Raw genomic sequence first — 144,179 nt, 5'->3', positions numbered from 1 at the left:
GTAACAATTGATGGGCCCACATGTATTTATCACCTAAAATCCAACGCACATAGGAAGTCTCTTCTGCAAAGTTCTAATGAAGAGAAGAATCATTTGTTTTTAGCACGCTGCAAAGTGCTGCAACAGTCATTGCTTCACAGAAAACATATGATTAACTTGGCCGTTTCAATTGACAATAGTTGCAACCTACTCCCTAAAGGATACATTGTGATTAAATAATGGATATGTTTATGAATAGTAACTGGTACATGTCATTGCAATTCAAAAACAGTTGCCTTTTTTCAATGTGCACTTTTAAGATGAAAGTAGACTCTTTTTTGAAGAAAAAACACCATTGGCAATGGCAATCCTTAAAAGGATTGGAAGTCTGGAAAATTGTATTGCTAGATGATCATAAACATTGTATTATAAAAAGCAAAACTTTTTCATGCAGACAAATGTAAAGTAAATAATACAACCAATGTTTAGAATAAACTATTTAATATTCCTTTCATACTATAGTAAACAAAACAAACAAATGTATATGTTTTAGTAAAAATATTATTAAACTGTAATAATTATCTTCCAAAAATCAACAAACAGAAAATGAGAAAGGTGTTGACTTTAAAATAGGAAAATGGGAGTGCCCAATTCCATTGATTTGTCCGACAAACGTTCATTACAAAGTTTCCTCATTTCTAAAATGTGACCTTTTGTTTAGCAAATATTATGTCTTATAAAATATAACAGAATAATATATAAATATGAAGGTCATTAAACTAAAAAGTATCTCTTAATAAAACTCACAGCCATGTTGATTGTATGCTACTAAGTCAACAAAGGTGTTCCTTTTTCCTTCAAATAAAGTGGTGTCCCCATACTAATACTGTCTTAACAAAACCATTTTTTAAGGTAAAGCTTTCCATGAAGAGTAAGTTTACGCTTACTAAGTCAAAATCAAGAATGTAATACCAATATACAGAACAACAGATCAAGCTATAAATAGCAAAAAGACTGAAATCAACATCATTCCTGTAATACTAAAGTGGAAGATGAGTTAAGCTCGACTAATAACTTCATATTGTCATCTTTACAAAACCTAAGATGAAATGAAATTCAAAATGTAAGATACTCTTTCAGTATTTCACCAATGAAATAATATTTAGTGTGTGAGATATCATTTGCATGGTTGCATGGTTTCCAAAACTATCTATAACTGGTGAGTGTCATGTTCTTTAGTTTCAGTCATAACAATAACTGCACTTTAATTGTTTTTAAATGAAATTCAAAGATGTTTTCAGCATACATTAAGGCCTTATTATCATTACATCTATAACATCACTGTAACTGTTTATTTCAGTTAATTTCTCATTTTTTGATGAAATACTATATTCAAATTCTGTCCCCTTTCCCCCCATGGAGCTGGGACTCAACCTACCATGGACACCATCCCCACTCTTTAGCCCCTTAGAACATGTACATATGGGTTGGCCTTTGGCTGGCCCATTGCCAAACCTCTTGTATAGCCAACACTGCAGAGCACAGCCTTGTGATGTGTCCAGTGGGGTTGGTTGCTGAAACTAGCCTCAGACCAGGAGCTCTTCCCAATCTCCATGGGCAGCCATTCCACGTGGGTTGCTAATCCCACTAAGCAGATTTTTAGCCCTGAGGGTTAGATCTGGCATCCTTGATGTGGTTTCCCCTGTCCTTTTGCCTATGCCTCTTGTATTCTTAACTGTGTGCTGGATTTAGTTTCTGCTGGTTTTGATACTCAGGGTACTTTAACACTGTTGATCAGTGCTAAAGTGCAAGTACTGCCTCCGTAAATTGTGATTATGATTGGTGATCCATGATTGGCATATTTGATTTACTAGTAAGTCCCTAGTATAGTGCACCATGTGTGCTAAGAACCTTTAAATCAAATGCCTCTGGTGGAACTGCAGCACTGATTGTGCCACCCACACGAGTAGCCCTGTAAACATGTCTCAGACCTGCCGTTGCAGTGTCTGTGTGTGCAGTTTTAAACTACCATGATGACCTGGCAAGTGCACCCACTTGCCAGGCCCAAGCCTCCCCTTTTAGTACATGTAAGGCACCTCTCAAGTAGGCCAAAGACAGTTGCATGGATAGGGTGCATTGTATTTAAAAGGTAGGATGTGTACTCAAGTGCTTTACATGTCCTGATAGGGAAATACTGCCAAATTCGTTTTTCACTATTGCAAGTCCTGTCTCTCCCATAGGTTAACATCAGGATTGCCTTGAAATATCTCTGAAGAGTAATTTTCCATTGGGAGCAGATAGAGATGTAGAGTTTGGGGTCTATGATTTTGAAAATACATCTTTTAGTTAAGATGTTTTTTATCTTGTGTGTTTGAAAATGCCACTTTTAGAAAGTGAGCATTTTCTTGCTTAACCATTTAGTGCTCTGCCCGGCTGTGGAATAAATGTCTGGGTCAGGATGGCAGTTTGACTGGATGTGAATTTACTCTAGACAGTCACACAACGGGTACTGAGGTGTGCACTTCACATCCTGATGGGTCTCACTGCGATAGAACGGTGGGAGGAGCTGACACTTGCACCTGAATAGGGCTGTGCCTGTCCTTACACAATGCAGTCTCCAACAGACTAGAGTGTGTCTGGGACCAGGGCAGGAAAGGCAGGGCCTTGTCCATTACAAAGACTTTCCTTTGAAGTTTGCCTACGTCTAAGGCAGAAATGAGTATAACTATTGGACCCAAAACCCCATGCTTTTAGAAAACTTCTGGATCAAGAGGAACCTCTGCCAAGGAGAAGAGTTGAAGAGCTATGAGGAGGAGGAAGCCCTTGGGAGTGATGGCTGACATAAAACAAGAATACCCAGGCACACCGACTCCGGGTGACTCCAGAACTGACGCCGCTGCCCGACTCCGCCATTTCATAGGCTCAATGACCATGAAGTTTCCTGTGGCAAAAGAATAGTGACATGTTCACAGCATGCAATCCTGTGCAAACCTTTTCTCCCTTTTGCAAACTTCCACTCCACAGTCTAGATCCTTATTTTATCACAGATCAACAGAGGCAACTCATCTCTTATTGGTCTACCAGAGCCCTCATTGAGACTAATCAGTGATGTCCTTCATACAGTGGCTCTACAAATCATCAACCAAAGTAAGGTTAAACATATTAAGCCACAGGTGTTCTTAACAAGGTATACAATAACAACAATGCAAGTTAATACATAGAACAGGTTAAGTTTCTGTAAATGAAAAGATGTTTCAGATGTGGTATGGGTCAGGGGTAAGGGAGGGAAGAATTTGGGTAGAAGTGGGTGGGTACAGGAGGATGGTAGGTGATGGGTTTGAAGGAGGCAGGGTAGATGAATAGAGGGGTAAGATGGAGAGACTGCTGGAAGGTGTAGGGGAAGAGGGTAGGGTTAAAAAGTACACATCATAAAGTTAATGTAGAGTACCAGTTCATCTTATTATAGCACAGATTGCTGAGTCAAGTAGAGTTTGAACAAATGGGTTTGTAGTGGGCATCTGAAGGAGAGGAGGGATTTTATAATTAAAAAATTTGTAGGCAAAAAGTTCCAGAAGGCAGGGGTCACTCTGGAGAAGAAATCTTGTAGCACAGGGGAGGTTCAAAATAAGGGTGTTTCCAGGAGAAAGTTTACTCTTCTTAAAAATCTAGTGCCACCAGGTCCTTTGTGTATGTTGGATATGTAGGAAAGGGATTTTACATGTATTTCGTTGAAGGCTCAGCATGCCAGATGATTCTGGCTTCAGCTGGAAGCCAGTGTAGCTTGGCAAAAATTTGAGAGATGTGGTCAAATTTCTTGGTCAATGAGAGTCTAGCTGCTTCATGTAGGGCCATGATTAAGAGAGTAATGGTGGTCTGAGACGCACCAAATAGGACCACAATGCTGAAGTCTACTTTTAATAGTATCAAGGCACGAGCAGCTGCATTTAGGGGGTGAGGGATGGCTGCAGGATAGATTTCAGTTTCTTCAGCATGTGTAGCTGTAAATTTGCACTTTTGGTGAGTTTGTTGATGTGTTGGGCCAGGATTAGGAAGGGGTCTAGTGTTTTTCAAATGGGTATAATAACTGTGCCAAAGCAGGGGGGAAGTCAGGTAGATTAGGGTGGTGTAGAAGGTCAGGTTTGAAAAGAAGTTCTGATTTGGGTGAAACTAGGACAAATGTAGTATTTTCAGGGTTGAGAGTGACAATGCTTTTTCCCAGCCAAAATCGGATGTTGAGCGTCCGATGTCTCAAGGTGAGAATATCATTTATGGTAAATGTTTTAGGTAAATTTGAATTTTCTTGGCAAATTGGTACAGATTTCAACTTGTAGCTTGACATATAGTTTGAAGACAGCAGGAAGTAAGATTGATTTTTGAGGCACTCCACAGATGATAGGGGCAGGACTAGATAAGTAATTATCGACTTCTACAATCTGTGATCACTTAGGAAGGAAGGATATAGACCATTTCAGAACTATGCCATTAAATATGAAACACAGTGCAAATAGGTTAAGCAATCTGGAGTGATTAATTGTGTTGAAAACTGCTGTTAGATTGAGTAGACAGGAATCACCTTCATTCAGGACACAGTGGATCTAGGTTTTTTAGGGTGGTTGTTTCAATTGTGTGTCCAGTTCTGAACCCAGATTGATGGGGTGCTAATAGGTTTTCTTTGTTAATTAATTTAGCAAGTTGTAATGAGGCACATTTTCTCTGGTTTCCCCTACAAGGAGGGATGAAAAATTGTTCTGTAGGTTTCTGGGAAGTTGGGGTGAAAGTTTTTTTTTAGCAGTGTAGATATTTGGCAGACTATGCATGCATCAGGGAAGGTTCCTTGAGAGAGGGAGGAGTTTGTTCTAAGGCTTCAGGAATAAGGCTATAAAAGGCATTAGCTCAAAGAGCAGAGACATAGTATTGGGTGTGTGGACGTGTTTCTGGATGACGATATGAGCAGTGTCTCAGAGTCGCAGTGAACCTGCTGTCTGAGTCCTGAGAAAAACACTGGAAGACTAAACCTGCTCTCCGTCGTGTACCTAGGACAAATAAGTGGACTATAAGGGTCATAGGACTGACTTACTGTTCAAACTGCAGTGGTACAACAAACTACAGGAGCCCTTTCTGCAACTGCCAACACACCAGTTTCAACGGCACCTGCCCTTGACCCTCCTGCTAGCTTCTGCGGGAGTGAGTGCTGTTCCGGAGGTCCTAGAACCCTGTCCTGTGTCAAAGTGTACTCCTAATGTCCTGAGAAGCCTAGGACTTAAAAGCTTTTAGGCTCCAAACTCCCCCAGAGGACCGGGTTAAACCTGCCACTCATGTGATTCAGCAAGCCCTGGCTGAGAAAGTATCTGACCTACTTGAGCATTCTTCAGCTACGGCTTGCTGCCTTGCACTGCTGGAGGAATCTGAGCTCCAAAAAAGTGACTATGTGAGAATGTAGACATCTTCTTCAGGAGAAGGCACCACAACTATCCAGCTAGTGAGGGACCTTTCTTGGGTGCAAAGCTCAAATTTCTCCCACTCTGAGCTTTCCTGCCAAAAGTCAACTGTACCTCTGGAACCTCATCCGATGGCTGTCTGACCTTGTGGAGCCCTGCTGCCTTGTCCTGCTTATGATTATGTTCTTCCATCTCAAAGACTAAGGGCATGAATATGGTTGGTAGTCTGAGGACCTCCATGGCAATGGCGGCAGTCCGGCCACCACCGTAATGGCGGTTGGACCGCCATGTTACGATGTTGAAGGTTTGCTGAACTAGAGACTGCAAGACTACTGCCAACACGGACAGCCGTCTCCTGATAGACAAGGGTGCCACTGTGCACACTACGATGTGCTGTTCTCCCAAGCCAGCTGTGGCGGGAGAGACCGTCTGCTTCGAGAACCGAAGGACAGTGGTGCCAGCTCCTCCATTTCCTTAGTTTCCCTTCAGCCTCCAAAGTGGACCCCTTCGTCCATGGCCCCCCTTCACGGCAGCAACTTCAACCCTGCAAAAAAAATACAGGTAAGTACAATTTGCATTTTTCTTCCATTGACTGGACTGGGCAAATATGCCCCAGCCTCCAGCAATGGAATGGTACATGCACAAAGTATTTTTACACACGTATCGGGCATATGTGTACCTTTCAGTCAAAATGTACAAAACTACATCAACACAAAAGTAGAAATATACCTTGTACGCTGATCATGTACCCCGCCGGTACACCGCAGTCAAGTACACCGCTGCTGGGCCTGCGGTAACATTGCAATACAGCAGCCGGGAGACCTCCAACTCACAGTCTTTTTGGGACCGCCGGCTTGGCGGTCTGGCAGTCTGACTGACAAACTCATAATTGGGCTCTAAGACTGAAGGTGAAACATCTGACAGGTCAATATTGTTTCTGAATCCAACCCTTGCTGCATCGTAAATGGCGTCAAATAGCATTAAATCGCACCTATGTCCTAGTCTATCATGACCAGTTGACCACGGTTGGGGCTTAGGCGGTCATTACGACCCTGGCGGCCGGCGGTATGTTGGCGGTAACACCGCCAACAGGCTGGCAGTGTTCTGGCAGCAATTATGACCGTGGCAGAATTGCCACGGCCATACCGCCGGCCCCTCCACTTTCCCGCCAGGATTCCGCCTGGTGGTCATAATCCCTAGGGCAGTGGTGCCAGCACCGCTGCCCTGGGGATTATGAGTCCCCGACCGCCGGCCTGTCCATGGCGGTACACACCGCCATGGAAAGGCCTGCGGTAAGGGGACTTGGGGTGCCCCTGGGGGCACCTGCACTGCCCATGCACTTGGCATGGGCAGTGCAGGGGCCCCCAGGCATAGCCCCGTCACGCATTTCACTGCCCGAATTTTGGGCAGTGAAATGCGCGACGGGTGCTACTGCACCGGCTGCACATCAGCATTGCCGCCGGCTCTATTACGAGCCGGCTGCAATGTTGATGTGACATTTCCGCTGGACCAGCGGACGGTAACACTGTTACCGTCCGCTGGCCCAGCGGAAATGTCATAATAGGGAGACAGAAATACCGCCGGCAATGGCGGAATTCTGTCTCCCGCACCCTCAGCGGTCTTTTGAAAAGACCGCTGAGGTCGTAATGACCCCCTTAATGTTTTTTGTACCTATTTTCATTCAAAACTTGAAAAATTTGCATTTCCTGTTTCCCTAATTTGGATTTTTTTTCATTTTGTTGTCATTTCATTTGTTAAAATGTACTGTTTTTTTCAAAATTAGTTTGGAATTTCTTTCTGTGTTGTGCTTCAACTGCATAATTGTTTTGGTATTGCATAAGAACTGTACACCTTGTATATGTTAAACCTGCCTGCTCTGTGCCATAGCTGCCTAGTGGTTGAGTTCAGATTAATTTAGTGACTTTAGTGGTCCACACTGACAAGCACTGTAATCATGCTTGAGGTGGGTAGTTACATCCCTCTAATTCTTACAGATCTTGTGATAGTTCACATGAGATACATGACATGCTGTAGATACTCTTCTCATGCAACTTTCTATCATGGTTTTGGTTTCTAGATGTGCCTAGAAAAGTGGTTACACTTCACCAACATTATGTTTTGTTTTCTGAACAAGTAAGGCACTTAATTAATAAAGCAAATGCTCCATCCTCTCTCTTCACACTCCAGCCTGTTGGATGTAGAGTGTGATCTCCCCCACCGCTCTACATTTGTACAGGTGTGGCCTGTCCTTTAGGACAGAGGGGACACGCCCCCCCCACCTTTTGCCCCTCATGAGTGTCTGTCAGGCTCAACAAAGGTCAGCCTGACAGCCACTCTTCATGTTCAGGTCGGGCAGCCAAGAGCAGACATGCGCAATTTGCGCAGACTCCTGGCTGCTTGAGCTGAACTTTGCTGGGCTGAGGAGGTCACAGCTCCTATGGGCGTGACCTCCTCGGCTCAGAGAAGGTGCCTCGAGGCCCTCCCCTGGGTGACGAGGAAAGTGTCACCCATTGACTTTGACCTGGGCACTTCAGGTTTAAGCCCTGAAGCGCTCAGGACGAGAGTCAATCAGTGACACTTCGTCACAGAGTGGGGTGGGGTGGGGTCAGCAGTCTTACAGACCCCATCCCACTCTGTGATGTGGCTGGGACTGCTGCCTTCCCTAGGTCAGCCAATGAGGGAAGGCAGCAGTCCCAACACTCCTGGGACCTCCGAGGCTGAAGGTAAGTGTGTGTGTGTGTGTATGCGAGTAATATTTTAAAATGAATGTTTGTTGCGTAGAGGCATGTTTGAATGTTATGAGTGTTGTTAATGGATGTGCATGCGTGTGTGCGTGCATGTGTGAAAGAATATGTGTGTGTGTGCTTCCCGCCCAGCCCCTCCCTCCTAAAGCTGTCGACTGCCACTGCATTTGTAGACATTTATTGAAATTAGGGTTTCCTGCTTTTACATCCTGAGAAAATTGAAGATTGAATCAGGCGTGTTCATGGCAAGAGATAAATAAAATATGCTACCCAATCTAAGAGGCAATTGAGAAGGAATCGCTGGAATTATTCAAGACTTCTCTCACGATATATGTTCGACTTAGTACTATTTGTGGGATGAGGAAGTAGTTGGGGAGGTTTATGGTCATTGTGATGTCCATTTAGAGAAGCAGCACACTCTAAAGTTAACTCACAAAGGTATTTTTGTCTGTGAACATACTTTGTCTGTTCAATTGTGCCTCCATTTACATCTGTCTTGAATTCACAAAAGGATTCTAGTAGATGTAAATGATTTGCTACTACTGCTGCACATTACTCAAGTGTGCAGATGCCTGCAGTAGTAAATTCCAGGCAAGAGGTAGGCAGTGGGCAGATCAAGGCATGGTTAGCCTTGTAACTTTGGGGCCACATATGTGTATGCTGGTAGGCATTCCCAGACTCTGATCTGATTCTCTACCACCCACGAAATGGTTGAAGATTTATTCCACTCAAGAACTGGAGTAACTATCCTTCCAGGCTGAGATAACTGGTATAGTAAATAATGTAACTTTAACTACATTACAATTAAATATAGCCAAGCTGATATATCACGAGCTTTACTTTGAGGTTTTAGAAAGAGATTTTAATTGAACATCCTAGTAGAATGTTTTATTCTCTACGTGATGTTAATGTATTCATTTAAGATGGTTTAATGATGTCTTATAAACAAAATACATGATTTGCATGAAGATAGAAATTCACACCTGATAGTTATTTTTGCTCCATTTCTGCTCGATTTGCAGTACTCTCTGGCCTTCTCTAAAGCGAAAATATAAACAATGTTTTGAAGACCATCTAAAACATTCTAAAAAAGAAAAAAGTCTCACAAGAATCTTTGATTTTTATATAATTTTCCTAATTCATTCTAGCTCTCTGCACACCTGCTTATCTTTATAAGTTGTAAACGTTTTACCCTTTTTTCCTTGCAAAATATTTCAAGTTTTAATTTGCCCTTCAGCTCCTGAAGATGAAATTGTTGCATTAGTTTTGGTTAAATTGAATGCTATTAGCCAGCTACCATCCACCTCAAAGAAGTTGACAAGATCTTTGAATTACCTGCATTATCACTCTTCAACTCCCATAATTATACTGACAAGACAAACTATTTCTCCTCTTAGAAATGTAACCTAGTTTGATCAATTATGTGAGCGCAGGCATGTTTAGCATGAACTTTAGCAGAAACCTAGACGGGTGTGTGTCTTTTCTTCAGCGCCCTTCAATGAATTGTGTGAATAATTTTGCAATTTTGTTTTTTTTAAATCTGTAGGCAAAAGGCTACTAATGTAGTTGCAAATCAGATTTTTTAAACTTGTTTCTAAGTAAAATTAAAGAAATACCATAAGGCTTGTTTCCCTTGTTTTGCCTATTCCATTTTCGGTTTCAATATATCTTTATTTGGCTCTAGGGCAGCCATAAAAGAACAAGGCATCACAACACATACTAATAAAATATACAGCTTTAACAAAAGATCTAGTATAAAAAGGGTTTTCTTAAAATTAGAAACAGAAAACTCATAAAATGCTTACTCCTGATTCATATCTCTTCTTAATAGCAATTGCGCTATTTATAAAATTTGATGTGTCTAATTTCTGTAAGCTTATCAAGGCTAGTTTATGTGATTTAATTTTGCTCTTGAGCGACGTGGCATAGAAAATAAAGTGCAAAAGAACATAAAGTGACATGTGCTTTGCTTGGATACACCATCACGTGGGCATGGTGGAGTGTTCTAACACATGTTCCTGCACAGCAAAAGCAATAATAAAATGCACAGTGTTATAAATGATAAATAGGGTTCTGGACTAGCAGATGTGCAATAACAGAATAGTCAAGAACACTAGACAAAGTTGACATCTGTTCCTACCTCATCTTCATGCAGTGTTCTGCGAAGAGTAATTTAATGTTATGTTTGCACCTCATTTCAACCTACCCGGGGTTGTCATATATGTCTGGTGCTCCCATAAGATAAAACATTCTTTTAATATATGCAAACCATGGGATGTGATGCACATAATCCAATGATAAGCAATCTGCCAAAAAAGCTCTGAACAGGCCCGCTTCCTGCTTGGCCCAGCAATGTATCCACAAAATCAGCTGTGCTAGACCAATTGAATCCTCCATACATTGAAGACCTATTTCCTCGTGGCCTATAAACGAGGCTTGAATTCATTTTTTTTCATATAATTTTTTTCCAGAGATGTTAATGACACAATATAATTATTAATTTTGCAATTGCACAAAGAGAAAATTGACTAAATTCAAATAATTCAGCTGCAAATTGCAATGCGTTAAATAATTACCTGCTAAAAATGTGCTCGGTGCCCTAAACTCAGATTGGGAGAACTAGAAAATATAATTGTGGGTACTGATGACGGGCCTTTTGTCAGTAGCAGGAAAATAAATGTAAATATAATTTTTCCTTCTTAGCAATTGTTTTACTGTTTCATTACGAATGCACGTTTATCTTCACATCAGAGATGCTGATTTAAAGCAACAGTTACCTCAGGAGGGCAATCAATGAACCAACCTCTATGGTACCATTGTTGAACCTGTAGGAGCAACATGGATCCACCGCTCTCTTACTTGCGTGTGACTTCCACCACAAAGTATCACAAAGCAGGTGACACGGGAGAGGATGAAAATCGGGAATGGGGAATTCAGAGAGACAGAGGAGAACAAGTCTCTTGTTGGTATGCACCCACACTGTGACCATGTCCTACTTGCTGGATGTCATGTTTTGGGTGTAAGACCAGCATGGTTGAAAAGGCAACAGGTTATATACTGCATTAAGGATCAGTCTTGATTTACACAATTAAACTTTGAATGTCCTAAATGATTATATAGTTTCTAAAGAGGCTTGTCCTACTCTCTCTGTAAAGCATGGTGTAAGGTAATGTTAGACCTGGCATTCTTGGTGTGGTTTTCCCCAACTTTTTGCCTTTGAGCCTCCTGTTTTTGCCGACTTTGTTTTTGTTGGCCATAGGACTTTGTATACTTTACCACCGCTAACCAGTGCTAAAGTGCTTGTGCTTTCTCCCTAAAACATGGTAACATTGGCTTACACCCAATTAGCACATTTAATTTACTTATAAGTTCCTAGTAAAGTGATACTAGGGCCTGTTAATTAAATGCTACTTGCCACCCACCTAAGTAGCCTTTAACCATGCCTCAGGCCTGCCATTGCAGCCTCTGTGTGTAGTTTTAAATTGCCATTTTGACCTCACAAAATAAACCTTCTGCCAGACCTGAACCTTTCTTTTTAATACATATAAGTCACTCCTAAGGGCACCGTAAACAGCTCATAGGGCGGGGTGGAGTGTATTTAAAAAGTTGCACATGTAGTTTTAAGTCTCATGTGTCCTGGTGGCAAAAAGCTCTTAAAATATCTTAAATTTGTTTTTCACTACCGCAAGGCCTGCCTCTCTCATAGGCTAACATTGGGTTACCTAATTACCTTAAATAAATGATAACTTTCAATTGGGAGCAGACAGAAATGTCCAATTTGTTATCTAAAGAATTGTAAGCTAGAACCCTTTTTAATGGTCAGATTTTTAGTCACAGTTCAGAAAATGTCAGTTTTAGAAAGTTGACACTTTCTTACCTAAACATTTGGTGCCTGGAACCTGCTCCTGGGTCACATGTCTAGGTGTAGCTGGCAGTTGGTCTTTGTGTATTGCTCCCAGACAATGAGACACAAGCAGCATAGGTGTCAGCAGGATGGGCAATCTCTGTCAGGATGAAGAGGAGGAACTGTTACCTACCACAAAACATAACAAAGGTCTGCCTCAGCACACTCACAAAGGGTTTCACACTAGACATTTGTGTGCCCCGGCAACCTGGGCCCAGGGCGGGTAAGGGAGAAATTCCAGACACTTCTGGGGGTGGAAGCCTCAAGAAACTTCTCCTACTTAAAAGCTGGCACAAGGTATAAATATTAGACCCTCAGACTCAACTCTTCATTACATCTTGGACCTGTGGAAGACTCAGATGGACTGCTGTGCTGCTCTGCTGCAAGAACGACTTATACTCTGTCACTCTGCTATTCTGCTGCCCTGCTGCCTGTTGTCCTGCTGCCTGAGCAAAAAGGACTGGACCTGCATCTTGAACTCAGGACTTCCAGATTGATTTCTAGGGCTAGTTGGCTGGCCTGCTGATCAGACTGCCAGAGACAGAAAATGCTCCAACTACTATTAACCCAGCAACTGGACTCTGTCTGTTGTGAGTCCTGCCCCTTAAGTGGTGCTATGCAAGCCCTGGAACATTGGAAGTGGCCTGAATGTGGTGTGCTAGGTCAGCCATGATCCTGTGGGCAGAAATGATGTAGCTCAATGCATCTCCTGGCAGTTCCGCATCGGAATGACTGCTACATGACGTATCCCCAACACAAGACTAGGGACCTCGGAAATGCCACTTTGTGATGCGTCCTCAATGAAGGGCTCTACATTGGAGCCCTGCAGCTCCCGGGAATGGCTACTGCCTCATTTACATTAATCAAGGTCACATGCATTGTTCATAGGCTCAGGCAGATTAAATGATTTGTCCAGATCACAGTATGATGATTCATCACCAAGACTTGAACCTGGTTTAGCTGTAATGCCACATCCTGGATAGAGGTAGGGAAGGAGGCAGAACCCAAGTGAAAGCTTGGCTCCTTATGAGCTTGAGGTGCCAACAGGACCTCAACCTGAGCCAGGGGCAGGCTTTAGACTTGAGCCTGCCTAGAGCTTACAGTAACTCACCCACCTCTACATGTGAGCATTCTATTGTGCTGTGAAGGTGAAACAAACAAGGTAAACACACGTTTTTTAACCCTACTAGTAAATAATACTAATAAAACGTTATACAGAACTATTTCCCTGCATTTCTACATTCTCATGGTGCAAGGTTCTGCAATTCTCTGTGTTTATGCATTACATCATGCACTGAGATGAAAACTGAGAGCACTGGAGTGCACAGAACAAGGCTTTGAATGCTGCATCACAATTTTGTAGCAATATAACATTTGGTAAGTTTTCAGTTGGCACACTAGAGCCAAGGATAGCCTTCATGTACATGTGAAGCATTAACCTAAATCCCCAACTGACTTAGGGCCTGATTTAGAACTTGATTACAGGAGATGGGATATCCGTTACCATTGTGACGGAGTCACCCGTCCGCTGAGTTCTAAATCAGGCCCTTAGTAACTAATCTCACTTGTGTTTCGATCTTCCAGGATCTATGGAAGAACCGTGAAGCAGGTGCTGGCAATGGAACTTTACAGTTAAATTATAGCGCCTCAGCACCGAAGTACCGCAGGAATGCAGGTGAATCACTAGGATCAGATGGTCGGAGGCGGAAGAGCTGCTGCCTCGGGTGCAGAGCTCTCATAGACAAGAAGAGAGGGCCAGGCCAGGTGAACCTTTAGCACTGAGTCACACCTAAGAGATGAAGCCAGACGGAGTCTTTCAGGCAAGCAGGCTTCTAACTGGATGTGGCTTTCAAACTGAACTACACCAAGGTCCACAGGGACAAGGGCATGACATAAAGCACTTCCTGCTAATAAGCATAGATGGTTGATATGAAAAGAGCTTTAGTTTTGTTTTTTTCAGAAGTTTTTTTATGGAAAGATATGTTGCATAGTTGCCTCATAATTACACATAATTTAGTCACTTTTGCTGTAAAATGTCCCCCACTGCTCCATAATTCCAGTAGGCTTGAACAACGTTATTGCTTCTAAAGGTTATGAGAATCACGAGGAGGCCATATTGAGGAGCCTTTAAGAGTTCAACGTTCACGTTTCGCTTTTCAGACACCTTTGTTTGTAAATATCTTGTTCACACCTGGGTGGCTTTCAGGTAAGGGCTGTTAAGTGTTACTCCCGGAAAGATAAAAAGCTGGGTAAAACTGCCAGAATGCGACCCCGAGTGTGAGGTCAAACACAAATCTCTTAAAAGGATGTTTTCTTTCACTTCGCCACCAGCTCCATCTTAATTAATATTTCTAATGCAAACTGCATAAAAACACAGAAATAAAAACGTCATTCAGAACTGGTTTTGCTTTGCATTTAAGTTGTAATTTACAGTTTGCCAGGAATAGTCACAAAAATGTATGGTGTCCATCTGTCTGACCGAATGTACGAAATTCAAAACAAAATACACAGATTCTGAAATGCACAAACAGTAACTGCACAGCTCCCAGGCATGGCCGCCGAGTTCATTTGCTGCACAGCTGGAAACGTGATTGAATATGGCTTTGCCCAGGTCGCATGCCCCCATCCCTCCTCCCACCCCCTTTACACATCATATGTGGATTGCCATTTTTGTCTTTAAACTCCCCGGCGTAGTATGCGTCTTGCGCACAGTCCAGAGAAGAGAAACGCTAGTCCTCCTCCTATTGATAATTAATGGCGTAAGTTCATTTCTTCTATTGTTCCAGCCGCAGTCTGCATACCTGGACAGACAAGCTCTTACACAAACCAATCACGAATCTGTCATGCCCGTTAAACATCATGTAAACAAACTCCACTTACAGTCCATGCTGTTTACTCATGTTCTCTGTGTTGACCTATTTTCCTGCCTGATTTACTGATTCTTTATTAAGATTAACCTGTGCTGCACTCCTGGATCCGTGCCTCAGACTTGCGGGTTCACCACAATGGTACTCGACTACCTCCCTATGGAAGGTAAAAAGCACACGGCAAGTCAGCGAGAAGAGCTGGGCACAAATCCCCGTAGCGTTATCTCTGGGTTTTACGCCGCCCTCCTCTCTTTTTGTATGTGCAGCATGCATTGTACTCGCTTCCTCATGAAAGAAAGTGTGAGTTAGCAACCCAAAGGACTCTCCGTTCAGTTCTGCTGTTGAAATAAAAATACTTAGATGCAGCAGTATATGCATCTATTATTCCTATATTGCAGGCTCGTCGAATGCTTTCCTGTATTCCACTTCAAAGAACAGTTAATTGATGAAAAATATACCACCGTTGCATCCGGTATCTCCTGCGCCCTTCACAAATTTCATCTAGGTAACAATAACAGGATTCAGGCACCACTACGCTTATAGTATAACGCAAAGAGCTAACATTCCCTTCTTGCCAAACAAAGAATAGCCATTAAGCAGCTATCCGTCCTCGCGCACCCCACCGCCCTCTTAGTGACATCAATCAATCAATCAATCACTGCATTTGTAAAGCGCGCTATATACCCGCGAGGGTCTCAAGGCGCTGGGGAGAGGGGGGTGCTACTGGTCGAAGAGCCAGGTCTTGAGGAGTCTTCTGAAGGCCAGCAGGTCCTGGGTCTGTTGTAGGATGGTGGGGAGAGTGTTCCAGGTCTTGGCGGCGAGGTAGGAGAAGGATCTGCCACCGGCGGTGGTTTTTCGGATGCGGGGGACTGTGGCGAGGGTGAGGTTGGCTGAGCGGAGGCTTCGGGTGGGGGTGTGGAAGCTGAGTCGGTTGTTGAGGTAGGTGGGTCCGGTGTTGTGCAGTGCTTTGTGTGCGTGGATCAGGAGCTTGAAGGTGATCCTTTTGTTGACGGGGAGCCAGTGCAGGCCTCTCAGGTGGAGTGTGATGTGGCTGCGGTGGGGGACATCGAGGATGAGTCGGGCCGAGGTGTTCTGGATGCGTTGGAGTCATCTCAGGAGCTTGTTTGTAATTCCTGAGTAGAGGGCGTTCCCGTAGTTGAGTCTGTTGGTGATGAGGGCCTGGGTAACGGTTTTTCTCGTGTCGAGGGGGATCCATTTGAAGATCCTGCGGAGCACACGGAGGGTGTTGAAGCAGGACGCGGAGACGGCGTTGACTTGCCTGGTCATGGAGACATAAATCTCATTAAAACCTCCAGCCTCCATGATCCTATGAACATAACTGGGTCACCTCCATTTATACACTGATAACTACAAGTGTCTTACTCTCACTGAAATTAGGCTGATTCAGTAACACCCCTTTGTTCAATGCTGTCTATAGCCAATACACATTAGACTGTCTTCCTTAAAACAACACATCAACAGAATACCTCCAAGTGATATTTCCCTTCCCCCCGCCTTCCCTCAGTGGCCTCAGCATCTTTAAGGGTGCTTTCCTTCACCGACCCTCCACCACTCTGTCAATGAGCAACTAATCTTCACACCCTAAAACCATCAATCCCAACCCAATCAAACTCTGTGTCCACTTGGCAGATGAGCTGAGTAGCGCAAGCATCCGGCTCCCATTTGACCACCAGTCAGTAGATAATACACAGGCTGTCCTTCAATAGATTGAGAATATTTATGTAGAGGTGGCAGGTCTGAAATCCAACACAAACTAAACCCCTTTTAAAAGAACAAGGCTAAAGCTAGTTCTTTCAAACATACCAACATTGAATATTACATTTGAGGTATGCTAAGTAAAGTCGAGAAGTAACACCACATGTTGCAGATGCACTAATGGTGCATAGACAGTCATTACCGCAAAATATTGCATGGCCTGTAATGTGCTCAGTCATAAAAAAGACTGAAACTGAGTAGCAGAAGGTGTATCACGTGGAATAAGGTTTCTGTGCAGCTCAGTATGTGGCCATTCATTACTTTATTTTGAAAATATTTGTATGATTGCTGAATCACATCTTGTTTCTTGTCTTTTCTTGCAGAACCATAACCATGCACCCCTAGAGTGCACCCGTGACCAGACCTGAACGTCTTCATAGCACTCTACAGTCTTGGCACATCTGAGCCCCTCTCTCTATGAACACCCTAAGGAATATCTCAATCCTTGTAGAACTCCCCAGAACATTATCTTTAGCATCTGTTCAAAAGTCATTTTGGATCAGGTCTTACTTAGTTGGAATGCCAGGGAACCTACGTCCTGGTCACTGAGATGTTCAATAAATATTTGTCCTCCTGAAAATCAACATCATGAAATTACGCAATCATGAGCCCAAAATACTCCCCCACACCTTCCTCACCAGAGGATTGAAAGCAGAACAATCATCAGTTTTAAGTGCATTTCTACTGGACCTCACTGTCAATCAGTTATATTGAGCACATTTGTCTTTTTGGTACATAAGCTCTGTATTATCCATTAGTAAGCCCTGTCCAGTTCTGCCTATGGCACTGAAGGAAGGTTGAGGGGTCAACCCCCAGCATTTTTTGAGTTTGCTTTTTGAACTTTGCCTTGACTCATTTAGACATTATTTGACATTTTACCATGCCTCAGGTCTTGGGCCCATGCTGTGTCACCCATGGAACATCTTGTGTTGTTTTCCTGCCACCCGTGAAATCCTAGCATACCTAGCACCCTCAGTGTGCTAAATTAGAAAACAACAATGGCAAGAACAATGACTGGTTCACTGACAATCTTCCATTACTTTAATAAAATGGCATGTCGCTGGAAACTCAAAGGGGTAAATTACAGTTAATGACCCCCTGTACCTCACACAACAGTGAAAATGTCACTTTGCAATCCCAAAGACCAAAAACATTGAACTGCTTAATGGTAATCTCAGTTCCTGCTTAAAACACCTTACCCACTTGTCCAGTATTCACAACAATCTTATATCATTAGTTTTCCAAATAAAATTGACTCATTCAGGCCAATCTTCTCTCCAGTAGCCTTTTCTTTTGGTGTTACATATTTGATAGAGGTGATTCAACAACCGTATCTGCCTGGTCCAACCACAGAGACTGCAAATAACTTTTTCTCTTTAGAAAGTAACCCTCCCAGACTTTAAAACCCCTGTGCTGACCTCTACTACTACCGACCTCATTAATGCTCCACCTTCTCCTACCATAGTTAAATTTCCAGACATCTTTGTTTTGTAACAGTGCTGGCAACTGTGGCAGCCACAGATCGTTCCACCTGATTAGAGCACAATCATCTGAGTGACCTTCAGTCTGGTATACCCACATGTGAAGGTATTCAACACCCATGACATTGGAAAAGCATGTGGTCTAATATGACTGCTCGGCTTCACATAGTGGCCATAAGCTCTTTCTTATTCATCTGGAAACAAGAACTGGACTTGGTGGGACAACCATGATTTGGTTCACATACTTCCCAACTGGACAAAACCAAGGAGAATACACTGAGTCTTTTTGTCTCCAATCCTACCAGCCCCACAAAGGTTGGTACATTGTAGCAGACCTTTTAAAATGTAAATGTCTCAGACTACCTTCTTCTGGGAGACGTACAGCATTGGGGATCACTTTTGTCACAGACAAAAACCAGATCAACCTTAAGATAAAAAAGGGATCTTTGGAGCAATGTCAGGCTGCATACTGCTTGAAAGATGTCCAGATGAGGATATAGAAAAATGCTCATCTGCCTGATTACAAAGATTTTTCTCAGCAGCCCATAGACGAATCACAATCACATTATTATGGTCTGCACCTATGGGGAAATCTCCAAAGCCTGTTGTGAGAATTTGGGTTATAGTTTGACTGGTAGGTTACCCCTGGTTAAGCAGCAACCACAAACCTTCTCATTGTAGAACTTTAGACATTCAATTGTAACGATTTTAGTAGAAATAGTGCCAAAAAGCATAAAGCTGCAACTCTGAATATCTGTTCGTGCGGGACTGCGATAAAGTCACAAGTTCAGGTGACCACAATGGAGCACTAGCCAGGGACCCAGTTAGGGTCACGGAACCAAGTACTTTAAATCCTGGTTTGCAGAGCATTGTGAGAATACATGTCAATGATGAATCGTGCAGCTGAAGCGATGCATCGGTTTCTAGATGCCGCAAGGCTGAGATGCAAGGGCCTGCATCATCGCAGAGGATCCAGTCGATGGGGCTTGTGATTCTAAGTGTGACATTGGAGATGCATTGCACAGTCAGGCGGTGGGTTGGTTGCTATGAGCTTTGAGGCTGTGATGCGGAGTCCGTTTTAGCGGAGGCTGTCTTCAACAAGGATGTGTTGCACAGTGATGGTTCAGTTGGGCTGCAAAAGCAATGAAGATCTTTGCAACAGGTCCAATCTTGGTTTCTATGCTAGATGCCTATCCAATGTGTAAGCTGTACTAACAAGCCATGCCCCAAATAACGAGCACTAAGTACATACTAGCGAATCCACCTAGACCAAAAAAAAAGATTACAGGGATATTTTGTAGAGATCTGAAGACCACCTTTTCAGCTTTATTTAGGAATAGGATTGGGACCTGTCATGCTCCCACTCACACATCACTATCCATGATTCCGCTTATCCTGCAGTCTTTCTGGCTCTCGTTGTCCCTGTTGCTATTATTTCTAAAACCATCCATGAATTCAACAAAGCATATACTGAACGATTTTCAGAGGCCCCCACTAGCAAGACTTTACCATCTTCACAGAAGGGCAATATATATATAATAAATACCATCATGAATACACCTCGACCTATCATAAATGTATAACCTTTGCAACATCCCTGCTCCGCATCCCTAGCGTGCACCTTCCTTGAGGCAGCATAAAAACATCGACTTTACATAGACCTCATTTATACAAGTGATTTAATGCACCATGGAGTTATTGTTGTTTTCTCCTTTCAAATATGTTCTGCAATGCCCACCACGACCATTGTATGGAGTCAGCTGAATGTGGTTCTGAAAAGATTTCCTTTGTTTACTCTGGGGACTAGCCTTAACTTTCCAAGATGTATCTAGACACACCCGACCATGACAGATTATTTGAGCCATTTTATTACAAATTAACACCGCTAGACATCTAGCATTGTCTTCTCATTCAAACAGTGTGTCTAAATAGGATTTAACTATCTTCTTCCACTATGTCACCCGTGCGTAAAATAAGGTATACTTATAGGAAACATACTCAGTTTAGATTATGAAATTCGCATGGTCAGCATAATCCCAAACGCTCAAGGTGTGTGGGGATTTTGTGATGACGGTGTAAGGTTGTCCCAGAATAGCTTTGTTTATAAGAATTGTAGGTAAGGTTTTTATCTCTTTTTAAAATGATGCACTCAAACTCTCCTAGGTGTTACCGTGCACACACACTTTAGATACGTTCCTACAAAACCCGCCACTTCTTGGTTACCATAGTGATTGCAAGCGGTGGCCATGAGCTTCGTTCGTGAGTACATAACAACGTGCTTGCCTCTCTAATTTCTACGTCCAACACCCTGCATTTTTTGCTTTGGGCTTTTGGAAATCTGCAGCATTACGTTTTCGAGAACATTGTCCTCGTCCGTTTCCCTATGTGCGTAAAAAAAATCACCCTCGCCTACCTCTACAATACTCCCAGCGTGCCACTAATTTTTTATAAAACATACAGTCATTCACATAAGCACCATAAAACGTCTGCACCATTTTCCTCTTTTAAAAAAAAAATGGTTCTAGCTATGTCCCCGTGGTATATGGTGCTTTAGTTTACATTTCAAATAAAGTGTGTATGTGTTTGGCTCATAAGGAAATTGAGGAAAATGCCTCAAAGTCGTTTTAATGTACTATTATTTTTGCCAAATGCTTATTTTCATCAGGAAACATTGCGTGTTCATGAGACTCTTGTATTAATGCGAATTTGATTTTGCTTGTCCTGCTCTTAATTATGTTCAAACTATATCTCTTGGTCTGCATTAATTCTATTATTCCTCACTGTAAATTCAACATAATTTCAGGAAGTATTCCAACATGTACTAATAATAGGGCCAGAAAGGCACTATTCTGGTGACAGGCAAAGACTCAAGTGGTGGCAAAATACAGTGACATGTCAGTCATTAGATAATTGCAAAGTTCTCTCTAGACTCCCAGGTTCAGATTGTCATAGCCTGATGGCAAGCTTGTCAAGTATCTAGACGTCTCTAGGGAGGGGATAAAGAGAGCAATGGCACCATTTCAAATATGAATCATGATTAAGGAAGGGAAAAGATATCGGATTTCTTGGAGAAATGGTTCCTTTGTTCTCGTTCCATCCCCAGACACACACTTGGACTGCTGAAGGAGATGTGGCATTTACCAGGTGCAGAGTGGGGAGGTAGACACTTTTGTTGAAATATCTGCTTATCGAAGATGGCCACCGTGTATCAAAATAATGCTGCACCCTCCTTCATAAACAAGCTGCCTTCTCTGAGTCCTCATCCACAAACTGGAATCTTGCTCCTCTTTTCCACACCCCAGAGATAATGTAGATTATCTTTATCCTTATGTAAATAATTTTATTTTTGTCTAAAGATATCCAAGACATGCTAGAGGGAAAGGGCAAAATAATAAGTTAATGTTAAGGAGTGTAGGAAGCAAGTGTATGGCAAAATATTATGCACCCCTCCTCCCATGGGCTTCAATTGTTTCATAAAAGGCAGTAGGGTCAAGATTTATGAGTTTTGTGGTGCAGGGCAGCACAGCAAGTCATCTTGCTGTGTTGCCCTGCGTCATAGGGAAAGGGCAGGAATGTGCCATATTTATCCAATACAGCACATTCTTTTCTTTTCCACCCGTGCTGGTGCCTTTTCCGCTGCCTGGTGCCAATGCAGGCACCCTTGCACCATGGTGTAAATGTGCCTGCCTTGCATGCAGGATTTCTTTTGTGCACAAAGGGGCACCTTCCTGAACACAAACAACCCTGAGAGGCTTTTCACTCTTTCTGTGTGTGCTGAAGAATGCAGCACACATAGAAAGAGGCAAAAACGAGAAGAAATAAGCATATTTATACTTGTTGCACCTCTCCTTGGAAAGTGTTTCTTTTTGGTTCATTCCGAGGTCTACATGTCCTTGTAAATCTGGGAATGCATCAAAATCCATGCATGTTGCGTGAAAACACTGACACAACACCCATAGAATGGAAACTCATCCCTGGCACTGAGTAATGCAATGCAGCAATGTGTGCTGCGTTACATTACTCAAGATTTATGAAGCCGCGCAGAGCCACGCAAGGTGGCTTTGCATTGGCATCATAAATTTCACTTAGAGTTTGCATGCGCAAACCAGGCAATAAATATGGCCCTCAATTTGTTCCGTCTCAGTTTTAAAAAGCAGCATGCCCCAGTTTTGTTTTCTTCTAGTATAACACGTCTTTTAATATGAAATTTAGAGAAAAATATAAGAACCATATAAATTGAAAAAAAACAGATGGACACACTGTTTAAAGGCCAATCATTTGAGTCAACACATGTAAATACACTCTGCAAAACATGCCATCTGCAGATGATAAAAGCCTTCTTTCATCCAAGAACCCAGACTAGTCTGTATTGGTTATTCTAATTACTGTTATTGATGGCCACAAAAGGGCTGGATTTATCTAAACATCCAAATCCGCCCTAGACACCACCAATAAATCACAAAAGCATAACTGATTAAGATTATTGGATAAAGTGAGAAATACTCAAAACATTCGAACTGCCCAAGTGGTACTAAAGACCTTCTCATAAATTGCTCCACAAAGGGCGTTAATTACAATGATACTCCTAAATGATTTGCCAAAGTTTATAAACACATTGATAAGAAAGTATAAGCAAGAGAATTATATTTTTCTAAACCGGTGCAAGGTAAAGGCAAGCCAAAGGCAATTAGCTTACAATTAGACAAAAGCAATGATCTTCAAACTAGACTATGTTAAGGGATTCAGGGTAATTTAACGTATGAATTTGGTTTTCATGGAGCTCTTCATGTAACATTTTCACCCCTTCTAGAAATGGTTATCATTATCTAATTTTGTAACACTTTAGTGATCGACCTCAGAAAGAAGGTCGGGCTGGCCTTGCAAGGATTCAAGGTCATGAACTGTAATTCACACTCAACAGCTGTCAGCAGCAAGCGTTCACCTCACCAAACCATCCTGGTGTTTATCATAAAAAATCCTCTAACTCAAGCGAGCTATAGATAGTTTTGAAAATAACATAATTATATAGCAAAATTAACCCAGTACACATTAACAGTGGTGCAAGAGTGACACTACGCCTCTGCAGTTTATCGTTGTTAGAAATGGGATCTTTGGTTGACAATCAGGTTACTCCTGTTCAAGCAAGGATCCTCACTCTAGTCAGGGTAAAAGATAATCACCCTCAGCTAACCCCTGCTTACCCCCTTGGTAGCTTGGCAGAGCAGTAGGCTTAACTTCAGGGTGCTAGGTGTAAAGTATTTGTACCAACACACACAGTAACTTAACGAAAACACTACAAAATGACACAACACCAATTTAGAAAAATAGGAAATATTTATCTAAACAAAACAAGACCAAAACGACAAACATCCGACATACACAAGTCAAGTTCTGAATTTTTAAAGATTAAACTCAAAAATAGCGTTTAGAAACACAAAATGCTTCGATGAGGTGTTAACACGCGGTCGTGACTGAGTTGTTCCCAACAAGCTGACACCAGCGGCGCCGGACACAGAGTTGCGTAGACCCCCAAGTACAGTACCTTTGGTGAAGAGTGAAAACAAGTCGATGCACGAAGTTGGGGATCGCAGCGTCTGTCCGAAATGCTGAATCCGCACACTTTGAGCGACGTCGGTCACGACGTGGTGCGGCGACTTCCACGGAGTCGTGGACTTCAGCGCGGCTGCAGTGGCATCGGACTTGTGAAGGTCGTTGCGTTCCAGCGAAGATCACGGAGTCGGTTGCAGGTGGCGTCACCGGATTGAGCAGCGGCGTCAGTCTAAAGTCATCCAAAGTTGATTTCCTTGGATTTCCACCAGCTTTCCTTTCAAGGGCCCAGGGACTGGATATGGTACCACTTGTCAGAGCAGGAGTCTCTCCAGAGACTCTAGGTGCTGGCAGAGAGAAGTCTTTGCTGTCCCTGAGACTTCAAACAACAGGAGGCAAGCTCTAAATCAAGCCCTTGGAGATTTCTTCACAAGATGGAAGGCACACAAAGTCCAGTCTTTGCCCTCTTACTCTGGCAGAAGCAGCAACTGCAGGATAGCTCCACAAAGCACAGTCACAGGCAGGGCAGCACTTCTCCTCAGCTCTTCAGATCTTCTCCAGGCAGAGGTTCCTCTTGATGTCCAGAAGTGATCTAAAATCTGTGGATTTGGGTGCCCTTCTTATACCCAATTTCTCCTTTGAAGTAGGCCTAATTCAAAGTAAAGTCTCTTTTGAATGTGAAATCCTGCCTTTCCTAGGCCAGGCCCCAGACACTCACCAGGGGGTCGGAGACAGCATTGTGTGAGGAAAGGCACAGCCCTTGCAGGTGAAAGTGACCACTCCTTCCCTCCCTCCTAGCACGGATGGTTCATCAGGAAATGCAGACTACATCCCAGCTCCCTTTGTGTCACTGTCTAATGTGAGGTGCAACCAGCCCAACTGTCAAACTGACCCAGACAGAGAATCCACAAACAGGCAGAGCCACAGAAATGGTATAAGCAAGAAAATGCCCATTTTCTAAAAGTGGCATTTTCAAACACACATTCTCAAAATCAACTTTACTAAAAGATGTATTTTTAAATTGTGAGCTCAGAGACCCCAAACTCCACATGTCCTTACACTCCCAAAGGGAATCTACACTTTAATCATATTTAAAGGTAGCCCCCATGTTAACCTATGAGAGGGACAGGCCATGCAACAGTGAAAAACGAATTTAGCAATATTTCACTGTTAGGACATATAAAACACATTACTATATTTCCTACCTTAAACATACACTGCACCCTGCCCTTGGGGCTACCTAGGGCATACCTTAGGGGTGCCTGACATGTAAGAAAAGCAAAGGTTTAAGCCTGGCAAGTGGGTACACTTGCCAAGTCGAATTTACAGTTAAAACTGCACACAGAGACACTGCAGACATGATTACAGAGCTTCAACACCACACCTCCGCCAGACCCCACCCCCAACAACTCCTCCCATGCCGACCGCATCACCACCTGGACCCAATTAGATGACGCCGAAACCCTAAAGACCATGAACTCCATCCACTCAGGATCTCCCTCTGACCCCTGCCCACATCACGTTTTCAACAAAGCCGACGTCACCATCGCCCCCAAACTCAGCAAGATCATCAACCTTTCCTTCAACACCGCTACCGTCCCGGACAGCTGGAAGCACGCAGAAATCCAACCCCTCCTCAAGAAACCTAAGGCTGACCTCAACGACCTCAAAAACGTCCGTCCGATCTCCCTCCTCCCTTTCCCAGCGAAAGTCATTGAGAAGATCGTCAACGCACAGCTCTCCCACTACCTCGAAGACAACTCCATCCTAGACCCTTCCCAATCCGGTTTCAGACGCAACCACAGCACAGAGACTGCACTCCTTGCCGCCACAGATGACATCAGACAACAAATGGACAACTGCGAAACCTCAGCCCTCATCCTCCTAGACCTCTCCGCTGCCTTTGACACGGTCTGCCACCGCACCCTACTAAATCGCCTCCACGAAGCCGGTATCCAAGACAAAGCCCTCAACTGGATCTCCTCTTTTCTCTCCGACAGAACCCAGAGAGTCCGACTCTCACCCTACCGCTCCGAAGCCACCAACCTCATCTGCGGCATCCCCCAAGGTTCCTCACTAAGCCCAACGCTGTTCAACATCTACATGGCCCCCCTCGCACAACTGGCCCGTCAGCACAACCTCAGCATCCTCTCCTACGCCGACGACACCCAGCTCGTCCTCTCCCTGACCAAAGATCCTCTCACCGCCAAAGCCAACCTCCACGAGGGACTGAAATCCATCGCCGAATGGATGAGCAACAGCCGCCTGAAACTTAACTCCGACAAGACGCACCCCCTCGGCCTGGAACGACTCTTGGTGGCCCACCGCCCTGGGCCCCCCACCCACCCCAGCCAGCCAGGCACGAAACCTCGGCTTCATCCTCGACTCCGCTCTCACCATGTCCAAACAGGTCAATGCTGTCTCCTCTTCTTGTTTTAACACCCTCCGCATGCTCCGCAGGATCTTCAAGTGGATTCCAACAGGAACCAGAAAGATGGTGACCCAAGCCCTCGTCAGTAGCAGACTCGACTACGGCAACGCACTCTACACAGGCATCCCAACAAACGACATCAAACGACTTCAACGCATCCAGAACGCATCCGCCCGCCTGATCCTCGACATACCCCGCCGATGTCACATCTCCCACCACCTGAAGGACCTCCACTGGCTCCCCGTGGACAAGAGGATCACCTTTAAACTCCTCACCCACGCACACAAGGCACTACACGACACCGGACCCACCTACCTGAACACCAGACTCAACTTCTACGTTCCCTCACGCCAACTACGCTCTGCCAACCTTGCCCTCGCCATCGTCCCCCGAATCCAGCGCAAGACCTCTGGCAGCAGATCCTTCTCCTACCTCGCCGCCAAGACCTGGAACTCACTCCCGACCTCACTACGCCAGACCCAGGACCTCCTCACCTTCAGGAGACTCCTCAAGACATGGCTCTTCGAACGATAGCAGTTACCCCCCCCAAGCGCCTCGAAACCCTAACTGGTACATAGCGCGCTATATAAATTTAAGGATTGATTGATTGATTGACTTATGGGGGTGGCACAACCAGTGCTGCAGGCCCACTAGTAGCATTTGATTTACAGGCCCTGGCACCTGTAGTGCACTTTACTAGGGACTTACTAGTAAATCGAATATGCCAATTATGGATCACGCATCACCATATGCACTTTAGCACTTTAGCAGCAGTTCAAAAGCCAACAGCAACAGGTCAGAAAAGATAGGAGGCAGGAGGCAAAAAGATTGGGGATGACCCTGCATAAGCAAAAAAGTCCAACATTCGTCATAAGGTAGGAAACCTGCACTGCCCTAGATACTTAACGTAGGATATAAACCAAAACAAGCTCAAAAGTGCCCCTTTTCACTACTCCACATAGGCATTAGCATACTTTTCATTAATTCACATAAATCACTTGCTGAATTACCCAATTGTTTTGATATTTGCCATCACACCGTGAGTTACTGCAACCATAATATTTGTCACAATTAATGGAATTAGGCACAGTTTGTTTGTCTCTGACCCCTCCATGTTAATCTCTGCGCAAAGTCGACATGTGTAGTAGCTGAAAACGGTAAGGTTGGGAGCAATTATTTCTTTAAAGCAAATCAATTGAGCTAGACCTTCTTTTGTGTTCACTCATATGCCGAAATTTGGAGCAAAATCCAGGTAGGCCCATTTTGTGGGCGAACTATAAAAACGGGCCAATGTTTGCTGCTTTGTGGTTATCTGGAGTGGTTGGAGCAATATATTTCCTGACGTTCTGGGAGTGGCAGCTGCAGCCTCACAGGGAAGCTGGCGTGTACTGTTTCATATTGGTTTGTTGGTTAAATAAATCATTCTTAATCACAAGCCCCTCCGTTTACGAACCGCTATGTGACAAGGCCCAGCGGGTAAAGCCACTATGATTGATAGAAGTGCGGGTGATGATTTTAGATAGTACATTCTGCACACCTGGAACTGAAGTATCCCCTGCAACTCAGACACTAGAATCACACAAAGACACAGAGTTGTAGCCAGTACATGCTCAGTTTGAGTTATGACACTCTAGCCCACAGACTGACCACTATGTCCACCATCTCTATCTGTATCCCAAGCATGTGCCTACTGGGGATAACTCCCTAGCCCTACATTTCAGCCATGTTCAATGCCATAAACAGTCTAATGTTGTAGAGCATCAGGCACTTCCTATGACACCACCAGCTTTCCCATTGTTCTACCAGCATCCTGATCAACACCCATGTGTGTGAAGCCACTGCCTTACAAGCCTTCTTGATTTTCTTGGCAATGGCATGATTTGATTCATGCACAGCTTAGCAATTATGAAGCATCCATTACTTTTGTTTCCTGTCACATAGTACACTTTGCCGATTTGACATGAAAGTCAGCACTCCGTCTATATCAGATGCCACACATGAAGTCTGCCTGACACTTCCACTGCATCCCTCTGGTGAGCAAACCCACCCACTGTCTCTTCTTGTCATCATAATTTTTTCCTCTTAGTCTGTACTTAGGCCCAAGATCCATGGGAAATCTGCCCTCTACAATGATGCTCTCCTAGCTCAACCTGGGAGTTTGCTCATGTTGTATTAATATTATCATGCTATTAATGTGAATTTTCATGTATATCTATTTCACAGAGCCAATCAATATGTATCAGTGATGTCATTTGAGATATCATCAGTGATGTCACTGACGATGTAATCAGTGATGTAATATGCGAGGTTGTAAGCAGTGCATTAAGGGGGAACAAGTTATAGTTAGCTCAGGTAACTATAACTGGTGAATTTCAATGATTTTACATGAGGTAAATGTGACTCTAACTATAACGTCTCTGTAACCTTTGGTCTTTCCAGTGAATTTTCAAGGTTTATTTAATTCTATTTCCTAACTATAATGTCCCTGTAACCTTTGTTTTTTTTTCAGTGAATTTCTATGGTTTTGTAAATTTGATTTCTCAATTATGTTGTGCCTGTAACTTTTGTTTTTAGTACATTTTTATTTTTTGTTTAATTGTATTTCCTAAATATAATACTCCTATAGCATTTGTTTTTTTTAAGTTAATTTGTATGTTTTTTTTATTAATTTACACTTTATAATTATTACCTGTATTTTTCTGTAATTTTATGTGTATGTTTTATTTTTTTAATTATTGTGGCTCTAAAGTGTGTACATGAAAATAATCAGGAAATATACTTGTATTTTTTAAATTTTTTGTAGAGTCACATCCCCATTGCAAATAGTCACATTTCAGCAGCGAGTATACTGTATTATTATTATACTTTCATACTTTTAAAATATATAGGGAAGCATTGCATACATTTAGATTAAATAAAGAGATTTGTTTATAAAGTATTAGAAGACAGAGTTCTGTATACAAAATGTATTCTATTGGTGCTTTTGGAGTCGCAGTGGATACGCGACCCCCAGTGCGATGTATTTCTGGGTCCGTGGTGGAGACGAGACTCCAACGTATTTTTAACAGTATGAAATAGTATCCAAATATAGGTTTAACATATAATTTGATGTCAGAGGATTATATTAAAATCCTAAAAGTGGTATATATATATATATATATATATATATATATATATATATATGCATATATATGCATATATATGTATATATCTTATATATATACACACACACACACATACGTTTTATACCATGTTTTCATTAGATTTCACGACATTGCAATGCAGTTGTGTGCCCCGTGTGAATATACAAAAAATTTTTTTATTGGTAGGACAGATTTCCATTATTATTTTAGGAATGCACCAACGTTTCTTAGTCACCCTTTTGGTCTATTTGATTTGAAATAGACCTGTGATTTGCCTATCAATTTTGGATTTGCTTTTCTTTGGTGTTTCTCCATTTTTGTCGAAAAAAGAAGATAGCTGCTGCTTCACCAGCTAATGAAGATATACCAAGTGACCTTCCCCAAGAAGAAGAACCTCCAGAGAAAAGAAAAGAGCATCATGTGGACCTTCTTTGAAATATCAGAAGATGAAAAAAAAAGTAAACGCTAGGAAGGTGACAGACATTATGTATGCACAATGTGCGCCTTGCACGAGCAGAGAGAGAAAGGGAGCAGATCCTCACAACATCTGGAAACCAGGATTCCCAACCGAGAACTTTTTTGGACCTGTGCTTTCAACACAAGCACCACGGACAGTACCAGAATTTGCTGCTGTGGGAAAGCACTGCATCCAATGGAAGGCAATATTGAGTGTTGGAAAGCAGTCAATCTCAACTATAATTAATAGTACCAATACTCATAAGTGTTAGGTTTTTTCTTTTTTGTTCATGGAAGGCTTGTGCTGTTTGCTTAAAAGCACTATGTTGTCATTTTTTGTTTTGAAAGAAAATAAAACACCCAAAAAAAAAAAAAATAGTTTGAAAGAACAACATTTTATTAAAATAAAAAACGGTTCTTTTTAGAACCACTTACTCTGTTTAAAAAAACAAAAAAATATATGGTATATATTTGTTTGAAATAAATAAAATACATGTTATATGTTTTCTGGGTGTATGGGTGACTGAGTGTAGGATTGACAGTATGGGTGAGTTACTGGGGACATAAGTGTTTGAATGCTTGAGTGAGTGAGTGCAAGAGTAGTTGCATGGGTGAGTAGCTGCATGAGTGGCTCTATGGGGTGAGTGATTGGGTGTGTAAGAGGCTGTATTGTTGACTGAGTGGGTACATGAGTGGCTGTGTGGGTGAATGATAGGGTACATGAAAGCTTATATGTGTGAGTGACTTGGTGCATGAGTGACTGTTTCTGTGACTGAGTGGGTTCATGAGTGGCTGTATGGGTGAGTGAATGGTTATATGAGTACCTGTATGGACGAGTGACTGGGTGCATGAGTGGCTGCATGGGTGAGTGACTTTGTGCATAAGTGGCTGTAGGGGTGAATGAGTGGGTGGATGAGTGACTGTATGGATGATTGATAGGGTTTATGAGTGACTGTATGGGTAAGTGAATGGGTGCGTAAGTGGCTATATGTGTCACGACTCACGTGCTGCTTACGCCTGGAATCCGCAGATCGAGTGGCGTGGGTCTTGATTGTTCGGCTTTGGCCCAGAAAGGGGCGACTCTTTCTAGTAGCCACGGTGCTGTAGGCAATGGAAACGCCAAGAACAGACCGTGCCCTTCAGAAATAGCGCCAGAGGGAAAAAAAAACCTGAAAAGGGGAAAAAAACCTCCAAACTGATAGATTCCTGAAACAGGACCAAAAGAACAGGAATCAAAAGAGGCAAAATATAAGTAATACACAGAATTGACGAGATCCAGAACCGATAGGCTAAGAATCAGGAGCGAAGACACCATCAAAACAGAAAGTGTTGCAGCGCAAGAAAAGAAAGAAACCAAATCCCTTAAATACCACTAAACAGGAAACGACCAACAGGAAGTTAAAGGACACCATCTTAGATAGGGAAAAGTACATAGAATAGAATAGACTAGGCACCATAGAGAATAGGGAACAAGGAATGCTGGGAAGAAAAAGGTAACATGGGAAAGGGGAAAAAACATAAAGGAAGGTACAACCAGATGTCCCAGAAAAAGAAGAAAAGAACAGAAAAGGAAAGAACAGGTAAGAGGGGTCAGGGGGCACGAAAAACACAGTGCACATAAAAAGAGCGAGGCCCCATGCCCAATCTGGGGCCTCGCAAGGTACACAGCAGACTGGAGGCGCGCCGCGTCCTGTAGACGCGTTGTGCGGCCCGAGCCGAATGTTGTGCGGCCCGAGCCGAATGTTCGGCTCGCGCTGCAGTACGCGGCGCGACTGTAGGTCCCCCCCCGAAGGCCCAGGTTTGTGTGGAAATAAGTGGTGAAAATGACGAATCAGAAGAGGTGCGTGAACAGAAGATGCATCTTCCCAAGAGCATTCACTGAGAGGATAACCCTTCCAATGAATCAGATACTGAAGACGATTGTGAAAAATACGAGAGTCACAAATGTCTTGTACCTCATATTCAGGTACATCATCCACTAACACAGGAGGAGGACAAGGAAACTGACGAGAGAAAGGGTCAGGTACATAAGGTTTGAGCTGGGAAACATGTAAGACCGGATGAATTTTCCATGTACGAGGCAAGTGAAGACAGACAGTGACAGGATTAATCAGCTGAAGGATACTGAAAGGCCCGTAGTAGCGGGGTGTGAACTTATTCTGAGAAAGGCGTAAGGGCAAGAATTTGGATGAAAGCCAGACTTTATCCTGAAGGTGATAGTCTGGAATGTTCCTACGTTTCTTGTCTGCTATTTTCTTCATATATCTCTTGGTGTTCAACAACTTGGATCGAATTAGTCTATGGATTTGTAGAAGTCGTCTGGAAAGGGAAGTAACCGCAGGCAGAGGAGAGGTAGACTGAGGAGAAGTAGGAAAAGAAGTAGGATGATAGCCATAAGAACAGAAAAAAGGAGTGACCTTGGAGGCACTATGGACAGTATTATTGTAGGAGAATTCAGCAATAGGGAGATAAGTGTTCCAGTTGCTCTGGGTAGAATTACAAAAACAACGAAGGTATTGCTCTAATCCTTGGTTCAGACGCTCGGTCTGTCCATTGGTCTGAGGATGGAAACCCGATGACAGTACTCTATTGATATTTAGTGTCCTACAAAAATATTTCCAAAACCGGGAAATGTACTGAGGCCCTCTGTCAGAGACAATGGTATGTGGAAGTCCATGGAGATGGAAAATATGATAGATAAATATCTGGCTTAGTTCTTGGGACGTAGGTAATCTTTTCAGGGCAGTAAAGTGAGCCATCTTAGTAAAGGAATCAACAGTGACCATGATAACCCTGTTTCCTGCTGATGGAGGGAGCGAACACATGAAGTCAGTAGAAATGGTGTGCCAGGGAGCTGGTGGAACAGGCAATGGCTGTAGTAATCCTGCAGGTCTGGTACGGGGAATCTTGACTTGGGCACAAATGGGACAAGCCTGAACGTATCTTTCAACATCCGATTTCCAGGTAGGCCACCAGAAAAATCGCGAGAGAAGTTCTTGTGTGGCCTTGATGCCTCTATGACCAGCAACCGGCGAATCATGGCACATTTGTAATGCCTTTTCTCTAACTCTGTTAGTAGGAAGGAACAACAGATTCTGATAATAATAATATCCTTGCTTTTTACATATAAGGGGTTTTAGTTTCTCTACTTCTTGGTCAGACAGGCTGGAGTATTCCAGTTGTACCTCCTCCAGGAAAGACTGAGCTACTCCGATGATCTTACTAGGTTCAAGTAGATACTGAGAGGGGGTAGGAGTACAATCTGGATAACGGCGAGACAGAGCATCAGCCAGAATGTTTTGGGATCCAGGAATATAGGTGATGTAAAAATCATACTGACTGAAGAAAAAGGCCCAACGAGCCTGGCGACTATTCTGTCATACAAAATTACGTAAGCATTGTAGATTACGATGGTCTGTTCTCACCTCAAAAGGCTCCTTGGAACCCATAAGAAACTGTCTCCATTCTAGGCAGGCTGTTTTCAGAGCTAATAACTCCCTTCCAAGTACTGAGTAATGTTGTTCCGATGTAGAGAGTACATGGGACAAATAGAAAACAGGATGTTCAAGACCATCATCTTCTTGTTGTTGGAGTAAGACAGCTCCGATGGCTCTTTCGGAAGCATCGGTAACTACAATAAATTGTTTGTTGGTATCTGGGTGTCTCAAGATGGGGGCTTGAGTGAAAGCCTTCTTTAAACCTTGAAAAGCTGTTTCAGCCGCCTTAGTCCAGACAAAACCTTTCGTTAAAATTTCCTTCTTTAAAGTGTGGGTTATGTGGCTGGTTTGTTTCGCAAAGTCTAAGATAAACTGCCGATAAAAGTTTGCTAATCCTAGAAAACATTGTGTTTCCTTAATAGAAGAAGGAGAAGGCCAATCTAGGATGGCTTGTACCTTTTCTTGGTCCATAGCTATGCCGGTGGGACTTAAATGGTACCCCAGATATTTGACTTCCGTCTTGTCAAACTCACACTTTTCTGGTTTGCAAGATAGTTGATGTTCCCGGAGTCTTTGAAGGACTTGTTTCACGTGAGAAGAATGGAGTTCAGGACGTCTAGAATAAATAAGAATATCGTCTAAGTAGATTACAACTGTCTGGTTCAAAAGGTCAGAAAACACAGAGTCCATAAATCTTTGGAAGATAGTGGGGGCATTAGTGAGACCAAAAGGCATAACCTTGTACTCAAAGTGACCAAATGGGGTCCTGAAAGCTGTTTTCCACTTGTCTCCTTCTTTAATACGTAAAAGGTGGTAGGCTCCCCGTAGATCCAGTTTGGTAAAACGTTGAGCCCCTCTGACTGCCTCTAGATTATCCTTGATGAGAGGCAAAGGATAACGATCCTTTATAGTTATCTTATTCAGGCCTCGAAAATCCAGGCAAGGACGAAGATCCTTTGTCTTCTTGGGTACAAAAAAGAGGGGAGCCCCTGCCGGAGAAGACGATGGAACAATAAGACCACTCTGTAAATTCTCTTCCAGATACTCCTTGAGAACTTCCTTTTCGGGTTCCGTGAGGGAATACATCCTCCCAAAGGGAACGACAGTTCCAGGTTTCAAGGGAATAGCACAATCGTAATCTCGATGTGGAGGTAGCACAGGTCTGGATGGTTTTTGGAACACATCTTGAAATTCTAAATAGTGTTCAGGGACTCCTTGGACAGTATTGATGGAATATCCGGTAGTACTTTCAGTAGGTGTCAATCTTTTAGGTGACCAATATTTGTCAGAAGCAAAACAGTTCTCATGCCAAAACTGTGAAGACAAGGAAATAGTCCGGGTTTCCCAATTCACATACGGATTATGTCTTATGAACCACGGAATTCCTAGAATGATGGTATGGTTGGGGGATGATATGAGATCAAAGGAGATGTGTTCTTGATGGTTACCAAACTGTAAACTTAACGACAGGGTAGTAGTATCGACTGGACCAGAGGATATCAAGGATCCATCCACTGTGTGCACTTGTTCTGCAATTTCTTTGGGTTGTGTTGGAATTTGCTGAGTAGTGGCCCAAGTCTTATCCATGTAAATACCACTAGCACAACAATCTAGTAAGGCCATAGTTCCTTCTTGACGGCCTTCAGGTAGCTGTAACATGACAGGTAACATGAACAAGGACGTGGTATTGTCCTTAAATGAACTGATGGAAGGTATAGCCGATGATCCCGTCCCCTCCCTTCTTACAGAGGACGGGAAGTGGCGTTTCCCGATGGCCTTTGAGGACGTACAGGGCAGGTACGAAGCATGTGGCCAGCAGCACCACAGTACAGACACAATCCTTTCTTACGTCTGTCTTCCCGCTCGCTAACTGAGAGCGGGCCTCAAGTAGTATCCACTTGCATGGGTTCTCCCTCTATGTCTCTAGCAGGAGGGCGAGGTTCCTCAGAACGATGCAGATAAACCCGTGAGGTGCTTGGCTGGGAAGATCTTCTATTCTTTCTCTTCTCCAATCGTCGTTCTTGAAGACGGTACTCGATGGAAAGTGCTTGATCCATCAGACCAAGAAGATCTTCAACTCTGGTGGAGTGTACTAACTCATCTTTCATTTCTTCTTTAAGTCCTCTGCGAAACAAAGTCACCAGAGTACGTTCCACCCAGGTGGTCTCTGCCGCTAGCTGACGAAAACGCGTAATATATTGAAGGACATCTTGTGAGCCTTGTTGGATGTCACATAAGGCTTCTTCCGCAGAGGCCTCCAATCCTGGATGACTAAACATTTGTTTGAAGCGATTCACGATGGCGGAATAGTCCGACAATACCAGGTCGTTGGATGATACCATCGGGGTTGCCCAGGCCAAGGCAGGACAGGATAATGCTCTGATAAGATAACCCACCTTTGTCCTGTCATGGGAGAATTGGGTAGGTCGGAAGGCGAAATACACCGTTAATGCATCAAGGAATTCACGTAGTTTAGTTGGTTCACCGGAGAAACGAGGAGTAGAGGCGGAGATAGTCGGAACATTGCCACTGCGGAAAGCCAAAGCCTGTCGTAACGCAGCATTTTCATTGCTTAGTTGTTGCAATTCCTGAGCTTGTTGCTGAATAGTTGTCAGAAGAGATTGATCAGGATCTGCAGCAGCCGCCACCATATCATCCATGGTGTTAGAGGACGTCAGGAGAATTTGGCGCTGCAATCTGTCACGACTCACGTGCTGCTTACGCCTGGAATCCGCAGATCGAGTGGCGTGGGTCTTGAATGTTCGGCTTTGGCCCAGAAAGGGGCGACTCTTTCTGGTAGCCACGGTGCTGTAGGCAATGGAAACGCCAAGAGCAGACCGTGCCTTTCAGAAATAGCGCCAGAGGGAAAAAAAATCCCGAAAAGGGGAAAAAAACCTCCAAACAGATAGATTCCTGAAACAGGAACAAAAGAACAAGAATCAACAGAGGCAAAATATAAGTAATACACAGAATTGACGAGATCCAGAACCGATAGGCTAAGAATCAGGAGCGAAGACACCATCAAAACAGAAAGTGTTGCAGCGCAAGGAAAGAAAGAAAACACATCCCTTAAATACCACTAAACAGGAAACGACCAACAGGAAGTTAAAGGACACCATCTTAGATAGGGAAAAGTACATAGAATAGAATAGACTAGGAACCATAGAGAATAGGGAACAAGGAATGCTGGGAAGAAAAAGGTAACATGGGAAAGGGGAAAAAACATAAAGGAAGGTACAACCAGATGTCCCAGAAAAAGAAGAAAAGAACAGAAAAGAAAAGGAAAGAACAGGTAAGAGGGGTCAGGGGGCCCTGAAAAACGCGGTGCACATAAACAGAGCGAGGCCCCATGCCCAATCTGGGGCCTCGCAAGGTACACAGCAGACTGGGGGCGTGCCGCATCCTGTAGATGCGTTGTGCGGCCCGAGCCGAATGTTTGGCTCGCGCTGTAGTACGCGGCGTGACAATATGGGCAAGTGAATGGGTGCATCAGTGATTATGAGTAAGTGAATGGGTGTGGGAGTGACTGTATGAGTGAGTGACTGGGTGCGTAAGTGGTTGTATGGGTGAGTGATAGGGTTCATGAGTGCCTCTATGTGTGAATGTGTGGGTGTGCGAGTGGCTGTATGGGTGAGTTGATGGGTGCATGAGTGGCAGTATGGGTGACTGATAGGGAGCATGAGTGCCTATATGCATGATTGTGTGAGTGACTGTATGGGAGAGTGAATGTGTGCATGAGTGGCTGTATGAGTAACTGATACGGTGCATGAATGTCTGCATATGTGAGTGACTTGGTGTTTGAGTGGATGAATGGGTGAGTGACTGCATGCATGAGTGGCTGTATGGGTGAGTGACAGGGTGGATGTGTGGTTGTATGGATGAGTGATAGGGGTGTATGAGAAGCTGTATGGGTGAGTCAATGGGTGCATGAGTGGGTGTATGGGCAAGTGAATGGGTGCATGAGTGACTTTCTGGGTAAGTGAATGAGTGCATGAGTGACTGTATGGGTGAGTGACTGGGTGTGTGAGTGTCTGTATGGGTGTGGGGTGGGTGCATGAGTGGCTGTATGGATGAGTGCTAGGATGCATGAGTGGCTGTATGAGCGAGTGAATGGGTGCATGAGTGGCTGCATGGGCAAGTGGGTGGGTGCATGAGTGGCTGTATGGGAGAGTGGTGGGTGCATGACTGGCTTTAAGGATGAGTGATAGGGTGCATGAGAGGCTATAAGGGTGAGTGACAGGGTGCATAAGTGGTCATATGGGTGAGTGATGAGGTGCATGAGTGTCTGTATCCATGAGTGAGTGGCTGAGTGAGTGGCTGTTTAGGTCAGTGGTTACTGAGTGGACAGCACAGGTCCAAAAGATGTGCATGGTTGGGAATCCTGGTTTCCAGATGTTATGATGAACTGCTCTATTTCATCTTTGTGCTTGTACAAAACACATACTATGCATACTTTCCAAGTGCTTCATCGTTGATGAAGTCCCACAAGAACATTTCCATTCAGATCCACAATACAGCACTTTGTACGGATGAATGATGGGGTGCATGAGTGGCTGTATGGGTGAGTGAATGGATGTGTGAGTGGTTGTATGGGTGAGTGATAGGGTGCATGAATGACTGTATGAGTGAGTGAGTGGGTGCATGAGTGGCACTATGGGTGAGTGACTGGGTGTGTGATTGAGTGTATGGGTGAGTGAGTGGGTGCATCAGTGGCTGTATGGATGAGTCATAGGGAATATAAGTGTCTGTATGGGTGAGAATGTGTGCCTGAATGGCTCTGTGTGTGTGAGTGGATGTATGAGTGACTGTATGGGTGAGTGACTGTATGCATGAATGGTTGTATGGGTGAGTGAATGGGTGCGTGAGTGGCTTCATAGATGAGTCAGTTAGCATATGAGTGTGTGCATGGGTGAGCGACTCGGTGCACGAGTGCCTCTATGGGTGAGCAATAGGGTGCATCAGTGGTTGAATGCGTGATTGACCTAGTGCGTAAGTGATTGTTTAGGTGAGTGAGTGGGTGTTTAAGTAATTTTAGTGGTGAGTGAGAGGGTGTAGTAGTTTCTGCATGGATAAGTAGCTGGGTGCATCAGTGTGTCTATGTGTTACTAAGTGAGAGCATCAGTGGTATATGAGTGAGTGGGTGTAGTAGTAGTGATGTATAGATGAGTTAATGTCTGTATGAGTGGAGTATGTGTGACTGAGTGATAGTATATTTGTGTGAATGAGTGAGTAAATGACTGAGTAATTGCATAAGTGATGTATGTACAGTTGTATGAGTACTTACATTACACATTGAGTGAATGTGCGTGTCAGATACTTATAGGTTAGAAACCAGAAAACACACTGCTGCAACACATAAAGAATACTGATTGAGAATAAACAATGCCAATACTAACAGAAACAAAAAAAATTCTGCCACTCTACTATCTTCAAAGTTTTGATGATATGTCTTTAAATACGGTTAAAAAAAGTAAAGAATATAAATGTATTGGTATGATGCTTATAAGAGATATAAAGCTAATCAGTCTACATTAATTATGCTATAAAAGTACATGACAATTCACTAAAACATTTTATTTTCCCTTTTTCCTGTTATCAGTCTTTATACGAGTACCTTTAAACAGAATACAATTTAGTCATCATGAATGTTAAAAACAACTTGGTTAATATTATAGCTGGTACATAACTACGAACAAATGCTAAATCATTGTTGAATTTTCCACATCTTTTTGTACACTTCATCCCTGTTAGGCGGAATGATGTATTAAACAATGATAATGCTCATACTAAGAAAAAGTGTATTAATTTTCTTCTTGAAATCCTCTGAAGATGTTTCATTCACACTTTATTTTGGGATATTTCATTGGTTGACATCAACCCTGATAGGCTGAATGTCTTAAAGAGTGCTGATCCGCGTGAACATAGTCAGTTTATTCCAGAAATGCTAAGAAGGAATTTTAACCACACTTAGGGGCAGATTTATGGAAAGTGGTGCTGCACCGTGTGTAACGCCACTTTCCCTGCGCCCCTTAGCACCTCCCTACTGCCACCATATGTGCACCGTATTTAAAATACTGCGCACCATGGATTAGGGTAGGGGGCAATAGCGTAATTTCTCATAACGCTATTGATGTACTCTGCAGGAGTAGCCCCACAATATTGGTGTTACTCCTGCAAAGTACATAGGGCCCCATTCTAAAGAATGGAAGCCCCCTTTTAATGCCTGCCTTTGAGCAGGCGTTAAAAGTGTCATAGAAAATGGTGCAAGGAAATCTCATAGATGTCCTTATGCCATTTTTCCAGCTCCCCTAACGGGGGAATGTGCACCTTGCATACATTGTGCCTGGCGCAGGCATAATATAGCGCAAAGGGTTACATAAATACGGCACAGGGATTTCGGCCTCATTGGGCCACTTTAACATAAAAAATAATGATGTTAATGCGCCGCAAGGTGGTACTAGGGAATTATAAAATTTTGGGATATCTTTTTCTTGACATCACTCTTGATAGGCCAAATGATGTTTTAAATAGTGATAATCCAAGTAGAGAGAAGCCCATATAATAATTTTCTTTCAGAAATTTTATGAAAATAATGAATCCACACTTTATTTTTGGATATCCTTTTGTTGACATCACCCCAATAGGCTGAATAAAGTCTTAAACAGTGATATCCATGTAGAGAGAAAACCATACGTTTGTTTTTCAGCAGAAATTCTTTGACCTCATTTCATTTGCACTTCATATTTTGACATCTTTTTGAAGACATGATTCATCCCTGACAGGCTGAATGAAACATTAAGCAGTATATATCAACACAAAAGACTGTATCTCATATTTGTTCCAGAAATCTTGCTTAGAACTTCCGCCGAAAAAATAGTAGGTAAGAATTAGTAAGTTTGAAAGGTAGTTTTTGTTTGAATTGCAGACTACTGTCATAGCACTCTGTCCATCCAGTCTGAGTCTTTAAATATACAGTATAACGTCCAGATGTCATATTAAGACCTTTATGGAAGATGATAGCCAAAGTACAGTATGTTCTACCAGAAACTGATATCTGGCCAGCATTAATGTTTGTAATCTCGGTGTCCAATTTTGTTCCATCTGCTCTTTATTGTTGAAACATTTCTATTTGATTTACAGCTCAGACTGATCATATTTTGGTCACTCTTTTTATTAATTTATCAGGAGACACACTTTTTGAATCCGGCAGAGTTAAGTACAGAAACTGCTCAGATTGGATTTCAGTTGTAGATAAGAAAGAACAATCTTCACACTCATGGTTCAATGTATAACTTGTTCCAAATATGTCACCAATATTTACATATTGCTCTTCTAAAACTCCAAGGATCACCATAATAAATGCCTATATTGTTAAGCATTTAAAGTAAATACTACAGATCCACTATATTTGTCTACTAGTTCTCGAATCCCTGAAGCAGAAAGTATAACACTTCTGTTATGAGATAAGTATTGAATGCAATTAAGTAGTGCTATGAGAAATGTGTTCCTTGGTTTTTCTTTGATTGCATTAACAACATGTGGTAGGTGGAAGAGAACATTGAGAACAGCATTAGCATAGCAGTTTACACCACTAGTGTTATCCAACTGGTAACCTACCAAATCTCCATCCTTTTCCAGTTTTCTTTTTTTGGCACCTTCTTCTTTAAGTTTTACATTCTATCTTTTCTATAATTTTTTTGATTGTTTCGTTAGTTTGCACTTAGGACTTAATATCTGTTTTTCACAAACAGGATATTGTCCTAAATGAGGAGCACATTTACTTCTTAACCTGCTGTACTCTTTGACACAATTTGCATCTGCACTAAGCTTCTTCTCATCAAAATGAACCAGAAACAAACCAGAAAATGTTTGAACTCGTGACAATGTTACATGTGACATTCCTTCTTCAAAACTGTATTTCCAATATTAATAAATGCAGCATCAGCATTTAAACCTTGATACTTGTGGATAGTTACGGCATATGCAAAAAAAACTGGAAACTTTTAGTTGGATATACAAATATCCAGACCAGTCCGCAACGCCGGCGGTAGCATTTTTGACGCAAACCAGCGCCGGCGCTGGTTTGCGTCAAAAAGTATAAATATGGGCCTAAGTACAATGCCACACCATGTGACACCTGTCGGCCTAATCTGGTTTTTCCAACAAACTAGCAGCACCTCATCTCCACCTAAGAGCAGGGATGATTGTGGCAATCGGGCTCATGACAAAGAAGACTTCTCAGGGGAATCGTGGTCAATCAGATCTCATCCCTTTCTCTAAGTCACATTGGTCTCACACAGGCAAAGATAACAGAGGCAGAATATAGTTCCATCAGGGTTTATTGAAGTAAATGCATCTTAGATAAAATGGCACGTATTGCAATAACTAGGATGATAAAACACAATAAAAGCAAGAAAGTGACAAGGAGAGTGAAACACAAAAACAGTCCCACCATACTGTCACTAGGTCTGAGATGTAATTATCCTACTGTTAGAAATTGGGTTTTTGGTTGGCAGTCAGGTTACCCACTGTCCAAGCAAGAACCCTCACTCTAGTCAGGGTAAGTCACACACAATCCAAAATTATCCTGTGCCCACCCTCTGGTAGCTTGGCACGAGCAGTCAGGCTTAACTTAGAAGGCAATGTGTAAATCATTTGTGCAATAAATCATACAATAACATAATATAGCACCACAAAAATACACCACACAGTGTTTAGAAAAATATATAATATTTATCTGGGTGTTTGCAGGTTAAACCGATCAAAGATGCAATATGAATTTGTAAAGATATCACTAAAAAGTGATATAAAGTGTCTTAAGTCTTTAAAAAGCAAACAAAGTCTCTTTCAAGCACAAAGTACCTGGTTTTAAGTGGCAAATCTCCAGAAAGGGCCGCAGATGAAGAGATACATGGGAAAATTGGGTGTGCGTCGATTTCTCCCCTGCACACACGGACTTGCGTCCTTATTTTTCACGCGGGGAAGTCGTGCGTCGTTTCCCGGCGTATGGACAGTCTCTTTCTGTGGGTCGCGGGATTACCAGATGTCCCGGGGACTGTGCGTGGATTTTTCGGCTTGTTTTCCAGCTGCGTGTCATTCCGCGAGGCTGTGCGTTGAAGTTTCGTTCTCACGGCAGGCGTCGCGTCGATTTCCCCTCTGGAAGTGGGGCGGCGTTGTCCTTGCGAGGCCGTGCGTCGAAGTTACGGTCGCCCCGAAGGCATCGCGTCGATCAGCGTCGGTGTGCGGCGATTTTCTCGCCGCGGAGCAAGCTGTGCGTCCAAATTTTCGGCGCACAAAGAGTCCAAATGAAAAAGTGAACTCTTTTTGGTCCTGAGACTTCAGGGAACAGGAGGCAAGCTCTATCCAAGCCCTTGGAGAGCACTTTTGCAGCCAGACAAGAGTTCAGAAAGGCAGCAGGCCAACAGCATGGCAGCAGTCCTTTGTAGAAAGCAGACAGGTGAGTCCTTTGAGCAGCCAGGCAGTTCTTCTTGGCAGGATGTAATTTCTGGTTCAGGTTTCTTCTCCAGCAAGTGTCTGAGGAGGTAGGACAGAGGCCCTGTTTTATACTAAATTGTGCCTTTGAAGTGGGGGTGACTTCAAAGAGTGTCTAAGAAATGCACCAGGTCCCCTTTCAGTTCAATCCTGTCTGCCAGGGTCCCAGTAGGGGGCGTGGCAGTCCTTTGTGTGAGGGTAGGCCCTCCACCCTCCCAGCCCAGGAAGACCCATTCAAAATGCAGATGTATGCAAGTGAGGCTGAGTACCCTGTGTTTGGGGTGTGTCTGAGTGAATGCACAAGGAGCTGTCAACTAAACCTAGCCAGACGTGGATTGTAAGGCACAGAAAGATTTAAGTGCAAAGAATGCTCACTTTCTAAAAGTGGCATTTCTTGAATAGTAACATTAAATCCGACTTCACCAGTCAGCAGGATTTTGTATTACCATTCTGGCCATACTAAATATGACCTTCCTGCTCCTTTCAGATCAGCAGCTGCCACTTCAACAATGTATGAGGGCAGCCCCAATGTTAGTCTATGAAGGGAGCAGGCCTCACAGTAGTGTAAAAACGAATTTATGAGTTTTACACTACCAGGACATATAAACTACACAGGTACATGTCCTGCCTTTTACCCACACAGCACCCTGCTCCAGGGGTTACCTAGGGCACACATTAGCGGTGACTTATATGTAGAAAAAGGGGAGTTTTAGGCTTGGCAAGTACTTTTAAATGCCAAGTCGAAGTGGCAGTGAAACTGTACACACAGGCCTTTCAGTGGCAGGCCTGAGACAAGGTTAAGGGGCTACTGAAGTGGGTGGCACAACCAGTGCTGCAGGCCCACTAGTAGCATTTAATCTACAGGCCCTAGGCACATATAGTGCACTCTACTAGGGACTTACAAGTAAATTAAATAGCCAATCATGGATAAACCAATCAATAGTACAATTTACACAGAGAGCATATGCACTTTTGCACTGGTTAGCAGTGGTAAAGTGCCCAGAGTCCAAAAGCCAACAACAACAGGTCAGAATAAATAGGAGGAAGGAGGCAAAATGTTTGGGGATGACCCTGTCAAAAAGCCAGGTCCAACACCTACCTACACTATTTTTTAGCACAGCATAACAAGCCTAATCCGCCCTTCAGGTTTCCCCCTGGGAGAACATCATCCCTCATACCTTAGTAAAGAAGCCTGTAGTCTAGAAAGACACCATCCCCATGTAGGTCAGGGGTTCAGCCATCTAAGCAAGAAGTTGTAGCGAAGCAATCAGCAATCAGCATGCAGTTGTGGTCATCTGACTGGAATCTCCCTCTAACATGTATGGGACAAAGGAGTGTTTTTATGATAAAACAGTTGACATACTAAGAAATGGTCCCCACGTATGAGTGTGTATGTATCTGCGAATGTTGGAGACACCGATACCACTTTTGCTGGCAACCCTATCTGACCATTGCCCTGAAGAAAGCACAAAGTGAAATGAATGTCCTACTGAGAACGTATTGCTTTCCTAGGTGAAATAACAATTAGATAAAGAGAAATAAAACAACACTGCAAATGAGCCTATTGCTAAAAAAAAGTGATGCTGAATAAAATGTAACTGGGCTAAAGTGCACAAAGGCAGGCCTAGTTTGCTAAACTAACGTGTCTAAAATATAGCTAAAATAGCTATACAACACTTTCCTCCAAACAAGATGTCATATTCTGTTTTTATTATCTGTGTCATTCCTAGGTGAACAAAAGCCAGCATTAGATTTGAAGCCATGCTGACCTCATCAATAATCAAGAGCTTCATTTTCTTCAAACCTCTTGCCACCTCATGACAAGCTTCACCAGATAACCTCCAGTATTCCAGTTTATTGTCATTTTCAACTAGTAGCATTAGTAGTCTATCTAAAGTAATCCCTTTGATATTGTATGCAGCTAGTCCAGTTGGTACTGCTACAATACACAATAAGATTGAATCTGTAGTCTTTTGTAGTTAAGTAGAGATCACTTTTTATAAAAAAAACTTTTCATTGTACCAGTTTGACCACTAATATGTAATAGTATTGGCTTGAATGATGAGCAAAAGCAGTTTTTCACTTCAATATAAATGTTGTCATGTTTGTCGTTGAGTTGTCTAACTAACTGTTCCAGATCTACTGATTCCTGTCTACCTTGTTCATTGCAATTTTAATTTCATTCATAGCTATTGCAGCTTCATTTTTAATAAAAGGTTGTCCAAGAGGATCCTGACACAAAGCTGATGAACCCTGGCTTCTTGAGAACTATCCTTAGCTTTCTCAGCAGCTATTATTTCTTCCTGCTGGATCTTATCACTTAACATTTGTAAATAATTTTTAAAGATGGAACACTGAATACTATCTTTAACCGTATTAAAAAAATCTTCATTGCAGTCATAGTCTCCAAGTAATTCCAATTTAGTACACCAAGGTTTGAATAGTTGAAAAAGAGCTAAATAGAATTCATTATTTTTTCTCAGGAGTTTGGCAGCTAAGTTTTCCATGGTTAATTAAATGTTGTTTTTCATGTCTCACTAAGCATCTGTTACATCCACATACTGCATGTTTTCCTTCTTCTATGTTTTCAACTACATTATTTCGATATCTATAGTTTTGTAGAATTCCACAAAGGCACTTGTCTTTTAGATGTTGACTTCTTCTTGATAGCATGCACCTAACATATTTGATTTTAAAATGTCTGCACTTTCTGTTATAAACTCTGCCAGGTACTGAATTTCAGGGAAATACTTCAATACTTTGTTGTTTGTAGTAGATAGACCAAGACTTAGCTAGACAATTGCTTTTGAGAACAAACTTGCCAAACTCAACCTGTTCCAGGCTTCATAGGACCCCATTTCCTATGGGAAAGCATTTTCAAGCTGAAGGAATACAATTTCTTGCTAAGGGGGTGATTCTAACCCTGGCGGTCGGTGTTAAAGCGGCGGCCAACCCGCCAACAGGCTGGCGGTCAAAACAATGGAATTCTGACCCTGCCGGGAACCGCCAACACAGACAGCCACTTTAACACTCCGACCGCCACGGCGGTACAAACAAACAGCGCGGCGGTCACCGCCAACAGCCAGGCGGCAGACAATGTACCGTCCACACTATCACAACTCACCAATCCGCCACCTTTTCCGGGGCGGGAGCACCGCCGATAAAAACACGGCGGAAACAGACTACGAACGGGAAAACGCACACCACTACGCACTCCAGGAGGAAGGAGGACAGCATGGAACCCGAATTAAACATCCTACCTGCTCTCGTCTACCTTCTCATCTACCACGAGTACGAAGTCCGGCGCAGATGACAACGGTGAGTACTGCACCTACGACACACGGGAGGGGGGAGGACGAAAGGTTACGGGCACACACATATGCGACCCCCCCCCCCCAACTATGTACACACCAATGCAGAGCAACAAGTCACAGTGACACCACCCAAACACCCCTGAAAAATGCTATGACATAATCAAATTTGGAATAAATATTTATGTACCAAAAAGCTCCTGAAAATTATCGTACAACCATGAAAGATATTTACAAGAAAACAAATGATATACACATCAGTGTATAACTGAAGTAACAAGTCCTGCACATCCTACGAATTCATCATGTCCGTGGGCCAAAGTTTTGAGAAACAAGGGCAAAGCCCACACAGGAGACCTGAGTCCTTTGGAGAGAACACTGCAGGGGCATCAGATGTAAAAACTACAGGCACCTCAGGGGGAAGGGAAGGGGGGGGCACCACAGCCACATGAGTCCACGACGCCAGATCCACGAGGAGCCACCATGCCCACTGCACCATCCTGGGGAGTGCAAAGCCACAGTCTCTCAATGTCTCTACAGTGGGTGGGCTGCCCACTGTGCCATCCTGGGGAGTGCAAAGCCACAGTCTCTCAATGTCTCTACAGTGGGTGGGCTGACCACTGTGCCATCCTGGGGAGTGCAAAGCCACAGTCTCTCAATGTCTCTACAGTGGCTGGGCTGCCCACTGTACCCTCCTGGGGAGTGCAAAGCCACAGTCTCTCAATGTCTCTACAGTGGGTGGGCTGCCCACTGTACCATACTGGGGAGTGCAAAGCCACAGTCTCTCAATGTCTCTACAGTGGGTGGGCTGCCCACTGTACCATCCTGGGGAGTGCAAAGCCACAGTCTCTCAATGTCTCTACAGTGGGTGGGCTGCCCACTGTACCATCCTGGGGAGTGCAAAGCCACAGTCTCTCAATGTCTCTACAGTGGCTGGGCTGCCCACTGTACCATCCTGGGGAGTGCAAAGCCACAGTCCATCAGGTGGATGACAGTCTCCACTGGTCAAGGAGGAGGCATGGTGGGCACAGTGAACCACAAACAGTGCCTGAGACGGCGGTGCCCAGCGGAGCGGTGCTTGAGACGGCGGGGCCCAGCGGAGCGGTGCTTGAGACGGCGGGGCCCAGTGGAGCGGTGCTTGAGATGAAGGGCCCAGCGGAGCGGTGCTTGAGATGAAGGGCCCAGCGGAGCGGTGCTTGAGAAGAAGGGCCCAGCGGAGCGGTGCTTGAGATGAAGGGCCAAGCGGAGCGGTGCTTGAGATGAAGGGCCCAGCGGAGCGGTGCTTGAGATGAAGGGCCCAGCGGAGCGGTGCTTGAGATGAAGGGCCCAGCGGAGCGGTGCTTGAGACGGCGGGGTTCAGCGGAGCGGTGCTTGAGAAGAAGGGCCCAGCGGAGCGGTGCTTGAGACGGCGGGGCCCAGCGGAGCGGTGCTTGAGAAGAAGGGCCCAGCGGAGCGGTGCTTGAGAAGAAGGGCCCAGCGGAGCGGTGCTTGAGATGAAGGGCCCAGCGGAGCGGTGCTTGAGACGGCGGGGCCCAGCGGAGCGGTGCTTGAGAAGAAGGGCCCAGCGGAGCAGTGCTTGAGATGAAGGGCCCAGCGGAGCGGTGCTTGAGATGAAAGGCCCAGCGGAGCGGTGCTTGAGATGAAGGGCCCAGCGGAGCGGTGCTTGAGACGGCAGGGCCCAGCGGAGCGGTGCTTGAGAAGAAGGGCCCAGCGGAGCGGTGCTTGAGACGGCGGGGCCCAGCAGAGCGGTGCTTGAGATGAAGGGCCCAGCAGAGCGGTGCTTGAGAAGAAGGGCCCAGCGGAGCGGTGCTTGAGATGAAGGGCCCAGCGGAGCGGTGCTTGAGACGGCGGGGCCCAGCGGAGCGGTGCTTGAGAAGAAGGGCCCAGCGGAGCGGTGCTTGAGACGGCGGGGCCCAGCGGAGCGGTGCTTGAGAAGAAGGGCCCAGCGGAGCGGTGCTTGAGATGAAGGGCCAAGCGGAGCGGTGCTTGAGATGAAGGGCCCAGCGGAGCGGTGCTTGAGACGGCGGGGCCCAGCGGAGCGGTGCTTGAGATGAAGGGCCCAGCGGAGCGGTGCTTGAGATGGCGGGGCCCTCTTCAGCGGTGCCTATCTTCACGGCGGGGCCCTCTTCAGCGGTGCCAATCTTCATGGCGGGGCCCTGTTCAGCGGTGCTCTTCTGCACTGCGGGCCCTGTTCAGCAGGGCTCTTCTCCACGGCGGGCCCTGTTCAGCGGTGCTCTTCTGCACGGCGGGGCCCTGTTCAGCGGTGCCTATCTTCACGGCGGGGCCCTGTTCAGCGGTGCTCTTCTGCACCGCGGGCCCTGTTCAGCGGTGCTATTCTCCACGGCGGGCCCTGTTCAGCGGTGCTCTTCTGCACGGCGGGGCCCTGTTCAGCAGTGCCTATCTTCACGGCGGGGCCCTGTTCAGCGGTGCTCTTCTGCACCGCGGGCCCTGTTCAGCGGTGCCTATCTTCACGGCGGGGCCCTGTTCAGTGGTGCTCTTCTGCACCGCGGGCCCTGTTCAGCGGTGCTCTTCTGCACCGCGGGCCCTGTTCAGCGGTGCTCTTCTCCACGGCGGGGCCCTGTTCAGCGGTGCTCTTCTGCACCGCGGGCCCTGTTCAGCGGTGCTCTTCTCCACGGCGGGCCCTGTTCAGCGGTGCTCTTCTGCACGGCGGGGCCCTCTTCAGCGGTGCCTATCTTCACGGCGGGGCCCTGTTCAGCGGTGCTCTTCTCCACGGCGGGCCCTGTTCAGCGGTGCTCTTCTGCACGGCGGGGCCCTCTTCAGCGGTGCCTATCTTCACGGCGGGGCCCTGTTCAGCGGTGCTCTTCTGCACCGCGGGCCCTGTTCAGCGGTGCTCTTCTCCACGGCGGGCCCTGTTCAGCGGTGCTCATCCAGCAGGTCAAGGGAGCCAGACCTAGCCTGGACTCCCTGCTCAGTCGCCCTCGGACCGTGACGTTTCTGGACCCTTCGGGGACGGACTCCTGGCCTCCTTAGTGTCCTCCTTCCCAGCTGGGATGTGGCATGTGGGGTCCACCTTCTCCGCGCTCCTGCTGCCCTTCCGCTCCTTTGATGGGGCTCTCGGGCCCTTGCCTCCCCTAGATGGTGTGGCTGGTGAAGTGGCCGCATATTGCTCCTTGGGGGCAGCCCTGTCAGTCCTCGCACGGCGGCCCTTGTTTTTGCGGGTCCTCTTGCCGGGGGGGGGGCTGGACGTGTCCTTGCTGCTGATCGATGTGTCACTGCTGGCAAAGGGTGGGCTCCAGAACCCATGCACAACAGTGACACTCGAAGCTGGGCTGGTGGTGGCTGCGGTGCTCTTGGGACTCTTTGCAGATGGAGGGGGGAGCTCATCGGAGGGAAAGAGGTCAAGATTAGCCAGGAAAAGCTTTTTAGGTCCAAGGTAAAGGGTAGGAGAAGTGGTGATGGGAGTGGAGGAAGAGGATGTGGTTGTAGGAGAGTCAGGTGTGCTGTCATTGGGTGAAGGTGCTGGTGCTGTAGGCTGTCGTGAGGTGGATGTCTGTTGGGTGGGTGGCTGCCTGCGTTTGTGTGTCTTGGAAGAGGGGGTGACAGACACAGTGGGAGAGGACACAGGGGACGTGTACATGGCAGTGGGGGTGGTGACTGCACGAGTGTGGACTGTACTGGAGGGTGAGGTGGTGATGGAAGCACTGGCTGATGTTGGGGTGCATGCAGGTGTGAGTGTAGACGTCACAGAGAGGGAGGAGGGAGACGAGGAGGAGGGGGACACAGGGGTGGCAGTGACTGTTGGAATGTCTGCATCTGGGTGTTGCTTGGGTGAGTGTTTGTGGGATCTGTGGTGCTTGTGTCTGGATGAGCTGCTCTTGGGTGTTGAGGTGTGTGCAGGCTGGTCTGATGGTGTGGATGGGATAGGCAGAGGAACAGGAGACAGAGACAGGCTGGAGGCAGTAAGAAGAGGGAGGCTGGAAACAGGGACAATGGCTGCCGTCAGTGCTGAGGCCAGAGCAGTGAACGCTCGTTGATGGGCAGCCTGACCCGAATGAATGCCCTCCAGGTACGCATTGCTCTGTTGCACCTCCCTTTGCACACCCTGGATGGCATTCAAAAGGGTCGGCTGCCCAACAATGAGCATCCTCACCAGGTCAATGAGCTCCGCACTGAGGGCAGCAGGGGCAACAGGGGCAGGGGCTGAGGTGCCTGGGGCGAAGGAGACGCGCGCCTTCCTGGGCGAGCGGGCACAGAGCGTAGGCTGAGGGGCTGCTGGGAGGGCGGTGCTGGTGCGCTGGGTGGCGGCTGTACCTGTAGAGGCGGGGGGCCCGGATGTTGCAGCCACCGCTAGGGAGCTCCCATCCGAGGACGTGTCGCTGTCGCTGCTCTCACCAGCGGTCCCCGTCGTGGTGCTCCCCTCGCCCTCCGGATCACTGGTGCCCTCGGTGTCTGTTCCTGGGCCCACCGGGGCCTTGTGTCCTGCAGCTCCCTCGTACTCCGATGCCAAATCTCCTCCGCCTGATGATGCTAATGCACACATGCACAAGAAGATGAAGAGAAAGGGTGGGGGGAGAAAAAAGAAGACCAGGTTGAGTGCATGCAATGTCAACACCGTTGGTGGAGAGGACAGACACAGGAGCCTCATGCACTAAGCCGCGCATTCGGGGTACACTACTCAGTACTACTGACTAGGACAACAGGCCAAGAGATGTCAAACGCGCACATGGGTGATGCTGGACCTTCAATGGCTGTACTTGTCACCCTACAGAGGTGGGGGCCGGGGGAACAGGGCCATGCCTAAGGGAGAGGACTACACTACAGAAAGCGCCCTGGCCTAATGTCACCCACAGCCCTCCTCCCCACCCAGACGCCTCCACTGCGCAGAAAGATAGGAGAATGTGCTGATACTCACCCCCTTGTGTCTGCTGTGATGTCTTAAAGCGCCCATCCAATTCAGGGTAGGCCACCGCCAGGATCCGGGACATCAGGGGGGTCATGGTGCGACTGGCACCCCTCCTAGGTTGGGAGGCCATCCCCAGCAGTGTTTCTGCGGTCTTCCTTGTTCCGTGGCGGATGTCCTCCCACCTCTTGCGGCAGTGGGTGCCCCGTCTGTTGTGGACCCCCAAGTTCCGGACTTCCTTGGCGATGGCACGCCAAATCTCGATCTTCTGATGGGCGCTGACCTATTTGACATGTACAGGGTGGAAAGGAGGAAATCATCAATGACCTGCATGTTAGATGTGATTGGCCCCCCCCACCAACTTTGCCATGTGGCACATGCTCTTATCTGTCGTGCGTTGCACTACTCATTCGCCCCCCACCCCACCAACTTACATCCACCCCAATCCACACAGGCATAGCCCATTCCATGTGCACCCGGTGTACTCACTTGTTGGTCTGGAGGACCGTAGAGTAGCGCATACTGGGGGAGGACCCCATCCACGAGCTTCTCCAACTCTTCAGACGTGAAGGCAGGGGCCCTTTCCCCAGTCGCAGCAGCCATTGTCACTTCCAGACCGAGGTCACAGCAGCACTTGCAGTATAGGTCCTCTCCTGTGGATGCTCAGGTCTTGAGTGATCAATCAGCTAGGAAATGGCGGTCACGCCCGCGGCGGTGCGTACCGCGGCGGTGCGTACCGCGACCGCCGGCGCACATCGTCATTGGCTCCTGAAACCCATAGGGTTCAATGTTAACCAATGCGGCTTTGCGCCGCGGTCTTCGCCCGCCTACCGCCACGGTGTGCCCCGCCAGCGCATTGACCTCACATCCCATTGTCCCACTTCACAGGTCAGGCAGCCGCCATTTCAAGGGCCTACATGGCTTAATTTTGACTGCGACACACAGGCCTAGGCCTTGCATTGCCACACATACACGCCTTTCAACCCATTGCCATTCTTTAACTGTGCAAGCTGTCTGTACGTACCTGTGGTTTGCCTGACTCTGTGCTCCATGTTGTCCTTCCTAGGCACCGTCCGCTGGGACTTGCGAGGAGAAGGACGAATCCTCGCGTGTACCAACCGCTGGTGGACCTGTCGACAATGGAAGAACGCCATATAATACTTCGATACAGACTTGACCGTGCCACTATCCATGAACTGTGTGCCCAGCTGGAGCCAGCCCTGATGTCCCCCATCCGCCAACCCACAGGGATTCCCCCTCTGGTGCAGGTTTTGTCAGTCCTCCATTTTTTGGCAACTGGGTCATTCCAGACAACAGTGGCCATGTCATCTGGAATGTCTCAGCCTATGTTTTCAAAGATTTTGGGCAGAGTGTTGTCTGCCCTGATGAAACTCATGCAGAGCTACATCATTTTCCCAGAGGAGGGTGACTTGCTTACAGTGAAGGGTGATTTCTATGCCCTTGGACATATCCCCAACATCATTGGTGCCATTGATGGGACCCATGTGGCTTTGGTACCCCCAAAAGACGATGAGCAGGTGTACAGAAACAGAAAAAGTTATCATTCGATGAATGTCCAGGTGGTCTGTTTGGCTGACCAGTACATCTCCCATGTAAATGCCAAGTTCCCAGGGTCAGTGCATGACGCGTATGTAATGCGAAATAGCAGCATCCCCTATGTGATGGAGCAGCTACAGAGACAACGTGTGTGGCTAATAGGTGACTCTGGTTACCCCAACCTGCCTTGGCTACTGACCCCAGTGAGGAATCCCCGGACCAGGGCTGAGGAACGGTACAATGAGGCCCATGGGCGAACTAGGAGGATCATCGAAAGGACCTTTGGCCTCCTGAAGGCCAGGTTTAGGTGCCTGCATATGACAGGGGGATCCCTGATGTACTCACCAAAGAAGGTGTGCCACATCATCGTGGCCTGCTGTATGCTTCACAATCTGGCATTGCGACGTCAGGTTCCTTTCCTGCAGGAGGATGGTGCAGATGGTGGTGTTGAAGCAGCTGTGGAGCCTGCGGAGAGTGAAGAGGAGGAAGACTCAGAGGACAACACAGACAACAGGGACAGAGTAATAGAACAGTATTTCCAGTAGCACACAGGTAATAATCACCCATGCCATTTTACATTTCCTGAAAGCCTCCTGCATCTCAACTTTGTCGATTTCCCCCCAGAACTACAAACATGATGTTTGATTTTCCCTTCCCTTTTCTGTGCTGTATGAGCCACTGCGTGACCTCGGCTTGGTTGGCCCATGGACTAATGCAAAGTTACCTCGGTATGTGTAATTCACAATGTTAAATATACGTAATTGATATGTAATGTGTCATACATTTGTAAATAAGACAGGCTGAGTCCTGATTGATTTCAGTGCAATGTGTGATTTATTATTAGTGCATAGATATTGGTACATGATAGTGAAACAGTGATGGGTGGGGGTGGAGTAATGTCCATGGCGGAGTCCAGTTCTCAGTCTCACAGGTGCATTGTCCATATGCCTGTGGCAGGATGGAGCAGGGGCAGTTCAAGGTTTGACAGGGTGGCAATGTGGAACAGTGGGAGGACTTCAGGGGGTATGTGATGCTGGCGGGGGTCTTGACATCCTACTCTGTCGTTTTTTTTTATCTTAGGCTCCTTTTGCGGGGCGGTTGTTGTTCAGCAGGAGGTGGGGTTCTGGTGGGCTGTCGTTGTGGTGGGGCCTCCTGTCCACTAGCGCCGGCGGAGGTGGTAGGCTGTTCCTGTTCCTGGCTAGTGACAGGGGCCCTGTGTGAAGCCACATGGTCCCGAAACGTGTCCTCTATACGTTTCAGGGCCTGGACTATGCTCCCCATAGCGGTTGAGATGTTGGTGAGTTGGTCGCTGAACCCCATGTAGCGTTGCTCCTGCTGTGCCTGGATCTCCTGGAACCTGGCCAGTACCGTCGCCATCGTCTCTTGTGAGTGGTGGTAGGCTGCCATGATGGTGGTGAGGGCCTCTTGGAGAGTGGGTTCCCTGGGCCTCTCCTCCCCCCCCTGTCGCACAGCAGCCCTCCGAGTTGCCCTGTTTCCCTGGGCCTCTGTCCCCTGGACGGTGTGCCCACTCCCACTGCCCCCAGGTCCCTGTTGTTGTTGGGTTGGTGGGTTACCCTGGGGGCCATGTAGTGGTAGACACACCGCTGCTTGACCTGTCCTAGAGACAGAGGCATGGGCCCGCTGGGTGGGAGCTGTGCTGTTGTTCCCAGAGGGGGTTGGGTCTGCAGTGGCCTGTGTCTGGGTGAGGGGAACCGACTGCCCAGAGGTCCCCGATGGTCCGGGCTGGTCGTCAGGTTCCAGGTCGACAGAGCTGCTGTCATCACTAGGGGCCTGTTCCGGGGGTGGGATGGACATTTCTGGTCCCTCCTGACCGGTGTGTTGTCGTTCGGGTCCTGCATGGTAAGAGGGTATGGTTATTGTTTCTGTGTGTGCATTAGCTTGCGTTTTATGGGTGCCCTTGTCCCCCAGTGCTGGCATTCCCTTGGGGGAGGTGTTGTGAGGGTGTTTTGTGGGGGGGGGATGGGTATGTGCAGTGGTCATGCTTAGGTGATGGGTGTCCATAGTTTGGGGATGACATGCAGGGGTTGGTGTTGGGTGGGTTGTGCTGGAGAGACATTCTCAGGGAGGATGTGTGCTGGGGGGTGGGGGTGAGGGTGGGGGTTAGCATGCTGGGGGGGGGGGTGAAGTGGTTGGCCTTGTACTTACCAGAGTCCATTCCTCCGTGTACTCCAGCGAGGCCATCAGGATGCAGGATGTTTAGTACCTCTTGCTCCCATGTTGTGAATTCGGGTGGAGTGGGTGGGGGTCCCCCGCCAGTCTTCTGCACTGCGATGTTGTGTCGCGAGACCATCGAGCGCACCTTCCCCCGTAGGTCGTTCCATCGTTTGCGGATGTCCTCTCGATTTCTGGGATGCTGTCCCACTGCGTTGACCCTGTCCATGATCCGCTGCCAGAGCTCCGCCTTCCTTGCTATGGTGGTGTGCTGAACCTGTGAGCCGAAGAGCTGGGGTTCCACTCTTATGATCTCCTCCACCATGACCCGGAGTTCTTGGTCCGAAAAGCGTGGGTGCCTTTGTGGTGCCATGGGGTGGTGTGTATGAGGTGTGGGGTGGTGTATGTGATGATGTGTGTGTTGGTGTGTGGTGCTTTGTGCTTCTATGTGGTGTGTGTGATGTTGTGGTGTGCCTCTGTGTGTCTGGCTATCTATTCTCTGATGTGTCTCTCTCTCCTTCGTCTCTGGTTTTTGTTGGTAGGGGTTTGTGGGTGATGTGGGTGTGTGTTTTATATGGTATTGGATGTGTGGGAGTGGTGTGTGTATGTGTTTCAGGTGTGTGCCTTTCAAATTGTCCAATGTGGTAGGGGTTTGTAAAGGTGTGTGTATTTTGACCGCGGCGGTGTGTACCGCCAATGGAATACCGCGGTTGAATGACCGCCGCGTGGATTTGTGGGTCTTAATGGGATGGGCGTATTTCTGTTGGCGTGGCGGTGGAGGTTTGGTCTTCTCCAGTTTACCGCTGGCCGCTGATGTGGCGGACTGCAGTGGAGGGCGGATTTTTGGAGGTTTTGCAGTTGTGGGTCAGAATGTCCGTGGCGGCTGACCGCGGGCGCGGCGGTATTGTGGCGGCCTTCTGACCGGCGGTAAGCGGCTTTTACCGCCGAGGTCAGAATGACCCCCTAAGTGTCTTCTCTGCAGAAATCTCCTCCCACATCTCTTTCATCTCCTTTTTTTTCTGGTTTTGTAATATCCGATGAGCAATACCAAGCCACAGCAATGGAGTTGTCTGCAACAAACTGAATGTGCATTTTAGCATTCCACGTTTTTAAAATCACAGGATTATAGTCATTAGTATATTTGGATTCCTCAGTTCTTCTTAAGTTATATGTGTTCTTTGGTGATCTAAGTGTCCACGTATGTCTGACTGAAGACAAGAAGCTGTTTACTTGTCCTTTTGAAATGACAGGTCTTGGAAATCCAAATTGATGTCTTGTGTAAAAAATGTATTTAGACCTGTATCTACGACAAGAGTACTTCCCACATCTATGTGTTTGGAAACTCAAAACTTGTTCTCTGAGACATTTTTCAACAGTGTGTTTTGGTATGGTACATGTGATATAATATTCTATAAAACACAACACAGAATAATCACTATCTGCTCCTAATTTGGGTGCGTCTTTTATCCACAGTAGCATGTGAATATGAGGAGCACCTCTTGCCTGGTACTCTTTTCACCAAAATAAATCACTTACTTCTCCAAGAGGAGAATTGCTCCTGTTGCAGATAAAAGCAAGCATAGCTTGGAATCTGTGGTTGAAATATCTACAAACATTAGCACAATCTAATGAGCAAAGTTCTCCAGCTGCTTTCACATTATTGTCTTCTATATTAGAGTTTGCTCCTCTCAAAAATTAAATTGAATAAGGTCATCCCACGGATAGCGCAACTGAGTGTAAAAAAACATTGGTGCTCCCAACTTTCTCAGCATACACTTCAGTTCTCTATGACAATAGAACCAATATTTGTTGGTATCACATTGGCACACCAAAAAATTAATCAATTTGGAGTCTATGTTCTCATCCTTTTTATGAATTTTGTTAACAAAATCTCTTGCAGACATATTTTGGAGATTAACTCCTGTTTTTCGAATGTGATTTACTGCATACGAAAATCTGGACACGTCTCTCTCAAATAGAAGGTGAAATATGTTTGGGATACACTGTCTGAATCTTGGATCCTCTGAATATAATCGTGTTGATCGGTATTAAGCTGCAGGTATTTGTATGAGCCCGTCATCGTAGCGACCTCCTATTCCAGTGGTAAACAAGTGGGCAAAACAGCGAGCCTCTAAACGTTTTTCCCCACACAATCCTGGAAGCTCCTTTAGTTTGCTTCATTTAGAAAAGGTCAATAGCACCACCAATAACTTCTTTGGAATGTAACAGGTGTATGTTGTAGTCCTCAGACATGTGTTCTAATCAGGATGGATTTACTTTTTCTGTTTGTCCACTTGATAACAAACTGTCATCATCAACATTTGGTATATCAGGTTCCACATAAACATTTTTATATTAAACATTATTTTGTACCAGATATAACGTTGCTTGTTTAACTTTATTAGCATCCACTAACTCTTGCCAAATTGTTTTATTCTTTTTTGATGCACCTTTTACAAGGATAAGTAAAAGGTGCACCATTGTCTTTGCCTATTTCAATACTTTTTTAAAGTCTACTAGCAAATACACCACTCGCCCTGTAAGGTCTTTTAATAACTCTGTTGGATGCAATTTACATGTTCTTGTTTCCAATCATATAATAAGTTGAAATGGATAAACAGTTTGTATAAGGATAGATTCATATCCATTTAAGTCTCAGTTGTTCTGGAATACTCACAAGTCCTAACCTATGAGGTACCTCTCTAGCCGCTGTTTTCTGATCCTCTAACTTGTCATAGCACTACTTACATATAACACACTGCATGGACAAGTCAGAACACTCCTCTACAAATAAATAAGCAGCAAATTCTTGCCAGTTTTCTCTGTTTTTCTTTTAGTTTTGCAAAATACATCTATATTTTGTGTTTGACTTTTATAGTGAGTGGGTCAACAAGAGATGCAAACATAGTTTGGTTTTTCAGTACAAGCTGTATTAAACTTGATAATCTCTTGTTCACAATTCTCATTAGCAATACCTGTGCTCTCTTCCTCAATACCTGTAACTATGAATTCCTCATTTTACCCAGAATCTTCTTCAGGATCAAAGAATCAAAACTGCACATTCACACAAACATTTTCCACCTCTCGTACAGTACCATGCAGAAATACTTTAGCCATCTCTCCTAAACATAACACTGGAGTCTTCACATATTAAAGTCTCTTAAATAAACTTAATATTTTTGAATGGTAAACTGCCAAAATTCTAAAGTGATGATAGGTGCTTTGGCACACTTCTTGGATAAACGTGTAATATCCTCTTCACAAGACAGCCTGCAGAATCTTGACATGGAGTTACAATTCCCGATTGGAACTGGTGGGGGGAGGTATTTGTCAAGATTCCAGGCATGGCAGTTAGTCTCCCTGTTGTCCCTTCTTTTAGGAGTGACCATAAGTCAATAAGAGTTCAAGTTACTTGCAGTGTGAAGAAGAGTATTTATTTGGAAATAAGGCACTGGGAATGGGTGGAAACATATAAGGGAAGCCTGGAGCATGGCTGGATTGGGAAGCAATTGTCATTGGTGGAATTGCTGGTCATTCAGTGGTGATCAATAATCAGTTGATATTGCTAACTAGTGAGAGGAGCTACCTTCTGAACTGAAGCTGTATTGAGGTCAGAATATTTTTAAACAACTTCCTGCATTGAAAAAGCATGTTTAAACAGAAGTGTGAGCTGAGAGCAAGTGAAGATACAAGTGCGAGCTGCCTGAATGCTGATTTAGATGTGCGGGAGGTCATAAGCACGAACTGCCTGACTGTATCTGGATTACTGCAATGTGAGGCGATTGCCTATAGGAACAACTCTGAAACATTACAATTGGTGGGTGTAACAATCCCTACCTCCCACAGAACTAATGTAACACAGTGAATCGGCAGCCATCTTAGTGAATTGGAAATGCAGGTGTATAACCACTATAACAAGAGGCGCACATATATTGAAGACTTATTAACGCCATATAGGATGTGCACAAAATTAAAGGAAACAGTTGAAATGTGTGGAGTAGAACCAAGTGTAAAGTAAACTGCAGACACTCTTGTGCGAGTTCAAAATTTCAGTGAGGAGTCAACATCTGCACTCTATATATATTACTGCAAATACGAAAGGATCAGTGATTCGCACACTGCAAGAAAATATTCACAATTGAAGCATACAAGCAGTAAATCACACCCTAAAGTGTAAAATAATTTGTGGACACTGTTATGCAAGTTTACAATTTCAGTGAGGAGTCAACGTCTACACTCTAGTTATAATGGTACGAATACGAAAAGATCAGTGATTCGCACACTGCAAGAAAATCCGTTATATATCTACCTATTACAGTATTTACTGTTTTAGATTAGTTTTTTTTGTTCTTATAGTATACCTTTAAACAACATTTCTACTTTAGCAGAATATTGAGGGAATTAGTGCTCCTGCACCTTTTGTATCTAATCCAAGGGAACCAATACTTGAATGGGAATAACGGAAGAAAGGTTTTGTGGCTTATTTGGAAGCTTTTGAAGGTGACATTTTACAGAGAAAAGGCAATTAGCAATCTTAAAACACTGTTTAGGGTCCGAAGGTAGAAAGGGTTTACTCCATTTGCTAAAAGAGATACATGGTGAAGGAGATGAAGAGGAAGGTGAAGTGTATGAAGAAGCAATGAAGCAGTTGGATTTGCACTATACAAAAAAAATATATATAGTTATGACGCAGCAGAAAATGCTAGGAAGAAGTCAACTACCTAATGAGTCCATAGATTAATTTGTCAGTGATTTTAGGGTATTAACTGCTAAGTGTAATTATGGAAGTGTTGTAAAGGAGAGCAAAGGAAGTGTATGTTTTAAATGTGGCCAAACGAGTCACTATGCAAATGAGGGCAATTAGGCAAATATGCAGAAATTGCAAAATTAAAGGTAATTTTGCCAGGTTATGCAAAAACAGAAGTCCGTTTAGTTATCACAACACAGATTATGGGAAACAAGGTAAAATTAGAGAGGTGAAACAGGAAGAGAAAACTGTGCTAGAAGAGTATATCCTAGGAGTTTATGCGGTGTTAGACAATAAGAAAGATGCACCATTTTGTGTGGTGAAAACTGGTAAGCTGAACGCAAAAGTCATGGCGGATTCTGGTGAAGGCACATGCTAATTGGTGATGATCTATTGTATTGTTTTCCCAATGTAAAGTTGGCACATCAAATTGGTGGGATATGGGAGCAAGCCTATAGATGTTATTGGGTATTTTCAATCTTCTTTGGCTTGCAAAGCTTAAGAATGATCATACCTATTAGGTTGGCCACATCAAAGGGATTTAATGATTAAGCTTGGTCCCAATCACACAGAGCAAGTTTTGGAGTATGTGGATTTGATTGCTCAAGAGAAGGAAGACAGTTCCAGAGAGTGGGAAAATATGTTTCCTAAAGTATTTTCATCTGCGTTAGGTTTATGAAAACAATGTGTGCACAAACTCATTCTTAAATAAGGGGCAGAAGCAAAAGTTCATAAAGTACTGAATGTACCCATATCAGTGAGGAAGGAGTTGAAGGAAGAGTTGGATAGATTGTGTAAATTAGGAATAATTGAAGAAATTGAATCTCCAGAATGGTTGTCTACTGCTGTGGTAGTACACAAATTTAATGGCAAAATAAGATTGTGTCTGCCTTTGAGATATTTAAACAAATGTGTGTGGGTGAACTGCCATCCTTTACCTAGTATTGGAGAAATGTTTTCCAAATTGAGAGAGGCCACAGTCTTCACCACATTAGATCTGTCTAATGTGTATCATCAAATTGCATTAAACCATATACATCAGGGTATGTATCGCTATAAAAGAATGCTGTTTGGTTTAATTTCTGCATCTACGGCATTTCAGAGAATGATGCACAAATTGATTAAGGATATCAGCAATGAATCGTATTTTCAAGATGATATTTTGGCGTGGGGTAAATCAAGACAAGAGCATGAAGAGACCTTGATAAACGTTTCAGCCATTCTAGAAGATAGTGGATTAACTATAACTAAAGAAAAGTGTAGATTTGAGAGTGATACTCTTGATTATTTGGGTCACAATATTGCTAAACAGGATATTTCACCAAAGAAGGATTTGGAAAAAGCCATTGGAGATGCACCAGAACATAAGAACAAGGAGCAGTTAAGATCATTTATAGGATTGGTGGAATATTATGTCAAATTTATTCCAGATTTCTCATATAAAACAGTACATATGAGAGAATTATTGAAAATTAACCATAATTTGATTGGAATGAAAATTTAAAGTGTTAGTTTAGCAATTTGAAAATATGTATTGCGCACCAGCGTTAACATCTTTTGACACAAAATGTAAAGTAATAACAGCGGATACAAGTGATGTGGGTCTAGGTGCTGTACTAATGCAAGAAAAAGATGGAAGTATTGTGAACATTGCTTTAGCACTAAGACCATCAAGAGAAGCAGAGAAACAGTATTCTATACTGGAAAAAGAAACATTGGCATGCTAATGGGGAATTGAATATTTTAGAAAATATGTATACGGTACAGAATTTGAGATTAGAACAGATCATTGCCCTTGACTGATTTATTCACGACAAGTGGATGTTGACGAGCTACACTTAGAGTAGCAAAGTGGCAGTATAAGTTGCAGGGTTTTCATTTTCAAGTAAAATACATTCCAGATGGCAATAATGTATTGGCCGATTTTTTGTCTATACAATCGTTATCTGAGTGTGATGATACATGAATATTTGATGGTGACAGGGAAAAGGTGATATCAATATGTGAAACATTTGAGGGGTATTTAGCAGAAGACCAATGGACAGAAGCAAGCTCGAATGATACATAAAGACAATTAGTGTTGAAGCATATTAAATCCAGTTGGCCGAGAAAAAGTGTTTTAGATTAAGGTTTACTATCATACAAGCATGTGGAGGAGGAATTATTGGGACAGAATGGGATTGTGCTTCATAGTGAACACTAGTGGCACCAAAGAGTTTAGGAAATAATGTTTAAGAACTGCTCATGAAGGGCACCCCTGTATGAGCAGTATGATAAGGAGTATAAGATGTGATTTTTGGTGGTCCTATATGGATAGACATATAGACAAGAAAGTGAGATCGTGTATAGAATGTGCAACAAGTGATAAACCTCAAAAAATATTGAGTATGTTAAAGGACCCATGTCAAGGCCTCGTAGAGTGTGGGAAAGAGACTTTAGAATTTGCTGGACCTATCTGTTTAGCCAAACGTCAGGTATTTTGCTTAGTCTTGATTGATCAAATGTTTCAGTGGCCAGCGGTGAAGTTTGTTAACCAGGTTGCAACCAAGAATGTAATTCTATTCTTGAAGGATGTGTTTGAAAGAAAAGGCTTTTCTTTTTATCAAGGCATGGAATCGATCATATTCGTAGATCAGTATATTAGCCACAAAGCAATGGCATTGTGGAAAGGTAGATAGAGGTATTGAAATAATGCTTACAATTAGCCATAGCTGTTGGGAAGAATGCAGTAATCTGTGAGTAATTGTTATGCAGCTATCACAATACTCCTAGGGATGTGCTTCATAGGTCTCCATTAGAAATGATGCCGGTAAGAGTAGCAGGGTGTAACCTGTAACAGTTGTGGATGATGGATGTGTTTGACAAGCTTCAACGCAATGACAACGAGCAGAATAAGAGGGGCAGATGGTGTGATAAAGGTAGGAATAATTCAGTGGGTCAGAAACAGTATGCAGGTCTCGAAGTAGGTGATTGTGTGTGTGCGAAAAGAGGAAGGTCTACAAGAGTTGGAGAATCCAAATTTTCAGATCCCATGAAAGTGATTAGAGTAGGAAATGGTATAGTGGAACTATCTGGTGGCAATGTGTGGAGTTTAAGCAAGGTGTATAAATTAAAGAAGTGTGGATGGCCCAAAGAAGATGGGAAACAGAAGAGAGTATTATTAAAGGGAGATGAGAAAACAAAGAAAGGATCTGAAATGATGGTTGATCACACGAACAAGAGATTGCTGTCACGATCTAGGCATTCTCCGATTTGAAGAAAAGATTAAGTGAAGTATTAAAAGGTGTATGCAAAGATTACTTATGCACAAGCCATGAGTGGTAGTAGTTGAACATGATAAGAAAAGTATTGTACATATATGATTTGTAAGATCATACAAAGCAAATTATTGCAGTAGGTTTCACTAAATCTGTAAGCAATGGTTAAATATGTTATATATAGTTGTTTTGTTGTTTTACGGAGGGTAATGTATAATATGCCTGTGGCAAGCCAGCCTGCAGAATCTCGACATGGAGTTCCAATTCCAGATTGTAACTGGTGAAGGAAGGTTTATGTCAAGATTCCAGACGCGGCAGTTAGTGTTAAGGCTGTTCTTTCTGTTAGGAGTGAACATAAGTCAATAAAGAGTTCAAGTTACTCATGATGTGAAGATTTGATAGCATGCACGCTAACTTAGGGTGGAGGACTTACCAAGATCCTTTGGATTCCTCCTCTTGCAGCACACTCAGCATTAACTAACTTTCGGTGCCCATTACCTTGTGACATCGGAACAAGAAACTTCACTACGCACTTATTTGTGATACAGCCTTGAAAAAGTCACTATGTGACGAAACACGTGTTGGCTGTGTTTGATTGGCTGTGCTTATTGATCTACAACTATCAATACGAATAAATATCCTTCTGACAGATGAAGAAGAGTACTGTATTATTCATCAATGGATTTGACTTACCGAAGCTTACATCTGTACTTCAGTATTGTATATGCTCTCTGTGTGCTGTGGTTGTTTTTATCTGTTTTACATGATGTGAATATTATTTACTTGGAAATACAGCAACATGCTAATGAATGTTCTTGTAAATTTGCAAATTGTCTCACTTCGCATTGATCTAATCCTGCAAAATTGAAATTTGCATGGAAACTTGTGTACAATACTCCTTAACAAATCAATTGATTGCTGCTGAATACCACAAATACTGCCACAGTTTCATTTGTAAACAGGAGCCTGTCTACGCCTTCCCTGAACCTCCTAAGCCACCATCCCTTCGACATTTCTAGAAACAATCTCTTCTTTTCAACTGAACTGCCATCCTTCATCTCATAATATCGACCAGATTTACCAACTGTATGCACTAATATGTTCTCTTGTAAATATCCTTCTTCATTAAAGAAAGGCTTTGTACTGGAGGTATGCTTCCATTCACCTCTAAACATTTTACAAAAATACTTTTATTAACAAGTTTTTTTCTTTGGCTGCATTTCTTCATACGTAACACTGTTTTATCCAGTGTTCTCATTCTCGTAAGAATCTAAATAATAAGCTTCCTCTTTGAGGCAAATGCATTATCAATTACCGCATCAACACGTTTGTTTTGTTTCAGTACATCCTTTCTCCTTTTGTACTTTTTAATATTTTTAAGAAAATTCTGTATTACCATGGCAAGAAACATTCTAACAGTAATTTCTTTGAACAGTCGATGTCTTCTGTTTGACCTATCTGGTTCCTTCAATGATTTCTTACTGTGCATCACATGTGATTTTTGTCCCTTCTTCATTGACTTCAAACTTTCCTTTTTATATACATCATTTTTCACAGTTTGCAGTTTCCCACGTGTAGTTTTAAGAAATGTTCTGCTTCTCTTACCAGCAACACTTTTCTCTTTAACTACAATCTCCTAATTTCTGCCTTTTGTTTCTGTGTTGAAGGTAGATAGTAGGCTTTTCTCAGTTTTGTTTGGTTTCACTGTTTCTTGGCATCTTCTATATCTCTTCTTAGTAAAACAAATATCTGACCCAAAACGATAAAGCAATAGATTTACATTTACATAAGAAACAGTTCAATTATATATCATTAAAATATACTCTTCATGCAATCAGTCACATAGCAACCTTGTAGGCACTATACATCTATTTTTATTAATTGCCTGGCTGTCTAACCATATCTATTAGTGTGTGCTTCATAGTGTCTTTTTATGGAGGAACGTGTATTTGTGACTATTAGTGTGTGCAAAAGTATTACAGTCAACCTGACACTGTCTGCATTAGTGTGTACCTGATACTGTTGGTCTATATATATTTTATAACACTCATACAAACAGAAAACACCTCTTATGATTGGTTTTTGTGCAGCAAGGTGTCCCTTCCTTCACAAAACCAATCATCCCCACAACACAGGCACCCTTACAGCATAATAAAGGATGCCTGAGTTGGCACTAGGTAACAATTTATGCAGCAGCGCAGGGGGAGAGAACAGAAAAGCAATGTATCTTGTAGATACAGCAGATTTCTCCCCTTTCCCGGTGGTGCAGGGCAGCACAATAAGACACTTGTTGCACCACCCTGTGCCATAGGCCTCATAAATGAGTCCCTTTGTGTCTAACATCATAAACATATACCACCCTCCCTATAGCAAATATACATTCTTCTTTAGACGTAACCTCTATCAACTAAAAAGGTAACTGTATGCTTCTCTAAGTAGATATAAATACCAATTCAACTGGCACCATAAAGCGTGCACATAAAATCTATAGTACTAAACAAAGTGTATGATTTTAAAGCTTGTACTGTTAATCATTTCCTAAAATATTATATACATTACTATATATTTGAACATCACTTTCAATACTGCCTACCTATAGCAAAGTTAACATAGTTTTATCTATATCATGTACACTTTTAGCACTTTTATTTACAATCACAGCTTGCTTTGAAGGTAATACTTTAATTCACATATCTGTTAATAGCTGTTAATAGCTTTTGATGACAGGTAAAATGCAATCACAATATCACTTTGGCTCTTTTTTTTTATATCACAATGAAATGTCAGAATAAGTGTGGCACACCACACTTGGACCAAGGAACCAGTAATGACAACCTGTTCACCTCTGCTCCCAATCATACTGGCCTTCTTATAAAATCAGAATTTCCTTTTATGGTTCATTCATGTTATCCCACATCTGAATGGTTAGTGGCTTTTAACCCTTTTTTTTATTTGGTAAGAAGCCCAATTTTCTGCTGTTTGCTGCTAGAGTCACAACTCTGTTGTAGTGCCCAGCGCGGCCCTTCCATGTAACTTTGCAACAGAGTTGTGACTCCAGCCGGGGGGCTAAGAATATATTTCCCTTCATTTTTTGATAGTTTCAGCTAAATTTTAAATTTTATGATTATACTGAATTAGAAAATAAATGTTTCCAGTTCCCAGCCTACCAAAACATCTCTTGTTTGAAAAATGTACATCTGTTTTAAAAGCTCACCTTCCCCCCACACTCTTTCTCCACAGCTACCATAGCAACCTCCTCTAGAACACTGTACTTTACCAGCAGTTCAAAAGTTCACAGCACTTTCCCTTAGCAGCAGACTAGCTTAAATGTGTGCTGTAAGCAGGTATGGTTGACTATTACAGAATGTAAGCATATCAAAAACGGGATTACTTGATTATAAAAAATAACAACCAATCAGTGATTCACCGTCTTCATATTTTTTATCACAACCTATTTTTACCTACCATTGTATCTACAATATCATATTAAAATGGTGCTTTTTTCAAAATCTACTGCTCACTCCATTTTAATCACCTCACATTTTTAAAACTCCCTCATTCAGCTGCAGCCTTCTTCTGTGTGCTACTGTGCCATCCCTTAAAAATGTTTAGATTGTGTATTATAGGTCACAGCTATGTTTTTTGGGCTAGTGAGTATGCTATAAAAAGAGTAATTACCCAATTTTCATGATCTTGGTCTTAAATTTTTAAAAAAATCGGAACTATTTTTGTAAATTAGTCCCAAGTTATTCCAACGTGGGGTTGTTTAGACTCTCTACACAGTGCACATAATTTTTGTACACTATTTAGAGAGCCAGCCTCCTACAGTGGTCAACTGATTTCTGTCCACAGATAGACAAAGCCAGGAAACATGTTAATAAAACTGTTTCAGTATTTCTCAGAAACCATACCATGGGCTTGATCTAAAATAATAACCTGCACTTTAACATGGATGGGATATGTAGAAGAGATGGTGTTCACATCACAGACGATGGCAACAGAGTGTTTCTCAGCAACTTGAAACTCTGCATCTGCTCTTATAGGTACTAATCATATACAGAAAATGACAAAGACTCTTTTTAGAGCCACCCTAGATCCCCAAAACTCTTTAAATTTGAAAAAGAATCTGATTCTTTTTTAACAAAAAATTCAGAGTTGTGACTCTGTCGCGAATCTAATTGTGTATGTGAAAGAACGTGTAAATGGATGCAAAAGTGGGAGAGACTGTGAGTGGGTATCTGAGAGTCTCAGTAAGTCTGTGAGCTGGTGCATGAGTGTGTCTGTCAGTGTGTAAATGGGTGCATGAATGGTCTGAGTGGGTCTTTCAGTGGGTGTGTAACAGTTTGAGTGGGTCTCTAGGTAGATGCATTAGACTGTGAATGTCTCAGTGGGTGTGTGAGTGTCTGAGTGGATCTTTGAGTGGGTGTATCAGTGTCAGTGAGTCAGTGGATGCATGAGTGTGTGAGTGGGATGTGAGTGGGTGTGTGAGTCTATAAAACAATCTGTGAGGAGGTGCCTGAGGGCCCAAGTGGGTGTATTAGTGGGTATATTAGAGGCTGATTGGATCTGTGATTGGGTGTGTAAGTGTCTAGGTAGGTATTTGAGTGGGTACATGGGTGTCTGTGGGTATGTGAGTGGGGCATGAGTGGCTGATTAGATCTGTGAGTGTTGTGTGAATGTCTGAGGGGGTCTGGTAGTCACTACATGAGTGCTTCAGTAAGTCTCTTACTGTGAACATAATTGTCTCAGAGGGTCTGTGAGTGGGTGCATGACATTCCAAATGGATCTGTCAATGGGTGCATAAGTGAGTGGGTCTGTGAGTGTGTGCATAATTGTTAGTGGTTTGGGTCTGCGAGTTGGTGCATGAGTGTGTAACTAGGTCTGTGATTGGTTGTGTGAGTCTCGGAGTGGGTCTTTAAGTGGGTATCAGTGGGTCCATGAGTAGGTGCATGAGTGTCTGTCTGGGTGTTAAAAATGAAGTTTCTGGTTGGCCAGGGTATGCACCTAAGCCAGGCACGGCCCACCACACCAATCAGATAACCCCTGCTCACCTCCTTGGTAGCTTGGCACGAGCAGTCAGGCTTATCCCACAGGCAATGTGTAAAGCATTTGCACAACACACACAACACATGTGACACAATAAATACAGCACAAAGGAAACGCAACAAGTTATATAAAAATAAACCGTATTGCATAAAACATCATTAGACCAAGAACGACATGTATCAGTAATACCCTGCTACACAAGCAGTTGTCAGAACATAACACAGGTCATTAGTACTCTGCTAAAACAAGCAGTAGTCAGGGACACACATAGGTTACTTTTCTTCTGCACCACCAGCGGTAGTCAGGTCATCATTATAACCAAAAGGGCACTTGTCAGGATAAACATTGTTAAAGAGGCCAAGACTTCATCATGAGTGGAAATTAAGGTAACAATTCCATACTGCATGAGTCAAGTAAAACATTACCCACCCTCTCACTGTATGCTAGGCAGATCCGGCAAATAGGCACATCACCCCAACATGACAGCGCTACGTATACTCAAGGCAGGCCTGAGAATGCAGAAGCAACATGAGGATGAAAGGTAGAATATCCAGAAATTACCAAAGAAACTCTCAGCATATATATTTGCCCCTGCAGTCTTTTCCTGAGCCTTAGAGCTACGGCGCTCCTTTGATAAAAAAAAACAGGAATCCTCAACATATGGGGAAGTCACCCCTGCGTGCCTACAACCATAATTATGTTAGCGAGAATTCTGTACTGACAAGTCTGGGACCTCCTTTGAGGGTCCCTTCCCGGCCGGTCTATGAAGTCATGACCTACCAGGTGTGTGCATGCTGAGGGGGCAGACACACACACACGTCTAGTGCTGTGGGGAGATTAATCCTAGACTCCCCCAGCATGTAAAACAATGATAGGCTGCCCATAGCCGCCTTACCCAGCAGAGTACGGAAATCTATAGGCAAGTCCCCACAAGGTGGCCATGGTCCTCTGAAGAATGATGGCCAGCACTGCAAGGATCCTCTTCAGTTTGGTATCAGTGCCTGCGCAGAAGCTATGAACAGATACTACAGGAGGCACTAATACACCTCCGGCGGCCATGGAAGGAATCTCCAGCTGCTGACCATGAACATGCAGTGTGGCTGCCTCCTCAGAGCAACTCGGCTTCTCCTCACAGTGCACAAGTGAGGCTCCTGCCAGCCTGGCAGGCCATGCATGTGTCTGGTTTGAGCTGCAACACCTCTTTGGGTGCTGGTGCTCACCTCCCAGGACTCGTTGGGGGTTGATTTCCAACCCCGGTACAGTGAGAAAGATTTGGAGGGGAGCAGTGAAATTGGAGACCTCCTTGGGTCTCTGGCGGTCGTCCATTGCTGTCCCCCTAAGCTGGGGGGACCGTCCTAGAAGGAGAATTGGGAAGCGCTTTCCAGGTGCTACTGGCAATACGGAGAGCCCTGCTTTCCAGGCTGCCCTGGTAGAGGGCCCCTGGTCAGCCTAGTCTGGCAAGCCCACTCTGCATGTGCACTTCCATCCAGGATTGAAGCGCTACACGTGCTAAGAGGTCATCCATGGGAGAGTCCCATAATCACTAATCAAGGGGACCCAGCCCCAGGTTGAACAGGAGCGTGATCCTGGCATGTACCTCCACTCATGCTAGTTGTAGGCTTGACCCAAAACAGGGGTGGGAGAATATATACCACCCAACCCCTGGAGAACAACTGGAGATCCTGCAGATGTAGGGAGCTAGTAACAGGCCAGCACATCAGGGGCCTGAGAGACACAGAGGAAGTCCCTCTTGTGGCTCAGACAACCACAGGTCAGCACCACCCCAAGTCAGTCCAGTGGCGGTTCTATGTAACATAGAAGGCTCTTATAGCGGGTCCACACAGTGTCTTTTTTTCTTCTTGACCCCATACGGGGAACAACTCCTTATACTTATACTCATTGTGCACAGCTTCCACAGAGGGAGAGAGAGGATTCCAACCAGCACTAACTCATTCCAGGTATGTCCCTTTCTCCTCCAGCACTGGCTCCAGACATCAGTGGGGGGGGGTAAACAAGCCCTTTGTGTGAGGCCAGGGTACAGCCTTTACAGATACAGGTGTGCCCACCTCTCCGTCTCCCAGCCCAGGAAGACCATTCAATATGCAGATGTATTCTTGTAACACATCGACCCTCCATGTGTACAGGCTGTCTTAAAAGTATGCACAAAGCCCAGCTGTCACTCTGCCCCAGACGTGGATTGGAGGCAAGCTGCAAAACGCCATAATCATAACCACAGACAAATGCTCACTTTCTAAAAGTAGCATTTTTATAATGGTAATAAAAAATCCACACCCACCAATAAGCAGCATTTCTTACTACCATTCCAACCATATCAAACATGCATATACCACCACTCACAGATCAGACAATACCACATAGACATATGTTTGGGCATTTCCAATGCAATCCTATGAGAGGGGCAGTGCTCACAGTAGTGAGAAACTACATGGGCAGTTTGTCACTACTAGGACATGTAGTCCACAAAGACATATGTCCTACCTTTTACGTACACAGCACCCTGCCCATAGGGCTAGCAAAGGCCTACCTTAGGGGTGACTTACATACACATCACCCCGCCCATAGGGCTAGCTAGGGCCTACCATAGGGGTGCCTTATATGTAGCAAAAGGGGAATTCCAGGTCTGGCAAGTAAATTTAGACGCAAGGTAGCAGGCCAAAGACAGGTTTGAAAGGCTACTTCTGTGGGTGGTGCAAGCTGCGCTGCAGGGCCACTAGAAGCATTTAATTTGCAGGCCCTGGGTTGAAGTGATACCACTGTACAAGGGACTTACAGGTAATTTAAGGCCCATATTTATGGACAGTTAGTGTCATTCTAGCATCATTTTTTTTGGTGCTAAAGCGGCACTAACTTAATTCCAAATTTATATTTTGATGCTAGACACGTCTAGCGTCAAAATATTGGAGTTGGAGCATTTCTAGGAAGTGCCAACCCACCTTGCGTCAATGAAATGCAAGGTAGGCGTTCACTTCTTAAAAATGACGCTAGCCTCCACTGCCATATTTAACACCCAACGCAAAAAAGATGTGTAACTAGGAGGCGGGCCTAAATAAGGGTGCTAAGCCTAATTAGTGTCATTATTTATTGCTTGGTCAGACCAGGCATTAATGTGCTGGTAGGCCCATTTCCATGGGGAAAAACCATGGAATGGGCATAAAGATGCCCACCCCAACCACCAGCATCACCCACACCGCAGGGACACTACAGGAGGAGGGAGCCCATCCTAGGTAAGTTGCAGGTAAGTGTATGTGTATGTGTGTGGTGTGCCACGGGGGGCCCTTATATGGGGATCCTGGCTGCACTTGGTATGTTGGGCTTTCCCTGGGGACCACTGGTCCCCTGTGGTGGGCATTGGGGTAGTAGTAATGACTCCTGTCTCTAATTAGACAGGAGTCATTTTTTGGCTGCTTGTGCGTTGAAAAATGATGTTAGGCTGACTAGCGGCAGATGTTTTGCTGCTAATCAGCCTAACGTAATGTTTGACCCACTAGCGCCATTTCCCCTGAAGCCATCCACCACAGGCTAGCATCTTTTTTTGAGACGCTAACCATTCTTTAGTGTCATTTTGCATCATTTTCTAAATATGGTGCACGGATAGCGTAAGGGAATGGTGTTAGCTTGCGTTAAAAAAAATTACGCACAACTGTGCTAGTGCAGTTGTGCGGCATTTTTCAAAAATATGGGCCTAAATGTTCCAATTAGGTATAAGACAATCATACCACGTTTAAAGGGGAGAGCACATGCACTTTAGCACTGGTCAGCAGAGATAAAATGCTCAGAGTCCTAACATCAACAAAAACAGGTCAGAAAAATAGAAGGAGGAATGCAAAAAGGTTAGGGATGACCGTGTAAAAAGGGCCAGGTCCAACACTTGGTGTGAAAGTGGGTTAATCAGTGTCTTAGTGGGTGCGTCTGTGTCTGTGTGGGTCTGTGAGTGGGTGCGTGAGGGTTTCAGTTAGTTTGTGACTGGGTGTGTGATAGTCTGAGTGGGACTGTGAGGGGGTGCTTGACTGTCTGAGTGCATTTGTGAGTGGCATGAGGGTGTGAGTGAGGCTGTGAGTGTGTGCACGAGGGTCTGAGTGTGACTCTAAGTGGGTCTGTGAGTGTCTGAGTGGGTCTGTGAGTAGTTGCGTAAGGGTCTGAGTGGGTGTGTGAGTGGGAGGAAGAGATTGAAAAAGAGAAATTAAGAGAGAAAGAAAGTGAGCGGGAGAGAGACAGTGAGTTTGTTAGGCATTGGTGAATGATATACTTAGAATGAGATATTTCTGGACTAATTGAAAATAAAAATATATTTGTCAATTTAAAAGTGTGAGATCACCTTTTAGTATCTGCCTTAAACTTTTAAAGTTTTAAATAAATAAAAGTAGGGAAAATACCACGGACACAGCTAGACTAGAACCTTCAACTTTCAGTGTGAGAGCCTTGGTCCTTAACCATCATGTGTCACGCCGCGTGGTGCGGCGCAAGCCGAGTGTTCGGCGCAAGCCGGGCGTGCGGCGCAAGCCGGGCGTTCGGCTCGGGCCACGCATCGCGTTTTCAAAACGCGGCGCGCCCCTGGCCTTTCCTGCACATTGCGAGGCCCCAGAAATGGCATGGGGACTCCTGACCCCTCTTACCTGTTCTTGCTCCTTCTTTTTCTTTTTCTTCTTCTTGGGTCTTTTTTGTTGTACCTTCCTTTATGTCTTTTCCCCCTTCCCAGGTTACCTTTTTCTTCCCAGCATTCCTTGATCCCTATTCTCTATGGTTCCTACTCTATTCTGTTCTATGTACTTTTCCCTATCTAAGATGGTGTCTTTTTACTTCCTGTGGGTCACTTCCTGTTTTTTGGTATTTAAGGGATGTGTCTTCTTCTTTTCTTTGCGCTGCAACACTTTCTGTTCGGATGGTGTCTTCGCTCCTGATTTCCTTGCCTTTCGGTTCTGGAATTCGTCAATTCTGTGTTATCTGAATTTTGTTCTTTTGATTCCTGTTCTTTTGTTCTTGTTTTCAGGAATCATTCTGTTTGGAGGTTTTTTCCCCTTTTTTAAGGTTTTTTTTCCCTCTGGCGCTATTTTCTGAAGGGCACGGTCGGTTCTTGGCGTCTCCATTGCCTACAGCACCGTGGCTACCAGAAAGAGTCGCCCCTTTCTGGGCCAAAGCCGAACACTCAAGACCCACGCCACGAGATCTGCAGATTCCAGGCGCAAGCAAAACGTGAGTCGTGACATTATGCTACAGCTGACTCCCTACTGGAGTTTATTTTAGAAGCCATTGCATGGAGAGACCATTGCAATGACTCTCTCTCTCTTCCATTCCATTATAGGATGAAAGCGAGAACGAGAGTGACAGCACCATGCATGGAGCCTCAAGGCCCCTACTTTTAAGAGCACCTCCCTGCTTGTTGGAGCAATGTTTTCATCTGTCTTCCCAGCACGCATATTAGTGTGCTGGGAAGACCGATGAAAACTCCTCTTTCTGCAAGCCGAATTGTTTGCTTTTGCTTGGTGGGAGCTGTCAGACAAAAGCAAACAGCTATGTCCAGGATTCAGCCCTGGGGGGGGTGGCAGTCCCAAGGCCCATCAGTGGCTCCTGGAGGGCGCCTCGAGACCACCTTTCAATGAGCATAGCCCTGGGAAGGTGGTGGTCCCTGGGACTTGGGGGTCCACAATGCACCCCTTTCACTTTTGTTATTGTGGGCCCTGCATTGTATATGTTTAAAGCCCCAGGGATGTGGCAGTCCCCGGAGCTGCAGAGGCCATGAGGCCCACCACACTATATATGTTTAACCCCTTCGCTGCCAGGCCTTTTCCCCCACAGGTGCCAGGCCTTTTTTTGGCTATTTGGGGCAGGGCACACTTAGGCCCTCATAACATTTTGTCCACATAAGCTACCCATGCAACATTTGTGTCCTTTTTTTCCAACATCCTAGGGATTCTAGAGGTACCCAGAATTTGTGGATTCCCCTGACGGAGACCAAGAAATTAGCCAAAATTATGTGAAAATGTGTTTTTTTTTCAAAACAATTGGAAAAAAGAGCTGCAGAAGAAGGCTTGTGGGTTTTTCTCTGAAAATGGCATCAACAAAGGGTTTGCGGTGCTAAAATCACCAGCTTCCCAGCTTTCAGGAACAGGTTTTACTTGAATCAGAAAACCCAATTTTTCAACACAATTTTGGCATTTTACTGGGACATACCCCATTTTTACGATCTTTTGTGCTTTCAGCCTCCTTCCAGTCAGTGACAGAAATGGGTTTGAAACCAATGCTGGATCTCAGAAACCTAAACATTTCTGAAAAGTAGACAAAATTCTGAAATCAGCAATGGGCAATCTGTGTAGATCCCAGAAGGGTTTCCTACAGAAAATCACAACTAAAATAAACAAATATTGAAATTGAGGTAAAAAAACAGCAATTTTTCTCTATGTTTTACTCTGTAACTTTCTCCTGCAATGTCAGATTTTTTAAAGCAATATATCATTACGTCTGCTGAACTCTTCTAGTTGGGGGGATATATACAGCTTGTAGGTTCATCAAGAACCCTACGTACCCAGAGCCAATAAATGAGCTGCACCTTGCAGTGGGTTTTCATTCTATACCGAGTATACAGCAATTCATTAGCTGAAATATAAAGAGTGAAAAATAGGTATCTAGAAAACCTTTGATTTCCAAAATGGGCACAAGATAAGGTGTTGAGGAGCAGTGTTTATTTGCACATCTGTCAATTCTGGGGTGCCCATACTAGCTTGTGAATTACAGGACATTTCTCAAATAGACTTATTTTTTACACACTGTCTTATATTTGGAAGGAAAAAATTTAAAAAATGTAGAGAAAGACAAGGGGCAATAACACTTGTTTTGCTATTCTATGTTCCCCCAAGTCTCCCGATAAAAATGGTACCTCACTTGTGTGGGTAGGCCTAGCGACGCAACAGGGAATGCCCCAAAACACAACGTGGACACATCACATTTTCCCAAAGAAAACAGAGGTGTTTTTTGCAAAGTGCCTACTTGTGGATTTTGGCCTCTAGCTCAGCCGACACCTAAGGAAACCTACCAAACCTCTGCATTTTAGAAAATTAGAGACGTAGGGGAATCCAAGATGGGGTGACTTGTGGGGCTCTCACCAGGTTCTGTTACCCAGAATCCTTTACAAACCTCAAAATTTGGCTAACAAAACACTTTCTTCTCACATTTCGGTGACAGAAAGTTCTGGAATCTGAGAGAAGCCACAAATGTCCTTCCGCCCAGCGTTCCCCCAAGTCTCCCGATAAAAATGATACCTCACTTGCGTGGGTAGGCCTAGTGCCCGTGACAGGGGATGCCCCAAAACACAACGTTGACACATCACATTTTTCAACAGAAAACAGAGGTGTTGCCTGCAAAGTGCCTACCTGTGGATTTTGGTCTCTAGCTCAGCCGCCACCTGGGGAAACCTACCAAACCTGTGCATTTTTTTAAACTAGAGACCTGGGGGGATCCAAGATGGGGTGACTTGTGGGGCTCTCACCAGGTTCTCTTACCCAGAATCCTTTGCAAACCTCACAATTTGGCTAAAAAAAACACTTCTTCCTCACATTTCGATGACAGAAAGTTCTGGAATCTGAGAGGAGCCACAAATGTCTTTCCACCCAGCGTTCCCCCAAGTCTCCCAATAAAAATGGTACCTCACTTGTGTGGGTAGGCCTAGCAACGCAACAGGGAATGCCCCAAAACACAACGTGGACACATCACATTTTCCCAAAGAAAACATAGGTGTTTCTTGCAAAGTGCCTACCTGTGGATTTTGGCCTCTAGCTCAGCCGGCACATAGGGAAACCGACCAACCCTGTGCATTTTTGAAAACTAGAGACCTTGGGGACTCCGAGATGGGGTGACCTGTGGGGCTCTCACCAGGTTCTGTTACCCAGAATCCTTTGCAAACCTCAAAATGTGTCTAAAAAAACACTTTTTCCTCAAATTTTGGTGACAGAAAGTTCTGGAATCTGAGAGAAGCCACAAATTTCCTTCCACTCAGCGTTCCCCCAAGTCTCCCGTTAAAAATGGTACCTCACTTGTGTGGGTAGGCCTAGCACCCTTGAAAGGAAATGTCCCAAAACACAACGTGGACACATCATATTTTTCCACAGAAAACAGAGGTGGTTTTTGCAAAGTGCCTACGTGTGGATTTTGGCCTCTAGCTCAGCCTGCACCTAGGGAAACCTACCAAACCTGTGCATTTTTTAAAACTAGAGACCTAGGGGAATCCAAGATGGGGTGACTTGTGGGGCTCTAACCAGATTCTGTTACCCAGAATCCTTTGCAAACCTGAAGATTTGTAAAAAAAAAACCTTTTCCTCAGATTTCGGTGACAGAAAGTTCTGGAATCTGAGAGGAGCCACACATTTCCTTCCACCCAGTGTTCCCCCAAGTCTCCCAATAAAAATTATACCTCACTTGTGTGGGTAGGCCTAGTGCCCACGACTGGAAATGCCCCAAAACACAACGTAGACACATCACATTTTCTCGAAGAAAACAGAGGTGTTTTTTGCAAAGTGCCTACCTGTGGATTTTGGCCTCTAGCTCAGAAGGCACCAAGGGAAACCTACCAAACCTGTGCATTTTTTAAAACTAGACACCTGGGGGAATCCAGGATGGGGTGACTTGTGGGGCTCTCACCAGGTTCTGTTACCCAGAATCCTTTGCAAACCTCACAATTTCAGAAAAAAACCTTTCTCCTCACATTTGGGTGACAGAAAGTTCTGGAATCTGAGAGAAGCCACAAATTTCCTTCCACCCAGCGTTCCCCCAAGTCTCTCAATAAAAATGATACCTCACATGTGTGGGTAGGCATAGTGCCCATGACAGGAAATGCCCCAAAACACAACGTGGATACATCACAGTTTTCCACAGAAAACAGAGGTGTTTTTTGCAAAGTGCCTACCTGTGGAGTTTGGCCTCTAGCTCAGCCGGCACCTAGGGAAACCTACCAAACCTGTGCATTTTTTAAAACTAGCGACCTGGGGGAATCCATGATGGGGTGACTTGTGGGTCTCTCACCAGGTTCTCTTACACAGAATCCTTTGTAAACCTCAAAATGTGGTTAAAAAAAACAGTTCTTCCTCACATTTCGGTGACAGAATGTTCTGGAATCTGAGAGGAGCAGCAAATTTCCTTCCACCCAGCATTCCCCCAAGTCTCCTGATAAAAATGGTACCTCACCTGTGTGGTAAGCCTTGTGCTCACAACAGGAAATGCCCCAAAACTCTATCTGGACACATCAAAATTATCAAATAGAAAACTACCTGTTTTTGCAGTAGGGGCACCTGCGTTTTTGGTCCTGGGCTCAGCAGCCATCTAGGGAAACCCAGACATTTCTGAAAACTAGACACCTGAGGGAGTCCAGGGAGGTGTGACTTGCGTGGATCCCCCAATGTTTTCTTACCCAGAATCCTCAGCAAACCTCAAATTTAGCTAATGATCACAGTTCTCCCACATTTCTGTGTGGGATCCGCACCGGGGGTCAAATTTCCTACCACTCAACGTTCCCCTTAGTCTCACGGTAAAAATGATACCTCACTTGTGTAGGTGGGCCAAGTGCTTGTGACAGGGAAGAGCCAAAAACACCTCGAAATTGAGGGGGAACCAAAGTGGGTCCAAAAGGGCAATTTGAAAAAAAACATTTTTAGTCTGACAAGTGCAGCAGAAAGTTTATATGTGTAGGTGAGACAATGCTGGTTGGTAGGAATTTTGTGGATTCCTGCAGATTCCGGAAGGTTCCATCACAAAAATGTCGGAAAAATGTGTGCTTCCCAGCAAAGTTGCAGGTTTGCAGGGCATTGTTGGTAAGGAAATGGTGCAGGGTGCATGTGAAGCACACCACCCTGGAATCAACTAGATGTTTCGTTTTCAGATTTGTCTAGGTCTTGTGGATTTTTCTACATGGCAGCGTCCCCAAAGTAAAAAAAAGTGCAGCCCTCACCATTCCAAGTGGGACGATTTTGGCTCAAATGTAAAACAAAAGGCAAAAATAATCAAATGTCCACTTGCTTGCCATGGGATAAGATGTTTTAGTGTGCGGGCGAAAGCTGAAAGACTGTTAGCCCCTTCACTTCGGGTGGACGCATAACTGGCCCATACTGGTTGGTAGCCACCACCCCACTATTTTCTTTTATTTGTTTTATTCCCTGGTACCTAGTAGACTTTCTGTCTCCCGGGGGTGTGGATCGTGGGTAATTGCCCAATCTGTCCACTGGTGGGCAGAACAGCTTTGGCCCCATTTATTTGGGGTGGGGGTACGGCCATACCCCCAACCTCTTATTTTGAAAAAAAATCTTCCCTGGTCTCTGGTGGGCTTTCTGCTCCCCTTGGGGGCAGATGGGCCTTCCAAAAATAGGCCAATCTGCCCCCAAAGGGGGCAGTTATGGCCAACAGTAATGTGCCCCCATGGGGAGCGGCTCTTGCCCAAGGGGCTTCCCCCCCAAACAAAACACACACATACACACACACACCAAGCTATGGTGTCTAGAGCTTTCTGCCCCCTTTGGGGACAGATTGGCCTCACAAAAATAGACCGATCTGCCCCCAATGGGGGCAGAAATGGCCTAAAAATAATATGCCCCTCCGGGGAGAGGCCCTTGCCCAAGGGGCCGCTCCCCTTATTCCCAAGTATGAATAAAATACAATATAATTATATTAGGCCGATCTGCCCCCAGGGGAGGCAGAAATGGCCTAAAAATATTTTGCCCCCCCACGAGCAACCCTTGCCTAAGGGGTCGCTCCCCAAACATAAAAAAAATAAAAATAAATTATCCCTGGTGGCTAGTGGTTTTCAGCCCCCCCTGGGGGCAGAAATGGCCTAAAGATCATTTGCCCTCCTTGGGGAGCGGTCCTTGCCCAAGGGGCTGCTCTCCTTACGCGCGAGTATGAAAAAAAAAAAAAATCCCTGATGTCTAGTGGTTTCTGCTCCCCCGGGGGCAGATCGAAAGGTGGATCTGCCCCCAGGGTGGGCAGAAATGGCCTAATAATAAATTCCCCTCCCCCCCAGGAGCGACCCTTGCCTAGGGGGTCACTCCCCAAACATTAAAAAAAAAAAAAAAACATTTAATTATCCCTGGTGTCTAGTGGCTTACCTATATCTTTGCTGCCAGTTTGACAAATCTTCACGAAATTTTCTAAAAACATTTGCCACCCACCCAAACCAATGGACGGAATTACACCACATTTGGCAGTAAGGTAGCTCTTGGTCCAGAAAGAGGCATTTTTGCTATTTGGTGTAAATCCATTCAATAGTTTTAGAGAAATTAAAGAAAAATCAAATGCTGAGATCTGATTGGCTGATTGGCTTTTAACACTTCAACAAAGAAGTGTTGGCAGTCATGTTGGGACTCAGCTTCAACCGAGTTCTAGAAAAAAGTGTAAAAAAACAAAAAAGGGGCCAGGGTAGAGTCACCCTAATCCTTTAGCTCTGGTGCTGGGGGGCCCCCCAAGGCTGGAAATAATTTTGTTTAAAGATTTCACCATGATTCGTGGCAGGTCTGCGGATCAAGTAAAAATAAAAATAAAATAAAAAGCTATGTAAGGTTTTCAATGAAGAAAACAGAAATTCAAGAGTTGTAGTTATGAGTGCAACTATAACTTGTGTCCCTGACTTGCACTGATTATGACCTCACATATTATATCACTCATGGCATGGTTTATGATTGATGACATCACTCATTACATCTCAAATTACATCACTGATGACATCATTGATGCCCTCACTCATGACATCACAGATGACATTGTGCAATGATTTAGGGCCAGTTTGGCAGGTGGATTATGCCATCACAAATGTGCCATATTACAATGTGAATAGAAAATAATGGAATTGCAATATAGCAGACAGGATATCCGTCACATTTGTGACAGAGCAACCCCATCTGCCAAACTCTAAATCAGGCCCTTTGCTTTCTACTTTACTGAGTGGTACCCTATTTTAATATGAAGAGGCTTTTTCTTCCTAATTGTTGTAGCTATTTACAACATGCTTGTGCTCCTAATGGGTCTAACATGTGTAAACAAAGTGATCTCATTATGAATGTCGGTATACACTACTAACCCTGTGCAAGGTGACAGTTGTTGATATGTACAGGTACAGTACTTTGAACACCAGAAGTTTTGTTTTGATAACATCTCTTCAATATGAAAATAGTCTGATTAGTAGATACTAAGGCCCTCATTACAAGTTTGGTGGTCAGTGGCCCGCCACAGTGGAGATGGCGGTCGCACAACCGCGGGCCTTGCGGTGCAGACCACCATATTACCAGTACTGTGAAGGCACCTGCAGAACACAGTCAAGTTTCTGTCCGGACGGACCTCTGTTGCCGGCGGAAGGCCTCTTTAGGCCGGCAGTCACAGTTTCCACTCACTGTATTATGAGGTTGCACACCGCCAGGACTTCCGGGGCGGTCTAACTGCCGAGAAAACCATGGTGGAAATGAACAGAAAAGGAAATACCTACCTTCTGGAACACAGGCACGTCTGTAGGCGCCATGGCACGTGCCATGGTACGTGAATTGCAAGTCTTTTCAATGCTCCTGCTGGCCATTGACATCCAGGACCAGCGACGTACCTCAGCTTAGCACACACTGGAGGGAGGGACATTAGTGCTTACACACACACACACATGCACAAACGCAAATTCACCACACATACATGCACAAGGAAAGCCAGGACAAGCTATGTAGCATCGACACCAGTGGTGCCATTGTAGATAAATGTAATATGACATATAAAAACCGTAATGAAAACAACTATTCACAAAATGCCACAAGGGCCAGTGCATGAGTGTCTAAATGTCCTGGGCACACTGGGCATTTGAGGAGTGCCCAACTTGACTCCTGACTGCAATGTGCAGACCTCCACAGGACAGGGGCATCAATGGGGCATGCAGGCACCTCACGGATGAAGGGTTGGGGGTGTATGATCAGGGTTTGTATGTGGAGTCCCTCCTCTTGTTTCTAGGCATCCCATCTTTAATGTCCTGCTATCTGGGGAATGCCTTAGGCTTGCCCCTTTTCCCTGCCTTCTGTGGTGGGACGGCGGTGGAGGCCATGATAGCAAGAGACCCAGATGGAGTGGTACCAGGCCTGAAGGTGTGAGGGGGAGGTCTGCTTGTCGTAGCAGCACTGCAAACTGCTGTCTGTGGGCATGGCTCAGCCCAGAGGAGGACAGGGAGGTGGAAGGCAAGGGTCTGGGAAGGGTAGCAGGGTATTTGGGGGAATAGGGTCTGTACCAGGGGATGGGAACAGAGAAAACTCATGTAGGAATCTTTTTTGGGGGCAGCGCGTAGGTCATGAGTAAGGAGTTTGGGAGTGGAGGGAGAGGGGATGGTTGACAGGTGTGTACATGGATGTGGTTTGGCTGCTGGTGCATGGGTGTATGATATGTGTGCGCTGGTTGTGTGTGAGTGTGAGTGTATAGGTGTATTGGGAGGAGGAGTGGTGGAGACACAGAGAGATGGCGGGGGATGTGTGAGTGAATGTTGGGGTGGTGTGTGCAGGTAGGGTGGATGTGCTGCATGTGGGTGTGTTGACTGTTGTGGTACGTGCAGATGTGGTGTATGGGGTGTATGTATGGGGTCTGCTGTTGTGGTGACGGTGGCAGTGACGGCACATGTGGCTGATGATGTGGTGTCTGCAGGTGTGAGTGGCGATGTGACTGTGAGTGGGAGGAGGTGGGGAGTCAGTGTAGGGAGTGGATGTTGTTGTGTGTGCATCTGAATGGTGGGTGTGTGCATGCAAGTTGTGGCGTTTGTGGTGCATGCGATTGTCATTGCACTCTGGGTCTGTTGGAGGGGATGCATTCTGGTATGAAAGTGTGCTTTGGATGGGAAATGGAAGAGGGATATGGGAGTTGGAACAGGTAGTTGGAGGGGGGATGGAAGAAGTAGGAACACTGTCTGCTGTCAATGAGGAGGCCAGAGCCTGAAACAATCTATGAAGGGTAGACAGGGCACCATGAATGCCTTCCAGGAATGCATTTGACTGTTGCATCTGGGATGCCAGTCCCTGGATGGCATTCATGATAGTTGTCTGCCCACCAGAGATGGACCTGAGGAGGTCAATAGCCTCCTCATTGAGGGCAGCAGGGCTGACTGGGGCTGGGGCAAAGGTGCCTGGGGCGAAGGAGATGCCTACCATCCTGGGTAAGCGGGCACGGGCAACTGGTTGGGGGGCTACAGGGAGGGAGGTGCTGGTAAGAGGGGTGGCAGACAAGGAGGGGTGGTGCAGGCATAGGGCCTAAAGGTTCCACCACCACCAGGGAGTCAACATTGGAGGAAGAATCTGATGATGGTGTAGTCGTTCCCATCTCCCCTGTGGTGCTGCACTCACCCTCCATCCCACTGGTCCCCTCGGCTCTGCTGGTATCAGCCTCCTGGGTCCTGTGGGATGCAGCTTCCCCACTTGCCAGTGCCCCCTCTTCTTCGCCAGATGTTGATGATGCACACAAAGACAGAGGAGGAGAGGGAGGGTGGGGCAGTGAGAGACAGGGTGGAAGAGAGAGAGACAGGGAGCAATTGGTCAATGCCAGCACAACAGCCACACACAAGTCACTATAACATACTCTAATGCCATGTCATTACATGCCATGCCTTCACTCACACATGCCACTCCAATAACAGACCATGCGTGCCACCACAGTCATGCACATGTGTCCACTCATGCTGACACACATTCAGTCCTGTACAGGACGAAAGCCATACCCTCAACACATGGCTGAACCATCCCATTGGGTCATGGCTCTTTACGATCTCAAGACCCAAACTAAATACTCTACAGGCGTTTGGAGGCATACTTGCACAGCCACATAACCCATGCACATATAGCTGTGTGATGTGAAACCTCAGACTTTGCAGACTACATATACACCACACACCACATGCCAGCAAACAGCAGATAGGGATATGGCCCCAGCCACACTGTTTGGATAGTTGGGACTGCAATGTGTGTGAACTCCAGAAGTAGAGACCCTATCCACATAAAATACCCTGCTCATCTACTACACAGTTGCTATGCCATTGATACTACTTAGCAGTTTTTAACCTCAACTCACATCCTGCACGTCCTTTTCACACATGTATGTAGCACAGCCGGCCTCAATGTGTCCCAAGCCTAGTCTGACAGTAGCTACATAGCACACATTCCACAGCCTTCACACACTGCACAGGCTGCACCTATCACTCACCACATAACCTATGTATGAATGTGAACTCACACCCTTGTGCCTGCTGTGCTGCCCTCAATCGCCCATCCACCTCAGGGTACGCCACCGCCAAAATGCGGGACATAAGGGGGTCAGGGTCGGACGGACACCTCTCCTTCATTGGGAGGACGTCCCTATGTGGGCCTCACCTGCCTCCCTGGCCCAGCATCTCAGGTCCTCCCACCGCTTCCTGCAGTGGTTGCTCTGCCGGGTATGGACCCCCAGAGTCCGCACTTGCTTGGCGATGGCATGCCAAATCCCCTTCTTCTGATGGGAGCTTACCTGCATGGATGACACGGAGAAAAGGAGACAGTCATGCAGCATGGCATCTTAGGGACTGCATTGGACACAACACATCTCATGAACATACACACATCTCAACATTCCAGTTGTCCTCACAGCCCTCAGCCAGGTCCTTCCACAAGTCACTCATCCTCGTTCCAAGGCCCCCGTCCACATTCGTACCACTCACAGACAGTACAATCACAGTGGACTCACCTGCTGTCCTGGTACCCAATTCAACTGGGAATACAGGGGTAGGACACCCTCCACTAGCTTCTCTAGTTCTTCCTGTGAGAAGGCTGGGGTCCTATCCCATGCAGCACATGGCAACTTGGCTACCAGAGTCAGCACACAGCAGCACACTCAGTGGAGGTCTTCTCAGCACTGGTGCCAGGAGTAAAGTGAACATGAGCACATGAAATGGCAGTCAGGGCCACCGCGGACATCACCGTCACCACCGGCGGTAATCACCATTGGCTCAAGTCTCCCATAGGCAAACATGTTAACCAATGAGGAGTTGCACGACGGTTGCGACCGCCTACCACCATGACGTCTTTCGCGGCCGGATTCACTCACTTCCATCTGTCCTGTGCTTACAGAACAGGAGGCTGCCATTTTACTTCTACGATGTGTATAGAGGGGGTTTATGATGTGCGTCATGGATGTATTACAGTGACCTATGCACAGCTCCACTGTGTTCACACAGTCCTTAATGTACATAATGATTGCTACTCCCTCCTATTCCCAGGTACGGTGGAAGAATGATGGTGAGGAATTCTCCAGTCTACAGGCCCTTGGTAGATCTTGCCACCCTTGAAGAGCGGCATGTCATCCAGTGCTATCGGCTGAACCATCAGACCATCATGGAGCTTGTGAGGCTGTTGGAGGCAGATCTGCGGCCTGGTATTCATCATCCCAATGCCATCAAACCCACAGTACAGGTGTTGGAGGTCCTCCACTTCCTTGCCTCAGGGTCCTTCCAAATTACAGTGGGCTGGGCTGCCGCAATGTCCTAGCCGGTGTTCAGCCATGTCTTGTAGAACATCCTATGTGCCCTTCTCAAACATATAGGCAGCTATATCAGGTTCCCCCAACATGACAATCTGCTCATTGTGAAAGCAGCCTTCTACATTGTAGCACACGTGCCACATGTGATCGTGGCTATTGATGGGACCCACAATGCCCTGGTGCCACCCAAGAGGAGTGAACAGGTGTTCAGGAACCCTAAAAACTTCTACTCAACCTATGTGGAGGTGGTATGTCTTGCAGACCTCTACATCACACAACATTTGCCCAGTTCCCAGGTTCAGTGCATGATGCCTACATTCTGTGCAACTGCAGCATTCCACACCTGATGGCACCCCTGCAAAGTGATCGTGCCTGGCTCATCGGTATGTATCGTGTCATATTTGTGCTTCTGTATACTGAACACTCTACACCACCTTCCTGACTTAACTACAGTCTTCAATATTCCTATTACCTCTGTGCACACAGATGACTCTGGTTATCTCAGCCTGCCATGGCTACTGACACTTCTCAGGCATCCGACTACAGCAGCTGAAAAACGTTTCAATGAGGCCCATGGAAGGACTCAACGGGTTATCGAACGCACCTTTGGAGTGCTGAAAGCCAGATCACGGTGCCTGTACCTTACTCGAGGGGCCCTACTGTACACACCAGCAAAAGTGTGCCAGATCATTGTAGCCTGCTGCATGCTACACAATTTGTGTCTCTGACGTCACATCCCATTACTGGATGCTGAGGAGGGTGCAGCTGTGCCAGTGGCTGATGAAGGGGACATGGGGAGTGATGAGGAGGAGGATGACAAGGATGCAGCTGATTCCAGCCCAGAGCTGATACAACAATACTTTCACTGACATACAGGTATGTTTAAAAGCCATGCTATGCAACCAGTAGCAATGTCTGCATGTGCATGGCTGCCACCAGGGTTGTATGTTCAATGTGAGTTTTGGGTGAAGCCATAACTTTTGATGTTGTGCTGTTATCTGTATTTCAGAAATTGAAAATGATTGCTCCCCCTTCTGGCACTTTCACATACATTGGTGGGAGAATGGTCTGCTTGTTACACACGTCATGGCTGTCTATTTTGTAATCATGGTAGATAAATATGTAGGCAGTAACTGTGCTTGTACAAGACAAGTACAAGGGCTGATGAGTGGGGTCATGGTGAGTGGGATAATCAGAGTACTTGCCCACCTGTGGGAGTCGAAGTCCAGTACGATGGCCATGTGAACATGGAGTTATGAAAGTGGACAGTCAACAGGGTGTTGCTGTGACACACAAGGGGGTATGTTCTGAAGTGGCTCACTTCCTGGTGGTGGTCTTGGTATTGGCATCAGTGGAGACTGGATGTCTGGTTGGAAGTCCTCGCTTGCGTGGGGGCTCGTCAGCTACAGGGGAAGGGGTGCTGGCGTCCTGCGTGTCCTGTGGCAGGGGCTCCTTTCCACTGGCTGGGGCTGGCTGAGGCTGATGTAGAGGGCTCAGATGTGATCTGGCTAATGGTAGTGGCCTGCTGGTGGGAGGTGGACTGATGCAGGATGGTGGTAAGTTCCATCAGCACCCCTGCATTGGAGACCATGGTGGCATTGTGGGTCTTCCACTGATGCCTTATGGTTCTCCCGCTGAAGCTTTTGGGTATCCTGCGGGGTAGCAAAGATCTGGGCCATGGTGTCCTGGGTTTGGTGATATACACCCAGAACTTAGGTGAGGGGCTCTGGTCCAGTCTAATGTTCTTGATGCCCCCCCTTGGACCACAGTCCCCCTCCCAATACCCCTGCCCCCCCTGTGCCCCTGACACAGTGTGCCCACACCCAGTATCACCAGTGCCTTCATTGTCTGGGGCGGGTGCCTTTGACTCAGGCCCCTGTACTGTGGGGCACACCTCTAATTGTATGGCCCCTGAGGCACAGAGTTGGGGTGGAGGGGCTAGCTGAGGTGTTGTAGCCACAGGGGAGGGTGAGTCTGGGGTGTCCAGGTTGGGGCTGCTGGGGTTGGACTGGCCAGTCACCCCAGATGGCCCAGGCAATTTGACATCCTCCAGACATCCACTGGGGACTTCATCCTGGGGAGGGCTGTCTGACCCTGCATTCCTCTACTGGGTGGCAGTAGCAGGGTAAGCTGTGGATGGAGAGGGTGAGAGTTAGTATGTGGATATGTCGTTGTAGTGTCATGGTGTGCTGCTTGCAGTGTGTGGATTTGTTACCCAGGATTGGCTATGACATTTGTAGCAATGCAGAAACTGCAAGGTGAATGGCCTTTGGGCCATGCTTTTCATATCATATGTAGTCGTGAGTTTGCTGTTTGACATTGCTGTAATTGCCATAGGTAGTGAGGCAGTGTTGGCTAGCAGTCGGGGTGGGCCTTGGGATGATTGTCCATGCAGGTGCTCCACTGTGAGGTATGAGTGTGACGCAGATCCTGCGTGCATAGTGATGGATTGTGGGAGTGGTAGTTGAGGAGATTGTGAAAGTTTAGCGTGCATTGTGCAGGGTGGGTGTGTGGATGGTGGGAGAGGGGTGGTGTGGTATACAGGGTAGGAAGGTGGGGTGATAGTGTGGGGTGCAGTCTTGTGGTTTGTGATAGTATGGGGAGTGATGGGTGCTTGGAAGGCATGCAGGACTGTAGTGATTAGTGCTTGGGGGTGTTTCTTCCTTACCAGGGTCAATCACTCCTATGATTCCAGTCAGGCCCTCAGGATGCATGATGTCTACGACCTTCTCTTCCCAGGATGTCAAGTCAAGGGGAGTAGGTGGGGGTCCACTGCCAGTCTTGTTGAGGGCGATGTGCCTGAACACTGTGGAACGGACCTGCCCCCTGAGGTTGTTCCAAGTCTTTCTGATGTCCTTCCTGGGCATGGGTAGCTGCCGACTGCATTCACCCTGTCAATGACCCTCTGCCATAGCTCGGTTTTCCTGGCCATAGATGTTTGCTGGATTTGTGCTCCCATCAGTCGTGGCTCTACTCTGATGATCTCGTCCACCATGACCCGCAACTCATTGTCAGTCAAGTGTGGGTGCTTGTGGCTTGACATGTTGTGGGGGTGCATTCCCCATGTAAAATAAATGCTCATTGTGGAGTGGTTCGAGGGTCGTGTATCTCTGTGTCATGGTAGCATTCGCAATGGTTTTAGGGGGTGTGAAGCGGTGTGTCTTATGGTGCAGTGAACAGGTGTGTGGAGTGGGTTTGTGTGTTTCATGTGTGGGGTATTCGACCTGTCCAATCTGGTATTGCCTTCTATTGGTGGTGATTTTCTATACCGCCGTGGTGCTCACCGCCAGTGGTTACCCACCATGCATGTTCCACTGTGCTGAAATATTACTCATAATATGGCAGCCGGATTGGTGTCGACGTGGTGGGCCCGCCGGGTGGAGTGTCGCTCTTTCACCCTCAGTGGCACTGGCGGTGTTGGATTTCTGGCTGTGTTTCATCGGCTTGATGATTGTGACTCGTAATACGGCGGCCACTGTACTGCTAACACTGGTGAGATGGTGATGGCATTTTCCATCGCGGTCATGCCCGGAGAATGCCAAACTCATAATGAGGGCCTAAGACTTGTAAGCATTTTCTCAGCAGGAATATGTCTACGTAGGACAGAAGATTATACATGCCAGGTACTTATCTATGTGCCTAAGCATCCTTAACCCCCAAAATTGGAGTGTTTAACTTTTTAGTGGAGCATGAACGATGCAGGCAATACAGCGGGTAATACAGCCTTTTACACCTTCAACCTTTCTGTATTTATAGTGAGTACTCTCTCTACTTTTCTGTATTCTATTGTGTTCTGGGCACTTCTAAATGCCCTAATTCACCCTGATTAGACAAATAGCAAGGTTTTCAACAGCTTCCTGAAGCTCAATTCCTCTTTCGTCTTGGGTTACCTAGTAGACTGCATGTAAAATGGCTTGTTGTAAATCTTGAAGCTGCTGTCCTCCAAGAACAATGAGAGCCATTTCAATGGTAGATTAGCTACTTCTATGCGCTCCAGTCTCTGCAACAGACTGTATGAGCTACAGTGCTGAAGGTTGCACTCAAGTCCAACAGTATAACTAGTGCTGAACCACCTTGATCAGGGTACTTCTAAAGTTCCTCTACAACTGCTAGAAGCACAGCTTCTGGAGAACTGTTCTTTAGTGTGAACTCTGTTCCTAGTGGTTATTATTTTAATTATGTGTGTTTCATTGCCCATGAGACTTGAACAGTATGCAAACAGTTTAGCCAGCTTACAATCTCTCATAGTGCCAACACTGTTTAATGAGCTTTTGTACTCATGTGTCCTTCAATTTCTTCTGTCCGTAGTAGGGCGTGGGTTTTGTTACAGGGCTTCTGTGTCAGGAGGAAGTTGCTTTTCTATGAACAGTTGTATAGAGATTCAACACTGTGTATAATAGGGATTACCTTTCTATGTGTGGGCAAGTGTCAACATGAAATAGCATAACATGAAAAATAGGGTATTTGCTGTACATTTGAAAAACATGTTCAGCTTGAGGGATTGTGTATATATCATAACTGATTTTTTACAATTTTTGTGATCTAATTGGTACTTACTCACATACCTCTAATGTTACACTACTTTATAAACTAAAGTGTTAAAAATGATTTGGTGATGTCATCAGTGATGTCATAAGTGATGGCATCAATGAGGTCATGGTACATGTCATGAGTGATGTAATATGTGAGGTCAGAAGCAGTGTAAGGCAGGGGTGCAAGTTATACGTAGCACTGATAACAATAACTATTGAAGTTCTGTGGCATTTTCCATTTAAAACATTTAAAACATTGCATTAAGACTGATATTTTAACTTACTATAATGTCCTTTTAACCTATTTTTTTCAGTGCATTGCTAGGGAATTTTTATTTGGAAAGTAAGATATATTTACCATTCCTAGCTATAATATCACTCTTCACTTTGGCTTTTCCAACTTCCAAGGTTTATTTAAGTGTAATGTAATGTAATATATATATCACCATGTGAACCATCCAGCCAAAAACAGCATGTAAGGTGAGATAAATGCCCAAATCTCCAAGGGGCAATTAATAATAATGTGTTTGTTAATTATACTATTTAAAATGTCTCAAAAGATCTACAATGTACGGAACTACAGTATAAATATGTTTATAGATATATATATATATCTATATATATATCTATCTATATATCTATATCTATATATGTATATATAGATATATAGATATATATATTCGTCCCAAAGGGGTCCAATTAAGGCGCGCTTCTTAGTGTCGGTGCCCGCGCCAGGGAAGGACCTTTCCCTCAATTTGTCTGCACACCAGCTTGACACTTCCGTCAACGACGCGGCACTCGGCATATTCGTATATAGATATATTTAGAAGGGTGCAATAATATTTACTAGCTTTAATACCCTTTTAATGTTTGCTTACAGTGCATTTATAGTTTATTTTAAAAATAAATAAATACATTCTAAAACAGTGGCATCCTATGGCCTACTTGTTTGTTCAAATCTGTAAAGGAGCACAACTCATGAAAGTGCACAAATAACATGTAAGAGTTTAATACTATACATAGGAGGTTACTCTAGTCTATAGTGAGCTACGTGATTCATAAACAGAGCTTTGAAACTTATGTTACTGTATGTTTATAACAGGTTTTTGATTGATCTGCATTGACGTTGTGGAAGAACACCAATGGTGCCACAGATCTGATGTCACAAGCTAAGAACAAATCTGAATGATTACAATAGCTGACCATCATACTCTGCAGGAATTTCTGTCCCAGCTCTTTATTTCATCAACCTCTCCACACCTCTCCTTAAGAAACTACTGTTGTTTGTCAGTCCCTTGAGACCATACGGATGATTAGCTGAGCTTTTGAAATCACTGATGATTGATTGATTGTTTATGTGTTTTGGTACTACTCTTTGGACCATCACCAATGGCTTCCGGGAAAGTAAGAGAGCAGCAGAACCTTCAAGAAGAACAGGAAGAGTCACCTACAAAAAAGGCTTCCATTGCCTGGGACTTCTTCTCCAGCCCTTCTTGAGAGAAAAAGGTAAAGACAATAAAATGAAATCTTTGTAGTAAGAACCTGTGATTGTGCAATTCATCCGCACCACCGTTGAAATCACAAGGAAGGCTGCTGAGGCTTCAAAATCACCCCAAAATGCAGAAAATTACATCTTTCTGTAGAGACTGTAAAGAAGTCTTGACAGTGGAGGAGCAATCTATGCCTGCTTTCAGTAAACCTCTTATGGACCATAAATGTTAGATTTCATTTGAGTTCTTGTTTTTGTCACATTCACAGCTGCTATGTTGTTGCGTGCCACTCACCTGAATTCCAGGTGGTTCAGAAGGGACGACGATAATCCCTGAATCCCAATGAGAACTAGCAGGGCAGAAGGATACACTACAACCCTAGGAGTTTCTAAGGGGAAGGGGGTTTGGGATAAGAGAGAAAGAGAGAAATACCAGGACTTCTGCGTATTCAGATTTCTCTACTCCGGGCACTGCTGGGCTCAAGGATATCCAGATTCTGGTTCTGGATTCAAGATACTGGTAGTCAGGATTTTTCAGATAAAAGGGTCTGGAGTCAGATTTCCCAGCAATGAAACCACACTTTAAAACAGGAAAAACTAAGCAGATGTTTGGCATTAACTAATGTCAAATCAACATAACACTAATTCACACTAGAAACACTCCCCTGTGGGAGTCATGAATTATCCAGGAATTATCATGAACTGAAATGATCATGTACATGGATTTCACGGAGAGGAAATAACTGGATTAATCACAACAAAACTACTGCAAATTCTTGAGTGGCTCAGGAGTCTCAAGTGTTCAAGGTTCATATGCAAATATGTAATGGCAATCAGATTATAGTTCTTAATTGTCCCAAAAGTATTTAGAACACCAACATCCGATTCTGATCGAGAGAACACAGATTGAAAACCACCTATGAGCACAAGATTCAGGAAAGCGCAGCTATTACAAGAAATACAACTTTTGTCTAATGTCTTTTCAGTCACGAGATTGATCTGAATATTATTTCTGGCTTTAGATGAGTTTGTTTAATCAGCACTGATCAAGATTCCAAATTAGAAAGAAAAACTTGTGTTACCTTATTTGGGATGACTCGTGTCTTTTTGCCAGCGCAAGAAAGTGTAATGCAAGAGATTAACTGAAAGCTGCCAGCCTTCCACAAGTACCGTGGTAACTGCGGAAAAGATCGGAAATACTAGGTCGGAACTCAGGAAGTGCATTGCTGCGAGGAGAAGCCTGTTGCTGTGAAGTTATGGATGCCGCTGTGAAGAGAGGACTGCCTTTGCGAAAGTTAGGCTTTCGAAGACGGGAGACAGGAAAGCGTTGCACCCAGGTTAAATGAGGCTGAGTAGGGTTTAGTCTGAAACACTGGCTTTTATAGCCAACCCGAACCAGGTGCAAAGAAAAACACGGGGAACATAAAGGAACTCGTTCATCATTATTATAGTTGCACTGAACTGGCAGTTGTCAACAGTTGACATGTGCATCCTGGATTACCTAGGTGAGGTCCAGGTGTTATCTTAACAACAAGAATTGGTCTAGATCTGCTTTAAACATTGCCATTTTGTTATTAACTGAGTCGCTAAGTTACACAAGGTTTCAAAGGCATAACATGATTCAAACTGGTTCTGTGTTTTAAAAAAAAAAACAGCACCTCTGATATCATTCATAAGGTGGGAATAAGGCATGACTAAAGCATGACTAGCCCCGCTCACAGCTAGTACCATGACATGTTCTTTTTTCACCACACAGGTACATCTTACAAAAGCCAACAAATAAAAAAAATCTATAAAAATGTAAAAAGGTTTAAAAGATATATATATTTTTCAGAATCACTTATTTCATAAAAAATAGAAAAACTGAATTTTATCTGTAAGTATGTCAATGTATGGAAGTATTTTTTTTAATGTATGGTGTTGTTTATGTGCATGTGTGTATACAGTGAGAGGGTAAGTTTATTAGTTACTATGAAAACTATATGTGTTTGCATCTACTTATAAATGTATGTCTGTGAGAGTGAGGCGATGTCTGTGGTTGTTTGAATACTTGCATATCTGTGTGGGTGTGACAGAGTCATGAGTCGGGTGTGTGAGTATATACGTGAGTGAATGTAATCAGAGGATGAGAGCATGTTTCTGATTGTATGAGAGTATGTATGTGTGAGCATGTTTGTCCATCTGCATCACTGGGTGGAAATGCTCATTTGTGTACTTGCATGTCTGTATGGTGTGACAGACTCTGTCTGGTTGTGAGTGTATATGACTGAGTTAATGTGTACAGAGTGTGTGTGACAAAGTGTATTGGGGACTGTGTGTCTGGGTGCAGTTTTATATCAGTATGACTATGTGCAAATGGATTAGTCTGGTTGTGTGTGTACATTCATGTTTGTGTGGGCGTGACAGAGTCTCTAGATGGGTTGGTCTGCATACGACGGAGTGAGTGAGTGTCTTCAGGGTGTGAGTGCATGTGTTTGACTCATTATGACAGGGTAGGTATGAGTGGATGCAGTTGTGCATTTGTGTGACTAAGTAGAATTGGATGACTTTGGTCATGTGTGTACATGCATGTCTGTATGTGTGTGACAGAGTGAATGGTTTGAAGTGTAGCTGTATGACAAAGTGAGTGATTGTGATCAGATGGTGAGTGCATGGGACTCACTGAATATATGGGAGCATTTTGTGTGGGTGCACTTGTGCATCTGAATGGCTCAGTAGACATTGATAACAGTGGTTGTTTGTGTGTTTATGTACTTGCGTGTCTGTGTGGGTATGACAGACTGTTACACAGAACAGTTTTGGGACTCCCCTGCTCATGTGTGACTGTAAGTGCATGACTGTGGTGGTGGTGTGTGTGTATGTGGTTCTCAGTTTCTGTGTGACAAAGTCTCTGGTTGTACACACCTGTATTTGAGTAAGTCACTAAATGGGATTCTGTATGTATGCATGTGACTGAAAGTATGAGTGTGTGTGTGTGTGTGTGTAGCTTTATTAGTAAGTACATATTGGTGTGTGTCTTTGTTTGTGTTAATTCAACCACTGCTGCGCCTGCGGCAAGGCCCTGAAACCACCCCCTATAACCACACGTCCCCACGTGAACCCCTTTGGCCACATAAGAGGTAATGTAGCATGCAGCAGCAATGGACTTGTCTGCCACAAACTGAATGTTGATATTTGCATTCCACATAGACAAAATGACAGGGTAGTTATAATAGGTTTTTAAACCTCACTTTTCTTAATCCTGTATGTTTTCTTAGGAGTTATGCCAGTGACTGTATGTCTGCCTGCAGACATAAAACTGTTTAGTCTTCCTTAGGAGATAACAGGTCATAGAAAACCAAAGCAACAATTGGTAGAGTATTTCCCTTTGGTTCTGTAATTGCGATGACAGTACTAGCCATACCTATGCGACTGAAATCTCACCACTTGCTGCCTTAGAGTTCTATTGAGACTTTCACTGGGAATCCCACATTATATACTGCTCAGTGAACTATAGTACTGATTCACAATTATCCTCTCCAACCTTTAGTGCACCTTTAACCCACAGCAACATTTGAATGTGTGGGGTACCTCTAGAAATTGTTTCCTTCAAAAGTAGTCAGCCTGGAATTTTGAAGTTATTTTCTCTAAAAAAAACTCATGTAAATCCTCCAATGGATTCTCTGCACAAATTAGACTAGCAAACCAGTTAGGTGCACCTAGGTTTTGCAATATGCACATCACCTCACCATGCCAACAAAAGCAATACTCATTAGTACCATATTGCCATGCTATGAGATTCATGAACTTACAGTCAAGATTCTCATCTGTTCCATTATCCTTTTTCACAAATCTCTGTTGCACTCATATTTTGAGAACATGCTCCTGTTTTCATAATTTGTGCAGCAGCATATGACAAAATTGACAATTCATTTTCAAACAGAAGGTCAAGCAGATAGAGAATACTTTGTCTGACTCTGGGATCTTCTCAATACAGCCTAGTTGATTTGTACTCTGAAGTAAGGATCTGATCTAGATGATCATCATAGCGACCTCCTTCCCCAGCTGGAAAGAGATGTGGAAAGAAGCAAGCTTCTAAGGTCTTTTCCCACACACTAATAAGATCACCTTTGGCTTGTTTTATTTCATATAATTCAAACGCATCACCCATTACATCCCTAGAATAAAGATGATGAATACTGTAGTGCTCATATATCTCTTCATCTTTCTTAGAGTCCACTCATTCAAATTATCTACAATCTGTGGACTTTGAAGTTGGTGTCCCCAGTGATGAACATACATGCTGCTATACATTCAAACCTTTATAAAATGTGTTTTCTCTTCTAGAGAATTTTATTACTATTTTAACTTTATCTACACTACCCAATTCTTGCCACATCTTTGTATTCTTTGTTGGCACACCATTTACTAGAACCATTAATGGTTCTTCTGCTTCTCGATGTGCACCTAGAGTTTCAATATTGTGTTTACAATCTAGAAGAAGATATACAACTTTTCCTTGTAGACCTTTCACTAATTCAGTTTGAGGTAATGTTTCACTTTTTGCCTGCATTCAAATAATGTCTTGAAAAGGGTGCACAGTTTGAATCAAAATACTCTTATAAATATTCAGCTCTTTTAGTTCAGGAAGAATTGGGAAAATGTCCAACTTATTATAAAAATCTCTACCAGGCATTTTGCTAACATCATGTTTAGTTGTGAAGAATTTTTACACCAATTGATTAACACATTAACCAAGTTGATCCTCTGCAATAAAAAAAAAGGGGAAGTTTGAACCACTGAATGAAGCCTTCATCTTCCCTTTTTCACATATATCTATTTCTATTATTTGATTTTAGTGATGTCTTTTTCTTATAACGAATGCATATTTTGTTTAGAATCTGAGCAGACATAGCTTCAAAATGGCTTATTCCTTTGCTGAACTTGCCCAATTTAATACCAGAATCCTCTATCTCTGAGGTAGGCATAAGTAGTATCTCATTTACTTCTGGCTGACTTTCCGGGCCAAAGTAAGTCATTTGAATTTGGTCTGATATATTAGTAATTTCAGAGACAGTACAATATAAAAGAGCTTCAATCAAAGTTTTGAAATGGACAGCTGGACTTTTTTTCAAAATTCAGTCGTTTAACTAGATTGCACATTTTTCGGTGATGCAAAGAAAACATTTGAAAATTATAACCAATACTATCACATATTTCTTTGGAGAGGCGAGCTAAAAGTGTCCTTATCATTTTGAAAATGTCCTTACTCTACAGGGATGAGGAGCTTACAAAATCATGATTTTCTTTTTTAAAGTCCCCATAATAAACTTTACCAGGAATACTCTAATTGATTATTGTTGTTTCATACATTTGAGCAGGAGGATGTTGCTGCAAAATTTCATTTGTGATTACTATATCTGTATTTTTAGGAGCTAACATGTCCTCATATTATTGATCATCTGTATCAATAGCAAACAATAAGGTACTGGTTTGACATTAAAGGAAACCTCTCTACTTGAAGTATGTTTCCACTCCCCATCAAAGATACCACAAAAGTTGGTACTACTAATCTGCAAATTTTGTCTGCATTTCTTCTTTAGATTTAGGACTAATCTATCTACAGTCTTCCTTTTTGCTGCAAAAGCTGTCTATACAATGCTATTCATTGATTCTTTTTGACAAATTCTACTCATTATTCTTTGCTCTTGCTCATTGATTTAAGAATATTATTTATTACCCTCTGGCAGAAATGCTTATGCTTATGCTCCTTGAATTTCTTTTTCCTTGTATTTGAATGGTCACATTTCCTTCACACAATACTCTTCACTTTACATGCTTGCTCTTCAGCTAATATTGATGCAAAATGCCCTTCTTTTATGCCTCCAACTTTATTTGAATTCTGGTTTAACTAGTTACTTTGTGAATAAATATTTGCATGTTCTTACCAATATTGTGTTTTTTTCTGTTGCCATCCTTCTACATTATTTTCAGTCACTTCCTTTCCCCTTGCATCCACGTTCATCTTCTTCTGCTGCTGCTTAGAACGGTTTCTGAACGATGTAAAACACTTACAGAATAAGGATGATACAATAAAAAAGCATATGAGTTGAAAATATTATATTTTCTGAAAATTAGCATATGGTCAATAGTTATTAAAAATATGTAATTTCTTTAATAAAATACATCTTCATAGCCTTTTTAATCTCAAGTCGCTAGACATACTATTAGGTGATGTGTATACTAGGGGCTCTGCTTTTTATGCACACCTTTACTTACTTTTACTTTACTTAGGTAAAAACCAGTATGTAGAAGTTGCTTGGTGTACCAGTATATGAGCTTTGTTGAGGGGAGACTTGTATGCAGAAGAGGCGGCCTGGAATTCTGTAATGTGTTTACCGGTGGACTGGCCTTTTCATGCTGACCTTTGTTTAGGGAGTCAACTGCATGTGCAAGTGACTTCACCTACCAATACATGCTATGTGAAGTCTTGATGTTGAGTTCTGGTCTTAGAGAAACGTTTATGTAAAAGAGGCATGGTTCCTTTACTACGTAATGTGTCTAGTAGGGGACTAGATACTCGGGCATATTTACAATCTTTTACTGCAGGTGGAATGTGCGACAGGTGCTGCTGTACCTGCCGCACCGCCACATTGCAGCTGGCTCAATTACGAGCCTGCTGCAATGTTACGGTCCTGTTTCCTGCTGGGCCGGCAGGTGGAAACACTGTTTCTGCCTGTCGGTCCAGCAGGAAACTCAAAATAGGGTCGGTGTTGTTTAGCCCATAGTGGCGTTATGTTTGGAGGGTGACCTCAATCGCCCGCCATACTCATAATGAGGCCCTTTGTACTGAGATTGCTTAGAGGGGGATCTGTATGCAGATGTGGGTGTGCCTGGTATTAAGTGATGTGTGCTCTTTGGGAGTGTAGAGTTTTCTTCATTTAAAGAGCTGTGTGTAGACAAGCCTTCACCTACCAGTACATGGTATGTGTGGTAGGTGACTGGAATCTTCATACTTAGCTGTAGTCATAAAATAAACTTGTATGTTAATTAGACTCACCCGTTAACTGACAATGTGTTTTTTAATGGAATAGTCATTTCTTTCTGAACTTTGCTTAAGGGAACAGCTGTATGCAAGAGTTTCTGGATTTGGTATTTGGTGATGTATTATGTGGGACAGATGCCTACTAATAGGTGATTTGTGTACTAGGGATCTGTGTTCCATGAGGCAGAGTTTGTCTCGGTAAAGAGTTAATATATCTAATGAGTGACTGGCCCGTTTGAGCTAAGTTTTATCAAGCGACACAACTGTATACAGAAAAAACAACATAAAGTTAGTGTGTGTTGTACTGTGCTAAACCAGGTCTTTATTACGCAACAGAACAACCATTAGAAGTTCACAAGGGTCTTTAACAAAAACCTCTCACTCTGAACTGACCTCTTGACAGAGAGACCAGTACCCTACTACCCCGACAACTTCATCTTATCCAAGCCAGTTCAATTAAATAACACCCTCACAAGTAAACAGACCTGTTCACTGAGACACCAGTGCACCATAATATTTATAACCTATTATTTTTCAAAGGTAGTTTTAAAAATGTGCTCCCTCTACACAGGTTATCATATAATCCCTAGTCCCCCACAGTACACTTCTCAAAGTCTCTTCCACGTACACCAGTTACTCTGAACATAGCTCACCATGCAGAGATGTATACAGTAGGACACGCTTTACTTATTTTTTCCAAAGTTCTTCTATATACAGTTTTCGCCCTGAACACTCCTTGTAGTAGATAGGCTAGTCCTGCTTTAAATTAAGTAATTGTAAATGACCAACCTTCTTCTGCATTAGGTTAGTAGGATTTCTTTACAGAGAGTAGAACATGCTATCATTACATTCAAGGAAGTAAAAAAATGTAGCCCCTTCTTAAAGTATTCCCACATACTTTTCATACAAACAATCACTAACTCACTATCTCATTCTACATTTAACTTTATCTCTGGCATTATAAGGAAGAAAATATGATCTTGTAGGAACATTAAGGCCCTCATTACAACCTTGGCGGTAAATTCTGCCTACAGCCGTGCTGACGGCTGCCAACATAACGTGACCATGCGATATTCCGCTACGGGTATTATGACCCACACTGAGAAAACTGCCACTATACAGACACCCACACAAGTCCGCCAGACCAAAGGTCAGTGATCAATTGGCGGTAGCAAAACCCACACCATTACGCCAACAGGAATACGCCCATAGTACCATGACCCATGAATCACTGCAGCGGTCTTTCAACGGCGGTAAACCATTGGCGGCACACACCGCTGTGCTCAAAATACACACACATTTAGAAAACTACACCACATTGGACAATTCAAACTACACACACGTGACACACACACACACACCACACCCACACACTCAGACCACTATAAAACACACAGACACATTACCCACAACACTTTCAACAACAAAAAAGATTGCCAACAGAGAGAGACACAAGCCAGGAGCACCCACTCAATCTGAGACACAGAACACCATCACCCATACACCATCCACACACCTCACAGCACACACCACAACACATCACCCCATACATCACCCCACACATTCTCACACATATCACTCACACTACATCCATGGCACCCCAAAGACACCCCAGGTTTTCAGAGATGGCGCTTATGGTCATGGTGGAGGAAATCATCCGTGTAGAGCCACAGCTATTCGGATCACAGGTGCAGCAGACGCCCATTGCTAGGAAGATGGAGCTATGCGGAGAATCGTGGACAGGGTCAACGCTGTGGGACAGCACCCAAGAACAATGGATGACATCAGGAAGAGATGGAACGAACTACGGGGGAAGGTGGTTTCCATGGTTGCAAGACACCAGGTATCTGTACAGGGGACTGGCGGTGGACCCCCAGCTCCTCCCCCACAACTAACAACATGGGAGGAGCAAGTCTTGGCAATAATGCATCCTGAAGGCCTCGCAGGAGTAGCAGGAGGACTGGACTCTGGTAAGTCAAATCTTTACTACTATACCCCCCAACCTACCTGCATGCCATCACACACTCCTACCCCTACCCTCACCCCATCACTCCACAACCTCACATATAACCCACTATCGCAACCCACCCATCCCAATACCAAGCCCTGCATGTAACACCAATCCATGGACCCCCATCACAGACCTGCATGAACACCCATCACCACAACATTCCCATTAGAGAGAATCACCTAGCCCACAAAATCACCACACACACAAGGCAAAGATGACAGGGCAATCACAACCATACAAGGAAACACACCCATGCACAAGATGGCACACACAGATACAATAACACTCTATTTTCATCCCCGCAGGACCCCTACTCAACGTCACCAGAGAGGAGCTGCCAGCAACATCCAGTCCACCCCCAGAAGAGGCCCACAGTGATAATAGCAGCTCTGGACACCTGGATCTGAATGACCAACCTGGCCCATCAGGGATCTCCGGACAGTCGGTAACCCGGGCACAGTCCCAACCCACCACAGAGCCTCCCCCCTCAAGGAACACCAGCACAGTACCCACCCAGCGGGTCCATAGCTCTGTCCCCAGGACACGTCAATCAGCAGTGTGTACACCACTACAGGGACCCCAGGCCACCCCACAAACACAGGACGATCAAGGACCTGGGGTCAGTGGCAGTGGGCACACTGTTCAGGGGACAGAGGCACAGGACAACATGGAAACTGGGAGGACTGCTGTGCGACAGGGGGGAGGACAGACCCAGGGAACCGACTCTCCAGGAGACACTCACCGCGATCCTGGGAGCATACCACTATTCCCAGGAGACGATGGGCCAGATACTGGACAAGTTGAAGGAGACCCAGTGGCTGCAGGAGGGACGGTACCTGAGGATCAGGGAGGACTTGAAGGACATCAACACCACCCTGGTCACCATTGCAGGGGTGCTGGCAGACATGGCCAACACCATGAGGGAGGCAGTGGCACACCAGTGGGCCCCTGACACTAGAAAAACCAATGAACAGCCTTCCACCTCCGCTGCCGCTAGTGGACAGGAGGCCCCGCCACAGGAACAACAGGCCACCAACACCCCACCCCCTGCAGAAGGAGAACCATCCCACAAATGGTCCCTGCAATCCAGGCAGAAGCTAGAGACTATTGCCAAGGCCTCCGCCAGGAAATAAGAATCTCCTGATTGTTACCCTTGATTCCCACCCTGTCACCCTGTCCACCTTGAACTGCCATTGCTCCACTTCCTATGCCCCCTTAGACAATGCACATGTGATGCAAATAGACTGGACTCTATCCTGGACATTCCTCCATCATTACCCCAGCACATTGCACATCCCGCTCTAATCATTAGCACTTAAATAAACACAATTTGAATAAATTCAAGTATGGAGTCTGTCAAATCATTTAACCATGTATTTGTTTAACAAGCTGTAAACACTGCAATATAACTGTACAGCAATGTATACATAGGAATGACCTGTAGTTGGCTGCAGTCAACACACCAGGAGCGATAGTGGGGCACAAATATCTGCAAATAGAGATGCCAAAGGGTACAGTGAGTGGGCATAGAAGTGGGAAAATCAGCCTGCCATTGACAATGTGAAACACAAAACTATCAATGTAAAGTGAAAAGACAGTGTCTTACCTGTGTGTCATTGGAAGTACTGTCGTATTATTGCACTTTTATTGTCATCATCCTCATCTTCTGCCTCCTCATCTTCACTGTCCACAGGGTCCACTGCTGCCACATGCCCATCTCCAGCCTCATCCTCCAGCAGAAAAGGGACCTGGCGACATAAGGCAAGGTTGTGCAACATACAGCATGCCATGATGATCTGGCACACCTTCTTGGGTGATTAGTACAGGGATCCACCTGTTAGATGGAGGCAACAAAACCTGGCCTTCAGGAGGCCGAATGTCCTTTCTATTATTCTTCTTGTTCGCCAATGTGCTTCATTGTAACGTTCCTCTGCCCTTTTCCTGGGATTCCTCACAGGGGTCAGTAGCCATGACAGGTTGGGGGTTACCAGAGTCACCTGCAAATATTGAGGGACAACTGTTAGACACCCACTAACCCTTAGGGCCCACACCATACCCATACACCAACATCCACTGGGTGGGAACCAGGGCTCACTATTAGCCACACCCTGTGCCTCTGGAGCTGAGCCATCACATATGGGATGCTACTATTCCTCAGGATAAAAGCATCATGCACAGACCTAGGATACTTTGCATTGACATGGGAGACGTACTGGTCCGCCAAGCACACTATCTGCACATTCATGGAGTGAAAGCTCTTTCGATTGCTGAACACCTATTCATTTCTCCGGGGGGGGACCAGTGCAATATGTGTACCATCAATAGCCCCAATTATGTTGAAGATATGTCCCATTGCATAGAAATCACCTTTTACTGTGGCCAAACCCTCCACCTGCGGTAAAACGGTGCAGCTGCGCATGTGTTTAATCAGGGCAGACAACACTCTAGTCAGCGCTATTGAGAACATTGGCTGAGACATCCCTGCTGCCAAGCCCACTGCCGCTTGGAAGGAGCCAGTTGCCATGAAATGGAGCACAGATAGGACCTGCACAAGAGGGGGATCCCGGTGCGCTGACGGATGGCAGATATCAGGTCAGGTTCCAATTGGGAAGACAGCAATGTGATTGTGGCCCTGTCCAGTCTATAGATGAGGATAATGTGTCTGCCCTCCATTGTTGCCAAGTCCACCAGAGGCCTGTACACAGGGGTTGTCTCCATCTCCTTTGCAATCTGGGGGCAAACGGTGAACAGCTGGTCACTATTCCATATTTATAAACACTATAGTGCATTGCATGTTGTAACTGTAACAGTATATTGTAAATATTGTTGAATAGGCCCAAATGGTGCATATGTGTACTGTGACGTAGTTAGGTGCCATGGCCTGCCCCCCCCACCCACTGAAATGGTGTCCGCCTGTCCTGTATGGAGGGACAGGTGGAAATGAGGTAATTCCACTGATGTTGTGTGCCATTGCGGGAGGCGGTCGAGAACCACCCTGCAACTCCTCATTGGATACCATTGGGCCCTATCGGTTACAGTGGCCAATGGTTTGTACTCCAGCGGTGACGGTACACACCGCCGCGGACGTCTATCTGTTCATTCACTTGCTACCTGGCCTTCAACAGCACTCCATGCATTCATGACTCATGCATCGTGCTCACAGTGTACTCACCTGTTGGTCTGGAGGCCACCACTGCCAGCACCGCCTCCAGCACTGCCACCAGCAACACTGCCAGCAGCAGCAGCCCTAGTGGGCAGCTGTCCGAGGCTGCAGGGGATGGGCTGGAGCCTCCCCCCACCACTGCCAGCACCGCCACCAGCCTCGCCACTGCCACCAATGAGCAGCCACCACACTGGTAGGCTCTGTGTAGTCCTGCCTCCATGGGCTGTTGTGCGTCCTGGCCCCTGAAAATCCTGTGGGTCTGTCACCCAGGTGGGAGACTGGGACCTTGCACTCCCCAGGATCTGCATCACAGGGCAGAAGGCCCCCTCCAGAACCAGTGGAATAAGCTATCCACTCACCCCATCCTTCCCAAGATGAAGCACACTGGTTGTTCCCTGAGTCTTCAGAGGTGAGTCCTTTGACTTCTGTGTTCTGTGTTCTGTTTCCACCGTTCTTTTGATGTTGTTTGTACCACCCCGGAAAAGGTGGTGGATAGGTGTGTCATATTAGTGTGGGCGGTACATTGTCTTCCGCCTGGCTGTTGGCGGTTACCGCTGTGGTGCTTGTTGCTACCGCCGTAGCAGTCAGTGTGTTAAAGTGGCTGTCTGTCTGAGCGGATTCCGCTGTGGTCATAATTCCATTTTTGTTACTGTCAGCCTGTTGGCAGTATTACCGCTGCTTTATCACTTACCGCCAGGGTTGTAATGAGCAAAGAAAAACAAAAATGATGGACGGAATGCAGAACCAATTAAACATTCACCCCCAGTCACAGATCTGGGTTTAATCCATCAATTATTTTGCTCACCATGCCATCCCAGTTTGGACCCAGCCATATACAAATCAGTCTTGATCCTGTTCCCATTGGGAACAGTCCAGCCTAAAATGCCAGGCCAGGTCCTCCCTGGACTGGAAACAAGCAACCTGGGACCGGTTTCTGGGTATCACTCTTCATCAGCCAGGCTTGCTTGAATCCAGTGGCACAGTGAGCCCGGGACCCACGTCTGGGCATACCCAGCGCACTTATGGCAACAAAAACAAAGAAACACAAATGATGGACGGAATGCGGAACCAATCAAACATTCACCCCCCAGTCACCGATCTGGGTTTAATCCATCAATACTTTTACTCACCATGCCACCCCAGTTTGGACCCAGCCATATGCCAACCAGTCTTGACCCTGTTCCCCATGGGAACAGTCCAGCCCGAACTGCCAGGCCAGGTCCTCCCTGGACTGGAAACAAGCATCCTGGGACCAGTTTCTGGGTATCATCCTTCATCAGCCAGGCTAGTTTGAATCCAGTAGCACAGTGAGCCCGGGACCCATGTCTGGGCATACCCAGTGCACTTATGACAACAAAAGCAAAGAAACGCAAATGATGGACGGAATGCGGAACCAATCAAACATTCACCCCCAGTGACAGATCTGGGTTTAATCCATCAATTTGTTTTCTCACCATGCCACCCCAGTTTGGACCCAGCCATATGCAAATCAGTCTTGACCCTGTTCCCCATGGGAACAGTCCAGCCCAAACTGCTAGGCCAGGTCCTCCCTGGACTGGAAACAAGCATCCTGGGACCGGGTTCTGGGTATCACCCTTCATCAGCCAGTCTAGCTTGAATCCAGTGGCACAGTGAGCCGGGGCACCACGTCTGGGCATACATGGTGGACTTATGGTGACAAAAGCAATGAAACACAAATGATGGACGGTATGCACAACCAATCAAACATTCACCTCCAGTCACAGATCTGAATCAAGGGTGACAAGTCATTTGTGTGAAGGCAGAGCACAGTCTTATCAGTTTCAACTGGGGTTGTACCAAGCTTTGCCCCCAACCCACCAGTTGATGGCTCAGCCAGGCACACCTAATCCCTCTATTGTGTGGCTGCATAGGAGGAATAAGAAAGGTCCAACTGCCAACTACACCCAGTCATGTGACCTAGTACAGGCTGCAGTGACCAAATAGTTAGTGCAGGAAAATACAACTTTATTAAAGTCACATTTTCAAAATTGTAACTTAAAAAAATGACTTTACCATTAAATAAAATGTTTTAATTACAACTTCTCAAAAACCAAACACAACATTCTTACCTGTTCCCAATCAAACGTTAGCACTCATTAAATGTAATAAGGTAACTCAATGCTATCCTGTAAGAGAGGTAGGCCTCACAGTAGTGAAAGAAGGAATTTAGGAGTTTTCATTACCAGGACATGTAAAACTTAAAAGTAAATGCCTAATCTTTTAATTTACAATGCACTCTGTCCTATGGGCTACCTAGGGCCTACCTTAGTGGTGACCTATATGCAATAAAAGGAGAATTTGAGGCTTTGCAAGCGGGTTATATTGCAAGTCGAATTGCCAGTTTAAAGCTACCTCTAGACTGCAATGGGAGACATAAAACATGTTTAAAGGGGCTGCTTAGGTGGGTGGCACAATAATTTATGTGCTCTGGGTATATAGTACACCACTCCACAAGTGACCGATAAGTCAATTAAATATGGCAATCAGGTGGAAGCCAATTTTACCTTGTTTAAAGGAGAGAGCACGAGCAATTTTGCATTGCCTTGCAGTGATAAAATCAGTCCTAGTGCCAACAAAAATGAATATGAGCAAAATAAATGGAGGGCAAAGGCAAAATGTTTGTAGGAAGACCACCTTAAAGCTCACAGGTCTAGCAAGTGTGTATAGTTGTGTAAATGTATTGTGGGGTTGTGTGGGTGTGTGTGAGCATATGTGAGTGTGTAATTGTTTATATGAGTGTGTGTGAGTGCTTGAGTTTTTATAGAGGTGTGTGTTTCAGTGTGTGGTATTGTGCAGAAGTGTGTGATTGTGCCTGTGTGAGTGATTGTGTGGCAGTGTTGTACATGCACGTGGTTGTGGGGGTTGTTTCTTTGAATGAGTAGGGTTTATGCATATGTGTGTGTGGTTGTCTGGCATTTTGTGTGTGGGGTTCACTATTTGTGTGTGTTTGTATGAAGTTGTATAAGTCTCAGTGTATGTGTGAGTGTGTATGTAGTTCTGTGTGTGTGAGAGACTATGTGCATATGAGAGTCTGTGGTTGTGTATATGTGAATGTAGCTTTCAACATTCATTTTTCCACTGGAACGTTAGAAACCACCACAGCCCTGTTAAAACTGGCATTTTTTGGCATGGTTTTCCCTGACATTTTGCCTTCAGACCTCCTGTTTTGCTGCTTTCATTTTTAGGACTCTGCACACATTACCGCTGCTTACCAGTGCTAAAATGCATGCGCTCTCTCATTAAAATATGGTAACATTGGCTCAGCCCCAGTTGGCCTATTTAATATACTTGTAAGTCCCTACTAACCTGTGTACAGGACCTGTAAGTTAAACGCTTCTAGTGGTTCTGCAGCACTGATTGAGCCACCCACTTTAGTAGCACTTCAAACAAGTCTCAGGCCTGTGTGCAGGTTTAAACTGCCATGCTGTCCTGGCAAATTAACCCTTTTGCCAGGACCAAACCTTCCTTTTTTATATATATTTCACCCATTCAGTAGCAGTAGGTCCTGGACAGCCCAAGGGCAGGGTGCAGTGTATTTAAAAGGTAGGACACGTACTTTTACGTTTTACATTAGTGCAAGGCCTATCTCTACCATAGGATAGCCCTGGGATTACTGCATTACATTTTATAAGTGTGATTTACAATTGAGAAGGGTTGAAATCCCCAAGTTTGGGGTCTTTTTTAATCACAATCTAAAATCACAACTCATGTTGAAGTCGATTTTAAAATTGTAATTCTGAAATGGCATTTAGAAAATAGACATTTTCTTACTTTTACTATTTCGGTGCCTTCTGCCTGTCTCCGAATACACATATAGAGTGGGTGATAGCTGAGCATGTGCATTCCCTCTGGATAGCCACACTCAAAGGGAGCTTATGTATGACTGATGGGCCATTTACAGCCTGATGGGCAGTACTGGGCAGGACGAGAGGGAGAAGCTCACACTTACACATGTATAGACTGTCCCTACACAAAGGGCTCCATACCCCCTGTAGTGAGTCTGGAGCCAAGACAGGAAGGGCAGGGACTTCCAAAGGCACTTCAAAGGCTCAAATGGTTATAAGTATTGTACTTCAGACACCACCAACTCATTATACTTCTGGACCTCTGGATACTATGCCAGGAAGAATGACTGTTGTGCTGCTGAAAGGAATGTAACTCTGCTGGAGTCTGCAGGACTCCGGCTCTGCTGTGCTGACATGTTGCCATCCTTGCTTGGTAGTGAGAAGGACTGGACCTGCACCTCTCCAATTCAGAACCAAAGTGACTCTAAGGGCTTGCTGGCTTGCCTCCTGTTTTCTGAAGTCCCAGGGACACAAAAAACTTCCAACTCACCTGCTACAGCACCTGGACATCTGTGAGTCTTGGACTGCCAAGTGGTGCCAATCCAATACTGGGTCCCTGGAAGTGGGTATAAAGTGCTGCTGCAGCAAGAACGGACACATCATTGCTGTTGTCAGGGACAGAACCGGCACATCACCTTCAGAGCCACCGCACCTTGGAGCCACTGCATTGCTGCTGCTGAACTGAGAAACTTGACACATCTTCTCTACTACATGAAGAAAATCAATTCATCTCCTCTGCTTGGGGGTCCCTGCAACGGATTAGCTTCGGAATCACTGCACCCTGGTATTGCAGCATCACCGCTGCTATGTGGGGAAAATCGATGCATTTCCTAAGCTACTTGGAGAATATCGATGCATCTCCTCAGCTGCAGGATCGATACCAACACATTGCCCTTTCTGCTCCCCGCATCTCCATCGATGCAACCAGGATTAAGGTACTTTTGTTCAGCAGGCCTCACTAGGGCCCCATAGGCAGCCCGCGTGCCATCCTGGTTGGCCTGAACTCTTAAGTTTGTCAAGGTCTAGCGCAACCAGATATCCCAAGTAAGCACTATTTACTTATAGGCACTGTTTTACTGTTTATTCCTTGAAAATTCATAACTCAAAATTTACACATCAATTTTTTTTTGTTTTGGCCTTGTTTTATTTATTAAATTAAGTTCTATTTTTCAAATCAGGTGTGGCATCCTTTCTGCGTGTTTTTTTTTCTGTTTTCCTGTTTTGCACAAATACTTAACACATTCGAGGTCATTATGACCCCGGCGGTTGGTTTTATAGTGGCAGTAGTACCACCAACAAGCTGGCTGTACATACCACCATATTATGACACTGGCGGTTTGGCAAAAGCCACACCGCCAATATGCCACACCGACCGCCAAGCGGTAACGACTGCCAGGCTGGAGACTACAGTCCTTCCATGGCACTGACACCGTCTCACCGCCCCCCTCCCAGAGTCCTTCTCCACCCTCCCCCTTCCGACACCCTCGACATACACACACCTACAAGCACAGACATACACACGCACACACACATACACGTACCCACATTCAACCACGCATGCATACATCCATGCACACAATCCACACACACTGACATATATACATGCACACACGCATTCACACAACACAACACAACATACACGCACACTCCCATCCATTCATGCACACATGCCCCACACCCACATGCATGCACACAGAAACATACACACACACACACCCACACAACACCCCCACCTCCCTCCCCTGTTGGAGCACCCGACTTACCTGCTTGCAGAGGGTCCTCCGGCAGGAGACGGGGCGCTGCTGCCAGCAGCAGCGTCTGCCAGCAGAACTCCACCAGGCCGTATCATGGATCATGATATGCTCTACGGCGGTCTACTGGCGTGGCGCTGCTGCTGGCAGCAGCGCCACCTTACCGCCACCCACCGCCATTACCATAGCCGGAATTCCGCCAGCCTTCTGCCGGGATTCTGGCTACGGTCATAATTTGGCACTCGGATGGTAGCCACGGCAACGGTCTTTTGGCGGCCGTCGCCATGAGGGTAGGCAGCATTTACCACCTATGTCTTAATAAGGGCCATTGTCTCTTACTTTAAGCCTGACTGCTCTGTGCCAATCTACCAGAGTGTGTGCACAGGTACACCTAGGTTAACCTAGGGTGTGTGACTTAGCACACACAAAAAAGGGAAAGAGGAGTACAAATCTAAAACAAACTCAACCCTCTCTGTAGGAAATGCTGAGTGGTTTTAAAATAGCCATCACCAACTAAATAGAGGCACGCTCCATCATAGGGCATGCCACAACACTCTGGCACAGACCAACACTCAAGGTGGAGCATAGTATATTTTTGGAGTCAATACCCCAGGCTTACAAGGGATCCACTGTGCAGAATCAACTTAAGACTTCCTGAGGAGGTTCCCTCCCTAATTTAATCTGGGTCCCTTTTGGCATGGTTAAAAATTGTTATTTGGGGTGTACCTGGGAAATTAGTGTCCTGTCCTAGTTTCTGCTGTCAGATAGCACTTACCCAGGCAAGGAAACAAAGTAAGATGTTGCTCCCACTCAGAAGGACCAGAACATGATAGCTGCTCCCTCTGAGCAGGAGCAAGTCTGACTCCTGCAGCATGAGGGGACCTGGCTGGGGCCCCTCACAGCTCCCAACATGTGTACGGTGGTTGCCCTGGGTGGGCACTAAAGCGCCCACCTATTATAAGGAGAGGCCCAGGGGACGGGGTCCCTGGACCCACAAAAGACTCAGAGAGGGCGGCTACGCAGCCCCTCTCCCCTGTAAAAAAAACCACAGCCAGTGGATGGGTCTCCAGTGCCTTTTAGGGCTAGGGGATTTGGGTTGCGTGGCCCCCCTTCTCCTAATTGTCATATTGGGCCCCAGTGGAATGGTGTCTCTGGGCCAAAATAGGCTAGGGGAGAGGGAGGCTGTGTGCCCCCTCTTTTTTTAAAAATGGTCCTGGAGGATGAGGTCAACTGCCCCCCTTCCCCTTGAAACTTCATAGGGTTCTAGGGGATAGGGGCCTGAGGGCCTAATGAGATTCTAGGTGTTGAGCCGCACAGTCCCCCTCCACTTTAAATAAATAGCCTCATAAGGCTCTAGGGGGACATGTGGTACCCCTCCCATGTAAAGTATGCAGTGCCCTGTGGGATGGGGTCCACAACCCAATGAAGCTCTGGCAGGGGGGGCACTTGCCCTCTCTCCTTTGAAAGAAAAGGGCCTGAGGGGATGGGATCCTCAGGGTTTAATAAAGCTCGCTGTGGCCAACCTGCCACTTTGCATGGATGAAGGCTGTGTGACCCCGCGAAGACTGGCTACGTCCCACTTGCGGGCCACAGTAACATCGGCGGTCCGCATCTCGGACGGCCATTTCTGCCGCAGGCCGCAACCTGTTTTTTGGGCAGCAGCGTGACCTGAAACTTTCCCCTTAGGCTCTGTTTTACAATGCACCCACCTTTTACCCTCCTAGTTTTACTTACCAGTTTTGTATTGTTTTTCTTCTTTTCTTCTTTTCTTCTCTTTTTCTTTTTTGTTTCTTCTTGGCCATATTTTCTCTTTCCCACAAGTCTGTGTTTCCTTCCCTGCATGCTTTGCTCCCTACTTTTTATACTATGGCTATTTTTCCATTCAATTTAATGTGGCTTTTCCCAATCCACGATGGTGTCTTCATTAATTCCTGCATGTCGCTTCCTGTTTGTCAGTATATAAGAACAGTTGGTCTTCTGTTCCTTGCGTTGCAAACACTTCCATTCTGGTTGTGTTCCTGTATCCTGTGATTTTGGACCTCACTTGCTCTTCCCTGTCTGCAGTTTTTGTTGCAGATTTTTTGTGCCTTACTTTTTCTTTTCATTATATCTTTTTCAGGAGTTCCTTGATCTGAGGTTTTTCCCACGTTTGGGTTTTTCCCTCTGGGACTCCTTCTGGAGGTTATTGCCTGCTTGGTGTTCTATTAACAGCAGCACCATGGCTGCTGGAAAGGGTCTCCTCTACCTTGGTCAATCCAGAACAAGCAAAAAACCTGGTAGTGCCCAGAGACGGGCAGATTACAGCGGTAAGAAGCATTCAGGTCATGACAGGCTGTGCTCAGCATGGGGTTTGCTGCCTACAGAGGGGTTGGTGCAAGGCCAAGCCACCGGACAGGCCCAGGGGCCAACCCCCATTGTGCATGCTAAAGACCTGCACAGAATTGGGTTAGCTGCCTATGGGTGGGTTGGCCACAGTGCCTGGCTGCAGGCTAAGCCTTATGGCCAACCTCCCACCATGCATGGCCAAAAGCTGTGCACAGAGTGGGGTAGGCTGATTGCAGAGGGTTAGCCGCAGATTCTGACTGCAGCACACGGCAAAAGTGATTTTTTCCCCAATTTTGCCAGGGGGGTTTCTCTGGGTCACCTGCATGGGGAATGGGGTGGCAGGCTATCCCTACCCAGCTCCATTATATATATTTTTTTACAACTTCAGGACAGCGGGCTAAGGGCCTGAATTATATATTGACAGACGGATTACTCCTTCACAACAGTGATAGATAGCCCATCCGCTGCAATCTAAATCCCATTATGTCTATATAGGATTTAGATTTTGATGGGCAGGATATCCGTCACCATTGCGATGGAGTAATCTGTTCACCAATATCTAAATGAGGCCCTAAAACTCCAAGGGGCATATTTATACTCCGTCTGCACCGACTGTGCGTCAAAAATTTTGACGCACAATCAGCGCAAACGTTTCACTGTATTTAAACTTTGACACCCGAGCCCGCGGACGACAAAATTCCGCCGTGTGCGTCATTTTTTGGATGCGGCAACCCGCCTTGTGTTAATTATATGCAAGGTAGGCGTTCCCGCCCAAAAAATGGCTTAAACGGCCGTGCGTCGTATTTATGCTTTCGGGCAAAAATGACGCACAGCCGGGAGGCGGAGCCAGGAAATGACGCACAGCCCGATTTGCGTAAAAAATTAACGCCTGGGTCAGGGCAGGCGTTAAAATGGGGCAAACACACCTGTATTTAATCAGAACACACAGAACAAAAAGCAGAGCAGCAGAGCAGCAATAGGGAGCCATGGAGGTGATTCTAATCCAGCATGCACGCAGACGCAGAGCCCATCAACAACAACAGCAGCTACAACAACACCAGCAGGAACCCCAAAGGCAGCGCAGAAGGCAGGAGAGGATATTCCACCCAAGAACAACCCTTCAGGGCCTCAGGGAACACGACATCATACAGAGGTACAGGTTGAACTGGCAGGCCATTCAGCAGCTGCTGCGAAACATTGAACAGCAGTTGGCCCCCACTTTGGTGACACCCCACACCATCCCAACAGAAACAAAGCTGCTTGCCGTACTTCATATGCTGGCAAGTGGCTCTTTTCAAACAACTGGTACCCTGGTTGGCGGAATATCGCAGCCATCATTCTCCGCCTTTTTGCCCAAAGTACTGGACGCCATCATTCGACTGACACCCCGCCACTTCTGCTTCCCTAACACACTGCAGAAGCAGCAGGAAACTAAACAGGGGTTCTACGCAATCAGTGGCTTCCCACACGTCCTTGGTGCAATCGACTGCACACATGTACGCCTTGTGCCACCTGCTGCAACTGAACACCTCTACCGCAACAGGAAGCACACACATTCCATCAACGTGCAGGCCATTGTCGATCACCGGGGATTGATCACCAACATCGTGGCTAAATATCCTGGGAGTGTACATGACTCATACATCTTCCGTCACTGCACCATCAATGAACACTTCCAGGATGGACGGTATGGCAATGGACTACTTGTTGGTAAGTACAAAAATCTATATATATATAAATACACTGCACAGCAACCCTCTAGGACACACAACACATACACCACAACAGCAACATGTCGACAGGAACACACTGAGGTCGTGACATCGCTAGACATGTTTCTTAAGTCACCATTGAACCTGTCACACATCGGAATTTACTGTACAGCCTAATGTGAAGACGTCAATGAGTGTGGTTGCCTAAATGTCACCTTGAAAATTGTAAGTGTCCCAATGACCTTTACATTAATACATTGCCTAAGTATAAAGGTATGGGATGTCCAGGGTACTTTCATATGAACGTGTTAAAAACACTTTCAATTTTAACTCTGCATGGAACTATCATCTCAGCCCCAGTGAAGACACGCGGACACCTGTACCACAAGTCACAATGCTAGGGAGGGCAATCCCAAATCCCAAAACATACTGCTGACAAACGGTTAGCAGACAAACACTTGTTCAGCCAAGGAAACAACACAATGCAGATGGTATAGCCTACAAGCATAGGATGTCACATTAGTACACAAAAGAGTCACAGACAACACAAGACAACTACTACCATGAAAGGTCATTTCAATAGTGCTGGCTACATCAACATGATCCCAATCATTTTCTCTTGCAGCTGATCGGGGCTATGGCATCCAGCCATGGATTATGACACCATTTGGCAACCCGGGTACAGCTGCAGAGCGTGCATACAACGAGACCCATAGGAGGACACGCAGCATTGTCGAGCGGACATTCGGCATCCTCAAGTCAAGGTTCCGCTGCCTCGACATCACTGGTGGTAGCCTCCTATATTCCCCCGAGATGGTCTGTAGGATCATCCTCACATGTGCAATATTGCACAACATTTGTGTCAGAAGAAACATTCCCCTCCTGGAACCAGAGCCACACATGCCTTAAGAGGAGGTAGAGGAGGATGATGGCCTGCAACAGGAGGGGGAACTACAGAACACAGCTGCTGGTATAAGCAGGCGGCAACAGATTGTAAATAATTTCTTATGAATATGATCACCTTCACCACTTTAGTTAACTAATTTAAATAAACACCTATTATAATCACCATATCATGATCTGGCTATTCCTTTTTACACACCTTCATCTCTACTTATCAGAATAAGAGTGTTGCCTCATGGAGCATTGCTGAGATACTGAGTAGGACACGTAACATCCCAGAGCTTATGTGATGCCTAACATACAATGGTCACATACACACACACTCTTAATGACATATATCATGTACATATCTCCTTTGAAGGCCTATTGCAGAGGGCCACAACTATTTCACACATACATGTTGAAAGCAAGGTCCAACGCAGCATATGACACACAACTATGACCCCATCACTCAATAAGGGGAATACAAGCCTCATACATGAGGCAGTCAATGTGTTTTGGCATCACTAACAGGAATGTCTGACAATACCCTTGACAGCAGTTAGTCCAACTGCATGCAATATTTGCAAGGAATATCTGTGAATAGAGTTCCATAGAAGCATAACATAGACAGCACAAGTGCCACACATATGACATGCATTGCGCATATGACATTCCATGTACATCTCAGCCCATTTCCGAACTCATCACACACCCATGCACCTGGTCACAACCCACCTGTCGGAAGAGGCCCCTGGAATACTAAGGTGTGTACCCTGATAATACCTCCTCTACAAACACAGACCAACATTAGCAAACCAGTGTGCTACACCCTTTCCTAAGGTATGCCATTGTCAAAGAACATCTGACTGCATGGACGTCAGGTCAATTTATACACTGTCTTCTAGTTTCAAAGCCCTGTTAGCACATGTAGATTGCTTCCCCTTGTAAAAAAATGTCTGTTGGCCCTTAGAATGTAAGTCTCACCTACAGGACTGGTGAGAAACAGATGCAGCCCACACCTGTGACTACCTCCATGCACACCACCCATTACAAAAAGCACTGCCCCTGATGATGCCTGGAACAGCATAGTAGTAGCCATTATGTCAAATACATCGTCAACCATTGATAGTAATTAAGCCGTGTAACACAGCCACTGGGTTCATTTGTCACCTTCAAAAACACAGGACATACACAGATGGACATGTCAACTGTCTAGTTTGTCCTCCAAACAGTCTCAGTCAGACCACTGATTATGTAACTTGCCCAGTAGCTGGCTCCTGAATCATCTTGCATTCTGTCAGCCTGACTGTCAACTGTCTGTGCGTCACACTAAAGTATCCCTGTGTCTACATATGTACCACACTTGCGTTGTCAAACCTGCCATTCTTCAGGGGACATTGGGCATGGGCTTCTACCATGCATACACAAATACATTGTATAGCATCATCTGCCTTTTAACTGTACCATTTGAGTTAAATCCTCTTGGAAATGCAAAATTCATGGCCCATCCCTTTTCTGGGTTGCATTTATGCATGAATGACAAAGTGTGACAGTGTCCCAGGGTCATAGGCAGGGCTTGGGTACGGGGCTTTCAGCACAACCAGCAACCTCTGATAATGTACATGAATAATACACAAATGTCAGAACCATGACAGCTCACACACAGCATCACAGTGCGCACAACATAGTGATGGGCCGTGTGTGCTGAATAGCTGCTAGACTAAACAGCACAGAGGCTATGATGTTCCCAGATGCAGTGGGAAGTGCAGAGGCCAACCTGTGCACAAATGTTGTAATGACACCTGCCGGAACATGACAATTGAGACATTATGTCACTCAGCACACCAAGGTTGCCCTGTTGACTGTCTCATTACACGTTTTTAGTGACAGGGTGGGCCCATCCACATGTTGGTTCACATGTCCACATCTACTCTACTCACATTGATCAACAAAGGATACTCAGTAGTTACAGGAATAGCTGCCACTGACACATGATGAGTCCTGGTCTGAACTGTGACAAATTACATCCCAAAAAATCTACAGGATCATCATTGGACCACACACATGAACAAGACACCTATGTGCAATTGATCACTGGAAATATGTGGACACGTGCTGTCTTGTATGCTGGTCCACCACAGCCACTTGATAGCTGGGGCTTACTTCTATGGCCTCGACTGTGGTGTCATCATACATATGAGACTGACCCTTGTCTGTCTGTGCAAACAACATGGTACCCACTTCCTCAATGCATGTGTATGACTCACTGTGGGATTCATCAACTAGTGCCTAGGAAGCTCTTACCAATACTCTAGGACATAGGATGTAGAAATTGTGGACCTTTGACATGAACATGTGTCTGCCATCCATCTGGTGCCTGGTATGTCACATGTGGTGTCTACGTGACCCTAAAACTTGGAAGTATACTTTGCTGGTGTTGTTACATGTATGGCTAACACATGCCCTTGCTCATTCCAATTTTTACTTGCATCTTAGGGTTGGACACATGGACGTCACATTCATACAACCAAATGTAAAATAATGCTTCATGTGATGTACACACACACCTGGTCAACCAACAAATTAGTTGTCAAAGCACACACTTTGAGTCAAAGGCAATTAGGTATTGTACATATGTGTGTCACATTGCTATCCTCTCCTTATGGCAAACATGCACAATTTGTGCCATACATATATGTGGGCCACACATATGACCATCTATGACGTCAGCCAACTGTAAACATACTGTGAAGGGTGTAGTGGATGTTGTTCCGCTGCAGTATGATGTCACACATGTGAACATACACCATCAACACCATCCTGTCTTCAATTAGCCAATCTCTGAAGTGTTCCAAATGTAAAGTAACCCAAAAACATGTAAGAATGTCCCAAACCAGTTAATGCACTGTAATTTTGACGTCCCTAGCGGTGTGCGTAATTTTTTGTTGCACAAAACTGTATTTGCGTCATTTTTTTTGACGCACAGGAGTGAGATATAGCCCGCATCCAGATATTTGTACAGTCCATGTATCATTATGTGGATGCGGGTTAATATTCACGTCTGTGCGTCAAAAAAAATGATGCAAATACAGTTTTGTGCAACAAAAAATGACGCATAATGTGAAAAAGGCGGAACTTTTCATTCAGGAAGTGATGTAATAGGATATCCTGTTTACAGATCATGTACAGTGGATGTACTTTCACTTTCACTTTGCAGTCTATGATCCTTCTAGACTGTGTGGCTGTGTAGAGAGTGTTGTCCAGAGATTTTGTGCTGTATTTGTCCTTTGTGCTATCTGTAAAGTCCTTTTGTGAAATAAATTTTGTTTGTGTATACTGTAGTACTGTGTTTTGTCTACATTTGTCCATTTATCTTGTGTATTTCTTGTTTGTGGGAGTCTGTTGTGGGTAGTGTTAATTTGGGGATAATTGGGCTCTTTTAGTGTTTAGGTTTACTTTTTTCTGTCTTTTTACCTCTACCTTCACCCATTTCCCCTTTCTTTTTCTTTTACCCCTATTCCTTATCTTCTTCTATAAGTATGTCTGGTAGGCCACGTCTTGGCAGGATGGGGGAAGAGGAGTTGGGGGGCTTCATCTGGCTGGTGACACATTTCTTGCCGCTCATGATCCAGGCAGGGGGCAGCGTCATACAGGGCTACCCGACAGAGGTGTGCAGAATCCGGTGGGGAAAGGTGCTGCATCACCTGCAGCGTGTGTACGCCAGCCAGAGGAGTGACCACCAGCTGAAGCACCGGTGGGCTGACCTCATCACCAGGGAGCAGGATCTCTTGGACCACCTGGGAATCATGATTGGTGGCACTGTTGGTGAGTACGACTATTGTTATTGTGCACAAATGAATGCTCTGTTGTGACATCAGTGGATTAGTGCAATGTCTGCCACCTAACTTGATGACTGTGTGTAATTTTGGGGACATATGAGGGGATCATTGATGCACTATGGCAAGGATCACAATTGCTAGGTGTCAGGTAGCATGTGCTCAGCAAACTTACAGGTAACTTTACCATGAAAGAAATTGGTGCGGCCTTTCTGTCAGCACAGCTAACAAAATAGGAGCCAATCATGTCTATATAGGGTACTATTGACAGAGAAGTACAGATGTACCAACATTTAGGCCAACTATGTTGATGCAATTGCTAGACTGACTTTAGAATCACTACATGATGCTGAAAATGAGTGCTGCCTTCACAACAATTTCTAATAGCAAAGTGGCTCAAACATTGGTCTCATGTGAGTCTGGTGAGTGTGGAAGGAAAGCGTTCACAGAAGTACTATGAATGTGTGGGATTATTGTGTTTCTTAATCTTTTAGGATAAATGTCAGTTCATGATTTGAATACATTGTGTAAAGGTGTAAGGTGCCCTCAGCTAACATCGTAAGATGTTTGTTGGAATTGGTTGAGCCACAATCCAAATATGGATGGCAGACCAAGTGTATGCACATGGCTTTACATCTCCATGGTTGGTGCAAATCCCCATAGCTGGGCTACATCAATTGACTATACTGTAACAACCAGATGGCTTACAGGAGTCCCTGCCCCTCCCTCTGTACATTGGGCCTATGTGCACTAAAGGTGTCATGGCCACAAGGCATGTTTGACTGGTAATGCAGTCCTCAAGTAACCAGGCGTTGGATGTTTCTCTTGGATGCACATGATGAGACGATTACACTCCATATTTTTTCGTGCTCACCAATTATGGGTCAAGTTTGCAACCACATGATAGTTAGGGCCAATGTATGTGACAGATGTGTGTGTGTAACTGTCACAGGAGACCCATGCTATGTACAAGTTGGGCGTAAAATATCAGATCCAGTACCATCATGTCTGAATGGCTGCCATTTACTTATTCAGCCTACACATTGTAAATGATACTGAAAGTGTTGCAATGTGCACAGATTTTGAGCACATTTCTTCCTTCCATACCTTACAGGTGGACCGGCGCCCTACACTGTGGAAGAGGTGGCGACATTTGAGGACCCCGACCACTACAGTAAGTATTGATATGTCTGCCATGTGTTGTGTTTGCTGGTTATGGACTTGTGGGGGTTGGACGCATAGCAAGGTGTGATGCTGTGGTCAAGTTTTTCACTTGTTCCATGAGTGGGAATGCAGTTTTCACATGTTTTGAGTTAGCCAATGCGTATCCAATGGTATAATTTAGGGATTGTAGGACATCCCTCTAGGCCCCACTGTGAGTATAGGGGATAGTCATGTCTCTGACACTTGTATCACCAAGAGTCGCAATGGAAGTCAGCCCCTATTTAGTCAGCCTGTCAGACCCACATTCTCTAAGATTGGTGGAGCTAATAGCTTCCCAATAGACATCTGCTTCACTATTTACCTACGTAATTTTGAAACAGTAGGTAGAGCCTCCTAGCCTCATGTACTTCCACATGTAGTGCATCAAGTCTGTGGAACCTGAGTGTAATGGCCTAGGTGTGCATGCAATTCATGCTCATGGGTGTTCTAGCAACTCTGCGTCTGATGTAAGACAGGCCTCACTGCAAGAATATGTTGTGTACTAAGTTCTGATTTTCCTGACATGTCTGACCCTATGAGTGCTCTAGGGTTTGCTGACTCCAAAATGTAGATAGACCTTACCTGTGGTGTGTCTGTAGAGACAAACATGTGTGGATTAGCCTATACACTCCTCGGTGTACATGTTGTTGGTAAATTATAGTTGTATATCCACCGCCCCCCCTCAAACACGGCCATGGGTTTGTGAATGGGGTACCTAGTATTGATGCTACCAGTATGTTACACATACCTGTGAAGAAGTGACGGTTTGGTTGTATAGTAGTATACACACTCAGGTTTGGCACTTGGTACCATACTGGAAATTCCAGTTACAACTTGCAGACCATGTGGGTTTAGTTTTGCTTTTCGTACACTGACATTTGTAGCCCAGCTCTTGGTGGAGGATATGCAGCATGATTCTTAGATGTTAACTGTCAGAACTCAGATTGCAAGTCAAGGCCAGTTGTTACCCATCTCGTGGGTTATGAATGTGCTTTGTGTGATGTGACCTTTGTAGTCTGGCCTGCCATGTACTTCCTCAGGGACATTCGATGCTCTGTATCGTGATATGAGCTGTTAGAAGTACAGTAGATGTATTGTCTGATTAACTTGCTGTGCTGTTTCACACAATGCAGTTACTAATGTGGCATATCTGCATTTGTCTTCAAAGCAGCTAACTTGACTCCAGACCAGGTCCGTGAATTTCAGGGTCGGGCCATGCGATACCAGCACATCCTGCTGGTGGAGTCGGGGTTCCAGAGGATGGCCCGGCGATATCGCCATGAACGTGCCTCCGGGGCATGGCGAGCCTTACCACAGGATGGGCCTACTGTGCCCACCACAGCCAACACAGAAACAACCACCAATGAGAGCCAGATGGCCCCACCCACAGCTGCCACTGTTGATCCAACTTCTGCAGGACTTCCTGGGCCCCAGCATTGCCACTGGTGCAGGACAGCCCACACAGACCTCCTCCACCGGTACCCAGACTGCCACTGCTCCAGCTGTTGACCCTGCCGCCTTCAATAGACTTGAAAACAAGATGGACAAAGTGCTGCGCAAGGTGAGCCACCTGAGCCGGGACGTGCAGCACATTAAACGGCGGGTCAAGGATATCAAGAGGACCCTCCGGAGGGCCAACCTCTAGACAGTTGAATAGATGGACATGATACCCTCCCCTCCTTCCTCTTTCCTTGTTCTTATACTTAGTGGGCTTAGGGGGCTTAGTGTTAGGTTAGTATAGGCTGTTAGTTTAGTTAGTGTTAGTGGGTGGGGGGCAGGGGGTCCTGCTTCTTTCTTTTTTGACTTATTACATGTGTGTGGGCTATGTTGGGATTCTTGTGTGTAAAATTTTTTTTTTTTAAACAAAAAACATAAAAAATCAATTTACCAAAAAAATATATATTTGTTTAAGATAGTATAGTATGTGTTTAGGTTAGTATGTGTTGTCCTCAATGTGTCCCGTCTCATAAGGGGGGTGGGTGGTAGATGTTTAGAATGTTTCGTTACATGTGATAAGTAAGTGTAGCTTAGGTTAGTTAGGGACAGTTGTGGGTAATGAGTAGTCAGGGTAGATTAGGGTAGGTAAGATTTTTCCCTCAATTTCCTCATCTATAGTTAGCTTTTAATAAATATTTGGTTACCCCTTAATAGTATGTGTTGAATGGTACTTGATCGTGGGTTTGGATTCCGTGTGCATCTCTTTTGTACTATAACATCTGTGTCCTATGCTACAAACAAATTCCAACTGAGCTGTATGATTGGCAGCTAACCCAGAGCTACCTTGCAAAGTGTCTACCCTTTGTTGCAACCACCAATCACAGTTAATATGGATGACAATGTGTTTCTGTTGATAAGTGTGTTTTCAAAGTCACTAACAGTACTTCCAGACTTGATATTGGGGAAACAGTTTTAGGTCTGATTGCAGTGTGATGATCATGCGCACCCTTATAAGATGAGTTCTCATTGTCAATCTTGTATTCTTGTCTTCATGACCCTCATACATCATTTGTGACACAGTTCGGCATGATTACCTATTTGTACGTTAACTCAGACACCTTCATTTGTGCAGTTTTTTTAGTGTTTTCTTAGATTAGTGTGGCATGTTTATTGTGTTATTTTTGCACGTTGACAACATTTAGCGGGCACTATTTGATGACTTAGTTATCCCCTGAGGAAGCATTCTTCTGTCCAACACAGCATGGTGGTCTATGGTTTCTCACTTCATCAGATTATTCCCTCAGGAAGGGCAGAGTATGATGCAATCATGGTCACTGTGCAGATTTCTCTAACTACATAATATCTGGACAGTTGTATTGAGAAGCTACGTTATTTGACAGTAGGGACATTTCAATTATCTACTGCGCAGTTGATATGTCACATTACCCAGAGACAGATTTGTTGTGTAAGTGCTATTTATTGAAGAGTGCTGTAGTGCTATATGTACATTCATTGTCCATGAATGTGAGTCCATTATAGTGATATCTTCCATTGTGATCCAACACAAGGGTTTACCAAAATGCTTTTGTCATGCTGGGGTTGCTGTTTCAGACAGTGCAGAGGGACAGGATTTGGCAATGAGTAAGAGAGAGACAATCACTGGGCTGGTTGACAAGATATACAGTGGTTTGCAGAACAGTGCTTGAGTACAGTTGTTGCAAGACTGGCAAGTTACAAAGCGCAGGACCTTGGTAAATGTCAGCCATGTGGCAGGGACTAGTGCTTCCGGGTCATTTTCCTTGTGAATGTGATCTGTTCCATGTCTTCTTCGTCTGATGTGTGTGTTGCCTCCTCTGTCCTTGTTGTTGTTGGTTGTGAAGGGGCAACACACACCTCAGTGTTAGAAGACGTGGAGGCAGACATCCCGGTCGCTGCTCCCTGTGAAGGTCTTAAGGGCAGTACTGCAGCAAGGAGGATCTGCTGGTTCTTGAGAATAGCAGCCACATCACGATGGTAGGCAGCCAGGTCGGCCCTGAGGGGTTCAATGTTGCATTCGTGCACGCATTGACAGGATTGCTGTTGTAGGTGTTGGGTCAACTGTATTACAGCTGTGCTGATTTCCTTCTGGGTTTTCTGCAGTTCCTGCAAGATAGATGTTAGGGCTTGCATAGCTGCTGCCTGATCTGCAGATGACATCATGCACGAACGCACCCCCTCAAGGCTGGCTGCCATATTTTGCATCCCCACCCGCACCTCCTTGGCCAGCTCCTGCTGTACTCCAACTACAGTTCTCTCAAAGCTGGTGCCAGTGTCGTCTGAGTCCTCAGCTGTATTGGAGCTGGCAGGTCTTACAATTGGGGTGGTGGGTGGATCCTCTGTGATGGCTGCTTGTTCTGTGCTCCTCCTTGTGACTGAAGGTGGGGTCTGGAGGGTTTCAAGGACCTTTTGGATAGTCTCCTGGGGAATGTTTATCGCCTCGTCATCCATGTCATCAGCGAAATCTGGTACAGGCATATCAGCAGGAGATCCATCTTCCTCTGCAATGAAACAGGGTACAATTAGTGTGTCTTTGTTGTGACAATTTTGACGTGACGTGCCTGCCTTTTGATGAAATCACTTTGTGATCTTGTTTTGTATTAATATCTGCAGTCCTTCAGATGGGCATTGTTTCAGGCCTATGGCCCACCTGTGTGTCACATGTATTTTATTGAGTTATCAGACTTGTCAGCCTCATTGCCTCTAGGTGTTGCTTTATGCCAAATAGAGAATTGCCACCTTTTAGTCCTACTTGACCCTCCGTGTATATCCATTCTTATGGTGAGACCTCTGACTGGCTGTGGGTGTTCTGATGGCCATAGCAGCACACTTAACTATCAGGACCTGCCCCAATCCCTGATCGTTCACATCGACTTAATTGTAATTGATATGTTGCATATCCTATGCATGGCAATGTTATGATCTGATATGGATGTTGACATTGTTAATGGGTCCTGCTGATATTGGGTAATGTGTGTTACATTGGATTGCCCTGATAGTCGTATCAGTGTCCTATTTCGTCCTCTGACTGTGCAGGTGTATTTCAGTGACCAGTTACATGTGTCCCCTCCTCAATGCTGTTGTCTGAGCAGTATGACATTTGTGATGTTGCCTTGTTACCCAGGCACAGGATGGACCCTGACATATGCAGCATGGGTGTGTCCTTAGTGCTGTGTCGCTCCTATTGTTGTTTAAATTGGCTGATGTTTGTGACAACTATGGGCATTGACATTTGAGTATACTGGGGCCTTTGTCTTGTTTCAGGAGATTGTTGCAGATATCATCCTCACCCCCTAATTTAGGTATGTATGTTCCATGGGGAGGTTACTGCCATTGGCTACTTGAGCTGCACACAGATCAGAGGTGGTAGTGGCAACTGTTGTTGCAGTTACATTGCAGTTGTCGGTTTGGCTAGAGGATTGCTAATAGGGCCCTAGTTAATGTAGGAGGTATGTTGGCTGACGAGTGCCAGGATGTCAGTCTGACGTAGTGGCCTTCCCTCCTGTCGTGGCTTTCCCTTTTCTCCATCGTTGGCATGACAGCATGCCCCCATGGGACTGTTGTTGGTGTAGTGTAATGGTGTGCCCCAGCTTCTGTTTGTGCAGGCCATGCCCCCATGCCGTGCCCTTTACCCATGCCACTCCATATATATGATGACTTACATGCAATGTGTAGTAGGTATTTCCCCCCCCTCCGGTTGTAGATGACATTATTGCATTTTAATTCCCCATGCGACTTACCCTGCATGTGTGTTGTCTCCTGGTAGTCTGCGCTGTCCTGTCCTTGAATCCCTGTGACGATCTCCTCAGGGATGACGGCTGCGACCATCTCCTCCATGTGGTCCAGGGCCTCCTGGTGTGCTGGACTCCCCCCTCCAGTCTGCAGTGCTGCCTTCCTGTTCCTGGCCATCTTTTCCTTGGTCCTGCGTTTGCAGTCATGCCAGCGTTTCTTGCACTCGATGACTGTTCTGCGTACTTCAGCCACACTGTTAATCTTGTCGACAATTTGTTGCCATATAGCCTCTCTCCTACTGATTGGCAACTTTGATGTGACAAACAGTTGGTGCTGGTGTTCTGTCACCTCTTTAACCAGGATTTCCTGCTCCTCTGCACTGAAGCAATACTTTCTTTTCTTCCTAAAAGTGTCCTGGTTCTTGTGTGGGTCCTCCTGGCTGGTTCCTGGTCTGCTGTCATCTTCCTGGGGTCTGTAGTGGCATCTGGGATCCATTTTGGCTCTCCTCTGGTGAACTGGCAGTGTTCGTGGTTTTTTTTGACGCTATTGCGTTAAAAAACGGCGCATATCCGGTTTGCGGTGTCGTAAATCGACCCACAGGCATTTCTGCCGCATTAACGTCGTTTTCCTTTACGACTTGACGCCGCGGTGTGCGTCAAAAATAATGACTCCCACCTGTTGTTTGCGCCACCGTGCGTCAAAGTATAAATATGACGCCCGCACAGCGCACCAAAATGGTGTTAGCCGGCGGTAATATTTTTGGCGCAAAACTGCGCCGGCGCAGTCTTGCGTCAAAAAGTATAAATATGGGCCCAAGTCCTGTAATAGCTGCCAGGAGCATTTTTCTCGTGTTGCTAGAAGCCAGTCAGAGCATTTGCTCTCGTGAAAGTCTGACTCCCATAGGAGTGAGATGGCTCAAGGGGAAATTGCTCCCTGGGTTAGTGAGAATGCTCTATTTTTTTTAATTGGGTTTGAGGTACTCAGACTCAACCATCCAGATATACAAAATATTTTTTGCCTTGATTTCTCAAAGACTACTAAACTGATTTACAACAAATCACAGAAAGCGCAATATCTAGCTTTCTGCCAATTCTGGTGTGATTCAGTTCAGCAGTTTCTGTGGTAGTGTTTCTTAAAAAAGTCAATGGAAAATGCATGAGGATTTTGCGTTTTGGGACCCCCTTTTTTCTCATTCCCCGCTTGACTGATAACCTCAAAACATTCTATGCACAAATTGGGCAAAGAAAGATACATTTTGTGGACATTTTTGTGAAGATTCATCAAATGGTGCCAAAGTTATCAGCAACACAAAAAAGCTAATTTCCTATGGAAATGCTGACCTAACAACAACTACCCAGTTGCAATATATATATGAATGTGTATAGCATGGGTCAACCTATGAAGTAATGCAATGCTGTACAATGAGGGGAGGGTCGGAGAGATACCCTTATGTTGGGGGAAGTGGGAAAAGATAGACAATGGAACAAAGAATGCAGATAGGGTAGCCAAGAGAAGCAGCAGAAGACATGGGGCATTTGGCGTTCCAGTATCAGAAGATACTTTGGGGCAGATTTAAGAGACCCAAGAGCCACCTTAGCACTGCCATAACATCAGTTTTATTTACACGAAGGTGGAACTAAAGTGGCATTTACCCCGCTCCATATGTACAAAGTGGCACAATGTATTAATTGAGCCACTTTGTAAACCCTTGTGCCCCATTATGCCTGTGCCAGACATAATGTATGCAAGAGGGGCATTCCCCTATTAGCAGGGGCAGTACAAATGGTGCAAGGAAATCTAAGAGATTTCTTAGCGCTATATTTTTGGGCACTTTTAACGCCTGCTCGAAGCAGACGTTAAAAGGGGACTTCCATTACTTATGATGGGCCCTTATGTACTCTGCAGAAGAAGTGCCAAGATTGTGGCACTACTCCTGCAGAGTTTATCCATAACATTAAAACAATTACGCTATTGCCCCCTACCATGCACCATGGTGCACCGTATTTTAAATACGGCACACACATGGTGGATGTAGGGAGGTGCTAAGGGGCTCAAGGAAAGTGGCGCCACTTTTCTTAATTCTGCCCTTTAGTGTAACAATAATGAATGGCTGTAGGTGAGTAATTGCTGTTGCTCCCTGTGGAAGAACCTGGACTGTGGGAGCATACATGAAAGTACAATAGACCAGTGGAGATACAAGCATGGAATGGCATAGGACAGAGAATGGATACAGGACGAGAAACTATAGTACAAGAGAGAGAGACGTAGAAGAGCCCTGGGATGAACAGCAGTGGATTATGCGGGCCGCAAAGGGAAAGGGATATCGGGGATTAAAGGATGGGTTTGGCACTTTTCCTTTATATCAAAAAGCATTCATAAATATTCTTTATATTTAATATGTTCCTGAATCATTGAGTGATTTAGCAATTGTTAAGCATTGAGGGCCATATTTATACTTTTTGACGCAAAACTGCGCTAACGCAGTTTTGCGCCCAAAAAATTAGCGCCGGCTAACGCCATTCTGAAGCACCATGCGGGCGCCGTATTTATTGAATGGCGTTAGCCGGCGTTAGCCGACCGGCGCTGCCTGGTGTGCGTGAAAAAAAAACACGTACACCAGGCAGCGCCGGCGTAGGGAAAAATGGCGTTTGGGCGCCCAAAAATGGGGCAAGTCAGGCTGAGGCTAAAAAATCGTCTTAACCCGATTTGCGCCATTTTTTTTGGGCGCCCAGACGCCATTAACATGACTCCTGTCTTAGCAAAGACAGGAGTCATGCCCCCTTACCCAATGGCCATGCCCAGGGGACTTCTGTCCCCTGGGCATGGTCATTGGGCATAGTGCCATGTAGGGGGGCACAAATCAGGCCCCCCTATGCCACAAAAAAAAAAAAAAATACTTACCACAACTTACCTTTTCTTCCCTGGGATGGGTCCCTCCATCCTTGGGTGTCCTCCTGGGGTGGGCAAGGGTGGCAGGGGGTGTCCCTGGGGGCTTGGGAGGGCACCTCTGGGCTCATTCTGAGCCCACAGGTCCCTTAACGCCTGCCCTGACCCAGGCGCTAAAATCCGGCGCAAATGCGGGTTTTTTAGTCCCGCCCACTCCCGGGCGTCATTTTTGCCCGGGAGTATAAATACGGCGCATATGCATCGCAGTCGTTTTTTAAGACGGGAACGCCTACCTTGCATATCATTAACGCAAGGAAGGTGTTCACGCAAAAAAATGATGCTAACTCCATGAACTTTGGCGCTAGACGCGTCTAACGCCAAAGTATAAATATGGAGTTAGTTTTGCATCGAATTTGCGTCGAAAAAAACGACGCTAATTCGGCGCAAACGGAGTATAAATATGCCCCTGAATTTTAAAATTCTAGTGAGCCATAGTTTCCATTCTAACAAGGGTGAGCCCTAGTTTTTAGATGGATGGACCTAGAATAGATGGACAGGATAGAGAGGGCAGCAGAGATGAACAACTGTACACATATTTTATAAGAAATAGGACGTGCAACTTTGTAACTATTTTGAAATGTGTGTTAATGGGTGTGTCATTTGGCTGTACTTGGTTGTGTATATGAAACCTTTGAGAGTATTTTTTGTGTGGATTTTGTACTGTTTGGCAAATTTATATAGGCATTTTTAGTCTTTATGTGGACTTGTGACTGAGGACCTCTTTAAGAGTTTGGAGATCCGTGGACCACCGTGGGGGCATTGGTGATCTGACCTCTATCTAGTTGTTGGTCGGATCGCCACATTACGAGTCATGCTGGCCTATGGAGCATGACCGCTGCGGTCCCGCTGGCACTGCCAGGCAGTATAGGCTGCCACTGTCATGAGGCAGCATGAACAGGTTGGCAGAGAGAAAGTTTTCCCCAATACATTATGAGGTTGCACACGGTCAATGTGACCATGGCAGTCAGACCACCACGTCTCAGAAGGCTGATATGGGGACTGTAAAAGGAGACGCTCACTTTCAGGCAGCCTTACATGTCCGGTGCTGCTATGGACCCCATCACGCATGTCCTGCTGCTGCTGATGACCATCAAATGTGCACAAAATCAACACTGTCATAGGCGTGTCTGAACCATAAGTACACAAATTCCTGTGTCATTAACTGCCCCAACAGGTTGTTGCGCCATCATCCACATGATATCGGGGTCACGCTACGGCCATCAAGTGCAAGTATCATCATGTTCTGGGTCGGAATTATACACAAAGAAGGACACATCCACAGCCACAATACCCCCCCTTTGGCCAGGTCAGTCACACTGTACCACAACAGTACATAAAATGCACGTCTCACCATCTTAGGCACAGGGACAGTGAAGTGTATACAACATTGACTCACACACCAACAGCACACCAACGCCTCATCTACAAATACAACTCACACACTCATATTCCTCACATGCCATGGGCTCTCGTCACATTCAACACATGTACGTATGGATGTGGCATGGAACACAAACACCACTACCAGTAATCAGCCCTGCAATGGACACACACATCACATACATTGCAACACAATGGAAGGCCAATGGGATACACAATAGTTAGAAAGACAAATATACAAACCTCACTATGCAAACAATACCTGCACAATAGGAATGGGGCCAGCAGGAACACCCAGGGAAGGAGGTTGCACTGGGACACACATCACCTTGCAACTGCCCATAAATCAACTATTGCACAGGAACTGGCCCTTCAGGTATCTCTGGGACAAACAATAGTAAACCCAAATGGGATGCCAATATGCACAATGTGGAAGTGCTAGTCAACAATGCACATACAACTCCAACTGCATAGGACATACCACTACATGACGTAGCTGCAAGATACACTCAGCTACATGGATACATGCACAGGCAAATGTAAACAAAGGTAGCACAATTGAACACACTCCATGTCTGCACAAACAAAACTCAAGCTGGCACAGATGAATGTATAATCCATATCAGGGGTTCAAGTCTAATAACACACATACTCACATTGTACATTACAAGATTAAATATGTACCATAACAAACAGTACACAATTCCGTGACACCACCAATGCATTTATACCCATGTATTCATACACTCAACATATACCCTTGTCTTGGAGGACACCAGCACTGCCCACAAAGTCAGATGCTACAAACAACAGCAAATGGATCAGCAAGCAGGCTGAAGCACACACAACTGTAAGCAGACATCACAAGTTACTCAGGAACAACATAAAGGTAGACAGGGAATTTCAGGGCAAATGTATACTCAAAAAACAACTGTTTGGGTTTATTGAATAATAAATGTGAAAAGTCCAAGGCCATTTGCCAGTCCATGCGTGTGGGCACAGGCACATTATGGTGCCGTCACTTGACTCCTAACTGCCAGGGAACATCCACAGGAAGGGGCATCAAGTAGATTGGCCGGCACCTCTGGGATCATCCTTGGGGTGATCGGATTTGGGAAGGGGGTTGGTCTTGGGTTTGGGAGGGGTTGTCTGCTTTTTGGATAGGGAGGGGGCTTCTTCTTAGGGGAGAGGTATGGATGCTTGCAGGGGGACAGGGGACGCCTTGGAGGTGGAAGGGACGAGTGGGAAGGTTCGTGGGTGCCTCTTGGGGTTGGGACGTGGTAGAGGGAACAGGTGAGCCATTAAGGTCAAACAAAAAAACTTTCTTAGGAACATGGGGATGGTCAGCAGATGAGGATGGGCTTTTGGAGGTTGAGGGTGTAGTTATCTGCTGTGTAGGTGTGGACGTTGTGAATGCGTGCTTCTGGGAGGTTTGCTTGTGTTTGGTTGCTGTCTGTTGGGTGGGTGAGTGAGTATGTTTGTGTGTCTTGGGGGTCTGGGAGATGGATGTGCTGGGGAATGGAGCTGTGGATGTGTGTGTCTGTTGGGTTGGTGACTGTGGGTATGCTGGATGTGGTAGATGTCAGTGTGTCTGTCTAGGTGGAGTATGCAGTTATGGTGCTTGTGGTAGATGTATGGGAATCTGTTGGTGTTGTGTCTGTGGGTATGCTGGGTGTGGTGGGTGTGTCACTGTTGTGGTGGTATCTGAGGGTATGCTAGATGCTGTGTGTGCAATGCTAGGGGCAGTGGGGGTGTCTGGGGAAGTGGTGACTGTTGTTGTGTCTGTGGGTATCTGTTGTTTGCTTGTGATAAGGTGTGTTTTGTGGTGCTTGTGTCTGTGTGTGCTGCTCTTCTGTGTTGAGGTGGATACATGCAGATGGATCTGTCTGTGTGCTTTGGGCAGGTAGGAGAAGGTGGGATTTGGACTGGGAAGAGGGAGGTGGAGGGGGGACAGAAGGGGGGGGGGATAAATGGCTGACATCAGTGAGGAGGCCAGAGCTTGAAAAGATCTCTGTAGGCAAGCAATTGCACTATGATTGCCTTCCAGGAATGCATTTGTTTGTTGGAGTTGGGTTGCCTATCCCTAGATGGTATTCACAGTGGCTGACTGATCCACAGAGATACTTCTCAGGAAGTCAATAGCCTCACTGAGGCAAGCAGGGGTAACAGGGGCTGGGATAGAGGTACCTGCAGTAAAGGAGATACCCACCCTCTTCAGTGTGCGGGCACGGCCAAATGGGTGGAGAGCAACAGGAAGAGCTGTGTTAGAACAAGGGGTGGCAGAAAAAGATGGTATGAGGATGCCTGACAGGTCTGCCACCACTGGAGGAAGAATCTGATGACGAAGAGGATGTTCCAGTCCTGCCCATGGCACTCCCCTCACCCTCAAGGCCACTGGATCCCTCTGTGTCGGTGGTGTCTTGACCCAAGGTCCCATGGCCATATGCTTCCCACTCAGCTGTGTCCCTTCTCCTTCCCTTGCTGCTGCTGATGCTTCAAATGCAAAGAGAAATAGGGTCATCACATGCCCATGATCACATTTGAACAAAACAGTTTAGATTGGCAAACATTACCAAGTAGGCCCCAGCAACACACTCCACCTCAGTGGCCCATACATGTGCCATACCATATGCATGCATGTCATCTGAACTGCCAATAGTTGCCCACAGGAAAATAAGGATCTCAGACAACTACAATAGCACAGCTGAAGTTCGTCAAACACAGTACCCAATCAACAAGTAGGAGACCCCATCACCCTCAAAGCTTTTCCCCATGGAGCATACATCAGTTACCTGTTGTTACACAATAAAAGACCAATGCCAAATGCATTTCCACAGATCCCACACAAGGTCATGCACACATCTATTTGTCACATACATAATGACCCACCAATTAGAAATGATGCTCCAAAATCCTGCCATGTTGCTGACAAAAGTGCAATAGCCTGGAGAAGGTGACATGGAAATATTCATGTCACACTGTAAGTAGTTCCACTATGCACACTTCACCACGTGATATTTGTCTGAATAGAGTCATGAAGGTAGCATTAATGTTGCTCATATAGGTCACACATGTGGTATAGAAATGGACACCGTACACATCATGTGCAATATTTTCTTGGAGAGATGTCCCCAAAATCCACAACACAAAGAATCATCAAGCCCAAGTTTATCACCACTAATGTCTGGCACCCCAGACAATGACATACTCTGAGTGCATCAGTAGACATTAGTTCATTGGATGTTGGAGAGACCCAGAAATTTGCAAATACTTGTAGAAGGCCCGCAACATGATGCCCAGTTGGAAGCCACATCATTGTCTCCATTATGGTCATGCAGAACCAGATGTCTGTCTGTGGATGAATGCTTGTATCCAAATACACATGATTCCAACATTAATGAAGTCACTCCATGATGCTGGACAAGTCAGGTCACAAACCTTACCCATCACACATGTGTAGTGCACTTTTCCACATGATGCCACATCAAGGGCATAGATGTTCACATTGTGGCTCGAAACTCCAGGCCTACCTGTCATGCCCCTCATTGCTACTGCAGCTGTGCATGCCAAATGACATGTTATAATACATGAAAGAATGTGTCAGCCAATAAACAATGGTGACATACTGCTGTCTGAGGCACAAAATAAAATGTACCCCCATTGTAAATGTCTCATTCCACACACAACTTGCCATGCAAATTTATGTGAGGGAATATAGACATCATCCCATCAACATAGGTAGACCATGCATGAAACATCAGCTTACAAATGTTTCTCAAAAGAGAAAGGGACACATGCTGATATGTAGGCACAAGGAATATTGGAAAGAGTGATGGCACATAAATCATGTCAATGGACATTCTCCACTTACCAAGGGAAAGTATTGATCCATAGCTTATCCAAAGAACAATGTAAGTTCTGTTGCATGTATGTTGGCCATCTACACATTACAGACTGCAGTGAGGCATCAGCCCCCATTATGTGCTGAAGACAAGTGGCCTCTGGGTGGCAGATGCCTATATACTCATTTACCCAGACACATGACTGAGGACAGTGATCCATCACTTACTTACCTTTGTCCTGTAACATTGAGGAGTAGTTATCTGTTGCATAGAAATTACACACACTACAACAACAAATAGTAGTTGATTGATCAATGTACCCAGCCATATGTCGTCCCTGGAGATCAAGTGGTTTGTGGAATCTACCCAGTTATGTCCTAGGTCCCTGGCACAATGGGCACGGCACATCAGTGTGCACCACATGACATGTCTACACAAACAATCACTCTTCTACTGTGTAACACATGGCTCATCCCTAAATGTCAGAGGGAGCTGTCAGAACTTAATTCATTCAATTGGTAATGTGACAGGCAGGAATATGCCGTGTACTCAGCCTCCTGTGGATGCTGTGCTGCCATCAAATGGCCATCAATCTCTGGATAGGCTATTGCCAGAATGCGGGGCGCTGGGGGGGGGGTCATGGTCTGATGGGAACCCCATCCTTGTTGGGAGGACATTTCGAGCTGGATCTCAGCGATCTTCCAGGCCCAGCATCTCAGGTCTTGCCACCTTTTCCTGCAGTGAGCGCTCCACCAGCTGTAAACCCCCAGAGACCACACCTTCCAGGTAATGGCTCTCCATAATCCTTTCTTTTGATCGGCGTTGACCTGGATACAAAAGACAAATCAAAAGATCATGATCACAATTTTTATCACAAATTGTTGAATTACATACATGTCATTAACATCAAGCTAGGACTTTCCTATTTTTCAATACTCCCCAAGTGTGACACATACAAGTCAATACATACAGGGACAAGGATACAGAGATAATATTTTCCATCTGCAGACTAACGCACTACCCTGCTCAGGGCCCACAATGACTAAGCGAGCTTGCTGACATCAGGCAGTCCATGCTCTAGCAAACTGTACTGTGATGTGACCCACCATGAAACACATCACATGTTAGAAATGGGATCTCCAGTTGGCAGAAGTATACACCCTTGTCCAAGTAGGGATCACAATCCTAGTCAGGGTGAGTCACACACAACCCAAGTTGCCCTATGCCCACCCTCTGGTAGCTTGGCACTGAGCAGTCAGGCTTAACTCAGAAGACAATGTGTATAGTATCTGTGCAATAAATCATACAATAACACAGTGAAAACACAACAAAATACACCACACAGGTTTAGAAAAATATAGGATATTTATCTGACTAAAATAAGGTCAAAACAATAATGATTCAATGAGCGCAAGTTGAAATATCACTTTAACATGTTTTAAAAGAGTCTTAAATCTTAGAAATCAACAGTTGTCTCTTGATTACACAAAAGTACTTGGTTTGCGTCAAAAATAACACACACGGAGACCGCAGAGGAGGATATATGTGGAAAAATATTGTGTACGTCGGATTTTCTGACGCAGCACAGACAATGTGTTGTTTCATTCCGCTCTGCAAGGGGCTTGTGTCATTTTTCAGCACACAGTCTTGGTTCCTCACTGCGATGCTGGGATCTTTTTGACACCCAGGGACAATGCGGGCAAATCCTGGCTGTGCTGTACGAAGTCACAGGTGTTGTGTCGATCCGGTAGAGCTATGCGTCAAATTTTCTGTCGCACGGCAGGCGCTGCATCAATTTTCCACTCAGGGAATCGGTGGCGTCATTATGGTTTAACTGTGCGTTGATCCAGTAGGGCTGTGCATCTAATTTTCTGTTGCAAGGGAGGTGCTATGTCGAATATTCACTCGGGAAGCCGGGCTATGTCAATCCGGTTCAGCTCTGCGGGGATTTCTCAGTCACAAGATGGCTGTGCGTCGTTTCTGGCAGGCTGTGCATCGATTTTACTGAAGAGATGAAGTCTTTTTGGTCCTGAGACTTCAAAAAACAGAAAGCAAGCTCAATCCAAGCCCTTGGAGAGCACTTCTCAGCAAAGTCAGAGGGCAGCAGGGCAACTGCAGGGCAGCAGTCCTTCTCAGCAAAGCAGTCCAGATGAGTCCTTTGTGCAGCCAGGCAGTTCCTCTTGACAGACAACAGGTTCAGGTCTAGAAGTGTTGAAGTTGGTGGGGTCAGAGACCCAGTTTATATACCCAAAAATCCCTTTGAAGTGGGGAAGACTTCAAAGAGTGGTTTTGAAGTACACATGTACAGGTCTGTCTGCCAGTATCCCAGTAGGGTGTTTGATACTCCATTGTGTGAGGGCAGGCCACTTGCCTTTGAAATGTCAAAATGTTGAAATGTCAGACCCGCCACCCTTTCAACCCAGGAAAACCCATTCAGTATGCAGATGAGTGCAGGTGTGACTGAGTGTCCTGTGTTTGTGGTTGTCTGGGTGAAATGCACAAGGAAGCTGTGGGGAAACAGTGCTGATTGTAGAGGCCCCCTAACTTTTTGCCCCCATTTTCCACTTTTTGCTGGTGTTTTCCTGACTCTGATGGTGCCCTGGGTACTGCTAACCAGTCCCAGGGCCTGTGCTCTGTGTAAAATGGATATGCAAATGAGGCTAATTATAATTGGCTAAGTTAACCTACCTATAAGTCCCTAGTATATGGTAGGGCATGTAGGTTTAGGGACCACAGCATAGGTGGTGCACCCATAGGTGCACTGCTGAGGTGCCCAGTGTCATTTTAAAGGCAGGCCTGCCTTGCTGCCTGCTTTTAAATTAAAGTTATATGCAAATTCGACTTTGGAATTAAAAGTAGTTCCAAAGTCTTAAACTACCTTATTTTTACATATAAGTCAACCCTAAGGTGTGCCCTATGTGCCCCAAGGGCTGGGTGCCATGTAACTATAAGCAGGGACTTTATAAAAATAGTTTTATAAGCCCTGGTGAGGTAAAAAGAGCCAAATTTGTTTTTCCTCATTGTAGTAAATGGCCTTCATAGGCTAGAATGGGGAGACTTTATTTTAATTTTTAAAGTCTCCTTAAATGATGCATACCAAGAGTTTGGTATCAAATTAATTGTTGTAATAAATCCCACAACTTCCAGTTGTTGGATTTATTATAACTTGTTCAGGTAAAGAGTTTTAAACTTTACCTGAAAAGTTGCCAATTTCAGCCCTGCATTGTTTTTGCTACTGTGCTCTGATTGCCCAGCCTCTAGCAGCCTAGTCAGGCTGCCTTGATGAGGTGTGAAGTGGCCCGGCTTCACACAAAGGAATGTGCCTGTGGGAGGTAATCTACCCTCAGCAGATGGTGAGGCAGGAAGGGGGAGGGCTGCCAATCTGGTCTTCAAAGGCAGAGAAGGACATTTGGAGCAACCAGCAACACCCCCACACCCTGCAACCCCAGACAACTAGGTGCCCCCTTGATTAGATTAGGAGAGGGCAGGAGAGGGGTGTGTTTATGATTTTTAGCCACACCAGTGGGTGGGCTCAGCCAGATGTAACCTCCAAAAATCAGATTCAGCCATGATGGATTTTTGGAAAATGTTGCCTCCTGGGATTGATTTTTGCCACACTTCCCAGGAAGTGGTCATCACAGGGGGAAGGACCCTGCACCTGATTGGAGAACCAGGACCCTCCTGCTTTTCACCCAGGAGCAAGGATAAAACTGGCAGACCTGCACCCACACCTCAGATCCCCATCAGATTCCAACAAGGAAGAACTACTGAAGAAGTAGGACTGCCCTGCTGGACCCCTGGCCTGCACCTGGAACCTGCATTCAGAAGGACTGCACCAGCTGCACACTTGGGCTGCACCACAAGAAGGACTTTGCCTGGCTTCAACTGGTTCAAGGAGGGACTCCCTGTTTGCTACAGGTGAAAAATTGCTAACCAGAGTCCCCTGCACCAACTCCTGAAGAAAGCAACCAGCTGACCACTGTCCAGTGGCCAAAAAGGAGTTTGCACCAGGTGCATTCTGGGAGTTGTAGTCCGCACCCCCCAAGGACCATCTCAGAACTTCTGGACCCTTGGGGTGAGCTGTGGACCTCAAAAGAACCTTAAAAGGGCATCTGGGAGAAGTCCCAGGAGTTTGGAGAAATTTGGAGAACTTTTGAAAAAAAGCTCCAGAGAAGGACCGACCCGCCGCAGCAACTCTAGCCGGCTAGCCGGCTTGCCTCAACCTCAACCGCGACCCGGCCTGATTTGCTGGTTCGTCCCAGTAAAGAAAATCTCCGAAAATGAGACTAAGTCTGAAGGTAAAAAGTTGACCGGGACCTCCCAGCCAGCGTATCCGAGGAGGGCTCCAGGGACGTCGGATCAAGATCCAGGTTTACCCGAGGTCGAAGGATTTTCACCTCGAAAAAGAGACTAAGGGGGTCATTCTGACCTCGGCGGTAAAAGGCGCTTAGCGCCGGTCAGAAGGCCGCCATAACACTGCCGCAGTCGCGGTAAACCGCCGCGGTCATTCTGACCCGCAACTGGCAAACCGCCAAAAACCCGACATCCACAAAAGTCCGCCACACCAAAGGTCAGCGGGAAACTGGCGATGACCAAACCTCCACCGTCACGCCAACAGAAATACGCCCATACCATTCCGACCCACAAATCCCCGCAGCGGTCTTTCAACTGCAGTATTCCATTGGCGGTACACACCGCCACGGTCAAAATACACACACCTTTACAAAACACTACCACATTGGATAATTCAAAATACACACACCTGAGACACATACACACACCACTCCCACACACCCAATTAAATATAAAACACACACCCACAAACCCTTACGACCACAATTGCGAATGAAGGACAGAGAGAGAGAGCACAGCATAGAGTAGACCATCACACAGAGGCAAATCACAACATCACCCACACAATTTCCACGCACAAAACACCATACACCACCACACTCACCACACTCTACAACACATACACCACCCCTCACCTCATCCACACCACCCCATGGCACCCCAAAGACACCCCAGGTTCTCTGACGCAGAACTCAGGGTCATGGTGGAGGAAATAGTTCGTGTAGAGCCCCAGCTCTTCGGGGCACAGGTGCAGCACACCACCATTGCCAGGAAGATGGAGCTATGGCAAAGAATAGTGGACAGGGTCAACGCTGTGGGACAGCATCCACGCAATCGGGACGACATCAGGAAGCGGTGGAACGACCTACGGGGGAAGGTGCGTTCCATGGTATCAAGGCACAACATTGCGGTGCAGAAGACTGGCGGCGGACCCCCACCTACTCCCCCAGAATTCACAGCATGGGAGGAGGAAGTCTTGCACATCCTGCATCCTGAGGGCCTCGCAGGAGTAGGCGGAGGAATGGACTCTGGTAAGTCTAATCTTCACTACTTCATTCCCCCCACCCCACCTGCATGGCAAATCATACCCCCACCCTCACCCCCACCCCCATCACACCAACTCCTTGCAAATGGCTCACCATCACATCCCACCCATCCCAAAACCTAGCCCTGCGTGCGTCCCCAAAGCATGGACACCCATCCCCAAAGCATGCCCACTGCACACACCCATCACCCCCACAAGCCACCGTCACAAAAGCCCCCACAAGGGAATGCCAGCACTGGGGTACACGGCCACCCACCCATTACACGAAATGCCACACACAGAAGCAATAACCATACTCTTATACCCCTGCAGAAGCCGAACGCCACCACACCGCCACGGAGGGTCCAGAGATGTCCATCCCACCCCCAGAAGAGGCCCCCAGTGATGACAGCAGCTCTGTCTCCCTGGACCCAGATGACCAGCCCGGCCCATCGGGGACCTCGGGACAGTCGGTTCCCCACAGACAGCCACAGGCTACACCAGACCCAACCCCCTCTGGGAACACCAGCACAGCTCCCACCCAGCGGGCCCATGCCTCTGTCTCCAGGACACGTCAATCAGCGGTGTGTCCACCACTACAGGGCACCCAGGTTGACCCACCACCCCAACAACAACAGGGACCTGGGGGCAGTGGTAGTGGGCACACCGTCCAGGGGACAGAGGCCCAGGAACACAGGGGAGCTGGGAGGGCTGTTGTGCGACAGTGGGGGGACAGGCCCAGGGAACCGACTCTCCAAGAGGCCCTCTCCTCCATCATGGGAGCATACCACCGCTCCCAGGAGACGATGGCTACGGTACTGGCCAGGTTCCAGGAGATCCAGGTACTGCAGGAGGAAGAGTACATGGGGTTCAGAGAGGAACTGAGGAACATTAGTTCCGCAATGGGGACCATCGTCGTGACCCTCAACCAGATAGTCACCACATTGCGGGACCATGTGGCACCACAAAGGGCCCCTGTCACTAGCCTGGACCAGGAACAGCCTACCACCTCCGCCGGCGCTAGTGGACAGGAGGCACCCACACAACGACAGGCCACCAGAACCCCACCTCCTGCAGAAGAAGAACCACCCCGCAAGCGGAACCTGAGATCTCACAAGAAGACAGAGTAGGATGCCAAGACCCCCGCCAGCAAACGATACCCCCTGATGTCATCCCACTGTCCCACATTGTCACCCTGTCCAACCTTGAACTGCCCCTGCTCCATCCTTCCACAGGCATATGGACAATGCACCTGTGCGACTGAGAACTGGACTCTGCCATGGACATTACTCCACCATCACCCATCACCGTTTTACAATCATGTTCCTAAATTTAGCACTTTAATTAAATCACTTATTCACTTATTGCACTAAAAAAATCTGGAGTCTGCTTGTATTTTGAACAAATGTATTAGACATAATGGTGCCAAAATGTTCAGTTACATTGTGATGACAACATACCACTGTCACACAGCTGTAGTCCATGTGCAAACAAAGCAGAGGCCACGCAGTAGGGCCCACAGCTCTGAAAATGGAAGGGGAAGTCACAACTCAGTTAACAGGAACTTGGGGGGAACTCAGACAGTAGAGAGGCGTGGTTGATTCGTACCTGTGTGCTACTGAAAATACTGTTGTATCACTGTGTCCCTGTTGTCTGTGTCGCCCCCGTCCTCTTCCTCCTCTTCGCTCTCCACAGGCTCCACAGCTGCTACAACACCACCATCTGGACCATCCTCCTGCAGGAAAGGCACCTGGCGTCGCAAAGCCAGGTTGTGAAGCATACAGCAGGCCACGATAATATGGCACACCTTCTTTGGTGAGTACATTAGGGATCCCCCTGTCATATGCAGGCACCTAAACCTGGCCTTCAGGAGGCCGAAGGTTCTTTCTATAATCCTCCTAGTTCGCCCATGGGCCTCATTGTACCGTTCCTCTGCCCTTGTCCTGGGATTCCTCACTGGGGTCAGTAGCCACGACAGGTTGGGGTAACCAGAGTCACCTATTAGCCACACACGGTGTCTCTGTAGCTGTTCCATCACTTAAGGGATGCTGCTATTTCACATGATGTACGCGTCATGCACGGACCCAGGGAACTTGGCATTTACATGGGAGATGTACTGGTCAGCCAAACAGACCACCTGGACATTCATAGAATGATAACTTTTTCTGTTCCTGTACACCTGCTCTCTTCCACTGGGGGAACCAAGGCCACATGGGTCCCATCAATGGCACCAATGATGTTGGGAATATGTCCAAGGGCATAGAAATCACCCTTTACTGTAGCCAAATCGCCCACCTCAGGGAAAACAATGTATCTCCGCATGTATTTCATCAGGGCAGACAACACTCTGGACAAAACCTTAGAAAACATAGGCTGAGACATCCCTGATGATATGGCCACTGTTGTTTGGAATGATCCACTTGCCAAAAAATGGAGTACTGACAGAACCTGCACCAGAGGGGGAATCCCTGTGGGTTGGCGAATGGGGGACATCAGGTCTGGCTCCAGCTGGGCACACAGTTCCTGTATAGTGGCTCGGTCAAGTCTGTATGTAAGTATGACATGTCTTTCTTCCATTGTCGACAGGTCCACCAGTGGTCTGTACACGGGAGGATTCCTCCATCTCCTCGCAAGTCCCAGCGGACGGTGCCTAGGAAGGACAACATGGAGCACAGAGTCAAGCAACCCACAGGCACGTAACCACAGCTTGCACAGTACATGATTCGCTATGCATTGAATGGCTTGTATGAGTGGCAATGCAAGGCCTAGGTATGTGTGACCCAGTAGAAATTAAGCCATGTGGGCCCTTGAAATGGCGGCTGCCTGACCTGTGAAGTGTGACAATGGGATGTGAGGTCAATGCGCTGGCGTGGCACACCGTGGCGGTAGGCGGTCGAAGACCGCGGCGCAAAGCAGCATTGGTTAACATTGAACCCTATGGGTCTCAGGAGCCAATGACGATGTGCGCCGGCGGTCGCTGTACGCATCGCTGTGGGCGTGACCTCCATTTTCTAACTGCTTAATCACTCGAGACCTGATCATCCACAGGAGAGGACCTATACTGCAAGTGCTGCTGTGAACTCGGTCTGGAAGAGACAATGGCTGCTGCGACTGGGGAAAGGGCCCCTGCCTTCACATCTGAGGAATTGGATAAACTCGTTGATGGGGTACTCCCCCAGTATGCGCTACTCTACGGTCCTCCAGACCAACAGGTAAGTACACTGGGAGCACGTAGTATGGGCTATGCCTGTGTTGAGTGGGGTGGATGTAAGATGGTGGGGAGGGGAGCGAATAAGGAGTGCAACGCACGACAGATGAGAGCATGTGCCACATGGCAAGGTTGGGGAGGGGGGGCCACTCACATCGACCATGCAGAAAAGTGATGATATTTCTTTTTCAACCCTGTCCATGTCACATAGGTCAGCGCCCATCAGAAGATCGACATTTGGCGTGCCATCGCCAAGGACGTCCGGGCCCTGGGGGTCCACAACAGACGGGGCACCCACTGCCGCAAGAGGTGGGAGGACATCCGCCGCGGGAGCAGAAAGACCGCTGAGGCTCTGCTGGGGATGGCCTCCCAACGTAGGAGGGGTGCCAGTCGTCAATTGACCCCCCTGATGTCCCGGATCCTGGCGGTGGCCTTCCCCGATTTGGATGGGCACGTGAGGACATCACAGCAGACACAAGGGGGTGAGTATCAGCACATTCCGCTATATTAGCGCACAGTGGAGGTGTCTGGGTGGGGGAGGAGGGCTGTGGCTATCTCTAGGCCAGGGCGGTTTCTGTAGGCTAGGCCCCTCCGTTAGAGATGGCCCTGTGCCCCCGCCCCCCACCTCTGTAGGGTGCTAAGTACAGCTATCCATGGCCCGGGCTCACCTATGTGTGCATTTGTCGTCCATAGACTTGTAGGCCAAGTCACTATAATTGAGTAGTGTACCCCGAGGGCGCGGCGTAGTGCAGGGGGCTTCTGTGTCTGTCCTCTCCGCCAACGGTGCCGCCAATGCATGCACTCAACATGTCTTTCTTTCTTCTCCCCCCCTTTTTTTTTGGTTTTCCTGTTCATGTGTGCATTAGCATCATCAGGCGGAGGAGAAGTGGCATCGGCGCACGAGGGAGCTGCATCTCACATAGCCCCGGAGGGCCCTGCAACCGACTCAGAGTTAACCAGTGAGACGGAGGGCGAGGGGGGCTCCACAACGGGGACCCGTGGAGACGTCAGCGACACCGAAACGTCCTCGGAAGGGAGCTCCCTTGTGGTGGTGGCAACATCCGTGCCCACCGCAACAACAGGTACAGCCGCCACCCAGCGCACCAGCTCCCCCCTCCCAGCAGCCCCTCAGCTTCCGCCCTGTGCCCACTTGGCCAGGAAGCTGGCCATCTCCTTCGCCCCTGGCACCTCAGGTCCTGCCCCAGTTACCCCTGCTGCCCTCAGTGCAGAGATCATTGACCTCCTCCAGACGCTCATTGTTGGGCAGTCTACCCTTTTGAATGCCATCCAGGGGGTAGAAAGGGAGGTGCATCGGAGCAATGCATACCTGGAGGGCATTCATTCGGGTCAGGCTGCCCATCAGCGATTGTTCAACGCTCTGGCCTCAGCACTGACGGCAGCAATTGTCCCTGTGTCTAGCCTCCCCCCTCCAACTTCCTCAACCCAGTCCCACTCCCCTGTTCCTCTGCCTATCCCAGACACACCTACAGACCAGCCTGCACTCACCTCAACACCCAAGGGCAGCTCATCCAGACATATGCACCACAGATCACACAAGCATTCACCCAAGCAACATCCACATGCAGACATGCCAACAGCTACTGCCTCCTCTGTGTCCCCCTCCTCCTCGTCTCCCTCCTCCCTCCCTGTGACGTCTCCACTCACACCTGCATGCACACCACCATCAGCCACTTCGTCCATCACCACCACACCCACCAGAACAGTCCGCATACGTGCAGTCACCACCCCCACTGCCATTTACACGTCCCCTGTGTCCTCTCCCAGTGTGTCTGTCACTCCCTCTTCCAAGCCACTCAAACGCCGGCAGCCACCCACCCAACAGCCATCCACCTCACCACAGCCTCCAGCACAAGCACCTGCACCCAAAGACAGCACACTTGACTCTCCTACAACCACAACCTCTTCCTCCACTCCCATACCCACTGCACCTACCCTTCCCATTGCTCCTAAAAAGTTGTTCCTCTCCAAAATTGACCTCTTTGCATCACCTGACCCACCCCTTCCATCTCGTAAGAGTCCAAACAGCACCTCAGCCACCACAAGCCCTGCACCTACTAGGACCATCGTTCAGGGCTATTTGAGTCCACCAGCTCCGAGGGCAGGAACATCCGCCAGCAGCAAGGGGACAGCCAGACCACCCCCTGGGAAAAGGACCAAAAAAGGGAAGGGCTGGCGCGACAGGCCTGAGACGGCTGCCCCCAAGGACACCACCCTTGCACCGTCACCTGGCCCATCCACAAAGGGAGGCAAGGGCCCCAGAGATTCGGCCAAGGGGGGCAAGGGCAGCAGGGCGGACAAGTCCGGCAGCAGGCGAGCTGCCCAGGAGGGCCCCACCAGCCCCATTTGGGGTGTGACGGAGGACACTCACGGGCCCAGGACTCCAGCACAGGAGGGCCCCGCAAGCGAAAGGTCGGATGGCGACTGAGCGGGAATTATTGGCCAGATCTGGTTCCCTAGGAACACAAGACAAGCACCGCTGAAGAGGGCCCCGCAGTGAGAAGCATCGCTGAAGAGGGCCCCGCCGTGAGAAGCACCGCTGAAGAGGGCCCCGCCGTGAGAAGCACCGCTGAACAGGGCCCCGCCGTGAGAAGCACCGCTCCGCTGGGCCCATCCTGTCAAGCACCGCTCCGCTGGGCCCTTCCTGTCAAGCACCGCTCCGCTGGGCCCTTCATCTCAAGCACCGCTGCGCTGGGCCCATCCTGTCAAGCACCGCTCCGCTGGGCCCATCCTGTCAAGCACCGCTCCGCTGGGCCCTTCATCTCAAGCACCGCTCCGCTGGGCCCATCCTGTCAAGCACCTCTCCGCTGGGCCCTTTCTGTCAAGCACCGTTCCGCTGGGCCCTTCATCTCAAGCACCGCTGCGCTGGGCCCATCCTGTCAAGCACCGCTCCGCTGGGCCCTTCATCTCAAGCACTGCTCCACTGGGCCCATCCTGTCAAGCACCGCTCCGCTGGGCCCATCCTGTCAAGCACCGCTCCGCTGGGCCCATCCTGTCAAGTACCGCTCCGCTGGGCCCTTCATCTCAAGCACCGCTCCGCTGGGCCCATCCTGTCAAGCACCGTTCCGCTGGGCCATTCCTGTCAAGCACCGCTCCGCTGGGCCCATCCTGTCAAGCACCGCTCCGCTGGGCCCTTCATCTCAAGCACCGCTGCGCGGGGCACCGTCATCTCTTCACTGCTCCGCTGGGCCCATCCTGTCAAGCACCGCTCCGCTGGGCCCATCCTGTCAAGCACCTCTCCGCTGGGCCCATCCTGTCAAGCACCGCTCCGCTGGGCCCTTCCTGTCAAGCACCGCTCCGCTGGGCCCTTCATCTCAAGCACCGCTGCGCTGGGCACCGCCGTCTCTTCACCGCTCCGCTGGGCCCATCCTGTCAAGCACCGCTCCGCTGGGCCCATCCTGTCAAGCACCGCTCCGCTGGGCCCTTCATCTCAAGCACCGCTCCGCTGGGCCCATCCTGTCAAGCACCGCTCCGCTGGGCCCTTACTGTCAAGCACCGCTCCGCTGGGCCCTTCATCTCAAGCACCGCTGCGCTGGGCACCGCCGTCTCTTCACCGCTCCGCTGGGCCCTTCATCTCAAGCACTGCTCCGCTGGGCCCATCCTGTCAAGCACCGCTCCGCTGGGCCCAACCTGTCAAGCACCGCTCCGCTGTGCCCATCCTGTCAAGCACCGCTCCGCTGGGCCCTTCATCTCAAGCACCGCTCCGCTGGGCCCATCCTGTCAAGCACCGCTCCGCTGGGCCCTTCCTGTCAAGCACCGCTCCGCTGGGGCCTTCATCTCAAGCACCGCTGCGCTGGGCAAATCCTGTCAAGCACCGCTCCGCTGGGCCCTTCATCTCAAGCACCGCTCCGCTGGGCCCTTCATCTCAAGCACCGCTGCGCTGGGCACCGCCGTCTCTTCACCGCTCCGCTGGGCCCTTCATCTCAAGCACCGCTCCGCTGGGCCCATCCTGTCAAGCACCACTCCGCTGGGCCCATCCTGTCAAGCACCGCTCCGCTGGGCCCTTCATCTCAAGCACCGCTCCGCTGGGCCCATCCTGTCAAGCACTGCTCCGCTGGGCCCTTCCTGTCAAGCACCGCTCCGCTGGGCCCTTCATCTCAAGCACCGCTGGCCCATTGGCAGGGCCGGACCTGTGTCGGGCAGGGCTTCACGAAGCACTCTTGGCACCATGCCTCCTCCATAACCAGTGGAGTCTGTAATCCACCTGATGGACTGTGGCTTTGCACTCCCCAGGATGGTACAGTGGGCAATCCA

This window comes from Pleurodeles waltl, chromosome 1_2 (assembly GCF_031143425.1).
Source record: "Pleurodeles waltl isolate 20211129_DDA chromosome 1_2, aPleWal1.hap1.20221129, whole genome shotgun sequence".
Classification (NCBI taxonomy): Eukaryota; Metazoa; Chordata; class Amphibia; order Caudata; family Salamandridae; genus Pleurodeles; species Pleurodeles waltl.
The sequence above is the reverse complement of the archived record's forward strand: the minus strand, read 5'-3'. Positions refer to the sequence as shown.